Consider the following 144,179-nt stretch of genomic DNA (forward strand, 5'->3'; position numbering starts at 1 on the left):
GAATCTCCAAAATCAAGAAAAACTACCTCCTTTGGTGAAATGACTTTGACAGTTCATTCTCGGTAGTACTATCGGTATCTGTGAGTGACTTCCTTTCTGTATGTTTTTTTCTATTTCCGTTAATATCCTTTAATTCGTGTAATATTCATATTAATGTACTATTAATAGTATTATATTACTATATCATTTCATAAATTAAATTACCATGTACCAATAAAACAAGTCTAAAAAAGTGGTTTGTATTGTAGTTTCGTAATCCGGCAGTCCGTGTTCGATTTTCCCCTTCGCCATTTACACTTTTTAAACTGTTTCATTGACAAGGCTCAGCTCCAGTTGGATGCTGCTAAATGAAAGATAAAGTCCAGTGGAGAAATTCAGTGATAATGTAATCCTAAAAATAAAGGAAGAAAAATGAATGGAGAAAAAGAGTTACAGAGTTAATTCTGTTAATGGTTCTATATTTGATATTAACCGTTAATTTCGTGCATTTTTGAATGGTTGTTTATTGACTTTATATTATCCTCTTTTCTCCTTTTGTCTCAATGTGTAAATTTGCATAAATATTAAACAAATCACGAACCCTCAGTTATATTTGAAACGTAAGGGAAAATACGCTTAGTACGGATAAGTTCTCGAATTCGTTTAAGTGTTATCGAATTTTGCATTTTTAATATTTACAAATAAATTACTGCATAACAATATTTAGCATTTTCAAAAGTCATTTAACGAATAATGAAATGAGACAAGTTGTTCTTTCGAAGTAACATTACGTATCAATCAGTGGCGCCGGAACGTAGGAGGTCAGACCCTGTTAGATCCCCAAACTTTTCATTAGGGGCTGGGTTCTTCCACTGAGTTATCAATCCATACTTTAATTGATTTGTAGGTAGGACTACTGTTAATAGTTTTAAAACTCAGCGCAAGGCTTTGTGTTTACTTTAAAAATAAACTAATACATATATCGCACAAACTATCCGTATATTATTTGATACGGATATATGTATAGTCATTTGAAGTAAGTTAACTTGTTTATATAATCCCTCATTTGAGTTAATTATAAGATTATTTAAATCCCCCGACTGTTCTCTTCTCATCGGTGCCTCTAGTGTCCGTATATTTTTTTTTCTGGTGCTGTGCTCTGTACTTATGGACATGCAATGGCTCCCTTTTGTCATTTTGTCAGCCAGTGTTTCGCCTCACTACTGCACAGAAACACTCTTTACGGTTTGTTCTTTTAACAGGTGGGAGCAACTTCATGCTGCTATTCTAGCTACTCTACCAGGGGTAATTAATCTTATAGCGTGCGTTAGTTGGGTTGCCTAACTCACGGATTTTGTAACTCAAGAATTTCTGTGGTCTAATGTACGTAAGAATACTTGTTGCTCGATTACGAACCTTGATAGCATATGTCCACCTGAACTCATTCAAATCGTTGCTTGCAGTTGTGTCAGCTGTAATCGCAGTAACTGCAGTTGTAAACTTGGAAAACTGTCTTGCACAATCAATTGTAAATGTGGTGTATCTGAAAAGTGTTTGAACGAATTTACTATGGTTCAGCAAAGTAAAAATGAAAATGAAGGTTTATATTCAGAATATGATAGTGATGACAATGATAGTGATGCTGAGTATGGAGCCTTAGATGAAGAGCTGAAATCTTTGTTTAAATTTGTTCGTATATCATATTTAATATACAAGTCCCCGTGTTTGTAGAAAGTAAAACTGGACAGTAATTACAATTTCTGTGTTTGCACAGTTCTTATTTTTTACTTATTAGAAAGGCAGAAAGCAAGAGACTTTTAAAAGACATAAAGCTTACTGCTACAAGCCCTTCTAAAAGTTTTATTGTAGTGTTTCATGGTATTTCTCCTTGCTATCTACTTTAGTTTGGTCCAATTTATTTAAATATTTTGTTCACAGGAAATTATTAAACTGCATTCTTTAAATGAATATTTTTCCAAAATTCTGGCGTTACTATATTTTTTCCATACTGGAAATGGTCACCAAAATGTTCCAAATTGAGTTGGGTGGAGTTTGAGTTTAACGTCCCGTTCAGCAACAGCTAGGCTATATGAGACATGGACTTACTGATTAAAGTGGAATCCGAACCATATGAGCTCCCGCCGGAAAACGCAAGCGGGTTTCCCACACCGAAGGCTGTACGCTTACCACTTAGTCATGGAGGAGCTTAAATGTTCGAAATTGTGTAAAGGTCTGCCTACATGTTAGTAGTTTAGAATTTAGATTTCTCGACTTTTAGCATCTAAGGCCATTTAGCCTGTCACGTTTGAGGGATAACGTCCCTCGGCGAGCACACTATCCGGGGAAAGGAAAGGAAGGAAGCGGATGTATACGTTAGGTACCACCCTGGCATTTGCTTGCTGTGAATGAGGAAATCTCAGGAAAACCTCACTCAGGGTGGCTGGCCTGAAAAAGCGTTTTACACTTTTTCGACCAAGTGCCCACACGGAGAATCGTACCCGGGACCGCTCGCACCAAAGGCGAGAATGTTAGCGACTACGCTACACGGGGGCACTCTGATTACATGCCAAATATTGTCTTTTTACTGTGTACGGTTGCTGTGTTACTGAGATTTTGACTCATTCATTGGCGTTTAGTACGTAAATTCGAGGTGTGAAGCAGTGACGTCATATATGATGTAATATCGAAAATTGCCCAAGGATGCCAGGGTGATATCAATCGGAATCCACGAAAGGATATTCTATTTTATAATAAAAGCACAAAAAAGAACTTTATACCACATGGTACAGTTCCTCCCCAAATCTGCCCGACTAATATATATATAAACGGGTCGAATTGAGAAACTCCTCTTTTATTTAAAGGTTGTTAAAAAAACAGCTTTTGATCACAGCACTCTAACAGATAGGATGTTCACGTTAGTGTTTCCATATTCTGTTATCTCAAACTGCAAGCACTCTTCCATCTACCTAATTTGTTATATAAACACTAGCTAGAACCACCATATGTTACTGTGGGTAATATTTTGTGCTGTTCCTTCTGTAGCTTTAATATAGAATTCGTTTATACTCGAGATCTCGCAAAAAAGTTCAAACGTCTCCTATGGGCATCTCAAGGAAAAATCCATACGAACTTTCCTTAGGTTCTAGGTTATGCATCTAAAGAAAGCTGAACAACTTATTAAGTTATTTTAGATCAAAAGTTAAAAACGCCTAACTTCATGTTTGTAACGTTAAGGAATTGAGAGTTATGGTCATCTTATTACAATAATTGTGACCCCATATTTTTTGTCCACCCCATTGTAATTCCTTCTAGGTCAAATATCAAAAACACTGAGATACGTGACTAACTATTTCAATTGAAAAGTCCTAAACCGAATTTTATGTTTCTAACCTTAAGAAATTAAAAGATCTAGAAATAAAATAATAATTATACTAACAATAATAACAGAAATCCCTCCCTTTTTCTTCCCACCCATTTTCTTCCCTTCTACGTCAAATAGATAAAAAAAAGTGTCACTGGCTCAATTGTATTCTTATTTTAAATGAGATGCGGAAATATCAAATTTCATAGTTCTAACCTTAAGAGATTTGTAATTCCCACTAACTCCCTTTTTAGATCAAATATTGAAAAATGCTTAAACACCTGTCTTAATATCTTAAATGAGAAGTCCATATACGAAATTTTGTGTCTCTACCATTCGGGAATTCGGAGATACGGTTTATAGTTTTATGATGTTGCAAATATCCCCCTTTTTATTTGTTTTATTAAAGGATATGAGTACGTTACACGTAAGCCTTGCCTCCACAAAGACAATATATTAGCGCACGCCATTAGGAAGGAGAATTTACTTCCGCAACTAATAAGTTAATAGTTAATTATATGTTCATATAGTTGAGTAACCGATCAAAAGAGGGAAACTTATTAAATCCAATATCTAGAGGCAAAATGCAATATAATAGGTCATGTAAGCTAAGAATTTCAATAACAAAATAATAGAATTAAATATGGTATTATCAACTTTATGTACAATTCTGGTGTTGAGGCAGCATAATTATTTTCAAAAATTATAAAGGTACAAACAATTACGCCAAATAAATTAAATCGAAGTTGAATATTACACATAGAACACGACTATAAAAGTCATAGCTCAATATCGCCCAACGATAACAAAAGCAAATACAAGATTCATGTTAAAATGGCGTACTAGATTCAAATAAGAAAAATCTAATAAATACATTACTTACAGTTGATTATTCCGATTATAATCCCAACCTTCACAATAATTATTAAATTCCATAAGGATTACACTCACTACCAACACTTAATTCAATTTTGTAAACCAAACAGATTGATTTGTTTTAATTTTGACACTAAATAAAAATTTTTACCTTCCGATTCGATTGCAGCCTATGATTTGACGATCCTAAGCAGCCCTGCACTTGAACAAAATTTTAATAAGAAAAAGTAGCACCAGAGGTTATAGAGAGCTATATGTTTTTTTGAAACGAATTTATATCTCGAATAGATTACTTTTACAACTTGCCCGAGGACTTATGATTGCATTTAATAACACCAAAACCAGGCTTATTGCGATTTACAATTATATTTCTGGCAAATTCACCACCTAAGCTATTTATTGATATATTTCAACAATAAAATTATTTCCTTATATTTACAATTAATAATGTAACTTATTTGAACACTGCTATGACATTTAGTTTCCTTAAGTTCTTTCAAATATTTTCCTAACAGGTGCTACTCTAAAGTATATGTCCGTAACCCGTATTTGAACTACTTTCTACGAGTTTATGAAGAGGCATTAACGATAGTTAAAGATCCTCTAGACGTAGATGACGTTAAGAGTGTGTTACCAACAGATGTAAGTATAAAAATAATTTTTATACTAGTTTAAGACTAGCTGTTAAATTACAAATTAATTTATTATACAAGTGTTGAAATTAAGGAAATCATCATTATAACAAAATAGACTAAAGAATATAAGAAATCATAGTCTATTAAAAAAAACACACACACACACCCACGCAAGTTCAAAAAACAGTGTCATCTCAAAAAATGATCGACAGTGTTTATTGGATCGTCAAGATGTCCTTCTCGTTGATTTTATGTCTCGTAGTACAATCATTAGTGCTTATTTTTAATGTGCTGCTATTGAATGTCTTCGATGAGTTACTCAGAATCGCAGCAAAGCTAAGATCTCGTGTGCATTATTCTAATCCAGAACAGTACATTACCGCATACCACCCACCTATCGCAACCCTTATTGCGTGATTGTATCTACTCTAAAATCCATATGTGGCTTCTTTCGAATGTCACAGAAGAAGAAAAAGTCTTACTGATGGTGAAGATCTACCATATGCAGATTATGAGGATCTAAAGGAAGGTGTCATGGAATTGTTGAAACATTAGGAGGCAACCTGGAACTAGGAAGGAATTGATGTCAAGATATGATGAAATCTTACTATGAATATCCAAGGTAACTATGAAAAGATATAGGTACAAGTATGTGTCATAATATGAATATTCTGTTATCGTATGTTTGCAATTACATACATTTCTACGTTCAACCAGTCTTCACTTTCCAAATGACTTACGTTCATTTTCTTCTGTGAACGTGTGAACAAAATGAAGGGCTCTTTTATCCCGTAAAAGTAAAATTCTCGTTCATTAACTTCAAATACAGGATTGGCATTTACTTGAGAATGAATCACGTCCGCGGGAATAGTACTAGTGTCGGTTGATCTAACTTTCGTCCCCTTGAGTTCCTGGCTCAGGGGCCGTGATGCCTGCCCAGAAGCCATGGTCAGGGGTGCATAAAGTGATGTCATCTAAATTTGGGCCGGGCTAACCCAATTCATCCAGTCCATTAAATTTTAAAAATTGCCAAATAAAAAAAAAGAATAGTAGTATAGGCTCAGAGTATGTTTTAGGGTCCATCTCATTCTCTTTCGTGGGTAAAAGGTTTCAAAAAATGTAAATTTCGGAGATTTTTACCCTATTTTATCCTCTTTCACGAACCTTTACTACTTTATATGCTCATATGGTTGTCCACAAGAGTACATTCCCTTTTATAGAATATGGGTGCATTATTGCAACCCATCTTAAATTTTGGAAAGGAGTCCTTGGATCACCTGCTTAATTTGAGAAATGTCAAAATTCAATAACTGGTAAATCTCTAGGATTCTCTAACAGTGTAAATATGGATGGTCCACATCACTCCTTTTCATGGGTAAAAAAATTGCCAAAAAATTAAAACTTGGGGATTGTTTACTTAATTTATCCCCTTTGATGAGACTTTACTACATTATATGATTATATAAGTGAATAGAGGGTCCATTCTCTTTTACAGGACATGAGTATATTGATGATTCCGTCTTAAGCTTTGGGAGGGGTATCTAGGACCACTACATAAACTTGGAAATTGTTAAGAAACAATAATTGCTAAATGTTTCCTAGAATACTAACATATACCGCGGTAAATTTGGGTGGCCTATATCTGTCCCATTCAAGGGTATAAAATTGTCAAAAATTTGAATGTTTGGAGGTTTTTGACCAATTTTATAGTCTTCGATAATGGTTTATCATATTATATAGTTATATAGCTGAGAATAGATGTTCATCTTCTTGTAAGACGAGGATATATTAATGCACTCCTCTAAAAATTCTGCAGGGTTTCCCATGGTCACCTCCATTAAATTTGGGAATTGTTTAAAAAATAAAATATAGTCAACGTCCTCCATGACTTAAATATGTAGCAGTGTTAAATTGGTTGACTTATTTTGTTCACTTTCATGGGTATAAAATTACCAAAAATTCAAAATTTTGCCGTTTTTGACTAATTTTATCCCCTTTAGTAAGGCCCTATTACATTAGATTGTTGTATAGGTGAATATAGATGTACATTTTCTTTTATGATATGGATGCATTAACGAACTCCTCTAAAATTTTGGAAAGAGTACCTATGATCACCCCGTTAAAGTTGGGAAGCACTAAAGAATAAAATTGTGGTAAATGTTCACTATGACTTAGATATATACCACCTTTAAATTGTTTGATGTATCTCGTTGCCTTTCGTGGGTATAAAATTGCCACAAAATCAAAATGTGTCGTTTTTTTCACCAATTTTATCCTCTTTGATTAGGTCTTATTATCTTATATAGTTATATGAAAATGAAATCTTTGTTTTACTTCCCATAATTATTCTGGCCAGGCTAAAGCAGACGGTGAGGCTGAGAAATAAAGGAAATACATTAGTGGAATAAAGAAAGTGGGAGGAAACGGGAGAACCCCGAGACAACCGACGCACACTGTGTTTATCCAACACGAAGTTAAAGTGGCGCAAGCTATATGGTTATATGAGTTAGAATATCAGTTCATACTATTTTATAAGACATTAGTGCACTGGTCTTTTCTAAATTTTTAGTGGAACATCTCTTTAATTTCAGAATCGTTAAAATATGAATTTCCATAAATTTGGTCCTCCAGGACTTAAATATATATCATTGTAAATTTGGGTAGTCCTACTTACTCCTTTAGTGAATACAGAGATACCAAATATAAATGTTGCAACGTGGTCGGTTACTGACATAATTTATATTATTTCTTGAGCCTTTAACACGCTTTAAGGGTTTTCATTTTCTTTTCATATTATATGTGTACTTTGATACTTTCTTCTTAAAAATTCGGAAGTATACATAGGATCTCTCCCTAAATTTGGGTTTGGGAAAAAAAGTTTGGAAAACGTTCTCTAGGGATTAAAAAAAAGTATAAGTATGCAAATTTGAATGGTCCTGTTTATCCCCTTCTATCAGTAAATAATTGATGAAGATACAAAATTTGGAGGTTATTGACCTAATTCATACTCTTAGATAAAGGTGTTACTTACACGGCTCTGACCTTGAATTATGACACACACTACAGGGACAGTGTTATATTGATACTTGACATAGTGTAATATTAACACAAATGATTAACATACTACACACTGTGTTACTTTCTTCGTATTGGTGCAACACCGCCACAAATAACACTCAACACTTTTCTCCACACTACCGACCCTGACATGGTGTCGAATCGACACCGAAAATACTAACACAGATCCGAATTTAACACCGCTCAACATCGGTTGTGCGTTAAAGACGTAACACAACCCCTGTATTAAACGCCAACACCGCGGGGTCTGTGTTGAACCAACACCGCATAGTGGTAGTCACGCTGGAACCACTGCTCTGTGTTAAAATTGAGTTGAATTAACACAAACATTTTTTACTGTGTAGGTTGAAATTTGTAAGAGAAATCGTGAATTTCCCTGAAAGGTAAAAAATACATGGGAGAATACAAAGACTGTAGTGCCATTTATCAGGAGAACTTGTCTCTTAAAACCAACCTTAAATATACGCACAAAATTTAATAAAACCCAACATTGCCCAATAGAAGCCATTGGACTGTTTTTTAAAGACCCTGGATTTTTCACAACGCTGGTTTTGAGTAACAATTCATAAGTTAATATAAGAAAGGTTCAAAAGGGCCTTTCATAGTAAGATAGTGAAATCAGCCCTTGGTGCAAAGTTTGGTCGTTATTAACCCAAAATATTAGTTTCGACCTAAAACCACCCCCAAAATGTTTCGACCCTCTACGTCCACCTGTTACCGAATTATCGTATCATATATGCTCAAATTTTAATATTTTTAAAATTCTGGTGAGGGTGGTCCAAACAATTTGAAATTTCACAGATTGTAGACACTACGTTGTTGTAGCAGTGAATATTTTCTCCAAAAAAAAATCGATGCGTATTTTCTTGTCTATTTTGCATTTTGGAATTTCAAAAAATCGTAGAAAAAATTTGAGGGAACACGTCATTGATTTTTTGTTTAAAATGTTGTATACCCTTAGGTACAACAAATATTTTCTCAGGATCTGAAATTGATGGCAACATTATGTAAAAAAATAAAATCGAAAAAACGTGTTTTTCACAGTTTTTAAAAATTATTTTAGGACCTTCAACGTCAAAACTTCGAACATTTCTTTGCCAGAGTTCACGATTTTTCTTCCTCTTTCATCATTAATTTATTTAAAACAGATTCTAAAGCTGAAAATATTCCAATAGACGAAGGCAGCGACGAAGATTGGATTTTTTTCCATTGTATGGTGTTCGGTTTTTAATTTATTCTCATTATCAGACAATATTTATGTGTACTCAATGCTTTGCATGTTAAAATAAATTAATATGTGTAGTAAATAAGTTTACTCAACCATGGGCGGCGATTAGGGGGGGCAAAGGGGGGCAGTTGCCCCCCACTTTTCTGAAATGGCCTATTTCAACCAGGGAAATTTGTATATTAACATTGATATACAAATATTCAGATTATGTCTTGCCCCCCACTTTTAACGTCCAATCGCCGCCACTGTACTCAACCATATATATGTAAAATGAAAACACATTGATATACCTATAATCAAAATATCGTTTTCTCTTGTTTTTCTCTTAAATGAGTTTTCTTTTGTTTTTTCGTCAACTCTAAAATTTAATTTTTGTAGTTAAAGATTTAAGTTCGTGATTCTTGATTTATAAGATTCAATTGCATCTGAAATTGCGAATTGGAAAAGCACAACTGCAATTGTGTATAAAAAAGATTTCAAATTGATCTTTCGTAAAGGAAGCATTACAATAAATAACAGGCGAATTTACGAAAAAAATTCAAAACGAGGTTCAGTACTCAAAAAATATGCAACAAGGGTTCCAAAGTACCCTTTTTTTTAAAAATATTAATTTGGATTCAACGTTTTGTCATTAAAGGTCCTAACATGATCAAGGAACTGTTAGAAGACAAGCTTTTCATGTCCCTCAAAAAATCATAAAAGTTTTGAATGAGTTACGTCGCTGATATTTTTAGTCAAAATGATAAATTACTCTTAAAAGGGACGTATGCGAACCGTGACAGCTAGATATTTATGAAAATTGGTACCCTGACTAATTGTGGATTGCTAATCATCGTGGTGATAGTCACTCGGTGTGGAAATGCCTTGTTTACCCGCTGCGTATAATACATATACAAAGCAGTGTCCGGGTGAGGCTGTGCCAAATTATATCCAAGAAACGCCGGAAAAGGGGAAAAATGAAAAATGTATGCAGTTAACTTGATACCTAAAGGAGGGGGACAAGTGACCAAGAATACGTTAGTAGTGTCACACAAGCAATATTGCCATCCCAACACAAACTTTTAGTTTTTCAAATAGAACGCATACCATTTTATGTCATTAAATAATTGGCATAAAACGTGAAAGAAAATAAGCAAAAGTTTGGCTATCATTGTTGCCAAATAAGGGAGATATGAGGCTGTAAACTTGAGAAATTATGGAGTCTACGGAGTAATGAACAACGGTAAAACAACAATAAGACTGCAGAAGGAACAAATGTAGAGTAGGGAGTAAACTACAGCATACACAACATCCATTGAGTGACGGGCTTGATACAGGATTCAACCAAAAAAAGGGCACATGAAAGAAGAAGCGTAGAAAGAAGAAATCCAATGTGACAAAGCGGAAATATGAACTGCAAGTCTTGCTGTGGTGCTGCAATTCCAATGGTGTTTGTGTGGAATCAATATCTCGAATTGTTCCCGAGAGCTATGAAACGGACTCTCTTGGGGTTGTAACCGCATAAAATTCTGCATGCCTTTCACACCACAGAAACGACGGCATAGCGCCTGAAAAGAGTACAGAAAGGCTGCGGTACGAAAGGTAACAAATCTGTGACACGAAAGCACGTCAAAATCAATTCAGAAAGATTAATTATTTGTGGTGTCAGTCAAGAGTATAAGAAACGTTACATGTGAGACAACGATGAAGATAAAACTCACTGCATTCAGATTAACAGTAATTTAAAGGCGCAAAATATTTAACATAATACTGCAATACATGAAACAGAAAAACCTAGGTAGTACGGCTATAGCTCGCCCTAGCCGCACACTCGATATGACTCGATCAATCCTGTCAGTCACTGGATGCTGTGTATGCTGTAGTTTACTCCCTACTCTACATTTGTTCCTTTTGCAATCTTGTTGTTGAACATTTATTTGTTTCTCTGTACGGACTCTATAATTTCTCAATTTTAGAGCCTCATATCTTCCTTATATGTTAACACTGATAACCCAACTTTTGCTTATTTTCTTTCACGTTTTATGCCAATTTTTAATGACATAAAATGGTATAGGTTCTATTTGAAAAACCAAAAGTTTGTGTTGGGATAACAACACTGCTTGTGTGACATTACTGCCGTATTCTTGGTCACGTGTCCCTCTCCCGTAGATATCAGGTTACCTGCATACATTTTTCATTTTCTGCCTTTCTCCTGCGTCTTTTGGATATAATTTGCCATACCCTCACTCAGTCACTGCTTGATATATGTACGTATTATTCGTAGCAGGTAAAGAAGTCATTTCCGCACCAACTATCACCATGATGAATAGTAATCCACGATCAGTCAATGTACCAATTTTTTATAAATATCTAGTTATTATGGTTTCAATACGCCCCTTGTTAGGTACAACATGTATTTTGTCAGGGTCTGAAAGTGAGGCCAAGATTGTCAAAAATTCAAACTGAAAACAACTTTTTTCACAGTTTTTTGACCATTTTAGGACCCTCAATTTACGAAACCTTTTCTTTGAGTTTTAATTTTTTGACCATATTTTATCACTTTCAGATCCTGAAAAGTACAGGGTGAGCACAGAAACAGTCCCAGGTTTCAAATTCGTGAAAATTTACAATGCGAAGGAATATTTTGTTGAAATTTTGAACAGTGATACCTAAACTCAAAAAGTTTTTGTAGCAATAATTGAAATCACAAACACTCGATGTGCGCACCACCTGTAACGCGGGAAATATCGAGGCGGCTGCGGAATCAACCAGTTACGTAGCAATGCTAAGTAACTTTCACCTGTAATTGTTTGTTCCTGAAAGAAGAACGGACCGTGCACCCGACGCTCTGATACTGCACAAAAACATTGATTTTCGGTGAGTCACGTTCCACATTTACAGTTGCATGAGGATTCTGGATTCCCCATATCTTTACATTGTGTCTATTCACCTTTCCACTTAAGTGAAATGTCGCCTCATCGCTGAAAATGATCTTCGTCAGAAAGTTTTCGTCGTGCTCCATGAAATTATGCATAGTCTTACAGAACTCACGGCGCTTTACCTTGTCTTGTGGGTATAACTTCTGAACCAACTGCAGTGGGTACGGGTAACACTGCAAACGCTTGCGTAAGATCTTGCTTACTGTTCTTTGTGATATCTGCAACTCTCTGCTAGCTTTACGTGTAGACTTCTGTGGACTATATACGAAGGCTGCTCTTACGCGCTCCACAGTTTCCCCGGAGACTGGACGTCGCCCTGAATGTCCTTTTCTTTGATCACAAATGCACCCCGTCTCAATAAACGTTCTATGCCACTTCACAGTGGATTTGTGTGTGGGTGGATCAGCATTAAATTGTCGTTTGAAATCACGCTGCACTCTCACAAAACTGCTTGTTTTTGCGAATTGTAAAACGCACCAGCTTCGTTGGTGTGGGGTGAACGCCATTTTCGATGTTACTGCCCTCTAGCTGCCCTGGTCAGAACTAGAATTCTGAAAAGATAGATGGGAAAATACTTTGAGTTTACTGAGCTCTGTACAAAATTTCATGTATTCAAATATTCAATTAAATGTTAATTATATGGCACTCTAAAATCAGGTACTGTTTCTGTGCTCACCCTGTACATGTTGTACTTTAGGATATTACAACATTTTTAACAAAAAATGAGAGACGTGTTTTGCTCCAAATGTTTTCTGCTATTTTTGAAATATTCAATACGCAGAAAAGACAAGAAAATAATTATCAATTTCTTAAGGAAATGTTCACAGTTACACCTACATAATGTGTAAATCTCTGAAACTTTCAAATTATTTGGACCACCCTTACCAGAATTAAAAATATTAATGTTTGACCAAGTATGATACGATAATTCGGTAAGGGGTGGGGTAAAGGGTAACATTTTGGGGGGATGGTTTTAGGTCGAAATTAATATTTTGGGTCAATAATGACTTAATTTTACATCAAAGGCCGATATCACTATCTTACCAGAAAAGGCGCTTTAAAATTAAAACATAACTTTGCTAAATGTATATGATGCGCCTACTACCAAAATCCATCACATCCATTTCGCTTAGTTTCGAGTAACGAGTAATGGTTTAATTACCGTACCCTGTTAAATGAAACACTTTTTCTTTCTTCACATGTTTTATTGAAATGTGACAAATAATATAAAACGTATCTATGATATGAATTGCAAAAGTGAAAGTACAGTCAAAACTTCATACTAACGGATTCGCAATTATCAGTTTCAACATTTATGGAGAGAATTGTGACCTATTTCTGCACTAAAGGATAATTTTATTACATGCGGATCAGAACTATTTCAAACTCATTCATTGTTATGAATTCATAAATGCATATTTTATTCTTTTTTTAAAGGTAAATTAACATATATCAATTGCTTTCGATCTACTTACGATGTACTATGTCCAGTGTGACCACTAGTGCTTTCGTACTAGATCTAGTACCTTTTATAATATTTTAGTATTCTAGTACCTTCACGAACAAATCTAGTACTTTTCTCCTCTTCTTTTCTCATAAATACATCTGGCAGAGGAAAGGAAATCTCATGAAAATTTGGCAATGTACAAAAATTTCAATGTTCCTGGTAACTTGTTTTTGGCTTTTTTAACAGCGGTATTTACAAGAGCGGAAGTGGGACATAGATGCCGTCTGGTTGCCCCCTCTAATTAATAAATTACCACAATAAACAATATTACATATTTGATGATCCGTTGAAACAATAGGCTATTAAGGAATTAAAATTCGAGTTTCTCAATAAGCCCATTTTATGATATTTCTTGTTTTCTCGCGACATCCTCTATATTTGTCATACTTGAGTTACTTAAGTGGTCTTACAGTGAGTTCTAATTCGACAATTAAGCAGGGATTTCGCAAGGATTTTTAGTTTGCAGGTGTAGAGTCAAAATTGGGAGGGCGATTTTTTTTGCACGATTTGTATCGAATTTTGACTATAAAAAAATTAAAGTTGAGGGTTCTTTCAAGAATATGGGAGGTCCTCCCCCACGCACAGGGGAGGGGGAACTGCCGGAAACCTAATAAGATATTAATATCGCAAAATGTCATAAATAGGGTGAAATGGAAAGAGATAAAATTTTAGTACCTTTTCGCCAGATCTAGTACCTTTTTCAGTATAGGTTAGTACGAAATATTTTTGCTGGGTTGTCACACTGACTATTCGTTAAAACACAATTACTCTTTTACTTAATACCGTCTGTTAGCACCGTCTTAGAATATAGGCGAATACAAGCGTCACTTTGTTCTTTGATAAAAGCAGTCTTTGTTTTGCATTTTGGCAAATCATACATTGTAACAATACTTCTAAGGTGTTAGCAAGTAATTTCTCTTTATTTTATTTTTCACGATTTGTGAATATTGTAATGCCAAATAAAATTGAACGTAAAATAATTTACAAGTGGAAAAAGCATGAAAATTTTCGATTGTCTACATTTGGTGGAACGTTTCCTTCCGTATCGCGTTCTCTTAACATCAATGATTCAACTGTACGGAATATCATAAAATCTGAAGACAAAATCAGGACCTCTATAACTTCGACTTCAGCAAAAACCACGCTTCATCCAACAATTGAAACAATTGAGGTCACGTTATCCTATATATTGAAGACCGAATCAGAAGAGAGTGTCTTTAAGAGGTGTAATAATACGAAAGCTAAGCGTTGTGACGCGCATTTCAAAGAACATACCAGTAAATATTCAAGTGAATGATTTAGCCTTAGGAGATTGGTTTAATAAATTCGAAGTACGACATCCACTTCACAGCATGCAAATTACAAAAGAAACTGGATATGCAGACACTACAGTAGCAGCTACATTCCAGATGAATATTTGAAGTTAATTTCTGACAGCAGATACATAACGCTCGTACAAACCTGAAAAGATGTTTAATGCAAATGAAACAGGTTTATTCTAAATTAAAAAATAAATAAAAAATAGAAAAAAAAACACCAAGTAAAGCCTTCATATAAAAAAGTGAGAGATTCGTATTTGAATTTAAGATGGCAAAAGATAGGGTTTGTTCTAATGTATCATGAGCAGAGCCGTAGCTAAGGGGGGGCCAGCGGGGCGCCCGCCCCGGGCGCTGATGCAAGGGGGCGCCGAACGAGCAAGGAGAAAGAAAAAGTTGTGTTGGACATGAGTAAAAGACGAGTCGCCCCCAGAGAGTATTGGCGCCCTATTCGATCAATGTTGTTGTCGGTTATCAATGAAATACGTAGATTTCTTAAAAATTTTCTTGCTCGCTTCGCTCGCAATACACTGCCGAGTAATGACTTATAGTGTGCGCAGAAGCATTTTCAAAATCAGAAACGAGCGAAGTCGTGTTCGGTGTTTTGACAGTGATGAATATGCTTAGTTCAAAACGTTTTTCTACCAAATCGGATTAATCTCAACGCACAGTGGGGCCAAAGCACTGAATTCTTGGCAAAAATAAGAATTCGCAATATGAAGCAGAAAATTGAAAGAAAACCAATTATTTCGGTATGTGCAGTGGCTACAATAATGTTATTTCGACATTATTTCGTCAAAAACAGAGTTTTACATCATAAAAGGAAATATTCCTTATATTCGCTTCTAAATTGTTTAACAGATTATATGATTGGCATAAACAAACGCATGGGTAATATGCTTTGATTTGGCAATTCACGATTGGCTTACATTCTTACGCATGAAAGGAAAAAGTGTACTTATTCGTTTACAACTGAAGAGTAATAAAATTGAAGAGAAGTTCTTGCTCCTCAAAATTATTTCAAAGTTGTGGAGGATTCGTTATGACAATGAAGATGCAAGGGCGCTTCAATACATAAAAATTATCTCATCACAAGTTCTCGATATAAATATATTATCAGATATATTAAACATATGCCGCCTTATGCAGAGTCGTTTTGACGTATGATTAGCGTCATACTAAAAGCCTGACTACTGCAGGAAACATATGTTAGTCGAACTCTTGAGTATGGCACTAATCAAACGTCAGAACGACTCTGAATAAGGCCCATTATGATTTAGAAGCATCAGTAACCTGTTCAAGTTGTTTCATATATTGCATCGTGTATTACGTGAGCTCATTTCAGAGCTTGATCGGAACACTCTTAGCTGGAGCAAGCGGAGGTTCATTACAGTTGATTCCAATGTCACTTCTGTGCACGCATCACAAAAAACACAATAGTGAATTGATCAACACCATTTTTAACATGGTTCTACCTTATAAGCCATAGATGGTTTAGCATTGGTGTTTCAAAATGTCGCCACCATTAATCAAATACGTTTGACTAGAGTTTAGTTCTGTTAGTGAATGCCAGAGAAGTATGACTAGATGTTAGAAACAATATGGATTCTGGGGGCGAAGCCCCCAACGAGATCTGGGTTCAAAATTCCAGAATCGACCTATATTCAACTTTGTCACTGCGTGCATGGGGACCACACGTCTAATAACCTAACACTTGCTCTCACATTCATCCCAGCTCAATTCAAAAGCAGCATTGCATCCAGAATGCGGTTTTCCTTAAACATTTTCATGCGCTATATTTCTCAAAAGTGCAAATATGTGCAGGTTTTCTCTTTGCATACAGTAAGAACAATGTTTCCGCTACGACATATTAACAAATTACAGACATATTATGCCATATTTTCTACTTAAATGCCATTCTATCGCTTGACCATAGTTATATGCTTTCAGTACCACAACATTTTCCAAATATGATATTAAGTACGGGATTATCATAGGGATATGATAAATATTAGCATCATTTCAAATATGATTATTGACTACACATCACATCTACATTCTAAATATACAAAATGATACATACATGTTGGCCGTGCCACCATGTTTACCAGCCACTAGGGATGCGCACGAGACAAGATTTGTGGCTGTCTCGACTCGAAAAAGTGCCGTAAAAGCGATGTCTCGACTCGAAAAATGTATATTTCTCTATTGGAAGAGCCGTGTCTTGACTCAAATTTTGCCAGGGAAATCCTGTCTCGACTCGTCTCGTGCGCATCCTTACCAGCCACTGAATATCTACACGCAATGTAGGAATAGTTGCATTCAAAGTCAATTTCCTATCATCTGTCACTAAGCAGCGCCTCTCCGGCTTCAGCGGATAACCAAATTTACACGTCCCATGAGTTCATTGTAAATTTCATGTTCCATCTTTTCCTGTACACTATCTTATGTGTACACTATTAAGGTTTCATTATAACAAATTATGTCGAGTCAATCTTTTACTTCATTTTTCGAGTTTTTGCTAAGAATTGCCTGAGAGATAGGGCTGTGCGATATCCGGTTTTGAATATCGAACTTCGATATCGACCAAATATCGAAAGTCGATCGATATATCGAATATCGAAATATCGAAGGTTTGATAATATATCGGTCGATAATATCGAAAAATATCGAAGTATCGAAAAATATCGAAGTGTCGAAATATCGAAAAATCTAAATATCGAAAAATATCGAAGTATCGAAAATATCAAAGTATCGAAATATCGAAGTATCGAAAAATATCGAAGTATCGAAAAATATCGAAGTGTCGAAATATCGAAAAATCTAAATATCGAAAAATATCGAAGTATCGAAAATATCAAAGTATCGAAATATCGAAGTATCGAAAAATATCGAAGTATCGAAAAATATGGAAAAAATGCTATGGATATTAGAAAGTAGGGCATTACAGTGCTTACTTCTAAGCTTTCGAGCCACTTTCAGGGCCAGTTCTAATAAAATGTCTCGATATCTCTTAACCGTCAGATAAGGCAACGGGATGATACAACCGATCACAGTAGGCCTACTAATGTGTTATTTTGGGTAAAGTGAGCGCTCAGCGCTACTGCCGCGACATCTTCCTAACTTATCTGACGGTTAAAGATATCAAAGGATTGTAGGACGGGCTCGCGGTAATAGAAATGCTGTTAGATTTATCTTCCCTCCCTTCACAAACACACTTCAAAGGGACCAAGAGAATCAAAATATCACCGGAGTGGGGAACTGCATTTGTTAAACCTTTTATTCTTTAGTAGGGTGATTGTTTACTGATAATGAGAGTCGATTCTTTTAAAACTACAGCAGTACTACTAAAAAGAGACTCGTTTGTTTCTCGTTTTTTTTACTTATTATATTTCTCTCGACCATGATGAAAGACTATGTAATAAAAGCACTGGGTATTTAAAGTCCAAGTTGTTTCTTGGCTCTTTTTTCTTGTTCTTGCACAAAAAAGTCATGAAACAAACACTCTTTTACCTCCCTCCACGTGGTAAAAACTTTTGCTTTTCTTCCACATAAATATATGAAATAAGCCTATCTACCTTCCTTAACAAATGCAATACCTCATCTGATTGACTTTTATACTCGTTAAATTCAGGACGAAAAAAAGTGCCAGGATCCTTCATGGTTATCAGCATTTCGAGGCACCCGCTGTATTTAAGCACTGCTTGTCTTTAGCCTTATGGAGGGGAAAGACAAATTTAACATTTGCAGCAAAGGTGGACACCTCTCTCTATGAAGCAAACCAATATCATTATTATTCTTTGCCACATAGGGCATTTTGCTTCTGTGTGGGAAATTTCAAAGGTCAGAGATAAGGGTTATACAACCAAGACATGTGGGTTACAATACAACTTCAGAATCCGGCTTTAACATTTTGGCTTTCAACTCGATTGTTGTATGATTTAATTTGTCTCTGCCAACTTGATTAAAGGCCACCTAATGCAAAATAGGGATTTTTTAATGTACAAATTGTTTGTTGGCGCCTACACCTTTATTTCTTCGTTTTAAAAAAGAAAGTGCTATCAAACGCCTCATACCCCCCCCCCCCAAAGATAAGAACTATTATTTTTCTTCCAGATAGATGTATCAAGTAAGAGTTTCTGAAAATCAAAATCTTGCAAAAAGAATCCAGTGCTTTCGCTAATTTTCTCCCTAGTAAATTTGGTAACCGTGACAATCTTCTCTGTGATTGTTGTTGGATCTCACACAGTTGTGTTGTGACTGAAATGCCATTCCAGTAGTTACTATTTGGAACGAGAGGCAGGGATCATAAAAATGGCTGAAGAAAACGCAAATTGTGGTAGTTCAACAGGAAAAAGAAATGTATCTCTCTGGAAATATTTTGAAAAATGGACAGATACTAAATATGGTGGGCCTTGTGTGCGATGTTCAAAATGTTTAGTGACTGTGTCTCACAAATGTGGAAATACTTCTAACATGACGTCACACCTGCGTGTACATCACCCGCGCCAATATTCTGAGCTTCAAAAAGCGAATCGGTTAATTCTGGATGTATCTGCTGAAGATGAAGAAGTCTCTTCTGGAGATCCAGGTTGTTCAGAAAGAGAACAGCAGGGTGCAGATTTGAGGTATGAATAATTTACTTTCATATATATATATATATATATATATATATATATATATATATATATATATATATATATATATTTGTTATATATTTCTTATGTTTTCATCGTAGTGTGTTACAAAAGCTTTTCTCATTCTCGATCATAGGCACATTGCGTGAGCACCCTGACTTTAACTGATTTCTCTAGGATTAATTTACATATCAGATGATGTCTAGAAAAGTACTGCCTTTGTCGTTGATCCATCGCATGCGTTAATAATAAAGACAACATATCAACATAGTGCAATCACGATTGGTTGTCAACATAAACGGTTTCTTTACAATTTCTGAATGCATAAGGTGTACAGAAGTTAACCAGCAATGCATTGCCTGCGGTGTTCAGATATCTATGATGTTTCATTCCTGTCAAATCGTTTAATACAGGACAAAGGTATGCATGGTGTAGCTCCGGAATACCTCCAGATATTAATGGAAAGCACACGGATAATGTACATTAAAACGGATAATACAAACAAAACATACATAGAATTGGCAGAACCATCTGAAGTAAATCTTGTTACGTTCCATAACTTTTCTGGTATTCTGCAAAAAAATATTATTTCATTTGTTTATTTATGTAGTTATTTATTGAGTGCTTTTATTTATTTATTGACATTTTACTTACTTTTATCTGCATTTGCTGTTTTTCAATTACTTGCAAGCAAAACTATGTTCGTTTTCATGAGTTTGATTTCTTTAAGAAGAGGGTTTCAAATTAAAAAGCTTTCCAACGAGGTAGGTATTTTTCATGGCACTGTCATAATTAAGATAATTTCTAGGACCGTCAACGTAAAGGTATACGCTTTTCGTAAAATCACTGTTGGTTAACAAAGAAAGTTCCGCGATTTTATAGTAGCATCAGTTTTATTTTTGGGGAACATGGTTACAAATTTTCCTTGAACTGTAGGTAATATAGAAATATATGTCCCAAAGGATCAGAGGGTGGTGGTGCATATGGAGGCCCTCTGGCTCCTCCCCTATTAGTTTCCTGTTACCAGCGGAAGTTAGCCAAAAAATGAAAACTAAAAAGACTACCTAAAGGCGAGAGAAATGGTGCTCCCTCAAAACGTTATGTGACAGCAGCAGTAGTAAAATAGAGAGTGGATAATGTTCCATTTCATTTTCATGCTGGGAATAGTCGAAATATTAATTTATCGTCTGATTTCCATGGAGTAACACAGCCAGTCGCTACAAGATCAGTATAACCTTTTGACTTTGTATTTAAATTGATAGACTTGTACATTGGCACACATGTGGTAGCAACTATATTTTCATTGTTTTGGTTAGAATAGTGTTGATCACTGATCAGTAGGTGATGCTTGTTGATGTCTTGAAAATAATGTATAAGACTATTTGCAGATCAAATTCTGGACAATAATTTGTTACATGTTATCAGTTTCCTCCACTCCAAAAGGACCCCGCAAAAGAATTCGGACAAAAATGAAGAGTAAAGTAGTGAAGCGTTATTATGCCCAAATTATAAGGGGTACCTAGCCACATTATACGTTCCTTCGATTTCTGCTGCTTTGCTGTGGTTTGGCTGTGAGAAAAGTTTTTAAGAAAAATAAAATTGGTGTTTAGCTTAAATTTGGAGTAATTGGCATTCGACTTTGCCATTCATTTCCATCAAATTCGAAGTACAAAGTATTAGTGTAAGTCGGGACAGGGCTGAATATTTTACAAACTGCTTATGCGACAGAATGAAATCAAATATTATCAATGATGGGGCAAGGGAGAAACATTATGACGTTATGATCGTCATCTGCCATCTTTGTGGCGAACATATTGGATTCAACGTTATTTCAATTAAGAACATTGCCATGTGATATATCAAATGACATCCTCTTTTAACGAGAAATAGAATGGTGCAGTTCATTTTACAAATTGCTATAATTGTGTTTCAGCTACCTTAACGTACCATAACATGGTTAGTAAGTGAAACACGTTGCAGTTATCATAAAACGAACTGCTCTATTCGATTTTTCATTAAAAGAGAGTGTCATTTGATATATTACATGACAATGTTCTTATTTGAAATAACGTTGAATCCAATATGGTCGCCACCAAGATGGCATACGACGACCGTAACTCGTCATAATGTTTCTCCCTTGTCCCACCATTGATACCATTTGACTTCATTCTGTTGCATAAGCAGTTCGTAAAATATTCAGCTCTGTATGTCGAATTTGATGGAAATGAACGGCAACTTCGAATGCCCATTATTCCAAATTTAAGCTAAACACCAATTTTATTTTTTCTTAAATACATTCCCCACAGCTAAACAGCCAGGGGACAGCCAAACCACTGCAAAGCTGGAGAAATAGAAGGAACTACAATCTGGCCAGAATCCCCCTATAATTTGGGCATAATAACGGTTTCACTATATCAGTTCTCATTTTTAACCGAATTCTCTTGCGGGGTACTTTAATGTAGTGGAATTACAAGTAACATTTCTTAATCCCCTCCTCCTACCCAAATTTCAGCCTAAATATATTGTTTTATGAAAGATATATGCAGATTTAAACATGGATGTCGCAAAATTAATTATTTCCGTGTTTTGCTTGCAGAAAAAGTTCATCGTCTTGTTCTTCTGGTTCTCATCAATCAACTGTCAATCAAATGCATAGGGCAGAGGATAGGAGTTCATTTCCACAGTTAAAACAACGTACACTTCAACATTACCGACCACTGGACTCAAGAACACAGGAGAGGTGTACACGGGGCGTGGCCTATTTCATTGCTACAGAAATGCAACTATATAGTACTGTGGATAATACAGGTTTTCGTTACATGGTAAAACGTCTACAACCTGGTTTTGAATGTCCAGGGCGACGATCTATGACAGATACTTACATTCCAAGACTTTATGAAGAAACAAAAAATCACGTAACAAGGTTAATGAAAGAAGCGAAGTCAGTAGCTTTAACTACTGACACATGGACCTCTGCTGCGAAAAATCCTTTCATCTCATTGACTTCACACTTTGTCAGTGACAACTGGGAAGTACTAAGTGTGTGCCTTAATTGTTCACTCCTTGATATTGATCACACGGCAGTAAACCTAAAGGATGCCCTAGTAAGTGCACTCGATGACTGGGGGATAGCTACAGCATCTGTTGTTGCCTTTACCACAGACAACGCAGCTAATATTCTTTCAGCAATGAAGTTAATGAAATTTAACCACATTAGCTGTTTCGGTCACACACTTCAAATAGGAATTGAAAAGGTCTTGAAAGAGGAACCACTATCTAGTGTGATCATTGAGTGTAAGAAGATACAGACAACACTTTCATTATCTTCCAAACTGAGAAGAGATTTCAAAAATGTCATGGAAAGTTTGAGCAAACAACCAAGACTACTTTCAGCAGCTGTACCTACTCGTTGGTGGTCCACTCTGCACCTTCTGGAAGCTGTAGAATCTCAGTACAGTGGGTTAGTGGAGCTCTTCAGTTCATATTATAAGGGCAAATACAGTGACATGCTGCTTGATCCCTCAGAGTTGAAACTGCTGAAGAAAGTTATAGCACTTCTGAAACCATTCGAGGAAATGTCTCAGCTCATGAGTGGAGATTCATATGTCACAGTAAGTGCAATCCTTCCACTTCTGTCGATAATTGAAGAATCTGACGATGCGGAAGTGTCTGGTGGCTCAGCTGATGAAAATAGAAGTCCACCTGGCATCGAATTGGATGCAAGACCAACAGCTGAGGATCCATTGATACCAGAACTCAAGCAACATGTCCTTTCCGCTCTGAAGAAAAGGTACAGTGATGTAAGTGAAAATGAACCTGAAGATTTGAAACCTCCATGTAAACTGCTGCAAATGAGCACGTTTTTGGACGTCCGTTTCAGAGAAACGTACCTGAATGAAAACGAAATGTCTTCGGTGAGATCAGCAATAATTGACGAGCTTTCTCCAGATTCATCAGCCAATGAATCAAACACCATGGAGGTACTTCCGACATGTGAAAAGCGTTCAGAAAAACAACTGTCTGGATTTGAGGCAGTGTTTGCCAAAAGAAAGAAGTAGGAACACCAGTATCGGATAACTCCTAAAGATGAAATTGCAGAAGAGATTGATCACTATCTAAAAATGCCACAGCCCTGTATGAATGACGATCCTCTTATTTGGTGGCGCAATCACCAGTCAGTTCTGCCACACTTGAGTAAACTCGCTAAAAAATATTTGTGTGTACCAGGTGTGGTCCAAAAATAACATCTTGCCTATGACCGCTATTTTACATTACACGCTCACTATGCTGCTTCCTAAGGTAATTTATTATTCCTTGCAGCATATCTTGGGGAAATTCTTGCAACTTCATTCTGAATGCAACGTTTTAGTTCTGGAATTGTATGTGGTGCAGTAACTTTGAAGACTGAATTTCAGATGCTTCCTAAGCAAAAATCACTTCCCGCAAGATCGGGTGAAGTGGGATGTTCCATAATCTAGCGATAACATGGTTTTCCTGGATACGTTGCAGAGAGTAACGTGTGACCTTAGGAAGAGACTTACTGAGAGTGTCGTGCAAAATGGCGGTCATCGGCAAGATGTTATTTTTGGACAGTAACTTTTTGGTGCAACACTGTTCTTTTTTGTGCAAGATTGTTTTCTGTCTGGTGACTTAAATTCACAAATAAGTAAATGCTTTCATATCTAGTTTATATTCCAGTTTGTTATACCCAAATAACGTTTTTAAAATGGCCCGATTCATTGTCACACCCTATAAGTAAAATTATACACTTTATGGATATACTGACATACAAGTCTATTTGTCTATATTACATCACTAATTTCTTTAAGCAGAACTGATTGAATTATTTGGTATATAGTAAAATGTAGCTATCATTTTTATAAATATTAAAATATTTGTTTTTTGAAGTTGTGAACACGTCATAACATATTTCGAATAGGACAAATATGATAATTGTACGATGCTTTACAAAATAAAAATTGGTAAGGTTTTATTACCTACTCTTAAAAAAGAATTGAAATATTGTCAGGTTTACAAAAACATGTTAGATTTCAGAAGAGTACTGTGTAATTTTTAAAGATAGCACTGTAACATTTAAGTAAGACTTCGCTTATCCAGTCCGGTGGTATAACATTATTGTTTTTTTCTTTTTTAATGAGATTTGTGTAAGGAAGAGAAAGTTAATCTTAATTCCTATTTAGTGCAAGTTTTGAGCATTTACTTAAATTCTTATTACTATCACGATGGTGAGAATTATTTTTACGAAAATCTCATTTTCTCTTGTATATTCACTTCAATAAGTTTCCTGTTCACCAGTTATACTCATTTGTAAGAAACAAAGATTCGTAGTATGTATACTATAAAAGTTTGTGTGCAAGTTTAGTTGTAGTTTACGTAATTTTTGCGTTTCCGACAACATAAGAGGAGTAGTATGTAGAAATTGTATAAATATATCTGGAATATTGTATAAATATATCTATTCTATCCAATTATACCAGAGTTTATAAACACAGCAGGTACTCATTATTCAGCTCTTTTCCTGTTACACAATGTCGTGTTTGAACGGCTCAGCGCCACAGATGACTGACTAACATCAAGGAAGTTTCGAGAAAACTAAGGATAAGGCTTGCAGATTATATGCGCCCTTATGGATCGCCACATTTTCTCGATTCTGGCATCATGTTGACTATATTGTTTGGGCTTTGATCATGTTTGGCACACAGAATATGTTACAGCCACTTCAGTATAAACTCAAAATATGCCTTGATATCAGTTATTGATCTGCGGCGCTCAGCCATCTATTTACGGGCAAACTGCACGCAACATTTTTGTTTATTTTTTGTAATTAAAACATGTTTTCTAGTAATTATGGAGACCATCTCCATTATCAAAATATCGAATGGTATCGAAATATCGAAGTATATCGTAATATAGAAAAATATCGAAATATTTAAGTATCGAAAAATATCGAAGTATCGAAATGTCGAAGAATATCGAAATATCAAAGTATCGAAAAATATCGAAATATCGAAGAATATCGAAATATCGAAAAATATCGAAGTATCGAAATATCGAAAATGTCGAAGTATCGATATATCGATTTTGATATTTACCAAATATCGAAATTTCGATATTCACAAAATATCGATCGATCGATCGATATATCGAAGTATCGCACATCCCTACTGAGAGATCTTAAGTTGACAAAACGAGAGCACCACACAATATGACGTCACGCCTGCCCCATTGTGTGACGGTGAGAATGATGGTATGAAAGTGAGAAGAGTGAAGAGACACATTCAAGCTGCTGTTTGTGCGGGAATGTTAAAATAAAGGTAAACGAGGGGAACAATAATATTTTCGAACTTCAAACAGTTGTAGGATAGGGGCTTAAGGGGTCAGAAATTAGCCCAACGAAGTTCGACTTTTTCAGACACTTATCACTACCAATGATTTATTCCATTCCATACCAATGATTTAAATTCTATTGACATATTAAATGCTTCCAATTTGGAGGAATTTATTTGGGTTATTTTTCATCAACTTTTTGAATCGCCAACATATTATTTTGTGCATACTGCGTGCTAAGCGAAAAAGCCTTAACTCCATTTCACATACTTTCGAGAAAATAAGCAAAACGTGTTTTGGCTTAAGCTGTACGTTTAAATTTGTTGTATTTCAGTAAAACTTTATTAAATATATATTCACGATCTAAAATGTGTGGTAATACAGTTAAATATATTTGCTTATGAATTGCCCCTTAAGGTCTTTTTGCTTACTTTCAGTTACAGTTTTGAACATAAGGTAAACACTCATGACGTCATTACCTCCTACCTATTAGTCAAACCACGTCAATTTCACTTTAGATAGATGCAGAATTGTACTACGAACATTCCCATACCAATATCTCGATTTTCGAAAAATGTAGAGCTAAGGTCTTTTCGCTTAGGACGGTAGCATACGTGTCTAGTTGTGTGATGTTTTTATCTATCTACATAATACAAAACTTTACAATTCTTTACATATACATATTCTTTACATATACATAATTCTTTAAATAGTACAATTCTTTATATATGTACGTGTTAGAGTACTTTAATATGTTAATTAATAATAAGTACCGGTACCTTAAATTCGGAACTTTCATTCATTAAGAAATTAAGTAATTACTATAATTTCAGACATTTAGTAGAAAAAGTATATTTTGGATTTTAAGTACAAACATTGAACATATTCTTCAGCTCCATCGATCAATATTTAAAAATTCATAAAAAAAAAGTTTACAATTACATATTACTGTCACCCATTTCGAACAATTTAAAAGCACATAGTTTTTAATGTATTGAAATTTCATTTCTTATCGATAGTATGAAACGTTGTAAATAGTAGTAACTTTCCATAACTGTTCTCCCAGTGAATTTGTAGACAGCCAAAAGTAATTTTGTCAAGTTTAACAAAAAGCCCAAAATAAGACTCTTGAAAACAGCTCTTATTTGAAAAAGGATACATAATGATCGTTTTTGGTTTTTGCAATGGCAATGCCTTTCCAAGAAGATTAATAACAATTCAGCGTATCATAACAACAAAAACTGCTTTTCTTTATATATATATATATATATATATATATATATATATATATATATATATATATATATATATATATATATATATATATATATATATATATATATATATATATATATATTGGTGAGTTTAGGGGGCGCCGAATTCTACTTCGCCCCGGGCGCCGAAATCTCTAGCTACGGCTCTGATCATGAGATAGTTTAATCAATCACTTATGCTCTACAGGATCATTGAGTCTTCTGCGAGATAAAAAAAGGCAATAATAAGATGAAGAACGACTCACCAGTGTTTTGACTTGCGAACAAGAGAGTCTGGATTGCTGCTACAGTTTTCTGGATTGTTTTCAGAATGTTCATTTTTTTTTTTTTTTTTTGTTTTCAAAGATGAAGTTGGTTTAAAGAAAAATAATTTAAATTTCAAAGTGCCTCTAGTTTTGCATAACGCACCAGATCATCGCTCTAAGCTTGGATAGCGTATCCTAATGTAAAAATGGTATTTGTATCACCAAACACTATGCCCTTAATTCAACCCATGGATCAAGAAATAATTAAGACCTTTAAACTGTACGCCATAAGGAGAATCATTAAAATCATACTTGATGATTTGAAAGGAGATCGGAACACAAGCATTACAAGATGCTAGAAAAAAAATGTAAGTAGCAAAGTGTAATATTTGCATAAAAGAATCATTGCAAGAGTTAAACTAATCCACATAACATGCTGGAAATATGTATGTCCTATGTTTATTATATACGTATAATAATAATGATTCTATATATATTGTACAAATAATGACTGAAAACATTATTCAAATTGGAAATAATATAGTGTGGGATAGTTTCAAAGACTTGGATTGAATGATATTAAAGAGTTGTTTGAATCGCAAGATGAAGATAACTGAAAAACATCGGAAGAAATGTTTAATATCGCTTTTAGTGAAGAAAAGCCTGCAACTATTATGGCCTATATTAACCTTTAAAATTTTCATTGAAAGAGTACGAATGGCTATTAAACGATCTCTGTAAACTTTTAATAAAAATGATTCATCTGTGGACAGAAGTTTTCTTTTCAGAAAGAAAATTAATGAAGCCACTGAACATTACCTGTCTGAATTACAAAATATTTTAAAATCTGAGAAACAAGAAAAAGGTAACTAAATTCCTTAAGCCACTTTATAAGACGGATAATTAACTATGTTAATTTCCTAGGAAATTTTAAATAAAAACATGTTAATCTCTATTGGTTCATAGTTTCGCAAATTTGAAAGGTATCTCTGGTAATCAAATTAATTTTCTATTCCCAATCCATAGTTTCTTATTGCGGTATATTTACTAACACTTAGAAATAATAAACTTTGTATTAAGAGGGGTGACCGAAACGTTTTGAGCTTAACACAGAAAACGAGAATCTAGAATAGAATAATAAATATGTATTAGAGTAGTACTACATTTGATATTAACATGTATCAAGCTCTTGGTTCTAAGTAATTTATTTTCCCTTTTACAGGCTCTTGAAACGAGTGTGATGGCAGAAGTTGGGCAAATGGAAAAATGGAGTACAGTTCAGTCATAAAGTATTTGCAATTAAAAGGAATGTCAACGTCTGAGATCCACCAGGATATTGTCAATACCGTAGGCGAATCTGCCTTTTCATATGCACCATCAAAAGATAGGTTCAGGAATTTAAGCGTCGTAGGTAGTGTTGGAAATGAGCCAAGATCTGGGAGACCATCAAGTGCTACCACCGAAGAAAACATTGGACCGGTACTTGATATGATCATGAAAGAACGGCGATTGTCAACTCGACAGATAGCAGGCAGGCTGGGCACATCACATGAGCGATCAGATCATATTCTGAAGAATGAGCTTGCTTTATCAAAAGTTTCTGCTCGATGGGTCTCACGTCTTCAGACTCCCGAACAAAAAGCACTCGGTATCTCCTATTCGTGGACAATTTGGAACTGCTAGAATGTGATGTGGACGATTTTCTCTGTCGATTCATCATTATGGACGAATGTTGGGTACACCATTACCACCCAGAAATAAAACAACAATCCAAACAATGGAAGCACCTCTCCTCGCCTAACCCAAAAAAGGCAAGGGTGATATAGTCCGTTGGCAAAGTGATGGCCTCTGTTTTTTGGGATTCCCAAGGTGTGGTATTCATTGATTACCTGCAAAGGGGTCATACCGTCACAGGACAATACTATAGTGACTTTTTGAAGAAACTTCGAGTGCAAAATCAAGAAAAAAGCCACAAATTATGCCAGAGGCGTTCTCTACCATCATGACATTGCTCCTGGACACACATCAGCAGTTGCCATGGCTACTATTCACGAATGGGGTTTAAACTCGTTCCTCATCCACCCTATTCTCCAGATCTGCCCCCTTAGACTTCCACTTGTTCCCTAATCTAAAAAAAAGGCTCTAACAGGACGACAAGCGATAATGCCCTCAAGAGAGCTGTGGACGAGTTTCTGTGGTCACAACCTAATTATTTTTTTCTACTGGGATAAGAGCACTGGAGCACCGTTGGAGCAGGTGTGTTGCTGTCCAAGGGGATTATGTTGAAAAATAAAGATATTACCAAATCTGTAGTTTTTGTAGTTTTCTCAAGGCTCAAAACATTCCAGTCACTCTTTGTATATGCTAGCAATGCAGTCAAGCGCAATCATGAGCACATAAATATAAACGACTTTCAGGAAACAGATATAGCGAACATTATGCTGGATGCCACAGATTATAATATGTGTGTGCAGATTATAATGTGCATGTGTTGTTTTATTTTTAATATCTTTATTGTGAGTCATAAATTTATTTATTGTGAGTCATTAATTTATGAGTCTTTATTGTGAGTATTTATGAACTGACATATAGCAATGGGAAAAAGTGAGATAATTATTAGTAATGGAAGTCAGCTTACTTCTCTCCTTACTCTAAAAACATCTCTATGGAAGGCAATATGTTGCAAACAGAAGTTCAAGGTGCCATAATCTGTTAAATTTATACATAGAACATAGCTTTTTAGTTTCACCTATCTCAATCATCAGATTTAATATTTTTGTCTACAAAATTTCAATAATGTACATCTGTAAGCTTTTCACAATTTATACTAAACAATAAATACATTTAAGACGGCACTTGTGACAAATCATAGCATTTTAAAATATTTTCCTCCATCACAATTTCAAATTAAGTTTTCACATATTTAGGTTATGATATAATCATGAATGTAAGTGTTGTATTTGCTTCATAATCATTTTAAACATTAGTATAGTACGAATTGATAACATTTTCTTGATTTACAGGAAACTTCCCTTCTACTTGCAAATGGACTCATAACAGGAATTTCAAAACCCGTAATAGTTTCTGGAATTCGTCAACAAATCAACAATGAAAGCGAAATTAACATGTCAACTGTTATTAAGTTTGGTTTAATGGCGGTAAGATGCATTTTTTAATAATTTACTGTAATTTGATAATTTCCGTAAGATCTGAAGTTATAATTTTCTAATTTGGAAGCTTTCTCATTCTTAAGTGGGCAAAAACATCATTTTAAAAAAAGATTTTGCAGTTAACTTTCACCAGATTGTATAACAATGACAGTAATTGACAAGAAAAGATGTTCATCAATTCTGGTAATATGATCAAATATGTTGCACAAGAACGTTAATAATTTATTTTACCTTATACAACATTGAACTCTAGTTAGCAAGTATATTAGACATGTTATTAGAATCTAATTTTTAACAGATTTTAAAACATTGAAAGAATATTTTTCATATTTTTTAATTTTTTTTTTTGTAGAATTGGTGTTTGGTAAGTTGCCTAACTTACGAATGTATACAATTCTTGGTTCTAACTATTTTGCAGTGAGCGCTCTGAAAATAGACACTAGCTCCATTGGTTGTCAAGAGAAGAATAGACATAATTTTGTACAAGCTATAACTACAGGGTTTTTCTTTTATGTTTAGGTTTCCATATGCGTTACTCTAATGTGGTCAATTAAACATGACGCTATGATAACCTGCTAAGTTCTACATCAACTTTAATACACAGTTTTCCTTATAATCAACTTAGATTTTGACAAACTTTGTTGTGGTATGAATCTCTTATATACGTGGTTCACCTACAATTAAGGACCGTTTTATCAAAACTGAACAAACGCCATTTTTAAAATGTATTTCTTAACGGATTCCTCATGTATTGTTTACTTGAGCATCACACAATGGCTAACAGAAAAGTCGACGAAAGTGAATATTTTCCCTTTAAAAGGTGCTTGAATATAGTAAATTTTCACAAAACTCGACTCCATTTTTCAAGATTCTACAAAGCTCAACTAATCCATCTTTTATACAGCATAGTTGAAACTAAGAACACAATTTTTAAAAGTGGAACTTAATAGTATTGCATTAAGTAAGAAGACCTGAGACCAGGTCATAAGGTATATAAAGTAACAGATAGCCCCAGTTTGTGTTTAGCGTTCTCATTGGCTCCCTGTCCGTGACGTCATATGGAGGTATCAGTGAAGATTTTTTTTCGCTCCTGCACGTTACACTTTCCGCTTCACTCGTAAAACTGGATTCAAAACATGATTATGAACCCCCTTGTTTCCAAATGCAAAGAATCAGTTTTTTCTACTCACAGATGGCAAAATATAATTTAATAAATAAATACCTTCAATAATGATTAATTATCTATACAAATAGAACTTGAATATAATGTTTGGTCGCTAACTTTTCCTAGACCTTTGGGCCGATTTTTATAAGTTTTGGTACATGAGTTGATCTTTCTTAACTAACATTTTTGTCGCATCCCTTTGATTAAAGAGGGAATCCTAAGGGGATAGAAAGGATTCAAAATATATACCAAAAATATAGTATCTGACGAGCCCGTCAAGTTAGAAACATCAAACTCGATATATAAACTCCTCATTAAATTTAAGGAAAAACATGTCCCATTGTTTTTGAAAATTTCCGTTTTAAGGGAAAGAGCGAGCATTTTCTATCCATATAAATGAAAATCATTGTAACAATGTTTGACGGCTAGCTCCTCCTCGACCAATTTTAATGACTTTTGGTACTTTAATGCACTTAGGATCTTATCATATATTTCACCTCGGAGGTGAGAGGAGGTAGGGAGACGACAAATATTCGAAAACAGCCGAAATTGGTGTCCAGTCTACAATTTTCGTGGCCACTGAGAGGAATAGTCACCGTTCCAGATACCGTTTAAATCCAAATTCATTCTCTTTGGGCGCGGGGAAGGGATGACATTACGGATTTTTGTCATTGCGCTTTCATTGAAACATGGATTCTAAGGGAGAATGGAGTTTAAATACTTTCCATAAATCTATCCTCTCCATGAAAACATTTTAGGTACTAAAACACACAAACAAACAGAATTCAAAATATTCAGAGTATATTGAATTGCCTCTACGAAATAATTGCTAGAATCTACCTGGTTACTTAATTAACAAATACACTAAATGAATGAAACGTTCAGTGAACTTCTTAAAATTTTGTCAGTTTTATTTTGCAATTTCAGCCAGGAATGCAGATTGTTTTCTTATAATACACTTTCAGTAGACAAACAAAGGAAATTACCTATTACTACAGCCAATTAAAGGCATCATTGTAGTAAAATATAATTTCAAACATGACTTGTTAGGAAATTTGCAATACTGGTTATAATAAAATTCTAAATTCTTGCAGCAGAGGAAGATAAGAATTGTCTATTCTTTCTTACGGTACTCTTTTCCATGGATAATAGTTTCATTTTTTGCTGATATGTCAAATACGGATAAATGTGCGTGTTCTCACATAGATGGAAATTAATCTACTTCATGTAAATAGGGAAATTTACACTTTATTATTGTAGTTTTCATAACGTCCTTAGATTGTGATATTCGTAAACCATGGAAACTTCCAAATATAATTTCAAACTCTTTCACTTGATTTAACCACTTTTTGGTTCGATATGTCAGGGGTGCCCACAAGGGGGGGCTATGACGCAAACTGCGCCATTGAAATATTTGGGGGGGGTTAAAAATCTATATAAATATGTTTGAGAGGGTGTAAAAATTAATCGAAAAATTTATTTTTTTTTTCATGGAAGAACACCTACTGATAGGCAATTGAGGGGGGGTGCGTCATGGACATGAGGGGGGGGTGGGCACCACTGGATATGTGATCCTTCCCTTAGTAATAACTTGAAGCCAATCATTGCTCTCTGTCGGAGATGTGGTACACTTTTCGTCACGAATATCTAAACTCTTATCAATTGAATTACATTTAAGTACCAGGTAGCCAGCAAGATATATTAGAGCACATGATTAACGTCTTGTGTTTGAATTGAACCCTCTCCAAATTCTACTTTTAGCAATTCTGCTTCTTCTGTAGTTGTTCTTGCTTGATCAGTTACGGTAATGCACAGTTCATTGGTAATGAAGGACATGAAGTTTTCGGAATCGTTCGAACTTGCTGTACTTGTCGGCAGATGGGTGTTCATTTCACACAAAGAGCTATTACTGGAAATGGGAATATCATTAATACTGCCACTAAGTAAAAAGAGCCGAATTTGATTTTTCACTTCATAGAGGATAGGGTTGTTATAAAAACTACCCAAACCTCAAATTATATAGAAAAAGTTTTCAGGCAATGTTGATTTTGTCTGGATGTAAGAATGTACGAGATTCCTTGGGTAGGAATTTTCATATCTTGGAAAAGTCCAATAACAAATTTGATGGATATAACAAATCCCTTCTGAAATGGTATCAAACCAGTTCGTTTTCGTACACGCATTTTAAGGCAAACATCCATAAATCGCTGCAATGTGTTTTCGTAACTTCGGAAATATAGTCCAAATGCACCTCTGAGAGGAGTCCTTTCATCTTTTGGGATTCGCGAATTTAATACGTCGAAAGTGTCATTCACTAGTTCGATAAAACTGCTTTCTTTTTGTTTGTTTAGGATATATTTAATGCCCTGTGCAGTACGTCGCGAAAACAGTTGAGCTGCCATTCGAACAATTTGCCGAGCTCGCCCTGTCACACTAAGGTGGGATTGTGATATAAGATAAATTATACTTAGATCTTCTTGATGTTCCGAAAGTTGCTCTAAAGTATCTCTTTTAAGTTGAGTGCCATCTAGAAGAAATAATCCTTCGTCGAGAAACTGATTTCTCATCAATTTTAATGAAGGAGGAACATTACAAACAACCCACATCGTATTATTGTCAACAGAATTTATAAAATACGTTTTATCCATGCCAATGACCAACTCTCTGAACACTTTTTGATTTTTCCCACCCATGTCGTACGTTACTCCGACAATTTTAATCCCACAAGATTCAATCTTACGAATTATGTCAAATAATAACGCATAATTCACAGGAACTTCAAAATCATAAAACACAGGTTGTTTCCAATTTGAAACCAGGCTTCGCACCACGATCATCTGTACGTTGTTGCAAGGTCCCAGAATAGCATCATTGGTTGAATCATAACAAATATGCTCGTCTATATTCATCTCGTCGAACGTTAAAATGGCGTATCCTTCCACATCTTTAAAATTTACGGCTCTAGCTTTAAACAAATTCAAGACTTCATTTAAGATGCCTGGCTGGAATTTACAACCACCCTTAATCCATCTGTGAAGAGTGGAGGTACTTGGCAATGGAATATTACGCTTTTGCAAATATTCATAAGCTTTCTTTGAAAGAGCTTTTAAAGTGAGGGCATTAGCAATATCTTCTGAAGACCATTTTACTTTCTTATTCGTTAGAAGGGATCTTATCTGTCCATGTATAAAACACTGGGAAAGAACACGCTACATTCTCCTACTAATATTTCTCTCGTGGATATCATGTTCAATTTTTTTGTTAACTGATTTGTTGAGGTTTGATTGTTTAGCCTTTTTCAAACTTTCTTCATACACTTTAATTTGATTCAAATTTGCCATGTCCCTATCTTCCAGTTGCTTAACCTGCTTCTTAAGATATTCAGTTTCCCTGTCTTTATCATCTGGTATACTGGGAAGCTGTTCAGTGTTCGTTCTTTGGTCTATTTTTCGCTTTTTTGGTGATAAGAATTTTAGTCTTACCAAAGCTCTTTTCCGAATTTCCCTCGCTTCATGTAGCGATTGACGATCACTTTTGATCTGTGAAAAGTATAAATCAGGAATTTCCATTTTATAAGTTTGAAAATAAAAATGGGAAGATTTGGAATTTAAGTAATGTCCAACTAACTAATTTGTTTGCATCACAAGATTTTTGAAATTTCATTAGACCATCTTTCAAAAATAAATATCAATTGCCGAAAAAATTGAAATACCGGATAGTCCAAATTTATGGATTATTAGGAATTGAATGTTCATTTCTCTAAAGTTTGCGTTTACAATTATGAAGTCTATGTCTATTCTAAAAAGCATTAACTTTTATCAGCCAATAAATAACTTCCTTGGCATTCTTAGGAATTTTTTCAGCTTTATATATGTATATACACGCACATGGTTATCAACCTAATGGAAACACTCATAGTATGCAACACTTAAGATATGCAAGATAATAACACTGAGGATAGTGTGCAGCGATTTGTCGTGGTTAGCGATATGTTATGTGATTGCCTGTAGTGTTTCAGGCGGGATTGAACGAAGAGGTGTGTTGAAGCGGGCAAAGAGTGAGTATAGATATTAAAACCTGTGACAAACATCTTGGCATTTCAACTAAACGAATAAAACGCAAGCTCTGACGCGACGTTGCCGAGTGAGAAAGGGGTGTGGCTATGGCTTGGCTAAGCAGACCAACTACAGCGCGATCAGGTGGCAGAAAGTGAATGTGTACAAGATAAACGTGGCAATACCGCAGCAATCTTATTTGCTAGCAGCATTTAAAGGGAACTTGGAGCACCGCCTTTAAATACCAAAATGTTTGTCACAACGTTTAGATTTATCTGAGTTTTGAAAAAGGACAAATTGTTGATGTGTAGTTAGTTGTTGAAAATATTCCAAGTTGACTAGTATGTTAGGATGTACCAGCGTTGGAGCTGCTGCAGAACGTCCTTGGAATTATGCAGTCATGTGCCAAAGGAGGGAAGAATATGAAAAGATTAAAAATAAAATTAAAGAATGTTTATGTAACAAAGAGGAAAAATATAAAAAATATGTATTATTATGTATTAAAATTGATGAATTGCCGTTTGGAATGAGTAAATTAGATTGAGTAACCGATTGTGACATATATTGATGCGGAAAAAATTGGATAAAAAAAGTTTTAAAATTATCTGGTTTGGTAACCTGTAAAAATGAGCCCGATGTTAGTTAGCAACACTGCATTATCCTTGTGCCATGTGGCTTTTTGGTTGAACGGTTAGTTTGACTGAGGAAGCCATTGGAATCGGAGAATGGCAAGCAGGAACGAGAAGTGAGTGCTTAGCCTGCTACGGGGCTCTGTAGAAATCCTGTCCGCGACCTTACGGTCAAAGACTACCTGTTTCTAACCTTTCATATTAGAGAGGGATTATTTTGTGAAAATACTTTTATAATGGAAGGTTTTATAATAATAAAATTGGTAGTGGGAATCGATTGCGGACACTCTTTTTTATTAACGCTCTACCTATACCTATATGGGACAAAATTTAGAATATTTAGATCACTTTGTACTTAATAACGATACCACTTGCGAAAACAAATAAGAAATTTTGTATATTTGCTTCTAATTTCTTTGCTTTTATCAGGTAGACCAATATTAAAATCCAGAATTGGGTTGATCACTTACAGCTACATTTACTTGTTTCATTGTATCAGACTGATGTATCTTCTTAATATTTTCTTTATATTCCCCAACTTAATCCAATGTATAACCCTGTATGAATCCAAAATATAATTTCTATCCGATTGGGTATATGAGTGGCACCAAAGGCGCACATATCGATATCTACTACACACCCAGAACAATTTACAGATACATTTCATCGCATTAGTAACATAATAGGGTGGGTCGTTTTACCACTTTTTCTTCGGAACGAAATGTAATACCTGGCAAAAGTGGCCAATCTACATGAACATTTCAGATATAGATTTTTTTCAAATCAGTTAATATCTTCTGTGAGAACTATTGCATCAAAGTTTCAAACTTTCACTGAAAATTGCAAAAAATACCAAAATTGTTCATTTTTGTACAGTTATGTTCAAGTAAACATATTTTTGGGTTTATACATGCCAGACTCTATGAAAACTGACATTCCTGTCTCAAAATGCCAGTTATGTGCGCTTGGGAGGGATAGGGGTGCCTTCTCTGGGGCCGGAAAAGAGGGTAAATTCAGTACAATTAAGCGTTTCTACAGCTTTTTTGCTTTTTCCTTCGGGACCTGCTGGACCAATATGAAGATGAACGTGACAATTTTTTGGATAGCATCGTCACTGGAGATGATACGTGGTGTTATCACTACGAGACGGAATCCAGAGGACAGTCCATGGAATTCCGATTTTTACAAGCGCGACATGCAGTCTCTGGTTCATCGTTGGCAAAAGTGCATAACAAATGGTGGGAACTATATGGAAAAACGAGTCTGTAGCTGAAATATTGTTCTGTTTAGTTGTGCTGTTGTTAGTTATGTATCTCCATTAGGTTCCATAAAAGAAGAGGCATTAATTTCGGAACGATTTTCGTAGTTTTGACTGAAACTGTTATGAGTGTTCAGAGATACAATGTAAGCGAGAGAGCTGCGGCACATATAACAACTGTGCTTCAGGCAGCTTCAAAGGCTGGAATCATAAATTCTCAAAAATCTAGCGACATAACATCTGCTTTAACTGTAGACAGGAACAAAATAAGGCTTGCGAAACTTAAACTTCCTCGGAATTTAAAAGAAAGTTCTAGAAATGAGGATCCCATTAAAAGCCTATACTTTGATGATCGAAGGGATGACACTAAAATACACACAGGCATCGTTAGAGAAGAGCACTTATCACTTGCGGCTGAACCTAACTCTCAATACGTTGGCCACGTGACGCCATCCTCTGGCTCTGCACATGACGAGACCACAGCTATTTTCGAATACATCATGAACCAACTCAGAGTTGGCTTTGATAAAGTTGAGTTTCTTGGGTGTGATGGAACATACACTAACACTGGTTGGAATGGAGTTGTTCTTCGAAAATTAGAGGAACTAACAGGAAAACCTATGCAATGGGCTATCTGTCTCTTGCATTTTAATAAACGGCTGTTCCGAGCTCTCTTCACTCATATTCACGGCGCTTATTCAAGCCCCTATTCTTACACAGGTCCCATAGTTTCAAAACTATCTAACTGTGAAAAGCTTTCAGTGTGGCTATTCAAACCAATAAAATGTAATTTATCTCATCATATTCCAGAAGAGCACAGAAAACTCAGTAAAGACCTGAGAGGCTTGTTCCAGATATCTCAAGCCATTGACTCCGGAGCATGCTCGGAAGAGGTTGTTTCTATGTTCCCTGGCAAACAAAGCTAGCTGGTTGACTAGTGCAAACAGAATTTTAACGGTGTATATTGCAACAGAAAACCTACCAAGAAATTAATAGAAATTGCGACATTCATACTTAAGAGTCTGTGTGGTTATGCAATACAGTATCAGAACATAGTCTTCCATTACTGATGGTCCTTTCACGTCTTTGAGACCATTCATAGGTCTAGATACTTACCAAGGAAATGCCAGGCTGTAATCCGTTCATCCATTCAGACGAGTGCATTCTTTGCACTCCCAGAAAATTTCTTCTCGCCATGATAACTGATGGTCGACTTGCAGTCCGACAAGATGCATTACATAAGATTCTTAGTGCTCGAGAACACGAAGCAGAGAATCTCCATAACTTCATTAGATATAACATCATTCCCAGACTGAATTTTGAGGCAAACGATTACACTGCAATGACCGTTTGGGAAAGCAGTGATGTTTCAATAACTGTACTACCAGTAAGTTCTATGGACGATACCAAACAAACAGCTCATGGTCAAACTTTCACTTCCTGACAACACTGTGCCAGAATGGTCTTTCACCGTCCATCCGTGCCACACGGTGGCAGTAGAACGGATAGTGAAATTGCTCACTGAAGAAACCTCCCGAGTATGTGGCAGTGATGTTAGAGGCGGAATAATCAGGTCAACCTTACTTTCTAGGGAAGCTGCGTCTAAATTTCAATCAAAGTCCCAATTTGTGACAATGTTTCCTGACTGTGACTAATGGAATCAGTTCATCCGGCCCAATATATGGTTGTTTGATTGGATAGGCTGAGCGGAGAAGCCCTAGGTGCAGCCACCTCTACATGGTGGGCTCTAGGTCACTTGGCCAGGCTATATTGCCAGGTGAGCGAGGAACTGCACAACCGCTTAACTGTACTGAATTTGCCCCCCTTTCTGGCCCCAGAGGAGGCACCCCTATTCCCCCAAAGTGCATATAACTGGCATTTTTATACTTGAATGTCAGTTTTCATAGCAACTGACATGCATTTAACCAAAAATATGTTTACTTTAACATAACTAAAATTAATGAACAACTTTTGTATTTTTTGCAATTTTCAGGTAAATTTGGAAACTGTGAGGCAATAGTTCTCACAGAAGATATTATCTGATTTGAAAAAAAATCTATACCTGAAATATCCATGTGGATTGGCCACTTTTGCCAGGTATTACATTTCGTTCTGAGAAAAAAGTGGTAAAACGCTGCACCCTAGTAACATAATCTATTCTAACGGGGGCTATGTGATGAGCGCATGAAACTCCGGATATATTTTATGTAGACCCTATAGTTTCAGAAAAATATTTTCGACAACTCTCAAATATTGTTTTAGATCTGAAATGTCACATTCCAGTTTCAGATTTGACCAAATCGAACTTCCACAACTCAGCAGTGACAACGTTGCTGCAATTGGATTAGTCGACGTATAATTCCTTTTTTTAAAACATATACCTATGTACAGTTGGCCACATAAATTCTTGAGGTATACAATCCATGAGATAGGCAACCCAACTAATGCCTGCTCCATCATTATTTACGCCTGGTAGTAGCTAGAACAGCAACTTGAACTTGCCTCCACCTGTTAAAAGCACAAATCGTAAAGCAGGTTATGTGTAGGAGTGGGGCGAAATGTTAGCTGACGAAATGGCAAAAGGGAGTCTTTGGATACTTGTGCTCACAATGCTTCTTGCTTGTGTGATACATACATGCAATTATACATGCATGATATACACATGAACACACTTACATGCATTTGGCTGCAAAAAATAATTACAAAAATAATTATCTCTTTTCGTGACAAAGAAAGATTCAAAAGAATAAAAAAAGAATAATAAATTACCTTATGCTCAGTAAAATTTATAAGGTTTCGTTTCCTTTTGTGTTTGGTTGTAGTACTGACATCACAAATAAATGTGATTTTACTTTGTTTCCTGAAATATATATCCCTCTCAATCTTCTACGCAAAAACGGATCGAATCTATCAGAAAACAACATAATGTTTCCAAATATTCTTACCTTTCCCCTGATGACTTTAGTGGGTTGTTCGTAATTTAATACTTAGTTTCAGTTGGCAGGAAAGTAACTTTGAAAAGATGTGCTTTTGGGACATTCGAATTAGTAGTGAAATAATTAGCAAATCGCGTGCAGCGGATTGTTAATCATTGCAATCTCTTTACAGTTATGATATTTCCTACTGCCAGTATTTTAAAAATTGTTTTATATTAACAAATATTTTTAAAGAAATCTAATACTATATATATATATATATATATATATATATATATATATATATATATATATATATATATATATATATATATATATATTGGTCTAGGAATTAATTCGTGCGGTTTTTAATAAAAATTGAAGCTTTATTTCAAAAACAAAGTAAATGAATACGTTAACAAAAATATTGTCCATCGCTAGCCACTACTTTCTCCCATCTTTCAGGCAATCTACGGATTCCGTGTCAAAAGAATTCCTCATCTTTTGACGCAATCTAATCAAAGACCCATTTTTCGATATTTTCTGAAGAAGTGAACCGCTGTCCAATCAAATCGTTATTCATGCAATCGATCAAGTAGTAGTCAGACGGAGCAGTGTCTGGTGAATATCGCGGGTGGAGTAACACTTTCCATCCGACATTTTCCAAATAGGTTTTGACCGGTTTTGCGACATGTGGTCGAGCGTTATCATCTTGATACATAAGTTTATTATGCCTGTTATTCCATTCTGGTCGTTTTCAGGCCAGAGCTTGCTTCAAACGCATTAATTGTTGTCGATAGCGGTGTCCATTAATAGTTTCACCAAGTTTCAGAAGTTCATAGTACACCACACGTTTCAAATCCCACCATATATACAGCATAACCTTTGCACAATGAATATCTCGTTTCGGTTGTGAAGGCCCTGGTTCACCTTGCTTCACCCAGGCCTTTTTTCGTTTAGGATTCTCGTAATGAATCCACTTCTCATCACCAGTTACAATTCGATGCAAAAATCCCTTCCTTTTCTGTCTTTGAAGCAGCAATTCGCAAACGGTTTTTCTTCTTTCAACGCCTTTCTTTTCAATTCATGTGAAACCCAATAAGACATCTTTTGAATCATTCCTATGGCTTTGAGACGTTTGGAAACTGTTATTTGCTCAACTCCAAATGCTCAACTCAAGTTCGTCCTGCGTTTGACACGAATCCTGATCAAGCAATGCTCTCAATTCTTCATCTTCAAATTCTTTTGGCTGTCCAAATTGCTTTTGGTCTTCCAAGCTGAAATCACCACCTTTAAACCGTGCAAACCACTTCTGACACGTTCGCTCAGCTAGAGCATGGTCACCAAACACTTCCACTAAAATATGATGACTTGCGGTAGCACTTTTCTTCATGTTAAAGCAATGAAGAATAACTCCCCGCAGAAACACTTTATCAGGCACAAAATGCGCCATTTTCAGTTGAAGAAAAAATGTTGTTGTTTCCGCTTCAAGCAACTGACATATACTAAACAAGATGCTCAATGACAGTAGTTTTCAACGCATGTTCGGATCAACGAAACTATGGGACAATAAGCTAGTTACGCCATCTTTTGTAAAACCGCACGAATTAATTCCTAGACCAAATATATATATATATATATATATAGATAGATAGATAGATATACAGGGTGTTAATGAACTATAGCGACAAACTGTAACAACTGATTCGTTACATCAAATAAGAGAAAAAATTCATATGACCTGGGGGAAAAAGTTCATAGGTTCAGAACTAGGGCTGTCCAAAATCGCGAAAAAGCCAAATTTCAAAACGCCCTGTTTCGAATTCGAGAAACTGTGGATGGTGGTCCTTATCAGTGTAAAGTTGCGCTTACTCAATCACAAAATGCATATTTCATTAATGTTCAGTTGGTGTACAGAGTATTCTCTGCAGGGTGAAATTCCCAGACATGCCATCAACCGAATTTTGAGATATGCTCTTACTTTATGATTGGCCCGAAGTAGGCAAATGATATGTCTTAATAGCAGTGAACACGGAATCATTTGGCGCAATGTCGGAAGAGTAAGGATCGTCAGCAGCACGGTCTCTCGTACTCGGGAAAATCCATGCTGCGATGTTTTCTTTCACGCTTATCAGTGAAGAAACCGTGAAATATGCCATGACGAAATACATCGCATCAAACATTATTCCGAACACACACACACAGAAACATGCAGAGGCCGGTTCCTAACACTTCCGACTTCCCTCCAAAGCATTGGATTTCCATTGATGTCAAGGCTTACCTCCTGTCCACTTTGGACCCTCCTTGAAATCAGGGTATATCTGAAAATTCTATTGGGATCATATCTGAGAATTATACCCCATAGGAAATAACCTGTACACTTATTGAAAATTGATGAAATGCACTTTTGGATTGCGTATGCGTGGCTTCCTTTACACTGATAAGGACCAACATCCACAGTTTCTGGAATTCGATATAGGTTCTGTTGAAATTTTGCTTTTCCCCGATTTTGGACCGCACTAAGTCTGAAACTATACGCTTTTCGCCATAGGTCAATATGAACTTTTTCTCTTATTTTGATGTGAGGAATCACCTCTTACAGTTTGTCGGTATAGTTCATTAACACCCTATATATATTTGAACCTTAGTAGCTCGTAGTAAGTATTGGGATAATGATCTCTGAGGTGAGAAGCCAAATTTGAAACTTTATTTTAATTTTTCGAGAGATATTGCTTGCAATTTAAAGGTTGTTCTTTTTACTTTACACTGCAGGCACGTAGCCAGGATTTCGTGAATGGGGGGTCCTTGACATGAAATACTGCAGTCATCACATCAGGGACTCGATCATTCCAGACTATTTTACTGGAACACATATTGGGTCATTTAGCCAGGATTTCTTAACGGGGGAGGGGAGGGGGAGGGGGCGTGACATGAAATTCTGAAGGCCCAGGGGCTTGATCAATCCTACTTTACTATCAACATATATTTTTTTTTGTTAGGACAATAAAATGAGGATATGTTGGTAAGTATTTTAATAACAAACTATGAAGAAATCTCGAGTAAAAGAATAAAAAAAGTATTGAAAAATATTTTATAATATTTACGTCCTTCCTCTGTTTATTCAAATATAACAATTTTCCTTTCATTATAACCTCAACTATTATAAAAAGTACATATTCACTATTATAAAAGGTGCATACTCAATAATGTCTTGCAAAATATTTTACAATATCTGCGTTCCTTTCTCTGTTGAATCATATACTAACAGAAGTTTCGTAACACACAAATTTTTGTTTTTATTATTCCGTCAACTACTGTCGGTTCCAAATGACAGGTTAAAGGATGAGTAGAAAATTGTTTTTTAAATAACATGTTTGGTATTGCAAGGATGCGATGAAGAAAAATTACGTTAAAAAATGTCCACGCTTTTACACAACGGCACTATCTTTCGGAAGCTTGAAATCTTCCTGACTAGCAGCAGACATTATGAGAATTCCGTAACTTTTCTAGAAATTTCAATTTCCCTGACTCTTTCACGATATCTCGCTCACCTCGCCACCATGTATTGCAAGTACAGTAAGAAGTCGAAAATCCGAGCTAATTGGAAGCACAAGTAGTTTGGATTTTCTAAAATAACCAAGAAAATGACATTTAGGCTTAAATATACTATACGTAGTGATGTGCGGTGGAAAATTTTCCGCTATATTTTTCCGTAAAATTTTTCGTTCTAAAAAATATCAGTAATCAAGTAACAATTCCTCAGCAATCATAAACTTGGTTGAATTCGTGTACAGTAATGTTAAAAAGTGAAAGATTGTCTAAAGAATCTGAAAATTTTCATGGCTCAGACAATATTCAGTACTATGTAGGAACAAGTTAAATAATTTTTCATGAATCGAAATATTTTCTGTCTTATATGGAAAGATTGAAGAACTTTTTATGAGTTGGAAAATTTTCATCATTTTGAAGCAAAGATTAAAACAACTTTTTGTGAATCGAAACGTTTTATTGCTCTGTAGAAACAACTGAAAGGAGTTTTCATAAATCGCAAAATTTTCATCAAGATGTAGAAACAAGTGGAAAAAACTTTTCATAAGCCGGACAATTTTGGATATTATGTATAGTGATGTTAGGTGGAAAATTTTTTACTGTATTTAAGTGCACATAGAGCTACAAAATTGAATTTCTGTAGAGGAAAGTTAGTCAGCAACAAATTATAATTTTCCAATTAGCTTTCGGGAACAGGAAAATTTTCTAATATTTCCAGTTGGGAAGCAAAATTTTACACAGTGTTTCTCTCTCTCTCTCTTCATCTGCGAGCTCCTCGTTGCTAAGCGGTTAGCATACGCGCCTTTGGCATGGAAGGCTTGACTTCGATTCCCAGCGGGAGCTCATGTAGTTCGGATTCCACGTTAATCAGTTGGTCCCGTCTTAAATAGTCTCGCTGCTGAAAGGGACGTTAAACTCAAAATCAACTCAATTCAATTCCTTTCTCTCTCTCTCTCTCTCTGTTTGTGTGTGTGTGTGTATGCAAAGTCCAGAGGACATACATTGAGTTCGTAGAGTACAAATATCCCTCTATTATTTAAAATTTCAATCTATTAAAAGTCATTAATATTTTCCGGTTCATAAAAACACTCCACTTATTCCTACATCGTTGTTTAGCCGTAAAATTTATTGGTAATAAATATTGTCTTAAATAGTTTCATGAAGTGAAAATCTAACGATTCTTCATTTCAAGAATGTTTCAAAAACTTCAATGCGTTCTTCCCTCAGAATCCACCTTTGATCTTACAATTTTAGATTTAATCAGTTTAATACGCATAAGACGGTTTTCTCATAGTTTTACTACTTTTATAGATTTACATACTGCAACATTTATAAATAAGTAGATATAATATAAAGTGCGTACTGTAAATTTTTGACTACCCAAAATTCAAGTTTAAGTAACTCATGAAAGCAAATACTGACCATTTTCTGGAAATAAACATTTATTTATTTAATTATTCATATATTCATTCAAAAGAGAAAGTGAAATATAACTAATAAGGAAGCTGATTTGTGTAGTTGTTCTTCCAATAAAATAATAAAAGAAACATAAAAACAGCACTATTAGCGCTGCGTTCTAAAGGCAAGTAATTTCATTTTAATTTACAAATTAAAAAACATATTTCTTTTATATATGTACTTGTTCTATCGAATCGTCACTATTTCTAATACATTTTTACACATAATAATGGTAGTTTTACAATACAAATATCTGCTCTAAGATGTTGATTATACAAAATTCCAATATTGAAATTATGACTTACAAGGGTTAAATACAATAAAATCATTTTCTGAAGATTATGAAGAATATTTTCTGTTAAAAAAGTAATCTTCATAAGGAACTTTTATGTAGTTATCTCATTACATAGGCAGGCCTACATGTGAAAAAGTAGTGAAATTTTCTGTTTCTGAAATTGATAAATTCAGAAAGTTTTTTTTTTCCCTATTTCTTGTTACATTTTAAGTATTGGAATGGGATATTTTTTTCTCTGCGAACTCGATGTATGTTCCCTGCACTTTACACACACACACAGAGAGAGAGAGAGAGAGAGAGAAGGAGAGAGAGAGAAAACTATATATTTTTACTTTCCAACTTGAAATATTACAAAATTTTCTAGTTTTCGAAAGCTAATTCGAAAATGACAATTTGTTGCTGTCTAACTTTCCTCTACAGGAATTCAATTTTATAGATGAATGTGCTGTTAAATATAGTGGAATATTTTCCACCAGACAGCACTATACACAATATCCAAAATTGGCCGGATTATGAAAAGTTTTTTCACTTGTTTCTACAACGATTAAATCACTGGTTCCTTTTGTAATAACTTTGAGCCATTAAATAATACACACTCCGTCCTTTTTTGATTCCATTTATTTTATACCTGGTCGTCCTGACAACGACGTTCCAAAGTCTTATTATTTTTAAACATTTGAATACCTTTATATATTATAATTATAATTATACACTATTTCTTTCTCTTCTTCTGATAGTAAAATCAGCCAGCCTAGTACATATTTAGAATATTTTATGGCCCAAAATTACAAATATACAATGTACTGTTGTATTTCAACATCGTGATGAAAATTTTCAGATTCTTGAAAATTCCTTTCATATGTTTCTAGAGAGCAATAAAACTTTCCGATTCGCAAAAAGTTGTTTTACTTTTTGCTTCAAAATGATGAAAATTTTCCGACTCATAAAAAGTTCAATTTTTCCGTACAAGAAAGAAAATATTTCGAGTCATGAAAAATTATTTCACTTGTTCCTACATGGTACGGAAAATTTTCTGACCCATGAAAATTTTCAGATTCTTTAAACGATCTTTCACTTTTTAACATTTCTATACATGATTTCAATCAATTTTATGAATACTGAGGAACTGTTACTTGATCACTGATATTTGTTAAGAACAGAAAATTTTCCGGAAAAATATAGAAGAAAATTTTCCACCTCACATTACGGATATGAATCGGAAAATTTTCCGTTTCAAAATTTTCCGGAAAATTTTCATCGCTGATTCATTTCGATTCATGAAAAATTGTTTCACTTGTTCCTACATAGTACTGAAAATTGTCTGAGCCATGAAAATTTTCAGATTCTTTAAACGATCTTTCAATTTTTAACATTTCTATATATAAATTCAATCAATTTTGTAACTACTGAGGAATTGTTACTTGATCGCTGATATTTCTTAAGAATGGAAAATTTTCCGGATAAATATAGAAGAAAATTTTCCACCTCACATCACGGCTAAACAACGATGTAGGAATAAGTGGAGTGTGTTTTTATGAATCGGAAAATTTTCCGGAAAATTTTCATCACTGACTGTACGGTATGCTCTTTTATCGATACAGTGGTTATACAGTACATACAGTAATTACAATACCGTATGTAAGGCAACTTACTTTTAATGTTTCTGAAGAACCTGCTGGTACACTAAATTACACAGTTCTTGTAACTCACACTTAAAACATAACCTGTTTATGCCTAAGGGAAAATAAAACTAAAGATAAGCGTGACAAACAATTACATATTAATGAGCTTTTGGAAAACACTGATTTTACGCAAGGCCGACAGACAACCCTATTGTTTGTTTATCGCTAGCACTAAGACAAGATGTCAAAAGCTTCTAGGGACCACGTTCGGATTTTTGACGTTAGGATTATCGACGTCCTACTGTAATACAAATCTCCTCGTAAGAAAGAGTAACCAAAAGCTTCCTGTAGTTTTTTTTAAACACTGATCCTTCTTTTTCTCTTTTCATTTTGTTTCACCCTTCCTTAATTTATTTCATTTCTGGTCTGGAAGCAGAGGTCCGGAACCCCCGGACCCCCTTTTTGGCTACGTGCCTGTACACTGTATATCGGATAAAATATTCGGACTATACTTGACTCCATCATTGTTTTCATGTCCTCCATTCTTTCTTTAGTTCGTATTTCTCCAAACTAAGTGAAAAATTGTAACTGATATCTTCTCTCGGAGTCCAGGAATATGTGTATTCATGTATGGAAGGAAGATAACATAATTTGATTTGTTTGTAAATGATTGAAAAAATAAGACAATGGCTACTATGCATTTACAAGATATGGAATGAAGAAAACTGGGAAAAATCATTCGGATATTCAAGGTATTTGGGTATCTCGGTATAATTAGTAGTTTGATATATGTAGTCTGTGCCGGTATTTCTGTATGATCGGTATTTTGCTATCATAATATGAACCGTTATTCTAATACCGAAAGTTATCCGTACGGATTTCAAAATTTTCTGTTTTCTAATGTCCTAAAATTTTGTTACTGTATAGTGTGTATGTTCCAATGATATTCAAATTGTCCGAATTTTCATTTATTAGTATTAGTTTTTGACAACGTAGTCCTCTATTAATCCAGTGTATGTGATTGCGTGTTTTTAAACATATGAGGAGCGTTTTTTGAAAACTCGATAGAGCACAAAACATCTTTTTTTTCTTACAATTACATTTTTGTTCTTATTGTACATAACCTCTATCGAGTTCTGACAAAACGTTCATGATTTAGTATTCTACACACATGGCACATTTCGATATTTGTCAATCCTGATATCACAGCTTGATTGGTATCATAGAAAGCATAACAGAAAAATCATACCTCCGTTTCTCAAAATCTGCTCTATCGAGTTTTTTTTTTAAAAAACGGTGATGATATGTTCTAGAACATTCAAGTCTTTTGTGTTTCTTCACAGAAAAGAGAACTATTTCTTGGCAAGCGGAGAAATTTCTACGTTATTATTATTATTATTACTATCATTGAAACTTACTATGCTTCAGAAGACTACATGAAAAATCTTAATTTTCAGTTGCAGTACAATAATTGTGTGGTTCATGATGGAAACAGTGTTTACCATGCAAAAGTGGTCCTGGAAGTGGATGAAACAATGGGAACTGTTAGCTTTACCCTAAGCATATCAGATCATGTAACACCTCTTTCTGTTTCCTTTAATCTCGCTAATTTTAAGTGAGTATGAAATAGTTCTTGATAATTATGTTATTCACTTTACTTATATATTAACGAAGTTTGTATGTTGGTTGGAGACTTTGAAAGCAGAAGATTTAGTACTACCTGAAGAACATTATGGGAACAAAATACCGAAGAATAGATATAATTACCGCTCCATATTCAGAGTATACACCTGCTCTAATACATTTCACTAGTACTGGTATGTTTAATAGGTGTATGAGACTATTGGCTTCCAAACAAGGAATGAGTTTGAGTGAACACACACTCACTGCTGGAATTGTACAACAGGGAAGGAATAAGCTAACTGACTGCTACATAATTCCGAAATCAAAATAAAATCTGTGTTTGAGAAGTTAGGATTAATACACCTACCTCCAGAAGAAAGAGACCACTGAGCTCGTACTAGCTTAGCTTTAATTTTAACTTATGTACATAATGTTTGATTCTAATATTTAAAAATTGTAACGTATATAAAAAAAAAACTAAAATAATTGTGTAGGCAAGAATGTGCGAAACAGGCAAAATAGGTAAAATAAAATTTGTTTTAACGAAGTATTTTGTAAAAAGTCATTTTACCATAATTAAAATAGCCAGAGGACAGCTAATGCAGCATGAAACTGATCTGAACATCAAAATCATTGTGGAGAAAATCTTTGTGTATTCATTAAGGTAAATGTTGAAGGAAAACTATAATAGACTCCAGAACGGAAATAATGAAACAGAAACCAAGATGTATGTGTTTCGTTCAATACAGAATTAGCTAATTACACTTTATTTTCGAATGTCAATACACTTTTAAATGAGGAAGCCCCGTCTGACTCTGGATATTCTGCAGTTTGTATTCTGAAATCCTTGTTAACAAAGTTTAATAAGCGACGAATTACCCCTGTTGCTACAACTCAAGCAAGTGTATGCTCTGTATTATTTGAAATGTGTCTATTTTATTTCACCGTAGAACAAATGTTTCTATAACAATTGTTTTGAAGATAGGAATAATTTCTTTCCAGATGTTCACATTGTCAACGTCTATGAGTAATATTTCGGCAAATATCATATAACTTCGAAGAATATAAACTGGGAATAAATAAAGAAAGGAAATCATGCATATTGAAAATTAAGGGGAACAAGCAAATATCTTTGGATTCGTTCAACGCAAATTTTGCTCTTCCCTTTGTACTCTGCTTTGTATTTTTTTAAAAGTAAGGTCCCACGATAATGCATCAAGGCTAAGGGAGAAGCTGATAATGAGATTAATGATAATGATGGAATGATAATAGTTTGAGTAGTACACAAGCACTAGTGTTAACTCTTATTCTGCTTGGTTTCTGGTTAGGGACATAGTTCTTGGCTTGGAATTATAGTCCAGGAGTATATAGGATTACTCCCTCTAAATTTTGGCAATTGGTAAATTAGATTACCATTCAATTTTGGGGATGGTATATAGGACCACCTCTTATAATTTGGAAATTAATAAAACTAAAAGTTTGGTACGATATTATAGGATCTGGATATGTACTTCTGCTAGTTTGGGCCCCAGTGCGGAAACTTAATCGAAAATGTGCGATAGTTTTTTAGGCCAGCTACCTCGAATAAGGTCTTTCCTCATTCACACCAGGTAACAGCCGGGATGGTACCTAACATACAGGTCCCATCCGCTTCCTTCCACCTTTAAACATTCCGTTCTTCCTTGCCTGCTTTCTCGAATAGCGTCCTCACCAAGAGATTTTATCTTTTATACGTGACCGGTTTAAGGCTGGTAATACTTAGAAATATAAATAAATAACTAAGCATAAATTTAGTTGGTTCATCTCATCTGGGTAGAAAATTGGCAAAAATTCCAAATTTTGTTACTTCATTATTTTATCTTCTTCCATGGTTTATTACATTCAATAGTTATATGGATGTCTGACTCATGGTTCCTAGTCAATGGTCGTGACTTATGGTATAGCTTCACTTAGCTTTACTTGGTTCATAGGGTAAAACCAACCTCATCTCTTGATGAAAGACCGTGAGTATGTAGTACATATGCATTAAGCTAGATCTTACGTTAAACTTCAGGTCTATATTTCATTTACTTATTTTGCAGGGCAGGAAAACTTTGAGTTTTCTCATAACAGTAACTATTTAGAATTGGAAATCCTGATTCACTTCTTAGTATTAGATTATATGGTCTCGATTTTATTTTAACATTTAAGTCCACGTTTCATATAGCCTCGATAATAAAAGGAACATAAACCTTCAAATCATACATTTCACTATGGTTCTTTCTTCAGGTTTCTGTTATTCTCTCCTTACATGTACTAAAGTATCAAGACGTTTAATTTTAGTATTTGTTTTAATTGTTGTAATTGACTATGATGTTTTAAACGACTTCAATATATTTAAATAAAAATATTCAACCATTCTGTTCATTAATGTTCAATCTTAAAAGAAGTCATTTACATGCTTTGATGATAACAAATGATCATGTCATTGCAACAATATGAGGTTCGTTACGTATGTATCGTGGTCAGGTAAGTCATTGATCAGGTAATGGCGACTGCTTTCAAACAAATGCATAGTATAAGAATTAAATCTGTCATATCTGTAGTTTCATGTGAAAAAAAAAAAAAAACAAATTTGTGAACCAAACGTTTAAGAACAACTCAAGTTATTAATGTACACTTTGCCGAAGATTATTCACTTATATAATCATAAAAAAAAATACGAAAGACGTTTTGAAACGAAGAAAAACAACATACAACTTTGCAAGCGGAAGTAAAGAAACCTAAAGTAACCAGACTAAAGACGAATCATTTACCGCGTAGTGATCGTAATTCAGTAGTCAAGGTGCTCGACCAATAATCTAGAGGTTCTTGGATCGAATCCACTGTGGCGTTTTTATAATGGAAGATTTTTGATAGCGATTGATCGGCGATGACACACGTTTTATTATATTCAGATATTTGAATACTCAGATCTTTCAATACTTGAAAAATCAAATTTTCAGGAATAATAACAGTTGTAATAATAAACTAATAATAATAACAATTATTTCGTAGATTAAATATTAGAAACGTATTATCGCTCAGGTTATATCATTACAAGCAGAAACGTAAAATTTGGCAAAAACTATTTCGGTTTTGTTTAATGTTGCCCACGAGGAGAGGAAATTGAATTTCCCATCTCGATTCTAAAACAAAACAAAACAAAAAAATCAGGATGACAATTAACACTTTACTTTCGAGACGGGACAAGGCTAATTCAAATTATCCTCTCGCTTTGGAGATGAGAATCGAGCCGAGAAGAAAAATATCGTAGACATTTCTCATCTTATCTCGATTCTCGAAATAATGTCTGTCCACTCTTTAAGTAACAATTGCTCTGCAGACTGAATCTTATACGCTATTCTGTTACTTTGTGCTTCAGAGCTCAATGAATTATGGCCGTGTATATACGTTTGTGGAAGAGATTTTATAATTACATATGTATATTTTATAAGTTAGTTTACTATATGCCTTGGCGTTCAATGACATTCAGTTATTTTTGTTACGGTGATTTCACTTAAAACGTACCTTAGAATGTTTTCTACATAACAATTTAGTTTAACGCTTTCCTTTAAAATTTGGGTAGTTGCAGAGGTGTGACTTGAAGGTACGGAACCCCTTCTCCGATATCCCTACTTTTAAGTATGTTTTGCCAAATTTTAGGGCAACTTTAAAACTTTTAATACTATTATTATTATTATTATTATTATTATTATTATTATTATTATTATTATTATTATTATTATTATTATTATTATTATTACTGAAGTGTTGTTAATTTAATGGTTAATCTTCTTCCACTCAGCTCCCGCCTAGTGGGCCCTGTGCTGGATAAACGCCGTGTATGTAGGTTTTCTCCGGGTTCCGCTTATCCCACTTTCTTTATTCCAATATTTCTTTCATTCTCATCGTCCACGTCTTCTGTAGCTTAGCCGGCATAACCTTTACTTAAAAACAAATTTTCTTAGGGCTCTTGAGAGTTCGTTAATCCTACTTTCTACATGAAATTTGCCTGGAAATTTTTCGTTTAACATTTAGCTAGTTGTAGCGACGTATGCAGAGGGTATGTCCTGATAGTACTGACATTTCTCTTCAATCCCGACTATTTTGTAACTTTTGCCTAAGGATAGGGTCGATTTGACAGATTTTAATAGAATCTGTCCTCATACGGAATCTGTCTTCTATATTATTATTATTATTATTATTATTATTATTATTATTATTATTATTATTATTATTACTGAATATTTGGGACTTCAATGTTACGTAATACTAAAGTTCAAATAAGGATTCTAAAGTTGATAGGAAACGGAAAAGAATTTTTTGGACCCACTATAAGGATGAATTGCTTTATAAGAGACACTTTGGAAGGAAAAGAGGGGAAAAAGGTATAAGCTCCTGATCAATACGAAAATCCAAACTTTGAATGTCTTAACAGAAATTAAGTAGGGTTTGTCTTCATCACGATACATAGTAACGACTTTCTTTGAGTAAAAGATTTTGGATTATACACTATGTGATCAAAAATATCTGGGCATCTGGCTGAAAATGACTTACACATTCGTGGCACCCTCTATCGGTACTGCTGGAATTCAAATGGTGTTGGCCCACCCTTAGCCTTGACGACAGCTTCCACTCTCGCAGGCATATTTTCAATCAGGTGCTGGAAGGTTTCTTGGGGAATGGCAGCCCATTCTTCACGGAGTGCTGAACTTAGGAGAGGTATTGATGTGGGTCGGTGAGGCCTGGCACGAAGTCGGCGTTCCAAAACATGCCAAATGTGTTCTATAGAATTCAAGTCAGGACACTGTGCAGGCCAGTCCATTACAGGGATGGTATTGTCATGTAACCACTCCGCCACACGCCGTGCAGTATGAAAAGGTAATCGATCGTGTTGAAAGATGCAATCGCCATCCCCGAATTGCTCTTCAACAGTGGGAAGGAAGAAGGTACTTAAAACATCAATGTAGGCCTGCGCTGTGAGAAAAATGAATGAAATGAAATCTATGAGTTTTACGTCCCACGGTTATGCCGGTTAGGCTAAAGGAGACGGTGATGATGAGTAATGAATGAAATGGTGGAATGAAGAAAGTGGGAGGAAACGGGAGTACCCCGAGAAAACCCATGCACACGGTGTTTGTCTACCACAAAGTTCACTTGGCGGGAGATGGGATCGAACCCGGGACCCCAAGCACCAGAGGTGAACGCTCTATGCGCTGTGAGAGTTCCACGCAAAACAACAAGGGGTGCAAGCCCCCTCCATGGAAAACACGACCACACCATAACACCACCGCCTCCTAATTTTACTGTTGGCACTACACACGCTGACAAATGACGTTCACCGGGCATTCGCTATACCCACACCCTGCCATCGGATCGCCACATTGTCGATCGCTATACTGTGATTCGTCACTCCACACAATGTTTCTCCACTGTTCAATCGTCCAATGTTTACGCTCTTTACACCAAGCAAGGCGTCGTTTGGCATATACCTGTGTGATGTGTGGCTTATGAGCAGCCGCTTGACCATGAAGTTTTCTCACCTCACGCGTAACTGTCATAGTACTTGGAATGGATCCTGATGCAGTTTGGAATTCCTGTGTGATGGTCTGGTTAGATGTCTGCCTATTACACTTTACAACTCTCTTCAACTGTCGGCGGCCTCTGTCAGTCAAGAGACGAAGTCGGCCTATACGCTTTTGTGCTGTACGTGTCCCTTCAGGTCTCCACTTCACTTTCTAATACTCGGTTATTTTAGTTTTACAGTTATTTCCAGTAACCTTCAACGACAGGGACACGAACACAGACACATCGAGGACATTTAATATTTCAAAGTCTGTCACACCGGAAGTTGAAAAGGAGACCCCGCCCACTGGACTCTCTGATGGGTGGGCTTCCTTGTCCGTTCCCCGAAATAAGAATGCTATGATATTTCCCTTAAAAGAACTGCCCTGCTCACTCAAGGGCACAGATCAAGTACAGGAGAATGAAATGAATACACTTTCTAATACATAATATTAATCATCACTGGATTTAAACCTTGTACTGTACTTCTAACAGGAACCCAGAACGCGGTTTGAAATTAAACTACAGCAGTAACTTGTAAAGAAATGAATTGTGAATATAAATCCTTATAAATTTAATACATTGCCGTACTCCTTAACCATATAAAACACTACGAAGGTAAATGTACAATTTATTCAATAAAATACTGCAAATAATGTAATAACAAAAATATCAATACTAAACTTTCTCTTACACAAACTCAACAGAAATTATGTCAGATCTAGCACGAAATGTGTAAAAGTTTTACATGAATTAAAATTATATAGAATTACAATATAATCCATTATAATGCATAAGTAGTAAAAAAATGAAACACTCTGATGGATTAGCAAAGCCTACAATAAAAATGAAATGAAATCTTTACGTTTTACGTCCCACGGTTATGCCGGTTAGGCTAAAGGAGACGGTGATGATGAGAGATGAGTGAAATGGTGGAATGAAGAAAGTGAGAGGAAACGGGAGCCTACAATAAAATCAACGAAAGAAGGTCAGAAATGCAAAACGAAAGTGATGTTTCCGTTCATTACTGCATACAAACTATATTTTGTTTAACATACCGACTGGCGATATTAGTTGACGATATCACATATTTGAAAGAAAATGCAAATTAAAATTGAATTTTGAAAAATTCTCATCTTTAAACGAAATTACCAATAGAGAATAAAGTATGTATGACTTGTTGTTTTTCTTTCATCTCAGATATACACGTAATATGGACTTCGTTTGCCTAATAACTAACACGCTTGCGCGTGGTCTCGGGTTTGATCTCCGGTGGGGGTACAATTGAACGAAAAAAATGGTTCGGATTGTACTATAATCAGTAGGTCAACGTCTCCTTTAGCCATCCTGGAACAATTGTGGGACGTTAAACAAACAAGTCAAATATCATATGTAGAATATATAACTGTTTATTAAAAATATATACACATATTTTACTAATATATTTTACGTTGTGCCCTTTTGTTTCAGTTCAAGATTGTATTATATTCAAAAACTTTTTCGAGTTCATCTTTCTTCATTTTCTTTGCGATTCAGATACATCCAAGGAGTTCAACTTTAGAGTCAGACTCACAACTTTCGGGGAATATTTACGAGTTGAAAATAATTACGGGCAAAAACTACGACCGTCGGAAAACACACAACGGCCTTAGTCACCTTGGAGTCCATTTCTGTGAAAGTTACAGCACAGAATCAAATCTACGTCCTTTTTTTGTTCCTGAAAAATCTGCCGATGATACGCAATCTACGTTTATGTCTCGGTGCGTGGTATCAAAAAACATTGAAAAGCGTGTCAAATTATTTTAAATGACAAATCCAAATACAAAATCTCAAGTCCCTAACCTTAAGGGATACGGAGAGATGCCATCTTACTAAAATAATTTCCATCCCATTCCCCTTTCCTTTCTTCGAGTTTCAAAAAAATCCGTCCTTAGTGATACCTTAAGTCACAAATCTTATCTGCTGTCAGAATTTCAAGTTTCTAGCTTAAGCGGTTATACCTGTGCGAAGATCAGTTAGTCACTCAGGACTTCGTCTTTTATATATGAATATCGTACTATAACAGCTTGTGTTATTCCCCAAGAAAAGATGAAATGTCAAAAGTCACAATGAGCCCCTGGTCCCTTCCTAATGTTTCCGTGTTGAACCCAAAAGTCACGGCTCTCTCTATTGTCCTAGTAGCTAGTGAACGTACCTTTGATCTTCGATGCATGAGGTTCTGTGGTTTGATTCTCGGCAAGTGAGCATCGAACGCACTACAGTGGTTAAGATCCAACTTAAACTCTAATTCTCGTTCTGTACAGCATCACTTTAGACAAACGAATTAAGGTGAATCACTAGGTGTTCTCGGTATTATGCTAAACACTGCTTGAATAGTGCGGCGTTGCCAGGTAGTGTCGAGTGTTTACTGGTGCCTGATAATAAAGGAAGTAATCGTGGAAATCTGCTTGGATACTTACTGGAGAAATTAGCTTTCGACCCTTACTGCAAATCACAGCTAAGTTCCACTTCTCGAATTGCAACGCTAGAATCCAGGAATTAAATGTACAAATTTGGCAAGATCGCATTATGGCGTTCTGCGCAAGTTTCTTCTCCAAATCTATTTCCTTAAATGTAAATTAATATTTAAATAAAATGTGAAACATAACACGAAAAATGGTCAAACAATATATTTATTTTGTAATAAAATCGTTACTTTAAAGTACTTTACACATTCAAATAAACATTACCTAAAATTGACCAATTCTAGTAAAATCTAACAGCAAGTGTCATCTTGTGTGCTCATTGTAAAACGAATCCAATATTTTCTTTTATTTGTTACATTTTTCGATATCAGAAGACACAACCAAATGAATCAGTGTTTTGTGTTATAGCTGAAACATAACGTTATCTTATAGTACAATATTTATATTATGTAACGTTTCATTGCGCAGTAGTTAAAAGAATGAGCTAAAATATGTAATGACTTCCGGGTGGTGATCCACCTTAAATACATATCAATCAATCAACCAACCGAAAATTCTCATCTGAAATTCAGAGAGCTTTTTTTGTAAGGAGCGATGAAGATTGTATCTTTCTCTGTATTCAAGGTAAAGGTAATTGAAATTTCGGGACCTGAATTCCATTTCGTATCCTTTTTCTAGGACACAATTTTCAAATATGCATTTTGAGTTCAAAGAGTGAGCCGTCTTCCTACAGCTGTTTGTACAACGATCGTTACTCTCAGAATTTATTTCCGAATTCCATTCAGACAAACTCATAACACACATCATTCTCATTTAGTACGACCTAGACTGTCAATAGTTCAACGCTTTCTATTCTACAGGCTTCCTAAGTTATACTATGAAATATCACATACACCCGTAGATTTATTTAATTCTGAAACTGCATATAACTCTTCACTACGACCAGGGCCGGCGGAAGGGGAAAATATCACCCGGGCAAAGAATCCATATGGCGCCCCCTACAACCCATTGGTATTACTGAGTTTAAATTTGCTATGCTACCTTACAGATAGCTGCTTTTAAAGGATAACTCCTTGAACTCTATAACTATAAGAATCAGTTATCAAACTGAGTAAGATCTTAACTTTTGTCAGTTAAATACACAGAGTAAGTTTTGGTTAACGATATACGAAACAATTATTTACACATGAGCATGCAAAATATTCTACGTCACTGATTAGAAATTTACAGAACGATTCAAGAAACAACGATTTATATAAAATTAAGATTGATGATGCGATACAGCATTTATTTACACATATATACATAAACAACCTTGTTAACTGCGAAAGAGAACACATATATGAACAAAAGAACATACAAATATATTTTGTAACAGCATTGTGCAAAGATTTCGTAATACAAATAATACAACCAGTAATATAATTTTATATCTTTATACAGTTTTAATGGAAATTGTCCTTTGACTTGTTTACAATGCTAAGTAAAGTTAACTTTTCGTGCCTTTTTCTCTGCAAAGTCTTTAATTAAAGTATCAGTGTCAAGCTCACACAGAACATCACATTCAATAGACATCATAGAAAGGCCTACAAGACGCTCTTGCGTCATCGTTGATCGTAGGTAGTTCTTTATAAGTTTGAACTTGGAGAAACTTCTTTCTGCTGAAGCTACACTTACAGGAATAGTTAGTAAGATTCTTAGAGCAATAGTTGCATTTGGAAATAACCCAATAAGGGAGTTCTTGCAAATATATGTAAGTACTTGCAACGGTTTGCTCCCACTTTCAGAACCGAGAAATGAAGGTAAAAGTAAGAGCTCTTGATATAACTGAAATCCGTCAATATCACAGTGATCTTTGTCTGTTAAAGATAGTTGTAAGTCCTTGCAACACTTTAGTAAATACTCTTTGTCCGTTATTGGATGGATGTCATACAAAAAACCAAATATTTCGCTGTGCTGCTTCAGTTGTTGAAATCTTTCATTCAAGGAACAGATAATTGTGTCTAATGCGCAAAAATAGAAGTTACATTTAAACGCACTGTATGGATCATTAATCGGTTCGTCTTCAGATTCATACAAAAATTGTCGTTTGACTTTTCTAGGTCGGAGTTTTGGTTCATTCTCAAATTGTGGTTGAATGTCGAGCTCTTCAGCAATTACTTTGGCATCAACCAAAATATTCTGGAAACTTTCATCACTTCGCATGTTCTCAAGGCGACACTTGGTTTTCTTAAGCAGATCAACTGCTTGCTGAATGTCCCCTGATTCTTGTTGGAAAACATGGCTAACCACATTAACACAAGAAAGAACTTCATACCAAAACACCACAACACAAACGAACTTAAAATTCAGGAGCTTCCTAGCCAGGGAACAACCCTTATTTTTGCCCATAACGTCTATCTTTGAGTTCTTTGATGCTTCGAAAAGAGCATCGTAAATTTCTCCTAACTGGTAGCGAAACGATTTGACAGCATCAATACAACTCTCCCATCTAGTATGACTAAGAGGTTTCAAAGTGAAATTGGATATATGTTTTTGCAGAACAGACCAACGATATGTGGAACTAGAAAAATAATTGTATACTTCTTGCAATAAAGCAAAAAAATTTACAGCCTCACTACAGCACATTGCAGAATCATTCACAACCAAATTCAATGATTGGGAGCTACAAGGGACAAAAAATGCTCGACTATTTAGATCTAATATTCTTTTTTGAACGCCTGAGTGCTTTCCTTTCATATTGGCACCGTTATCATACCCTTGGCCACGCATGTTTGAGAGAGGAATTTTCAGTTTTTCTAATTCTTCCAAAATAGTGGTAGTTAGTCCTTCTCCTGAAGAATCATTTATGCACAAAAATCCCCAAAAATGTTCTTCAATGGATGGTTCCTTACCCAGTTCTACCTTCACGAAACGAACAATTAGTGTCATTTGCTCTGTATGACTTACGTCTGGTGTACAATCTAATATTACGGAATAACATGTCGCTTTCATTAAATCAGTCAAAATTTTATCCTTTATTTTTGACCCAAGGAGTTCAATTATTTCATTTTGAATGTCCTTGCTCAAATAATGTACATGTGTCTCTTTACATGTTATTCGTCGCAAATGCTCAGCCATAGTAACATCAAACTGTGCAATACACTCAACTAGTTTGAGAAAATTGCCGTTGTTTCTTAAGTAAATAGTGTCATTTTGACCACGAAATGCCAAGTTCTGGGAAGCAAGAAACTGAATTATACACAGCAGTCGTTTGAGAACCTCTTTCCAACGCTCAGTTTCATTGCGAATAATTGCTTGGTTTTCAGCGTCAACAGTTTTACCTGACTGTAATCGGTTTGCAAGTTCAAACCACGATTGGAAAGCCTTCATGTGTATGTTTATTGTATGTTTATTCAAATAGCAAAATGTTTAACTTACGTCTATTACAATTTCCTGTGGAAATGCTGATCCATCTTCGTTTCGTATATCAATTGTTCCAGATTTCAATTGTTCTTCTTCCTCCTGCGAAATGCTCGTAATCGATCGATCCACCTGTGGAAAGGAAAAGAACTAATACGTTACAAATAAAGTTTCTTTTCTTAAACGAAAAAAAAATATATTTAATTTGTATTTTAAAGGTGAAGAAAATGCATAAATGATAAAATAACTGCGTATAAATATTGAATCTACATATTCCGTGTTCATTGTGAAAATGTACAGTTAGGAAAACAAAAAATGGGGGCGATTCTTACAGAATCTAGGTAAGAATGGCCTCATTTTTTCTTTTGCTAACTGTACATAAAAATTAAATTCTCTCCGTATTCATTAACAACTTTGTGTTGTGAAAATCATCAAGAATCAGCGCATTCATAAAATAGATGCGAATGCATTCAAATTAGCTGCCGAAGCCCGAAAACTTTTTTTTTTAAGTCACGTTAATCGTATTGGATAGAAACATAATCTATATAGTCTTACACTGGTACGTGTTACTTATTTACGATATGTTTATGAAATAATGGGTCTATTGCAAAATTTGTGATAGCGAAACTCCACGGAGATCTGTTAGACCCCCTAACGGTAACAATCATACATTTTAACTCTTCAGAATTCTAGTTAGTAGACGATACTACTACTACTACTACTACAATACTACTACTACAATACTACTACTACTAATAATAATAATAGTAATAATAATAATCACTGCCACGGCAGACCAATAGATCCTGGGCCTGCTCCAACTCATCTGATAGCGAGGGGTAAAAATTCATCCACATGGGTAACAGAACGCGGGTCAGCCGGTCGCGTCACTACCCGCCAATAGGCGTATTAGGAGCTTTGCAGGCCAAGTGACCGTCATATCTTTATTTATGTGACTCCCCAGTTTTCCTGCCGTTGAAAAGCGGAAAGTCCGGGGATTGAACCCAGGAGCACGTAGACATGAGTCCAACGCTTTAACCTCTAGACTATGGAGGCCCTCTACTTAATTAATAGATTAATGCTTGAAATACAGCTAAAGTTGGTTAATACACATCTAATGAGTAAAAATTTTATCGCTTTGGTACATGTATCAAGCATCAGTGTTGGTATAGAATGTAATTATTGCTACTTATATCAATGGGGAAAGAACTTTCTTTGAGCCTGAAGTTCGCCGCCTATCTGAGAGGCCGCCACCCTACCCACCCCAGCTTGCTAAGACGCTACGTGTGTAAACACCTTTTCTCTACTAAACGTAATAAAACGAAAATACGTTACGTAATGTAAGCCTCCTTACCTGTACTGTGTTGTTATCTTCTGGAATATTTGTTGATTTCTTACTGGTTTCCTCATTCTCTGGTTCTAAGTTTTCATTTCCATTATTGTCTGTTTCAGGAGTACGAAAGAATTACTTTAATGCTGCTGCCTGTTTCCCATTTTCAGCCGCTAATTGTGCTCTTCTTTTTCTGTATACATTTCCAGAAGGCTTCTATTTTTCCGACATGTTGATAAAGAACACATTAACGCAACGATTCTTCTACTAAGAGTCGAAATTCAGGAGACAAAAGAACACGCACACCATGAAGCCTGCACTACATGTACATGACTTCTGATTTATGATTTTCTTTCACGAGACATTTGACAGTACAAACAGGACTAATTTCTTTTTGGTTGCCGATAACTCAATATTGTTTGTATGTATTGTTAGAGCGGCCGACATAGCTTTGTCGCAAGGAGTGCAATTGTCGGCACCGCGGCGGTTGTAAGTGTCAGAGCGTGTTATTGTTGCTCAAAACTCCCAACTCTCAACAATAGCCTTTAGCTTTGTCAGCGGAGATTTTTTTATAGACAAATAAGGTGAAGGGATGAAGGGATTTCCTTTATAGGAGGTTCAAGAAGAAACCGGGGTTGTTATAAAGAGTGAGGCCTATGGCATGAGGTAGTAACCAATGTTGCTACACTATTTATGAAAAAGTTAATTTTTAGTTCACCGTTTACAATAATATAAATTTAGCAAGGATTTTGGCGCCCCCCAAACTCCCCTAAAATTTGGCGCCCCGGGCGGTCGCCCGGCTCGCCCGGCCCTTCCGCCGGTACTGACTACGACGCCATTTTAATGGATAAATACTAGTAAGATGTTGTCAACCTTTCTTGTTATTACAAGGATAAATCAAAAAGTAAGGTGAAATTGCCTGTCAAACCCATAGTATTGTGTGTAGCTAATTAATTCTTTTCCATGTTACAGGTAATCTGGTAATAGAAGTGTGACGGTTTGTACAACATTCTATGTCCACCCGTCTGGTGCTGAGAGCAACTCAAAGATGGCGCAACGACTGGAACATTACTCCAAGGAGGAAGTGCGCGGTGTCATTCATTTTTTCTGGGCCAAGGGAACAAAACCATGTTATATTCATCGAGAATTGGTGCAGGTCTACGGAGATAGTGTTATGTCGCTGAAACAAGTGTACGTGTGGTGTAATGCATTTGCAAGTGGTAGGAGTACTGTCACAGATGATGGCAGAAGTGGCAGACCATCAACGTCCATCACCGACACGAATGTGGCTTCGTCGATGCCATGATTCGTGAAGACAGAAGAGTGCGGTTGCAGGACATTGCCAATGAATTGAATATCTCTTATGGTTCCGTAAGCGGTATCGTCCATGACCAACTGGGCTTCACAAAAGTGTGTGTGCGCTGGGTACCCAAGCTTCTGAGTAACGAACACAAAAACCAGCGAATGGGCATTTCCCTGAGCCACCTCACACGTTATGCCGACGAAGGAAATTCATTTCTTCATCGCATCATGACGGGCGATGAAACTCCGATACCTCTATGGACACCTGAATTCAATTCTCGATGAATATCACATGGTTTTGTTCCCTTGGCCCAGAAAAAACGAATGACACCGCGCACTTCCTCCTTGGTGTAATGTTCCAGTCGTTGCGCCATCTTTGAGTTGCTCTCAGCACCAGACGGGTGGACATAGAATGTTGTACAAGCCGTCACACTTCTATTACCAGATTACCTGTAACATGGAAAAGAAATAATTAGCTACACACAATACTATGGGTTTGACAGGCAATTTCACCTTACTTTTTGATTTATCCTTGTACTTTATGTTATTCATTATTATTATCATTGTCTTATGTAACCATCTCTTTGATTTGTTAGGTATTCCAGTGTAAATTACCGTTCAGCCGTATCTGGAATTATGTTTGTAAATAAATAAATGATATTCTCGCTCCTTTGGGGCATGTGGTGACCGTCTCAAGGAACTAGGGAAAGAAGTATTCACAATTCAAGCTGGGCTGGGCTTGTCACACAGAATGAATCGGTCATTAAAAGACCATATTTGTATTTCCCAACGATAAATGCTGGGAGTGAAAAAAATACCTTTTGAGGGGGCGGTCGCCCCCTCCGCCCTCCCCTTGGATCCGCCAGTGTTTTAGTGGATACTCTTTAGTCACCTATTATCAACCTTTCTTGTTATCACTTACATGTTGTTGTTTTGAAATGAAATGAAATCTTTAAGTTTTACGTCCCACGGTTATGCCGGTTAGGCTAAAGGAGGCGGTGATAATGAGAGATGAGTGAAATGGTGGAATGAAGAAAGTGGGAGGAAACGGGAGAACCCCGAGAAAACCCACGAGCACGGTGTTTGTCCACCACAAAGTCCACACGGCGCGAGCTGGGATCGAACCAGGGACTCCAAGCACCGGAGGTAAACGCTCTACCACTGAGTGTTGTTGTTTTCTTATTATTGTTGTTATTGTATTGTTTGATCTTTTAGATTTCTTAGATATTCCAGCGTGAATTTTCGTTTTTCGTTCAGCATTATCTGGAATTATGTTCTTATATATATATATATATATATATATATATATATATATATATATATATATATATATATATATATATATATATATATATATATATATATATATATATATATATATATATATATATATATATATATACACACTTCATCAACTTCTAATTTGTTTTCGAAATGTGAGTATTATGCACTTTGTGTTAAGCAATTTAAGCGTTTCTGCAATAGGAAGTGGATTTCGTTAATTCTCACAATTTTAAGGATATAATTTCGAAATAGGTGATTTTCAATAGATTTACATAACCCAAAAAAGCCAAAAGAAATAGTGTTTCTGGCCAAATGCACATCGATATTCCACGAAGTTCGGTTGAAGTGGGTTTACTATTCAAACAGTGAGTAATTCAAGTATCTCAAGCTATAGAATGAATATTAATTTCAATACTGAATAATAGTGTTTGAGATATTAAGGCACAAGTATAAATGTAAGTACAAGATGTAATTGCAAAGGTATAGGGTATATATATATATATATATATATATATATATATATATATATATATATATATATATATATATATATATATATATATATACATTTGATGCCTGGGACGCTGGAATCGTGTACTATTTTAAAGAAATATCAACATGCACGGCAGCCAAGTTCCGCGAAGAAAATGAAAACTGGCCTGCACTGCCGTAAGCATATTATACACGAACGAGAGTTTTGGGTAAAATCGCAGATTTCGAGGCTTTGTAAAAACGATACTATTCAGGGTAGAAACACGAAATTTAGAATGTAAGGAGATATTCCACAGATGTACTCATATGCCAAATCTCACGTCCCTACCTACAACCGTATTCGAGTATTGGACCCCCAAAATATGCAGTTTTCAGGCTCACTTACTCACTGACTCATTCATCAAATTGATTAGGTACTTCCCAATGAGATAGAAACGTGAAACTTTGCATAAAGGTACCCTATAATGTTCTGAGTATGGAAAAAGTCCGAAATCTGAGGAATGTGCTATGGGAATTATTTTATGGGCAAAAAACTGTCCTTAGCCAGAAAAAAATCGTTTCACTCACCCACTCATCAAATTGATTAGTACTTCCCAAAGAGACAGAGACGAGAAACTCTCCACAATGGTACCTTATAATGACTTGAGTATGAAAACAGTCCAAAATTTGAGGAATGTTCTACGGAAAAGTTTTTATAGGCAAAATACTGTCCTTAGCCAAGCAAGAAATCGATTCTCACTCACTCATCAAAATGATTAGGCACTTCCCAATGGAATAGAGACGTGAAACTTAGCATAAAGGTACCCTATAACGACTTGAGTATGGACAAAGTCCGAAATCTGAGGAATGTACTATGGGAAATTTTTATAGGCAAAAAACTGTCCTTAGCCAAGCAAGAAATCGATTCACTCAGTCACTCATCAAATTGATTAGGTACTTCTTAATGAGACAGAAACTTTGAATAAAGGTACTCTACAATAGCTTGAGTATGGAAAAAGTCCGAAATCTGAGGAATGTGCTATGGGAATTTTTTTATGTGCAAAAAACTGTCCTTAGCCAGAAAAAATCGTTTCACTCACTCATTCATCAAATTGATTAGGTACTTCTCAATGAGACAGAGGCGTGAAACTGCACAAAGGTACCTTATAATGCCTTGAGTATGGAAAAAGTCTGAAATCTGAGGAATGTAAAATGGGAAAGTTTTTATAGGCAAAAAACTGTCCTTAGCCAAGCAAGAAATCGTTTCACTCACTCACTCATCAAATTAATTAGGTACTTCCCCATGAGATAGAAACGTGAAACTTTGCATAGAGGTACCCTATAATGACTTGAGCATAGAAAAATTCCGAAATGTGGGGCATGTGTTATGAGAATTTTTTTATTGGCGAAAAACTCTTCTTAGCCAAGTAGAAATCGGTTCATTCTCTCAATCATCAAATTGATTAGGTACTTCTCAATGAGATATAGACGTGAAACTTTGCATAGAAGCACCCTATAATGACTCTAGTACAGAAAAAGTCCGAAATTTGATTAATGTGCTATGGGAATTTTTATGGGTGAAAACTGTCCTTAGCCAAGCAGAAATCGGTTCACTCACTGACTGAGTCACTCATAGCATTAATTAGGTACTTCCCAATTAGATAGAAGGATGAATCTCTGCATAAAGGTACCTTATAATGATTTGAGTATGGAAAATGTCCGAAATTCAAGGAAGTGCTATGGAAAAATTTATGGGTGAAAACTGTCCTTAGTCAAGAAGAAATCGGTTCACTCACTCGCACATCATATTGATTTTGTAGTCCCGAATGAGATAAGTCGTGGAACTCTGCATAAAGGTATCTTATAATGACCTGAGCATGGAAAAAGTACGAAATGTAGCGAATGTGCTATGGAAAATTTTTTATAGACGAAAAATTGTCCGTAGTCATTAGGTACTTCCCAATGTGATGAAGATGTGAATGTCTACACAAAGGTAGCATATAATGGCTTGAATATGAAAAGTGTCCGAAATTTAAGGAATGTGGTATGGAATTTTCTATGGGTGAAAAACTGTCCTTACTCAAACAGAGATCGGTTCATTTACTCACTCATCATTGATTAGGTGCTTCCAAATGAGATAGAGATTTGAAACTCTGCACAATGGTACCTACCTTACGCAATGACTTGTATAATTAAAAGATTCCAAATTTAAGGAATGTACTAGGGGAATTTTTATGGGTGAAAAACTGTCCATAACCAATAGGTACTTCTTAATGAGATAAAAATGCGAAACTGTCCACAAAGGTACCATATAACGGCTTGAAAATGAAATTTGAGGAATTTGCTATGGATTGCGCAGATTGATATAGGTGGCGAAGAGTGAACAAGAGGCAGAGTAAGATGGCGACGGACAAGTTTGTTTGCACGTGTGTCGTGGTGTTTAAGTTGTGGAATTGTGTTTGTGTTCTATATATTATTAGATGTTTTTCATGTGCCCTGAGCGTCTAATTCCGAATACAAATACTGTGAAAACAAATCCACTTACAAGCAACGTACAGAACGAAGCAGGATCAGATCCAACTAAAACTTCGACCAGAGGACACATAATAAAAAAGAAGAAAAAATACCAAATTTTAGCTGCCCATATCCAGAAACACCGGAGATATGCTCCGCAACATAACGCACCACGCGACAATATGATATAAGGTAAACGTCGCAAGATACCCATTTATATCGAACACGGAAAGGATAGGCACCACCAAAATGAAATCAAGATATTTGATATGCTATAACACTGACTTGGCAGCCATTTTGAATTCCGCGATCTTGGATATAGCGTAAGGTATTGAAATGAGAAGCTGGATGTGTGATATATCAATGTAAGGTAAAATGCGAAAGGAAAACCAATGATGTAACCGCAAAAAACATGTGTAATTGTGTGGACGGGACGAAGTGTGGAAGACTCGAGCAAAGCAAACGTGTATTCGAAGAACAGAATAATAGGGTAAGACCCCCACGACAATGATACACAACAAGTAACTGCAAGTGTCTGTGCATGAAAGTGCATCCGCCTTGACAGATTATGCCTTTCGAGGATATTGGGATTCGGTTTGGGACAGTGAAAACCACAGTTACAACTCGCGATACGAGCGCTCGTTTGGAGACAACATAAACTACAAAGGACTATCTCTTATGGAGCAGTAATTCGGCAGCTCGCTTCAGAGTGTAGAAGATATTATCTTGGATTGGTGATCAAAAGCACAACCTACCTGGGATTGAAGCCCGCTCCTAGACAACATTTTGTACGTTTCTTATTCAATTTTCTTGCTGTTTCGTGTAAACAAAGAACATTTCGGCCCACATATGTTTAAAGAATACTATCTGAAGCAAAGTGTGTAGGAATGAGAAAGTCCGGCCATGTTCCAGCTTACATTTCTTTACGAATATTTTTTTCTTTGCGCGGTTTGCTACACTGTTTCGCGACAGTCCCAAACAGCAACAATATCAGGGAAAGGTAGCACTCTGCATTGACTCGATGAATTCCGTGAGTTGTTGCAGTCTCCCACTAGAAGGCTAGTGTACCATACAATGAGACGACTCGAATTGTGTCTACTGGTTTCAATTGCACATATGGAACGAAGTGAACGTGACAGCAGGGGCCGGCCAGTGAAAAGTGATAGTGTGTTTGTGGCATACGCAAGCCAAAACGCGCAATATTCTTTATACTGAATGTGTCCGCAGTATCGTTAAACTACAAACACCAATGTAGAGCTGCAATGGCAAACCCTCTCAATCTGGTGTTACTATTGCAAAGTGTACTTCCAAAATAAGTGTACGTCCAATCAACAGAACCAACAGTGGACGGACGACAAGCAACTGAACACGTGCTGAAGATTTTGAACAACCACGATGTAACATATGTGAATCTGGATGAGACTCTCGAAACCAGCTGACACAATTCGAGTCGTTTCATTTTGTGGTAAACTAACCTTCTAGTGGGAGACTGCAACAACTCATGGAACTCATGGAGTCAATGCAGAACGCTGCCTTTCCCTGATATTGTGACAGTTTGGAACCGTCGCGAAATAGTGTAGCAAACCGCGCAAAGGAAAAGAAACATTCGTAAAGAAACGTAAGCTAGAACATGGCTGAGCTTTCTCATCCGTACACACTTTGCTTCAGATAGTGTTGTTTAAACAAACGTGGGCCGAAATGTCCTTTGTTTACACGAAACAGCAAGAAACTTGAACAAAAAACATACAAAACGTTGTCCAGGAGTTGGCTTCAATCTCAGGTAGGTCGTGCTTTCCATCACCCATCCAAGATGATATTTCCTGCACTCCAGAGCGAGCTGCCGAACTGCTGTTCCATAAGAGATAATCCTTTGTAGTTTAGGTATTCGCCAAACGAGCGCTCGTATCGCGGGTTGCAATTGTGGTTTCCACTATTCCAAACCGAATCTCAATATCCTCGAAAAGCATAATCTGTCAAGGCGGATGCACTTTCATGTTACTTGTCGCGTACTATTGTCGTGGGGTCTTGCCCTATTATTCTGTCCTTCGAATACATGTTTGCTTTACCCGAGTCTTCCACACTTCGTCCCGTCCACACCATTATACATATGTTTTTCGCGGTTACATCATTGGTTTTCCTTTTGCATTTTATCGTACATTGATATATCACACATCCAGCTTCTCATTTCAATACCTTACGCTATATCCAAGATCGCGGAATTCAAAATGGCTGCCAAGTCAGTGTTATAGCATATCAAATATCTTAATATCACTTTGGTGCTGCCCATCCCTTTCGATTTCGACATAAATGGGGTCTTGCAACGTTTACCTTATATCATATTGTCGCGTGGTGCGTTATGTTGCGGAGCATATCTCCGGTGTTTCTGGATATGGGCAGCTAAAATTTGGAATTTTTCTTCTTTTCTATTATGTGTCCTCTGGGCGAAGTTTTAGTTGGATCTGATCCTGCTGTGTTCTGTATGTTGCTTGTTAGAAAAGGCGAAGGGAACATGGTTTGTCCGTGGCTTGGATCGTCCGAATAGTCGTAGGGGGTAGGTATTTTTGTTTCGGCTCCTGGGTTTCTTCGTAAGGGTCCCAGTTGTCGGAACACACTTTTTAGAAGGTCCGGGTGTAGGTCGTTGACGTAGCCAAAAGTTGCTAAGACCATTCGGTCGTGGTAGTTAAGATTGCTTCTGCAGAAGGCAGTTCGGATGAATTGCGGAAATTTCCGTGCGGGTCCGATGACGTCTTGCAATTCGAGCCACAGGTTCGCTCTTCGCAGAGGTGCCGTTGCTTCTGAATAGTGTCGGCGAATGGAACTTGTAAATGGGTCTGCCTACATTGAGTAGTTGCCCTTGTACTTAAGGTCAGGAATATCTGTTTTCATATCGTATGGGAAGAATAATAATGTGCCCTTGTACTTAGTGTATGACTATGTTTGGGGGGGGTTTGAAAACACATATCGCAGGTCCCGTGCACGTGGATACTTGTTACTGTTGCACTACCTAGAAAAATTATGCTATTTGATGTAGAAGTGGTAATACAATACATAAGAAACGCAAATCACGATGTATTCTCACTCCATGTTGGAGTGTGAATACAGCATGATCTGGGTTTGTTCTCTGTGCTATTACCACTTGTACATGATATAGAATAATTTCTGTAGATAGTGCAACAGTAAGAAGTATTCTCGTGCACTGGAGATTAGAAGTAACTGTTCTGAAGTATTACCTTAAATAGATATTGAAATTAATTTGATAAGTAAGATAATGTAGAGGCGAGAATATTTAAAATTAATGAAGTTTTCGAAGAAATGAGAAATCCAATTGTTTGAATTTATATGAGACTGGCAACAAAATGTAACCGATTTCGTAAATATATTGGTACCACGAGTTATACTATAGTTACCACAATCGTTATGTAAAAATGTTCTTGATGCTTCGTGTCTCTATCTGTGAACAATGTGTGAATCTCTTTTGTATCAGCCTTTTCATCAACAGAGAATTTCGTGCCTTTGCTCTTCATATTTCCTGAATTTGCCCACCTGGGGGGTTCGCCCCCACATCCTCGCCTTTGCTCGGCCTACTTCCTCACACCTCTTAAGCTTACAATTCCCGAATTTCAAGTTTCTTTTCCTATTTCAACTATCTTTTCCTATTTCAAAAATTAAAAATATTCAATTTTAGCAATTTTCCTGTAGGTTAGTCCGGGAGGCTATAATCGTGCCAAATTTCATCATTCTAATCCTGCCGGAAGTGCCTGAATATTTTGGTGTGTAGAAGATGTGCAATATAAATAACATGGAAAATTTTAAATTTATAATATGTAACAATATTATATAATTACATTGTTAATACATGTTAATTAGAGTTATAATTTTGGAGTTTAAAAGCTTACATGATTCAGAGAGAATAACGAAATAAAAGTTACACATGGAAAAGGTTTTTCTGTTCCCCATAAAACACACTAAATTTGGAAATTTTCATTTTTACTGACTTACTTAGGTAATACTAATGAAAACGTTGAAGCATACCGAATTTCACGTTTGTATTCCAATTTCAAGTACTAAAATATGAGATTGTAAGTCAAAAAGAAAAGGCCTATTTGGAATTTCATGGGGAATTTCTTCATCTCCCCTTTAGACTATCTAAAAATTAAAAATATTCACTTTAGGCAATTTTTCTGTCGGTTAGTTCCGAAAAACTACAATCGTGTCAAATTTAATCATTGTATTCCTACAGGAAGTGCCCTATAATTTTGAGATGTAAAAGGTGCCCCATATAAATACGTACCATGGGAAAGATTTTTCAGTTCCCCATAAAACCACTCTAAAGTTGGAATTGTTTATTTTTACTGATTTACTTAGGTAATACTAAAGAAAACGTACAAGCATACCGAAATTCAATTTTTTATTCCAAGTTGCATGAGATTATATATATATATATATAAAGATCCATTTAAATAACATGGGAAAATTCTTCATTCTCCTTCATCATTTCAACTTTCCACTTCAACCGGAAACACCCGTTTAATTTATGTCAGTTCATGTAGTTTTATATACAGTTGGGATATGTTGGTGGCAAATATTATTAAGTTTACAAGCTTTTTGAAAGGTGTATATCATTGGAAAGAAACCCCGAGGCAGTATGAAACTGCACAAAATGCGCGTCATGTAATGAACTCCGTAATTTCGCAATGTGAAAAGGTAGAGAACAACTAAGTACAGTGAAACCTGTCTTTAGCGGAATCGAGCGGGACTTGCAAAAAATTCCGTTAAAGTCAGGTTTCCGCTTAGTGGAGGTAGACTTTTCCTTTCTTTAAAAAAAATACATGCTTATAAAGGGGCATACTGAAAAAAATATATTGCTGTACGTACATTGTTCGATTACACTACTTCTTTCTTCTACGAATAAATACACAAAAAGTTAAAATGAATATAAAATATGCTATGCACACGTTTTCTTTATTTTTCTAATAGCCAAGCAGGGTTTTCTGTGTACATTGCTTGCTGCAAGCTGCATTCAAGCTGCTTGGCTGCTTGACTTTCCGCATACAGTTTAGCCTGAGAAATTATACTAAGTGAATCAGAATCATTTTTTCGTAAGGCAAATTTTTGCAGTTCCTTTAAACTTCTCAGAGAATCTTGATATGTATTTATTCTACACTATTCTTGGAACTCGGTATCGTATTCCTCTTCTTCCTCTATCTTGTTTTCTTCTTTCCGACATTCCGTATGATTCTTGATTAAGTTGCAGGGATTAAGGACAATTTGTGGGGGTGAATATGAGTAGTGGTTGGGGAAAGTCTACACTGTCCAGAAATATTTAACAAAAGAACGAACATTTTATCGCAAACAGTGTAATGTATATGTCTCACGTAATGTATATGTCTCACAGAATGTCTAAACATCTTCTAAACGCTGTAGTCCGGAACTCAGAATTTTCCGTTAAATTTTTATTTTTCTTTCCGTTGTCCGCGTAACACAGTTTCCGCTTAATGAAGGGAGTTTTACACGTTTTGTTCTGCAAAATTCATGGGACCGTGAAATATTTCCGTTTAAGACAGTTTTCCATTTAATAAAGGGTCCGTTGAAGACAGGTTTTACTGTATATTGAAACATCAGCTAGGTCTAGTGATGTAGCAGCGAGGCCCTGTTGATACTCTTCGTATTTAGGTAATGAAAAATGAAATGTTAGCGATCGTGATTTTGTAATACGGGTAAATGAATTAGAAACTCGTTTGGATATAACTCTCGGACAGATATTTAATAGAATAAATCCTCCCCCTGTTCTAGTGGCTAGCATGTGCGCCTTTCTTGTACAGGGTCTTGGGTTCGATTACCGGTGGGAGAGCTCTTGGGAACTGACGTTGCATGTTATGACTCCTTTAAAAATGTATAATTTTAAATTTGAATTCAGCAATATGTCACAATTGAGAATCCCAATATACGATATTGACATGGTGAACTACAAAAAGAAGTGAAATATGAACAAAAATACCAGAGATGCAAAAAGTGCAGCCAAGTTCGTCAGCCTGAAAAAGTGTTGAGATGAGGATGGATGAGCCAAGTTCCTTGGCCACTGCATCTGAAAGGAACACTGGAACTTGGCGCGAGTTGTCAAGGAAGATGATGTTAAGGAACTTTAGGGATAGTGGTGGTGGGCGTGGTGGGTTTAGGACCACCACCAACCTGAGGAATATCAACTTTGCTAAGGCGCTAAGGCACATATACAGTATAATTCAGTAAGATTGGTGGTTCGAAACCCAGACAAGGAAAACTTATATTCCTCCACGAAGTGTCAAAGTAAATGATGTTAACGAGCCTTAGGGATGGTGTTTGTGAGAGTGGTGGATTCGGGGGTCATCACTAGCCTTAGGGCTGAAATATCCCGGCCGTGAAACTAGGAACAGACATCTTAATGTATTCGAATATGTTAGACACCTCGCGCCAAGTTCCAGTGTTCCTTTCAGATGCAGTGGCCAAGGAACTTGGCTCATCCATCATCATCTCAACACTTTTTGAGGCTGACGAACTTGGCTGCACTTTTTGCATCTCTGTTGTTTTTGTTCATATTAATATGTAATGTATCCTCGTCGCCAAAAGTGCCTTTACATCGCCGTGACGGGTATGTGACCGCGCAGTACTCTAAGGAAGGGATGGTTGCATAAGAAATTGTGATTAATTTTTAAGAGTTTTTATTTTGACTAGGGAAATAACGTAGGTATAGGGACTAAAGGCATAGATTAGAAGCATCACCGAACTGTCCTCTCTGAAAATATTCGTATTTTCAGTTTTTCAATTTACTGTCTTATATGTTAAGTTAATAACTGCTAACAACTGCTACTAGAGCTTTTCACTCTTCAGGACTTTACTACGACATGTTCGCAGAGCACGTTTCTAAGTCTTAATGTGTGCGTTAATTATTTCATTCCTCTCACTGTAATTATTTGAGAATGGAAACTGATTACGCTGAACGTGAATATGTTTCGCTGTCGTAAAGCAAGAACCGTAATAAACATAGATAAGGTTCTTATTGTTATACAAAACACAGAAGTTTTTATTCCATATATAGAACAATATAATACAGTAACTAAGAAACATCATAATCACTTACGCCTGCAGGATTTTTTCCAACAGGGGGGGAGGGCAAAATACCGATATAGTGTTTTTCATTTTATTGCCCTACATATGTTTAGTTAAAATCCATAACATTAATATTGATAGCGTATATCGTCTTTCGCCGCTGTAGCCCATTAGTCAGAACATTCATCACCAGACATGATGTTGAGAGAATAGAAAGAAAGAGATATGAACAGTGGTGTAATTAATTTTACTGCGTCCTGGATCGATCGATCATTGATTTACTCATACTCCACCAGGCCCCCTTTCCCAGGTATTTCAGCTTCTGCCTTATATATAGGGTTCCATGTCAGAAGGGCAGACAAAAGGACAAACACAGAAAGGCCAGAGTCAAAACGGCCCGCGACAAAAGGGCCAGACCAAAAAACCGCGCGTCAAAAGTGCCCGGGTGAAAAGGTCTCCGCAACAAAATGGCCTGAGTCAAAAGGACCCGAATCAAAACGTCCCTCATAAAAAGGGCCCTGGGCAAAAGGATCACACAAAAAAGAATCCGAGTCAAAAAGCTCTGCGTCAAAAGGGCCCGTGTCAAAAAGGGGCCCCGCTGCAAAAGGGTCCGAGTGGGCCATGCAGCAAAAGCGCCCGGGTGAAAAGGTCTCCGCAACAAAAGGGCCTGAATCAAACGGGCCAGAATCAAAACGCCCCTCATAAAAAGGGCTCTGGCCTAAAGGGTCCCTCAACAAAAGGTCCGAGTCAAAAGGTCCTGTGTCAAACGGGCCCGGGTCAAAAATGATCGTCGCTAAAAAGGGCCCAGTCAAAGGGCCCCGCATAAAAGGGCCCGGTTCAAAAGGTCTCCGCAAGAGAGGCCCGAGTCATATCACCTTTCAGCAAAAGGACCTGGGTCGAAAGGGTCCGCGACAAATGGGCCTTGCGTCAAACGGGCCCTGGTCAAAATTGCCCCGCTACAAAAGACCCGAGTCAAAACGGCGCCACGTCAAAAGGGTCTGGGTCAAAAGGTCTCGGCAACGAAAGGGCCTGAGTCAAAAGGGCTCGAATCAGAACGCTCTTCATAAAAAAGGATCGAGTTAAAATGGTTCCACAACAAAAGGACCCGAGTCAAAGACACTGCGTCAAACAGGCCCTTGTCAAAAAGAGGCCCCGCTACAAAAGGACAAGAGTCAAACAGACCGGCGTCAAACGGGCCGATTAAATGTCCTCGCTACAAAAGGGCCTTAGTCAAAAGGCCCGAATCAAAACGTCCCTCATCAAAAGAGCCCGGGTCAAAAGAGTCCCACGACAAAAGGTCTCATATCGCAAGGGCTCGGCGTAAAACGGGCCCAGGTGAAATGGGGCTCCACTATAAAAAGCCCAAATCAAACGGCCCGGTGTCAAAAGGGCCTGGTCCAAAAGTCTACGCAACAAAAGGGCCCGAGTCAAAAGGGGCCGAATCAAAACGTCTCTCATCAAAAGGGCCCCGGTCAAAAGAGTCCCACGACAAAAGGGTTCGAGTCAAAAGGGCCCTGCGTCAAACGGACCCGGGTCAAATGTGGTCCCGCTACAAAATGTCTGAGTCAAAACAATCCCCCATCGAAAGGGCCCAGGTAAAGGTCTCCGCGAAAAAAGGGCCCGGGTCATAAGGGCGCTGCGTCAAAAGACCCTGGGTCAAAAGGGTTCTGCGACAAAACGGCCCGAGTCAACAGGGAACTACGTCAAACGGGCCCTGGTCAAAGGGGCACCGCTACAAAAGGGCACGGGCTAAAACGGCCAGGCGTCAGCCGGGTTTGAGTCAAAAAGGCCTCGCGTCAAAGTGCCACAATTCAGGAAGATCCCGGGTCAAAAGGGCCCGGTAAATACTGTTTCACGGGTAAAAAGCTTTAGATCAAAGCAAGATTGGAGATCAAGCATACACAAGTTGCTTGTGTCCTCTTAGTAAATTGAAGTGTTTGTGCAAAAGAAGGAAATATATCTGTGGTTATTAGTAACAAAAAGGAAATTTGAGTTGTGATATTAGTTTTGTTTGCTTGTTGATTGGTTTGCAACAATCGCTTTCGCTTAAGTCGTTCTCCATGAAAGTTTGCTTGCACTCCCGTCATAGGCGGACTGGGTGTATTAGGGTCTAGGCCGCGGATACCATGGAGGGCTCTCACACTATAATATCAATTTCTAAAATATCGTACAAACAGTGGCGCAACCAGCTATGAGCTCGGGGGCTCATGCCTCCCCGAAACAAACCTGGTCTATCTTATACAGCCGCGCTGCAGACAAATTTCGGTGAAATTTCAAAATAGATCAATGCATAAATGAATATTGAATTAAGTCAAAGCACTGTCGAAAGAGAGACAGAGAAAACCCGGTGTCTAAAAAGTCCCCTTGACTTAGGATAACTCTGTTATTATCAGAGTTACAACAAAATGTAAGAGGAGATACCGTCTTCAAATAAAGTTTTTAATAGACAATAACTTCATTCATTTATGTTCTGGGTCCAGATAAATGGTAACGTTGCATTTTCATGTAACATTATGAGCATATAGAGCGTACAGCCCAAACTGCTTGTCCGATTTGAAAAATTCTTGCACTTTAGATTGAAAACATTATATTTGGAGACGGTTTCCCCTCCTACATTTTGTTGTAACTCTGATAATAAGAGAGTTACCGTATGTCATGGGACTTTTGAGACACTCTGTATAGTAGCTGAAACACTAAACAAATAGTAGCCAATAGCTTTTTACTGTGGAAAGAACAGAACAGCGTACTGAAAATTGTAACAAACAACTAATAATAACTTTTGACTCTGGAATGAACACGGCGTTTTAGTGAAAATGAAAAACACTGCTGAACAACTAAAAAACTAATAATATTAAAACGTTAAGATTCTTTTCAGTACAGATTATGAATTGCAGAGTTCCTGAATAACTTCATTCACAGACACTAAATTTAACATATGTTTCCATTTTCATTAGTAAAAATGTGTCCAAAATGTCTTCACACAAATTAGCTCTGAGATTTGTTTACTCTCTAACTTTAACTTTGAGAAGCACCTTTCACATGTCACTTGTGTGCATGGTAGGGACAACGCATGTTTGTATGCAATGTATAAATTATTAAAACAACTAGACTGACAGAAATTGGTACAAAATTTTCCCTGCACATGACAAAAATTTTTTACACAAGGTGTTTGCAGCATCATTATCACTCTTGCCGTGAATCCCGTCCAAAATGTTCCATCTCCCATAGCATGCTCAGATGCATAATCATCATCTTCTACGGATTCAGGGACATCATTCTCTTCAGGATCATCAAAAACCAGAACGTTTTGTGACAGAATACACGACAAAGAACTGCTTTAGATCTTTGTATTTAAATATATTTTTTCCTATTTTATATTTATTTTTTTCGCAAGAACTCTGAAAGCTCCTGCAGACACACCATTCTTCCCGATTTCCGAAAAGTACTTGGGATCCAGCATTTGGAGTTCATTTGGCTGCTTAAATCTATCACTGACACATGTAACAGCTGTATTTAGAATTTTCGTTGAAGTTTTTTATTCTGAATAAATCATTTTCACTTATATTTAAGTTCTTTCCCAGTTCAACTGCCGCAAGCTCTCCTGACATTTTCTTCTTCTTTAAGATTCTTCTGGGCGGAAAGTCTTTTTCCATTGCTATCTCTACACCAGATTGCACAAGCTGTTGTTTTTTCACACAAAATATTTTTGTATTTTCGTAAAGCTTAAACAGACATCTTTTGCCTCTATTTTCTTCTGAAGCTACTGCAGCAAGTTGTCCAATCCGTGAGACTGCAGGTATTTTGAAACATGCTTCGTTTCTGTAAACAAGTCCTGAAACACAGAGCACATCATTACAGTGTTAAATTCTGTCAATTTATTCAGCAAAGTTTAGCTTGAAATGTTGATTTCGCATTAAAACTCCTGTCCTGTACATCTCATTGAGGAACAATAAAAATGAAAGAAATCTTGATGATGATAGACAGTCGTCTCCATCGCTGACAGGCTTGGCTTCATGTTTCGTAGCGAAACTCGTTAGTGTTGACTACCGCATTCAGTGCCTTGTTTTTGCTCCACAATCGTGTTGCACCAACTTGTTGAACTTTTCATAGTTTGTCATGTTCCTCGTGGCTTGCATCAATTATTAACTTCCAAACATTCTTTCTTTTGTAGTATTCAGACAGAACACGGTACTGGTTTCAACCACACCAAATAAGTTTGCAGCTTCAGGGATCTACTCAGTCAAATTTGTCATAGCCAAATTAAGAGCTTGAGCCATGCATTGGGTGTAAATGATTTCAGGATTATCCTTCTCCAGTAATGCTTTAACTCCTTTATAGCATCCACTCAAGTTAGCAGCTCCATCAAAAGAGCAACTTACAATATCAGAGATCAAAACATTGTTGGCACAAAGTACTGTTTTGTTTTCATTTTAAGTTACTTGTCTTATAGTGTCACTCTTTACGTCAACTGCTAACAGCCACCCAAATACTTGACCGCTTATATCACAGCGAATTACTATAGTAAGCTGATTCAGCACTGAAACATCTTAAATAGAATCAACCATTATGCTGAAAATGCCCGCTTTCTTGCCGTCTTCCACTGTTTTCTCCTGCAATTTTATAAACGTTTTTGATAGAAAATAATTTTTTTAAAAATACGCCGTTTTTCCATTTTTGAGTTATCAAAAATAGACCTACAAGATGTATTAACAACCATAAAGGACCAGTCAGCCTGTGGTTAAATATGGACCCAGCTACAAACCAGACTCCAGTCTTCAACGATGAAAGGGCCCCATCTGCCCAATATAATGAAAAAAGTTCCAGGTCCCAACAGCTGAACATGATGAAGAAAGTGCCTAGGAGCCCAACTGCTCAATGAAATGAAAGAAGGTCCCCAACTGCCCAATATAATGAATAAAGGACTCAGGGCCACAACTGCTCAATGTAATGTAAAAGGTCCCAACTGCCCAATATATTGAAAGAAGGCTCCAAGGCCCCAGGTACAAACTAAATCACAGTTTCTGATAATTAAAGACCATAGTGAAAGATGGACCTAGCCACAAATCCAGTAACAAAAGGACCTTATTGAAAAAGATAACTTACTGATTGATGAAAGGATGGAAGAGGAGTGTGTGTTGGCAGCATAATAACAGTGATCTACCGAATTATTTAGCTTTCTTCTGTTTTAGCTTTTCTCTCTTTCTCTTTCTTTCTTTACTGTTTCATAATTTTTTCTGAGAGCGCCTAGGCCGTGATTGCGGCCTAACGGCTCTGGCCAGTCTGCCCTGACTCCTGTCTTTCTGAGTTTGTATTCTCGTGACATAGCCCAATGAAACTTTATCTATTGCTGATTTCCCCCTTACTTGTAAAATTCCATTTCTACCCTTGGATCAAAGTATAGTATGAAAAATATTCTGTGGAAAAGATTAGTTTAATTTTACTGTGAGAATACACATGTGGATCTGCATACAGGGTTCGTGAAAAGTATTGGAACAGAACAATAATAACGACATGCGCGGACGGAGGAAAAATAAATGTTACAAGTGGTATTATTGCAAAACCTGCATTGATTTGGAGTGTGGTCACCATGGAAGGCATCTTGTATTCCGCCATATTGCATATCACACAATATTGTTTTAAATGTAAAAGGTTATGATTTTACACTTCAACTTAGGCTTGAATATTCCCACAAATGAGAATGTGAACTCATTTATTACACATCATTTGTTTGAAAAAAATGAAATAAAATCTTTGAGTTTTATGTCCCACGGTTATGCCGGTTAGGCTAAAGGAGACGGTGATAATGAGAGATGAATGAAATGGTGGAATGAAGAAGGTGGGAGGAAACGGGAGAACCCCGAGAAAACCCACGCACACGGTGTTTGTCCACCACAAAGTTCACTTGGCGGGAGCAGGGTTTGAACCCGGGACCTCAAGCACCAGAGGTGAACGCTCTATCACTGAGCCACCGCGGCCCCCATCCTTTGTTTGAGACAGTGTGTGCTATGTTTGACATATGTATCTAATAGAAAAAATGTATCATGATAGGGCAGTAACAAAGAGATGCATAGACGGAGGAAAAGCAAATCTTACAATTTGGCATTGGTGTAGAAACTGCGTTAAATGATTTAGTATACATCATAGTAACCATCTTGAATTCCGCATATTGTATACCACACAATATTTTTAAATAAAAAGAGGTATGTGTTGAGTTTTGATTTTGAGTTTAACGCAGTGGCAAGGCCTGAGGGGAGACAGGGGAGACAGCGTCTACCCTTTAGAATGTTATATGTATTAAGCCATTAAGCCTAAATTACTAACTTAAAATTTTGCAATTTAGATTCTGAACTTAAAATTTCCTATAATTGATTCTGAGCTTTTTTTTAATGCTTGCGTATGAAAGACAGAAAGTAATGGATCTCACGAAACCTTGAACATTATTCCTATAGAAGCGTAGGAGAAACAAACAACCACGTGCGAAGTCCAAAGACTCGTGCTATGTAGTACAGTGAAACCTCTCTAAAGCGGACAGCCATGGGGAATCAAAAATTGTCCGCTATAGAGAGGTGTCCGCCTTAGAGAGGTTTCAATATTTTATGACGTAAATTAGTAAACAAGGTAATGCACAATTAGAAAACAAATATTTTTGCATGAACCATGTATTTACGAATATTACAAAAATGCCTGAATTATCCTCAGCCACCCAATACTCTATGTTCGAGGCACAACATGGAAATAAGATGATATAATTCTCTGCCCTTTATACTTGCTACTAATTACTACATTTTCGGTATGTTGTTTTAATTTGTGAGTTAATTGCAGTCCAGTAGTGTCTTTTTTCAGAAAATATGTGTACCCGCGGGCCAAAAATACCAAACTTGTCTTCTGCTTGCTTACAGATTCTAGCGGAACAGTACCATAACGTGTCATCCCAAATTGTGGGTAACTGTCAAACACTTTTCTGTCTAAAACAGTTTGGGTGGGAGTGGATGTAAGCAAAGGACATGAGAGTGTTGTTAAACAGAGACTTCCTCTGGGTTGCTGAGCAGCCAGTTGAGGAGGCAAAATGTCACAATGCTTCCTTGATGACACATGTATGAATTACTAAAAATGTATTTTTACTGCACTTTCCAACTTGTTTCTAGAGAAAGTGTCCTTAATACCGAGGTAAATAATACCTATAAAAGATAGGAAAGACAGTCCGTGTCCGTACTAGAGAGTGTCCGCTTTAGAGAGGTTTATCAATATGTTTTCTCCTATTACAGTGTTTGGGGATTACAAAATATATCCGTTACGGGAAATGTCCGTTGATAGAGGTTTCACTGTAGTACTTGCTAAAAGACAGTTGCTGTTCTCTCTACGTTTACAGGGCTACCTATCTTCATTTTAAGCTGGATTTGTAAGTGACAGAAACAGACCGCTATTTCTTCTTATTTGTTTTTATTTTAAACCATCTTTCGAGCTCCCTCTATAAAATGTTAAATTGTTGTATCCTTGAAGAACATTAGTATATATATATATATATATATATATATATATATATATATATATATATATATATATATATATTGTCCCTATATGTCTCCAACATGAGAATAAAAAAAATAAGACTCCCTAACGAAAAGTTTAGATGCATTGGCAATTCTATCACTTTTATATTTTTCGCGAGAGTGACCAGTACTTTTACATGTCCCGGTAAATCCCCCCCGGTTCGAATTTTGAAAAAGAGAAACCTTTTTGTCTTGGTCTGGGGCCTGGATCAAGGTACTCGTGACCAAATTTTGGTAACTCGGTCCACTCGTCTGCTCCGCTGGCGCACACAGACACAAAGATATTTAGATAGACACAGAAACAAACTCTACTTTGTTTATATTAAAATAGATTCTTCCCTCAATAATTGTGCAGATGAAAGATTTGAAAAATACAAAAATCTGGTCATTAAAGAACTAATAAATTATAGAATATTTAGTATATATCAACAAATTCTTCCATACGGCAAACTGAATGACTTGATATCCACCTTTCCTAATACTTTTTGCTCAGATCAGCTTAAGAATGAACTTATCAACATATGTTCCGACAGAACAAACATATTTTTCTTCCTGAATACTTGAAATATATTCTCAGTAATGAACCTCAAAGCATATATCAGGAAAAACGAAGCTGCTAAATATGGTATTGAGCATTCCATCAACTCCAGTTTTTTGCAAACATTCAATGAATGCCCTGAAAAGAGTGTAACTTACTTAACAAACAGCATGACAAACTTTCTGAATTACGGATACTTACAATAAAGAACTTGGTATGGAAGCTTTGTAGGATACCTGAATTAAAAAAAAGTTATTAATGTTTTCGCCGAAATGAAGAACAGGGTATGGAGCTCATTCACAAAACTGTAAGGTATTAGTTAAGGTATTTGGTATTAGGTATTAAGTTAGGTGTTGTAAGGTATTTGGTTTTTTACTTCTATCGTTTTTTTTTGTTTACTTTACAGTTCATTTCTAAGGTATTTAGAAATGACTATCCCTAAGGGGGATATGGGGAAGTAATGCCCCCATTTCTTGCAAATGAGGTACCATTCAGAAATCTATGCTTCGAAAAAAAAACTATTCACCAAATTTCACTAATTATAAAATTTTATACTTAAAGGGAGAGAGTAAACATATACCTTACAAATACTATATATATATGTACAGCGAAACCTGTGTATGCTGGTCAACATTGGTTCCATTGAAAAGTGGTCAACTTACAGAACATAAGTGTGATTCGTGTATTTTTAGAATAGGATTTCTAGTATTACTTGGTTGTTAATAAGCAATGGCACGGCAGCTACTTTAAAATAATGTATATAGATTAATCATTTAACTACTTTTTGTTAATGAGCTACAAGTGTTTCCCTCGGAGCAAAAGATGTTTTGAGAAATGTTAAGGGAATTCATATTTCAAACCTCCACTACCTTTTGACAAGAAGTCATGTGCCAATAGTTGAGAATTGAGATGGTTAGCTTTAGCCTTGAGAATTTTCCGAAATTACTAAAGCTCCCCACTGATGATCGGAGCTGATAGACTATAGCTAATTATTTTACCAAAACAGATAGGGTAAACAAATACGTGCAACCATTTCCGGAATTCCTGTACGTGCTTTTTCTTATTCATATCTTCCTTCCCCAACCCTTTATCAGAGTAGTGTTCTGGCCTTTGACTACCAAGAACAAATCGTGGGAATCTATGCTTCTTTGTCTCCACTTACAAATACAGATCAGCTGCTTCACGTATGGGAATACGAAAGAGTTAAGAAAAACAACAAAATGGTACTTTGCGTGGCCAAGATATGCAGGTAAATTTATCATTATCATCATAGGGTAAACACTGTTTCAATGTGGCCAACTTCCAAGATAGACAAGTGGCCACAATGACAGGTTTTACTATATATATGGGTCATTGTGGCCCATTTTAATCTTTCCACGGAAATATCTCAAGAACGGTTGAACATAAATAAACTGAGCAAAAACTCAAATAAGAATTACCATTGGGCAAATCGAATGATGATATCAGGGTGCTCCTAGGGCCGCTCTTCAAGTGGGCCCGAAGCCAACTTAAAAATTTTAAATGGAAACATGGGTCGAGTGACACTTCATTTGATAGATCTTTAAAAACTAAAAAACGATGTGGCAAACGGTTTTTCATATAAGTCACCGTATTCAAAATGGCCGCCAAAATATGTTACCTATATCAGATAAACGTCCAGTATCACTAATATGAAAACGGTTGAAAATAATAGCGTATGAATAGAATAGAACTCCTATAGGAAATCACGGAGGGTATTATTCATTCCACGCCTCGAGAATGATCCTATGGAGAAAAAGATTATTAAAGTATAAGTGATAATGCTAAAGAGGAACTCTAATTCTTAGAAAATTATCTTTCCGATCTCCTTCCGTAAGGGGTGAAGCGGAAGTGAATGGTAAAATTTCAAATGAGAACCCCACATTTACTTGCAATAGGTATGGTTTGTCTGAAACACTTGGTTGAGTTGATTTTGGGTTTAATGTCTCGTTCAGCAGCGAGGCTATATGTGACATGGGCCTACTGATTAACGTGCAATCCGAACTACACGTGCTCCCGCCGTGAACCGAACCCGGGTCTCCCACGCCAATGGCGCGTACGCTAACCGCTTAGCCACGGAGGAGCTCCTGAAACACTTGGGGTGTAAAAGTGACTGGTACTGTAATGAACTAATATTCTGCAGACGACTTTTGAAAAAACCAACGTTTCTACACATTGTTCTAAAATTACATTGTTCGACAAATTGGTTTCGCATTTCAGTTGATTCATTTTGCACAAATTATTTCCTGCAATCAAAATGGAAGGTACCATTTTACAAGAATTTTACCTACTTTTTTCCATTACAGACATATATCTCATAAAAAAAACATGTATCAGATAATTTTGTTGTGTAGATACAATTTGCAAAAACTAAGGTTCTCGTTTGGAATTTCACCGTTCCTTCCCGCCCGCTTCATCCACTTATCGTTGGACCGTTTTCTAGGAATTAGATTTCCTCCTTTGCATTATGGCACCTTTACTCTAATCATCTTCTCCTCCGTTGCAACATTTTCGAGCCGTGGAATGATAAATACCCTCTATGATTTCCTATAGGAGTTTTATTCTGTTCATCCGTCATTATCTTCAACCGTTTTCATATTAGTGGTACTGGCCGTTTTATCTGATACAGGCAAGATGTGTTGGCGGCCATTTTGAAAACGATGGCCCATATGAACAATCTTTTGTCACAACGCTGTTTAGTGTATGAAGACCTATCGAACGAGGTATCACGTGACCCATATTTTCATATAAAATTTTAAAGTTGGGTCTGGGCTAAGATGAAAGGCGGCCATGGGGGTACCGCAAAAACATTATTCGATTTGCCCCACGACTTTCCTATCTGAGTTTTTGTTTGGTTGATTTATGTTCAACCGTTTCCATATTAGTGGTACTGGACGTTTATGTGATACAGGTAACATATTTTGACGGCCATTTTGAACACGGTGACCGATATGAAAAATCTTTTGCCACATCGCTTCTTAGTTTTTAAAGATCTATCGAATGAAGTCTCACTCGCCCCATGTTTCCATTTAATATTTTTAATTTAGCTCCGGGCCCGCTTGAAAAGCGGCTCTGGGGGCATCGCGACATCGCCGTTCGATTTGCCCCATGGTATTTCCTATTTGAGTTTTTGTTCAGTTTATTTATGCTCAAACGTTTTCGAGATATTTCCGTGGAAAGATTAAAATGGGCCACCCTGTATATATAATGTGTATATCTATTCCGCCACTGGTTTAACGTCCCGTTCAGCAGCGAGGCTATATGAAAAAAGGCATGTGTGTCACAAATTGATGCTAGAATCTTCCTACAAACTACGTTCATCGTCCGTTTCAAAAGCATCGTAGTCTACATTATTTATTATTTCCGTAATTTCTCGGGGTCGAAAATATGCCACTATCATAAGAACCACGACTTGTTGCGGTGGTATTCATAGCCAAAAGATCAACTAAAAAGAAGAAGGAATAGTAAGCAAACTACAAGAGGGATGTGAAACAACCATACACACTTCCACTGGCTAATAGAAAAGGGGAAAACAAAAATAGCTACATGTTTTTGCCTTTTGAGAACTCATATCTTTTTGGGAATATATACTTGAAACATGTCGTTTAATCTACACAATACGTGACCTGTACGCATGAAGGTGAAAAATATTCGTGAAAAGTAAACAGAAGGGACTAGTTGTTGCTGCTGGAACTGACCTTGATAGTTACTGACTAAACGTCTTTTAACAAGAGGACAATTACCCATGGGTCTCTTGCAGCTACACAGCGAGCTGTGTGCGTTGAGTCACTCCCTCTCTAAGCCTGGAAGTGTTTGCGAAAATATTGTTTGCTTTTCTTGCCTTGGGGCAAGGATTAAGAAGGAACCCTTGCACACCTTGAGGAGTGGGACGGAGTAACATAAAATGATCGAAAGACAACCGATGTTAATATAGAGTTAATAGTTTAGAGCAGTGGCGTATACTGGTTTGAAAACATGGGCTACCACTGACCTTGTATATTATTATTATTATTAATGATGATAATAGAAAAGTAATAATAATAATAATAATAATAATAATAATAATAATAATAATAAAATTTGCATAACAATGAACAAAAAGTGGTTGTGTTTTTTTCTTTTTTTGAACGTTTGTTTTGAGACCATTAATGTTTTCCACCGTAAATGAAATTCCACCATACATTTGCGCAGTTCTCGTGGATTACATTCGTAAAACGTTAATTTTTAAAATCGTAACTTCCATCAAAAGTCGCCTCTGTTACTGATGTTGGTTGTCATTTCTTAACAGTCTTAGCAAAAATTCTGAGTATAGTAACGTAATGCAAAAAGGCAGACAGTCATTATAATTGTTATGTTTATTATCGTTACCTAAATCACAAATTTTTGCGTTAACAAACTATTCTCGGCCCTTTTTTTGCTGAGATCTTTTGACCGGGGCCCTTTTAATTAGGGGCCTTTTGACTCGGGCCCTTTTGTTGTGGTGACATTTTGACCCAGGCCTTCTTGACGCGGGGCCGCTTGACTTGGGCCCCCTTATAGCGGGCCCATTTTTGACAAAGGCCCGTTTGATACAGGTCCTTTTGACTGAGGTCATTTTGTCGAGGGACCCGTTTGTCCGGGCTCTATTTATGAGGTGCGTTTTGATTCGGTTCCTTTCGATTTGGGCCCTTTTAACCCGGGGCCGTTTGACTACTCGGGCCCTTTTGCAGCGAGCCCGTTTTCACCTGGGCCTGTTTGACGCAGGGCCTTTTGACTTGGGTCATTTTGTCGAGGGACCCTTTAACCCGGGCTATTTTTATGAGGGGCATTTTGATTCGGCCCCTTTTGACAAGGGCCCATTTGATAGGGGGCGTTTTGATTCGGGACTTCACTCGCGCCCTTTTGTCGCGGAGACAATTTGACCCGGGCTCTTTGACGCAGGGCCGTTTGACTCAGGGGCCACAATGGCTCAGTGGTAGAGCGTTCACGTCTGCTGCTTGGGATCCCGGGTTCGATCCCAGGCCACGCCAATTGAACTTTGTAGTGGACAAGCACCGTTGCGTGGGTTTTCACCTGGACTCGTTTGACGCAGACTCTTTTGACTTGAGTCATTTTGTCGTGGAACCCTTTTGACCCGGGCTCTTTTTATGAAGGGTCTTTTGACTCGGGCCCGTTTGACTTGGGAACTTTTTTAGCGGGACCCTTTTTATCCTGGGCCCGTTTGACTTGGATAATTTTGTCGTGGGACCAGTTTCACCGGGCTCTATTTATGAGGGGCGTTTTGATTCGGTTCCTTTCGATTAGGGCCCTTTTATTCCGGGGCCGTTTGACTCGGGCCCTTTTGCAGCGGGCCCCTTTTTCTCCTGGGCCCGTTTGACGCATGGCCTTTTGACTTGGGTCATTTTATCTAGGGACCCTTTAACCCGGGCTCTTTTTATGAGGGGCAGTTTGATTCGGCTCCTTTTGACCAGGGCCCGTTTGATGAGGGGCGTTTTGATTCGAGACTCCACTCGCGCTCTTTTTTTGCGGAGACCATTTGACCCGGGCTCTTTGGTGTGGTGCCGTTTGACTCAAGGGCCGCGGTGGCTCCGTGGCAGAGCGTTCACCTCTGCTGCTTGGGATCCCGGGTTCGATCCGAGCCCACGCCAATTGAACTTTGTGGTGGACAAACACCGTTGCGTGGGTTTTCACCCGGACTCGTTTGACGCAGGGCCTTTTGACTTGGGTCATTTTGTCGTGGAACCCTTTGACCTGGGCTCCTTTTATGAGGGGCCTTTTTTATCGGGCCGGTTTGATTCGGGACCTTTTGTAGCGGGACCCTTTTTATCCTGGACCGTTTGACTTGGGTCATTTTGTCGTGGGACCCGTTTGAAAGGGCTCTATTTATGATAAGTGTTTTGATTCGGTTCCTTTCCATTCGGACTCTTTTAGTACGGGGCCGTTTGACTCGGGCTCTTTTGCAGCGTGCCCCTTTTTTCCTGCGCCCGTTTGACGCATGGCCTTTTGACTTGGGTCATTTTATCGAGGGACCCTTTAACCCGGGCTCTTTTTATGAGGGGCATTTTGATTCGGCTCCTTTCGACCAGGGCCCGTTTGATGAGTGGCGTTTTGATTCGGGACTCCACTCGCGCCCTTTTGTTGCGGAGACCATTTGACCCGGGTTCTTTGGTGCGGTGCCATTTGACTCAGGGGCCGCGGTGGCTCAGTGGCAGAGCGTTCACCTCTGCTGCTTGGGATCCCGGGTTCGATCCGAGCCAATGCCAATTGAACTTTGTGGTGGACAAACACCGTTGCGTGGGTTTTCACCAGGGCTCGTTTGACGCAGGGCCTTTTGATTTGGGTCATTTTGTCGTTTGACCCGTTTGACCGGGATTTATTTATGAGGGGCGTTTTGATTCGGCTCCTTTCGATTCGGGCCCTTTTCATCCGGGGCCATTTGACTCGGTCCCTTTTGCAGCGGGCCCCATTTTCTCCTGGGCTTGTTTGACGCATGGCCTTTTGTCTTGGGTCATTTTATAAAGGGACACTTTAACCGAGGCTCTTTTTTTGAGGGGCATTTTGATTCGGCTCCTTTTGCCAAGGACCTGTTTGATGAGGGGCGTTTTGATTCGGGACTTCACTCGCGCCCTTTTGTTGCGGAGACCATTTGACCCGGGCTCTTTGACGCGGTGCCATTTACTCAGGGGCCGCGGTAGCTCAGCGGTAGAGCGCTCACCTCTGCTGATTGGGATCCCGGGTTCGATCCCAGCCCACGCCAATTGAACTTTGTGGTGGACAAACAACGTTGCGTGGGTTTTCACCCGGACTTGTTTGACGCAGGGTCTTTTGACTTGGGTCATTTTGTCGTGGAACCCTTTGACCTGGGCTTTTTTTTGAGGGGCCTTTTGACTCGGGCCGGTTTGATTCGGGACCTTTTGTAGCGGGACCCTTTTTATCCTGGGCCGTTTCACTTGGGTCATTTTGTCGTGGGACCCGTTTGACAGGGCTCTATTTATGATGAGTGTTTTGATTCGGTTCCTTTCGATTCGGACCCTTTTAATCCGAGGCCGTTTGACTCGTGCTCTTACAGCGTGCCCCTTTTTTCCTGCGCCCGTTTGACGCATGGCCTTTTGACTTGGGTCATTTTATCGAGGAACCCTTTAACCCGGGTTCTTTTTATGAGGGTCATTTTGATTCGGCTCCTTTTGACCAGGGCCCGTTTGATGAGGGGCGTTTTGATTCGGGACTCCACTCGCGTCCTTTTTTTGCGGAGACCATTTGACCCGGGCTCTTTGGTGCAGTGCCATTTGACTCAGGGGCCGCGGTGGCTCAGTGGCAGAGCGTTCACCTCTGCTGCTTGGGATCCCGGGTTCGAACCGAGCCCATGCCAATTGAACTTTGTGGTGGACAAACACCGTTGCGTGGGTTTTCACCAGGGCTCGTTTGACGCAGGGCCTTTTGACTTGGGTCATTTTGTCGTGGAACCTTTTTGACCCGGACTCTTTTTATGAGGGGCTTTTTGACTCGGGCTCGTTTGACTCGGGCCTTTTAACCGGGAAACTTTTGACACAGGGCCGTTTGACTCGGGTCCTTTTGTTACGGACCCCTTTCCCCCACGGGCCCGTTTGAAACATGGCTTTTTGACTTGGGTCATTTTGTCGTGGGACCCTATTGACCCGGGCTCTATTTATGAGGGGCGTTTTGATTCGGCCCCTTTTGACCCGGGTTCTTTTGATGAGTTGCGTTTCGATTCGGGACTTTTGACTCGCATCCTTTTGTTGCGGGGACCTTTTGACTCGTATCCTTTTGACTTTGGGCAGTTTGACTCGGGGAGGAAGTGGCTCAGTGGTACAGTGAGGCGAATGATATAATTCATGCACAGATTTAGGACTTAGGAAACATGTCGTAGTAAATTCCTGAAGAGTGAAAAACGCTAGTAGCAGTAATTAGCTCAGTCAGTCCCTATAGTTCCTTAATGAATTACATAAATCTTACAGATGTTGTATCTCTTTCTTTCTCTTCTCTCTACATCATGTTTGGAGATTAGTGTTTGGACAAATAAGCTAAAGTGGCAATTTTAAAAAGTAAGATGATCTACGCTATAAGTGACAGATGTGGTGTTTAACTTAACATATAAGGCAATAAATTGAAAAACAGAGATGACAGTGCACTGATGCTTGAAATCTGTGCCTTTACTCTCTATACCTACGTTATTTCCCTAGTCAAAATAAAAACTCTTCAAAATTAATCATAAATTCTTATGCAACCATCCTTTCCTTAGAGTACTGCGCAGTCACATACCCGTCACGGCGATGTAAAGGCACTTTTGCCAACGAGGATACATTATATATAGATAGATAAAAATGTGAATGATATATTCCTGAGAATTAGTTCATATTATTATTATCATCACAAAGATAAAATTGAAAGGATATTGTAATTAAGTATAATGTAATAAAAAATCATGTGATAAAGTACAATAGAATCAATTACAATAGTACATGAGTAGTTAAATAAATTGGATATAGAAATACAGTGATTGTAGCAGTTTAGAATAGCTAAGCAAATGCGGATTAAATATAATTGCAAAACAATTGTTTAGTATTACATATTAGGCGTGACTAAGCCAAGCAGATATCATAGTATAAAAATTTGTCAAAGACAAATATAGTATGTCAAATCAAATGTGAGAAGTTATAATGACAAAATACTCCATAATTCCACTGAAAGAGAGGAAATAGTTATGGCATTTATAGATTCTAATTACATTATTCCAATCACCTACACACACCAATTATATATTTTTTTTTTATTTCAGACAATGGACGACACTGTCATTTTATTATCATTAACAATAGGCATCGCGACATGTTTCTTATTATTGTTAGTAACATGTTATGTTTTATGTAGTAGAGTTAAGAAAAGACTTAGATATAGAAAATATGTCGATTGAGTTCTGAACATTAAAACGGGAACAAGGAAGGAAACTTAAAATATAAAACAATAAGAAAGCATTATATTCAAACAGAATGTAAATGCAAACTCATGGATATGTTGTAACGCAAACTGCGAGAGAACACGTACTTCGTAATTGCCTGTGTGTTTTCAAGGAATGCTTCGTAGAATCACGAGTTGTCAAGAAAATCTTCTTACGTACACATACTGAGCAAGCCATGAGGTGACAAACGCCTGATGTTAATAATAAAAGAAGCCAATTCAGGGCGAAAAGGAACAATGGAAATCACGGAAGTGTTAAGTCGTATAAAACTATATGATTGAGAAATTTCTGGGTCTTTCTACTCTATCCTTGCCGGGAGTCTGTTAGATGTGGTCTTCGTGGAGTTTCAGCTGCAACATTCTAATAATTAGGCGTTGGCTGTTGGTCACCATTCAGACAAAACTCAATTTCTTGTCTTGACACTGAGTCAGATCCAGATACTGAATGTTAGTTATTCTACGCTCAAAGCTGTAACCCGATATCAAAAGTCACTTCTTAATCTGATCGAGTCGACATAAACAGGAAGATAGAAACCATCAGGTTCATCGCAACAGATTTTGGAGTCACTAGGTCCATCTATCCGGAGACAAAGAAGAAGACGGTAGAGGTGCTCCAGGACGAGTTGGAAGCTCAAGGTTAATCTTGTTCACGTGTACAGTTGGATTCCTTGTCAAACCGTGTAATCCAGCCAGACACTTAAAAAACACACTGATCAAACATTTCTAAAGAACTGAGAATCACATTAAATTTCTTAGAACCAAAATGCATTCATGTTTTCATTTACACATTATACAGCGAACCACAAGGGGTTAGGCTGGTTTGGAGTTACTATTCAAAACGGACTGTGGGTGGAAATCGCTCACACTCATTGGTACTGAAAATAAGTAGTTTATCTCGCCTCTAATTCATACCAAAGAGAGGTGGGACGAAAATACCTTCTGACCATCTTGAATTGATATCACTGGCCCAGGATAAAGTGTTATCTTCTGTGACCCACCCACCTGTTGATGGGAGTGAAACTGCATTTAAAAAAAGCGATTGGTTATAAATGAACTGAAAGGTTCTAGATAATAAGAGTGATGTTTTTTCCGAAGATTTATCTCATATTAATATAAAACTACAGTAAAAAATATGGAAGACAAAGTTGTTTTGTTGTAATTTTTAAAAAAATGCTTCAAAAATAATACTATTAGTGGGCAGCACCTCATAAAGGATTTTTTTTATTGTGTCACACAGTTAGTTTACAAGTAATATTCTTCATTGTTAGGAGTATTTACAAGTAACATATTCACCACTGTTAGTAGTATGTGTTTACTTGTTAGGATGCGTCTACTGGTAGGAATATATTTTTACGACCCGTTCGGGAGAGTAATACTCCCGGAAGTACGTTTTTTCGCGCGCTACTCTAGCCAGGTGTTTTACGCGCTATCCTAGTCAGTTGTTTTAAGTTGGTCACAATATCCATATCATTTAGTACAAGGGGAACAAAACGAGCCTTATATCATGGACTACAAGGGAAACAAAACGAGCCCTGCGGGGCTTCTAACCCGTTCATAGTACTACTACTACTTATTATCACAAAAGTAAGTAAATCACATTTTTGAGTATTATTTTAATTTAAAAAGTGTTATAAAAATATTAAAAAAAATGTTTAAAAAACTTTCGTCGGGCCGGGTTTGAACTCACGCCAAAAGAGATTTTCATCACTAGCATATAGCGCTAGCACACTCGGCCACGAGGACCACAAACAACGATCGTCTGAATTCTGCTATTTGAAAGCAACGTGGCAAGACATAGATAGCGCCAACCAATCAGAACTCCGTTCCTACTTCCGGGAGCATTACTCTCCTGAGCTAGTCCTATATTTTTCACTGTCAGGATTATGTGTGTCACCGTCAGAAGATGACGAGTAATAAACAATATGCTATTTAACGGTATATTCTTTTACACTAAACATTAAAAAATAAATCTTTTCCAATAGAATAAAAATTACCAATTATCATTGAGTACATATGACTTACCTTTAGGTTGCATAAAATTTATTAATTTATTTATTTGGATGTTCTCGAAAACTATGCATAAATATTTACCGTCAAGGATCTTGGTTTTTGATCAGCTCGATGTGATCTATCGATTGATACGTCTCATCTTTGAACAAATTGTGGCTTTATAGTTCGGCAGACATGAGTTCGATTTTCGGTGGGACCTCGTGTGGTTCAATTCGATGATTAGCCGTAGGCCCAAATATCATATAGATTTGGTGGTCAACGGGACGCTAAACTGAACAAAAGTTAATTATGATTGTTAACAATTCTGTATACTGTCATCTTAGTAGTGTCATAATATAATGCTTTATGACAGTACGCTTCGTAATCTTTTATATCTTAGTATGTAGCGTGATTATCATGAATAATTAATATTTAGGCTTCTGGAGAACCACACATGAGGATTTACAGTCACCTACATGATTTTGTTCTGCTAAATGAGGTCCATTGATTGATATGTTTATCAAATTTACATATTTACTTTTCGTTTAATACTAATAGTATTGTAGAATGTATCTGTAGAAATTGTTTACCATCATTATGTCTATTGAAAATATCCAATTTTTTTTATATTAATCAAGGATAATTTTATTTTCAGCATTATGAACTCTTATACTGGTGGAGACTGTGGAGAGTTCTGCGATGCACTGATTTCTTTGGGTAAAAGTGATGAGAACATCAGTAAAGTCAAGGACAAAGTCATGCTTGAATTCGTTAAGAGTTTTGAGAAAAGTATATATGATAATCCTAACATTGACGTGAGTGATCAATAAATAAACAATACCAACTAAGTCAATATTATTATTTGCTGGCAACATAAATCGAGTTTGTAACGGAAGCCTCATGAAAAATAAGAATAATGTTAAAGAAGATGATAACAGGGCGATGAAGGATTGGCAGCACAATCCGTCATGCAATTATTGCAGTTGTCTTTGACGATTCATATGTAACTTCAAACAAATACACATTCCTATCTATAAAAAATGTGTTCACTATTAGTGCTGCAAGGTCCAGATTGACTCATAAGAAGGAGTACACTACGCACGCATAAAAATGTCTCAATCAACACGGATCAATTAATTTCAACTTAGAAGCTATAGTCCAGTGAAATTAGCGTTTGAGATAGACATTAAAAATGAAAAGATGAAACCTGTTGAAATGTGTTCTACGTACCGGTCTTATTACCTGCAGAAAATAAAAAAAAATCCAGTTGCGGGTTTTCCGCCATTTTCAATAAATAGTCCGACATCCTGGATTTCTCATATGCACTTAGTTTATGCCACATAACTACTAAACTAATTGAAATAGAAGGATCATTCTTTCTTTATTATACTTCCAATGCCATAGGCAATGTAACAAGCTATTATCACTTTTCTCCGAGTAACTATTTTTGCATAACTTTAGGATAAAGTGAAAAATTGTGATCTGTACTAAAAGACATATTCTTTTCATTGCCTCATACAGAGTAGAGTAGAAATATGAAAAAAGTGCTCAAATAAACGTTGTTGGGAATTTATTAGCTTTAAAATGATGTATATATTGTCACTATATACAATAACACAGATGCGCAATAAAGCTTCAAACTGCGCACAATTTCTGTAAAAATATATGAATGAATTATTTAGCGTTAAGAGAAAGGTATTTAGTGATTTGAGACGGCTTTCCATTGCAAATTCCGGTAAGTATCAACAGGTTTGAAAGTCCGGCTAGTTTAATAAATAGTTCATAAACAGTGCGCTCAGGGGGTGCGCAAGAACCCTGAAAGTAGACTTTGGCACTATCTTTCTGTATGTATGCCTATGTATTCATTAAAATTAGTGTTCAATATAAACGTTTTAAAAAGAACATGATATCTGTAGAACTGTGTTTTACTGCTGTTGTTATCCCACCAAAAATACAGTTGAAGGGTAAGGGAAAAAAAGAAGGAATGTCACAAAACTACATTTTCGAGAAAGCGGCGTTTTAACATTGAAAACCGTGTAAAAAGAATAGGATTATTAAATCTTTCGCCCCTTTTTACATGGACATTTTTACATCTAGGCATGCATGGCATATACAGTCAAATAGTACCAAGAGTCGCCAACAGATAGGACAAAGCACCCGAAAAAGCACATACATGGACATTCCTTGTTTTTTCCCCTTATCCTTTGTGGGTTTTCCGCCTTTTTGAATTAATAGTCCTAGTCCAGTGCGATTACGACAAAAATCCAAAATCGATCAAACTTAAAGTTCTTTTTTAAAAAGATTAAATGTGTTAGAATATGTTCTATGTATTGCTCTTATACTAAAACAGTTCCAAAACTCTACTTGCTGGTTTCCGCCATTTTTAATAAGCAGTACACCATCTTGAAATTTTCCCCAGCACGTAGTTTTTGCCCTATAGCTCCTAAGCCAATAAACGTAAAGGTATCATTCTTTCTTTATTATACTTCTAATATTATAGTTTATATAATAAGTTAACACTTTTCTCCACGTTACGAGTAGTTCAGTGTACCCTAAATCTTTATCTATTAATGCTTGAAAATATAACTTTAGGAAAAAATACAATTGGCGATTTTAAACAAGGGATTAATTATTAAACATGAAGAAAAGTATACTTACCGGAATTATTTGAGATGTATTTTGTATCCGATTTACAGCAAATACCATTATATCCTGTTTCATGATTTCTCCTATTTAACTAAATAGTCACCAATACGTACTAACTTTTATAATTGTGCTTAGATTCTTCTTCGCATTTCCTAACCTGCTAAATTAAAAATATTGCAGTTACGAATAGGAAGACAATATACACTGACCACCAGTCAAATTATAGACAGCTACCTAAATACAGTGTAGCACTACCTTTCGCTCTGATAACGGCAGCTACCCGCTGCCTCATGGACTCCACGAGGCACCTGAAGTGCTGCTGTGGCATCTCAATCCATGTCTGCTGCAAAGTCTCCCACAGAGCCTGTATTTTAGTCGGAAAAGTGTGCACAGCCGAAGATACCATTCCATGGCGTTCCAGATATGTTAAATCAGATTGAGGTTCGGTGACCGTGATGGCCAGGAAGGTGTTGCCAGATCAGAGAAGTGCTAATCAAGCCAGTTTGCTGCCATCCTAGAGCGGTGGACCTGAGCATTGTTCTGCTGCAAGATGAGGTAACCACCTGGACAGCCGAGCAAATGACATGACATGGTCGTCCAGAAAATCGCAGTAGCGTTTACCTGTGTAGGACTGTGTTACACGTGTTAGAGGACCCATTTCATTCCACTTAAACATGCCCAATATGAGAATACCACCATCAGCAGCCTGCACAGTTCCTTGTTGTCACGGTGGTTCCATTGCCTCGTTCGGTTGGCGATGCACCCTTACCGGTCCATCTACATGTACCAATATGAAATGTGACTCATCTTTTCAGGCAACCTTTTTTACATTTCCACAGTCCAGTGGCAGTGTTTGTTTGCCTATGCTAGTTGTTGTTTCCTGTATTGCGCTTTTAGAAGGGATACTCGCATGGGCCAATGGTTGCTGTACTCCATGGCGAGCAGGTGGTTGCGAATTATGTTGCTGCTGACACAGCGTTGTTGTCTTGCGTTGAACCTCTCCGCGGTTTGACGCACTGTGGCCCGTCTATCGGTTGTTACAATGCTGGCCACTTGGCGTCTACCCCTGTCGTTGATACGCCCCTGACTGCGGCAATTTGCCCTTGCGGGTGCGGTTTTACCGGAAGCCAATTACTCACGATACACCCTTGACACTGTTACCTTTGAATATCCGAGTCCCGCAACCACTTCGGAAATTGAACTACTCAGTCGTCTGGCCCCTAAGATTTGACCACGGTTAAGTGCACTCAGGTCCTTCGTCTTGCTCATCACACACTCGACTGACACGGATACCGAGAGAGGAAGTAAGCGGCAACAGTTCCTTCGAGATTCGTTTGTGGAGCCTCTGCAGTGTGGTTCCTGCAACTGTCCTGCTGTCTCTAATTAAAATACTGATCAGTGTATATGGCACTGTAAAAAGTCTTGTGATGATAAATGAACTTAAACAAGAGTTCTAAATACACCAATGTACTTTGAGACTTATTTTTCTCGTTGGCGTTTTGCTGTTGAATGTCGACAGTTTTCATTAATTTCCTTCTCAAACAAGTTGGTTTTGGCGACAGCTTCATCATCACTTCCCTCGTCTGTATTTTGAATTAAAGTAGTGCTACTACCACATGCATGTTCACTACACTGCCAACAAAATGGTGTACAATCTAGCTCTCTTCTTTTACACTCACAATTGTTTCTGCAGTTCGTCTGGCAGTTGCTTGTTATAAACTTTAACAAATCTTTTGGAGCAGGATGTTCAAGTGTTGTCACAGGAAGAAGGCAATCGCCACAGATTCTTCAGCCTCTTTCAGTTGGAGTGATCTCTTGATTTTTCCATTGCTAAACTTGATAGAACACAAGGAGACTATGCTGATTTGCAGCAGCTGTTGTTGAAGGTAGTACTGTTAAGTTGAATGTCACTAATGCGTTGCTTGGATATGGATTGTTGAAAACATCCATTTCTCGACGCAGTTCTTTTTTTTCAGTATTTTGTAGGCAACTTTCTTTCCTTTACTATGTTGAGCAGAAGATCCATCACAACCAGTGAAGACATGCAGAAATAAACTGCAGTTCACCATATCTCCCAACGCAGTTCACCATATCACCATCTCTAAAGTTTGGTACTATTGTATATCTTATGTGGTGGTTTCGAGCCAGGAAATAAACATGTAAGTCTCAGCTGTTGCGAATGTTATCATCAGAACCAAAATATCTGAATCTCCCAGACTATTACTAACGAGACAGATTTTGCAAGACTTGTTACGATTGACACAACTAATGTGTCTGCATCTCCAGATGATTTATGTAAGGTACAAAAAGATTTGACGAAATATTTCGTCACAAGTGATATGAATTCGAATTTATTCTTTGGGTTAAAAAGAAATTCCTGTTGAGATAAACGAACATGGATGTAATACTCGACAATTACGCGTATTCATGGTTTCTTTGTTCATGCCCAGTGTTCTGTATCCTTTACGATAGTTCACCATCATAAAAACCAAACACTACACATTATTTCCCATAGTGTTTTGTGATATACCACACATATTGCTCATATAAATAGCCTTAAAAGTTGCGGAAATCCAACAACTAGAATTTTTGGACTGTTTAAGTATACTTGCAAAACATAAAACATACTCTAACGGGTTTAACCTTTTTAAAAAAGAACTTTAAGTTTGATCGATTTTTGTCGTAATCGCACTGGACTGGGACTATTTATTCAAAAATGCGGAAAATCCGCAACTGGATTTTTGGTGGGATAACAACATCAGTAAAAGATAGTTTTATAGATATCATGTTCTTTTTAAAACGTTTATCTTGAACACTGATTTTAATGAATACATAGGCTTACATACAGAAAGATAGTGCCAAAGTCTACTTTCAGGGTTCTTGCGCACCCCCTGGGCACACTGTTTATGAACTATTTATTAAATTAGCCGGACTTCCAAACCTGTTGATACTTACCGGAATTTGCAATGAAAAGCCGTCTCAAATCACTAAATATCGTTCTCTTAACGCTAAATAATTCATTCATATATTTTTACAGAAATTGTGCGCAGTCCGATGACGTTTGAAGCTTCATTGCGCATCTGCGTTATTATATATAGCGATAATATATACATCATTTTAAATCTTATGAAATTCCCAGCAACGTTTATTCGAGCACTTTTTTTCATATTTCTACTCTGTTAAGTGCTATGAGGCAATGAAAAGAATATGTCATTCAATACAGATCACAATTTTTCACTGTATTTAAAGTTATGCAAAAATAGTTACTCGGAGAAAAGTGATAATAACTTGTTACATTGCGTATGACACTAGAAGTATAATAAAGAAGGTATAATCTTTCTATTTTAATTAGTTTAGAAGTTATGTGGCATAAACTAAGTGCATGTGAAAAATCCACGATGGCGGACTATATTCAAAATGGCGGAAAACCCGTAACTGAATTTTTTGGGATTTTTTATAAAATAAAAACACTGCTGAACAAGACTGTACTTATTTAATAAAAACACATTTACACGTCTATTTATTAAATAAGTGGTCTTGTTCAGCAGTGTGTTTATTTTTCTGATTTCATTTGGAAGACGTATGACTATGATCGTGTGTCAGTGGGATTTTTTGCAGGGTAATAAGACGGGTATGTAGAACATATTCCAACAGGTTTAATCTTTTCATTTTAAATGTCTAGGTTTGGTACTACATCTTTTCTTCTTCTTCTTCTTCTTCTTCTTTTTCAATTTCATAAGGGAGAATGTTTCTGAAATCACGGATTGTGTGCTTTAGTTTAAGGAAATTAAATAATGGTAGTTTTTGACCTTATCAATAAAGTGGTTTCCAGTTCTCCTAAAAATTAATTTGCTCAAAAATGATCGAGTCATCATTTTAGTAAGTCATCTGATTATCTGAGTATTATTCCTTTCTAATCTTACCATTGAATCGATCTAGATAAATGGAAGATTATCTAATATAATAATTTTACGAGATGTAAATACATCAATCCCCTGAAATTAGCATACCTTCACCGTGGTGAAGAGGATGAATCTTGAGAAGTTTTCTCTTGTATTAGATCCCTGCGTGAGCATACAGGAGATTACAGTTACGTTCTAGGTGTTTGTGTAATATGAAGGATATATATATCTACATATATATATATATATATATATATATATATATATATATATATATATATATATATATATATATATATATATATATATACAGGTATCCAAAAAAGTTTTGAAGTTTTTTCACTCTCTACCATCGATATGTCACCTAAGACGTACCTGGAAGTTCAAAAATAGTGTCCACGAGCGTTGACGACCTTTTGTCTACGCTCTGGAAGGCCATGGATTCCATTGCGTTAGAATTTGGTAGTCCGTGAAGCGAAGAAGGTATCAAGCGCATTTTGCACCTCTAGTAGGTATTTGAACTGGCGTCCTCTAAGAAGGTTATTTAAGGAATTCAACAGGTGATAATCGGCTGGTGCAATATCCTTGGAGAATGGCGGATGCAATAGTGTTTCCCATCCAAGATGTAAAATGGTGGCACGGTCATGCACGTTGAGCTTAGCATTGTCCTGTAACAGGAGGTCCCTTTCGCGATTAAGAGCTGGCTCCAGAGTTTTGAGTTTTTCTTGAACACGACTAAATTCTGACATTACAGGGTTGTAATGATACTCTGACTAGCTGGTAGCAGTTCCTGGTGCAGTCCTTGTTTCGGGTGTTTTAGAACCGATTCATGCAATGCTAACCAATGATGACGGCGTTGTGAAGTTTCGTACAGGACCCAGTTTTCACCACATGTCAACACCCTTTCCAGAAATGGTTCCTTCCTCAAACGAGACAGCAAAGAAACACAGGTGTCTGCTCGCATTGCCTTCTCGCCCAGAGTCAAATCATATGGGACCTATCGACCCAGCTTGTAGTGCTTTCCAAGTTGGTGGAGGTGCTGCCGAATGGTTTATCCACTCACACTGAATTGTAGTCCCAGTTTCTCACATGTCTGGCCACTGTTCGCCTATGGCCAGAAGGCAACATGTGAGACAGAAGGCACATGATCTTAATTTTGTACATGTGTTGGTCTTCCGGCAGCTGGTGCTTCTTTGAGTGTTTCGTCACTATCCTTAAACTTGTTATACAACCGCTGTACTGTCCGCGTAGTCACGACACCCTCGTCGAAGACCTGGCATATCTTCAGCCCTGCTGCAGCGGCGTTTGACCCCAGTTTGAACTCGCACAGCATATACGCCCTTATGACGCTCTGTGGAGATCCCTTGTTCACTCTGTTCTCACGCAAGTTAACGGTATAATGAACTGCCACATCCAAGTAGTACATTGGATATACCCACACCAACAATTGTTCTTCGCTTTATCTCCATTCGCATTCAACTCATGGTATGAGGGTCAATTGAACACAGACTTAAACACAAAGCGGCATAACTTTCTTGGTTATCTTTATAGAACATCAAAGAACAAACGGTAGAAGGCTAGTGACTCTTCGAGCAACGTCGAATAACGTCTTGCTGAAACTTCTGAAGAATACTTGGTTTACTGACCGCATCTTCTGATGGTAATAATTTGGATGACCCACAACCTGACGATTTAGTAAAAATGGAGGACCCTGAAACAGAATACATTAGACGAAGAGACTATGTTCTAACAAAGTTTAAAGGTGATCGCCCAAATAGTACCCCATATCGTTATATTGTGCCAGTTTTGAGTCCTACCTCATGGTAAATTTGAAGTTATGAGCTTTAAATTAGACGTCAACAAGAAAACATTTAAACCTGTCCAAACTGACATTTCATTCATTAAGGAATCGGAAACCTTTGTCACTTTGCCTACCCCCGTGATGGTAATGCCTAGTAATAGGGGAAGGTGTTGTAGCTTTGAAACATTGTACGGTACCTTTTAACACCTGTGCCTTTCTCGAATTCAGAGCTATCTAGGTGCAGTGATTAAAATTCGTAAGAAAGAGTAAATGAAAAAGGGCACTGCAAACGCAATTGGCTGTTGTTTATTGAGTGTTCTGCTAAGTAATATTGCTTTCAATTTTTTCATCCCCAAAACGAAGATTTTTGTAGTTACTTTTTGAGTTTTGTGCTCTTCGGCTTTGACAACTTCTGTTATTTATTTGTCCAAACTTTGAAAAGAATCATTGGCGAGTACAGTAATATTTTTAGTTTTACTTTTGTGCAATATTTAAGCTAATAGATAACTTTTTTCTCGTAATGGTGGCCCTCTTGTACCTATGAACATTAATGCATCGTGTACCTTTGAATGATAAATAATACTGTTTAAAGGTACACGATGTAAGTAATTAAAACAATTGATATATTTTATATAGGTTAGATTAGGTTATAAGGTTTATAAATATAATTTTAAGTAGTTTCTAAATATTCTCTCTGTTTTTACATGTGTTTCAGTAAAATGACAAGAAGTAAGACTGGGAGAAAACGAGAGCCCATTGATCCTGCGCAGCTGTTGCAACTAAACTTTTTTCGTGAAGCGTGCAGGATCTATGAAGTAAAGTTAGGTGCTCTACATAAACATGTGACAATATACTTAAAGTCCGGTTCTTCGAAATCCTTTTCATACAGTGCTAGATATAATACAAAAAGGGTGTTTTCTGAGAGTGAAGAGAGAGAACTTGCAGAGTTCCTGAAAACATGTGCAAAGATGGACTATGTAAGCAAAGAAAACGTCTACAAGAGAATTATCTTACAATTTTGCCATTGCTAAGAGAAAGAAACACACAAGTCAGTGAGATCTCAACGAAATTGCAGGTGAGGAGTGGATGCGCTTGTTTCTGAAGACCTAAACAGGAACTTTCGCTTGTTTCTGAAGACCCAAACAGGAACTTTCATTGAGGAAGCCAGAAGCAACTAGTTTTGGTACGATCCACAAGCTTTAATCGTGAAAACGTAAACCGTTTCTTCGAAAATTTAAGAGGGGTTCATCGTAGTTACGCACCAATCCCAGCAGAACAGATATATAGTGTAGACGAAACAGGCTTACCAACAGTTCAAGAATCCAGAAGTATTGTAGCCCCTAAAGTAATTAAGGAAGTTTGCGCAGCAACTTCAGCTGAACGTGGAAAAACAGTGACAATGATAGCAGGAGTAAATGCCATCGGTAACCACATACTATCTATGCTGATTTTTCCCAGGGTAAAACACAAATATTTTATGCTAAAGGGGGCCCCAAGTGGGACGATTGGAGCGGCAAATCCTAGTGGCTGGACAAATGAAAATTGCTTTTCTCAGTTTTTATACCATTTTATCAGTCATACAAAGCCAATAATAGATCAATGAATTCTGCTTGTTCTTGACAGCCACGAATCTCATCTTACTTTACAAGCAATTGAAAGGGCATGAGAAGCTGGGATAATAATGCTGACACTGCCTCCACAAACTTCAAACAAGTTACAGCCATTAGACAAAATTGTGTTTGGACCATACCAAGCGGTAGATGCATGGCATCCAAACAATCCTATAAAGGCATTTGACATTTATGAAATTGTTGAAATTGTAGGGTAAGGTTATGTTAAAAGTTGTATATGGACAAGTTCATTGTTCACAAGTTAATGTTAGAACTTCTCTTCCATTTTGAATTAAATTAATAAACTTTCAATTCTGGGGAACGTTTCATACCTAAACCTTTTATTGCAATTTATAACTATTAATATTTGTAGCTTCTTTTCATATTATTGCCGCAGAAACGTTGTAATTATCACTTTGGTCAAAGGTACAAGAGGATCTGTTCAATGGTACATGATCATAATGTACCTGTGAACAAAACGGATATGTTCTTATTATATCCTATAAAAGCTATTGCAATTACGTAACACGTCTAAAAATCATCCTATCTGATAGCAAAGAGATGGCACTTCAAATATACGAGAAAATTGGGGAGAAATGCTTAATATTAGCACCAAAATTTCAAAAACTCTTAAAGTGTTCACAGGTACAACGCCTTCCCCTAGATATAAGTAGTGTTTTGAAAAGACTGTCGATATGTTTGAAGTCTAAAGGCTAGAACTGTTTGTAGGTCTCCCAACGAGAACATGATAATCTTGGAACTTTTGATTTTATGCAACAGAAAAGTGTGTCTACGTTTATTGTTCAGTACAAGCTATGAAAGGTTCATCTTATTTTATTTTTCCGCATTTAAGGGAATCATGTGCAATCACGAAAACGACATGATATTTTACAATTGATATTTGTGCATGACATACAGTTTTTCATGGAAACAAAGGAATTTATGGTGAATAAACAACATGAAAATAATTTTTATTAACTCCAAGTCTGCTGTGCATCGTCCTTGCAAAGTTATTACTGATAAAGTAAGTACCGACAAACTAGTTATTACTCATTTCATTTTTGATAGGAAATGACTGAGCAACTATCAGAGATAATTATACCAAATTTTGCCATGTGAAACATTACATTCAAAACATTTTATTATACCCCCAGCACTCCTCAGATCTTCAATCCTGTAAGTTATCCGGATGTTTCACAATAATCCCATTCCTATTTTAAAATAGCCCCAAATATAGGGGCAGTTTTCGAAGCACATCTGATTTTTTCCAGATAGACTAAATGTGATAACGAAAAGCACCTGAGTTATTTTCAAAGGTATTTGTTTAACGTATATTATTTTATTTTTCATGTTTCTAATGCAAGCAATTTTTGCTGTATACTCAAAACTATGATTGTTTCACAATTACCCCAATTAACCTTAAATTAAAATAAATCAGTTATATATATATATATATATATATATATATATATATATATATATATATATATATATATATATATATATACAGTAAACCCTCGTTAACACGAATTCCAAGGGACTGAAAAATCAGGAGTTCGTGTTAAAAGAATTCGTGTTAACCGGGGACCCAAATTTTATTATTCGAATACATTTTCTCCATACATACGCACTACAGTATATTATGTATGTAATAGAAAACAGGTATCGAGACGAGACTGAGTAGTCTGGGTTCCAAATTCGAGACGAGACCAAAACTATTCTCTGTCTTGATACCATCCACAGAATTGTATCGAGACGGGACTGAGAGTTTCGGTCTCGTCTCGATTTCGAAAAGCACTCCTCGGTCTCAAATTCGAGTTAAGATCGAGATCGAGACTAGTTTCGGTCTCGGTACCATCCTCTGAAAAGTGAAAACACTACAGTAAGTTTATTATTCTATATTCGAAGATTAAAAAAAAAAAAGTTTCTACGCAGAAAATCCAGGTCAAGTTATAAAATTGATAACTCCGCTAGCAGGTTGGGTACCGCTAGTAATGGAAAGGTATTTATGATTGCTGTCACCAGTTTGGAGTTACAGAGGTGAGAAGATGTTTTGTCTCGAGCTGTCGCCAGCTCGTCTGCCAAGCATCTGCATGTTCAGCGCTTGACGGAGGACAGAATCAACACCTAATAAGAGAGGAAAGATACCTGTTTCTGGTTTCTCTCTTATTTACAAGGTAACTTTCGTCTGTATAAATACTGTATGACAAAAAAATGATCTGGAGTGAAATTTGAAATAAGAAAAATGATCTGAAAAAAAAAACAAAGGATTGAATGTTCGTGTTAAATCAAAACCTTTACTGACTCAAGGGACTAAAAATTAGTTCGTAATTCGTGCTAACCGAAATTCGTGTTAACCGATAAAACTTCCTATAAGATAACGTACAGCGATGCCGGGACCGAAATTTTGTTCGTCCTAACCGAGTGTTCGGCTTAAGCGAGTTCGTGTTAACGAGGTTATACTGTATATATATTTATATAATTATTTAAGTACATAAGTAATTATTATGTTTAAAATATTATATCTGAGATGTGACAGGGGTTGACAAAACATCAGTACATTATATGTGAATGTTAAATACGAAATAAGAAGATCGTGTAATATGTTTAAATAAGTCTTCTAGTGTTTTTGTCTGCGTCTATATTTCATATGGATTTTACTTCTCACTGTACTCATTACAGAATGTGATTTACGTTTTTGAAATATAGTCAGAAGCGTGAAGAGAACATGTGGGTATAAACAGAGAATGTCCAAAATCAAATCGTGGTTCCAGACACAAAACTCACGATCTGCAAAATCCTTGTTCACAGGAAGTTCACGAACATCACAAGTTACTTCTAAGAGACTAAATTAAGCTTAGAAAGGAAGGCAGAACAAAAGTAGCTGTTTAATTGCAAGTTGATCCTTCAGCTGTGGCATGTTAGGCTCCTAGAAACAGTGGCAAAAGCAGATACTAAAATGATATATATAAAAAAGAAGAAGCAACACATATTAGTGCCGAATGCATAGTATTAGGGTTGCTTAGATAAAGAGTGACACTCCAGATGCCATTTGAGTTCGACTTCAGCCTTCATTAGAACTCTGAAGGCGCCCTGGTGTTGATAGCAAAAGGGCGCCGAACGAACAAGAACAAAGAAAAGTGTTCGAAAAGAGTAAACAACGCGGCGATCCGTTAAAAGTATTCAAAAGTATCAATATTGTTGTCGGTTTCCAAAGAAACAGATTTTGTATTTTTTTTATTGCTCCACTAGCAATACAAAAGTTTTTATATGATTATTATATTTATATGATTCATTACTAGTTAAAAACATTATATATGATTTCTTAATCATATCCAAGGTACCGAGAAATTATTTATAGCAAAGCATTTTTCAAGTGGTCAAAATCTTAAATATGTGTTCGGCGTTTTCATGATGACAAATTTACTTAATTAATCCCGCTTTTCTATCCAATCGAATCAATCAAGACTGTGAGAATGGAGGTGTGAAAAATGAGAGGGACAAAGAGACACACGCAAGCTGCTGTTTGTGCGGGAATATTAAAAATTAAGGTAAACAAACGGAATAATAACATTTTCGAACTTGCAGCAGTTGTAGAATAGGGGATCAAGGTGTCAGAACCTAAACCAATAAATTAGTCTATTTCTAACACTGATCACTAGCAGTGAATTTTATTCCATTGACATATGGAATGCTCCTAATCTGAAGGAATTTATTATGATCATTGCTCCATCAACTACTGTATCGCCAGCATATTTTTTGTGTGTATGTAACTGACTGATATTTTTTTTTATCTATCTACATACGTACGGCATATACAGTGTGTTAATGAACTATAACGACAAACTTTAAGAGATGATTCCTCACACCAAAATAAGAGAAGTTCATATGGACCTATGGCGAAAAGTGCATAGTTTCAGAGCTCGTGTCCAAAATTGCGGAAAAGCCAAATTTCAAGAGGCCCTTTTTCAAATTCGAGACGCTGTGAATTGTGGTCCTAATCAGCGTAAAGGAAGCCACGCATACGCAATCCAAAAGTGCATATTTCATTAATGTTCAATGGGTGTACAGATTATTCCCTGCAGGGCCAAATTCCCAGACATGCCATCAACCGAATTTTGAGATATGCTCTGACTTTATGATTGGTCCAAAGCAGGCACACGATAAGCCTTGATAGCATTGAGCACAGTATCCTTTGTCGTGATATCTAAAGTGTTAAGGATCACCAACAGCACAGTCTCTCGTACTCGGGAAAACGCGTGGTGCGATGTTTTCTTTCAGGTTTATAAGTGAAGAAAACGTGAAATATACCGTAACGAAATACATATCATCACACGTTATTCCGATCACAAAGAAACACGAAGGTGCCTGTTCCTAACACTTCCGACTTTCCTCCGAAGCATTGGATGTCCATTGTTGTCAAGGCTTACCTCCTGCCTACTTTGGACCTACATATGTGAAGTTGGCCCCGACCACTTTCAAATTCCCATTTGAAACAGAAGCCAATCGTTTGTTTTTTGTTTGTTATTGATTGTTTTGAAGAAAAAATCGTGTGTTTCGATAAACGTACAGGCATATTCCCAAAATAAAGTTGGGGGACAAACTTCACGCTGCCCTCCACTTTCAAATTTCGACTCGAAACCGACGCCAATCGTTTGCTTTTCTTTTGTTATTGTTTGTTTTGAAGATAAAATCGTTTGTTTCGAAAAAGCTACGGATATTTTCACTAAATAAAATTTGGGGGTAGGCAGTTTCCCGCTGGGCTCTCTAGTATGAAATTTCGACTCGAAACCGAAGCCAATCGTTTGTTTTTCGTTTGTTAGTGATTGTTTTGAAGATAGATTCGTTTGTTTCGAAAAACGTACAGACATATTCAAAAAATAAAGAGGGGTAACTTAAAACTAGCCTCCCCCACTTTGAAATTTCGATTCGAAATCGACGCCAATCGTTTGTTTTTCGCTTGTTATTGATTGTTTTGAAGAAAAAATAGTTTGTTTCGATAAACGTACAGACATATTCACAAAATCAAGTTGGGGGGACAACTTCACGCTGCCCCATCACTTTCAAATTTCGACTCGAAACCGACGCCAATCGTTTCCTTTTCCTTTGTTATTATTTTTTTTGGAGTGAAAAGGCTTTGTTTTGAAAATCATAAAGAAATGTTTACAAAACAACATTCGGATATGTGTAAATTTACCGTGGTCCCTCCACTTACAAATTTCGATTGCAAACCAAAATCAATTGTTTGATATGTGTTTGTTGTTGATTGTTTTGAAGATATAATCGTTTGTTTCAAAGAATATAAAAAGGGATTTAGAAAACAAATTTTGGATGTGGACAAAATCACCCTGGTTCTTTTACTTACAAATTGTGATTCAAGACCAAACTGGATCATTTGATATGAGTATGTCCTTGATTATTTCGAAGAAAATTAGTTTGTTTTGAAAAACAAGGATATATTTACGAAATAATGTTAATGGAACGGATTTGTTTCTCTATTGTTGACTGTTTTCAAGAAAGAGGAATCACTTGTTTCGAAAAACAAAAAGAGAGATTGTGTGGATGTATTTGGTGGCCAACTTTTTACTGCTTCTTCTGCTTTTAATTTTCTATTCAATTATCAAGCTAGTTATATGTTTTCGTTTCTTATAGACTGATTTTTAAGAGAAAATAGTTTGTTCCCAAAAATAATAAGTCATTTGTAAAATAAAATTGGGTGAGGGAACTTCACACTGGTCTTTCAAATTTCAAATTTGGAACTTCATACTGGTCTTTCAAATTTCAAATTTGGATCCATAACTAAAGTCATTTATTAATTTTTTTGTTCGTTGTTGATTGCTTTTAACAAAATTTGAAAATTATTATAGATATGTTGATGATAATGTTGGTGGTTACCTTCACGCTTGCCTATACAGAGATAAATCCGTTATCCGTGCAGCGTGTACAATATGAATGTATATATTTGTAACTTCACTAAAGTACAATAACAATGCTAAAAACAATGTTCAGTGGACTGTAAAGCTTGATTCGTACACCACATGAATGCAACCAAATATAAATTCACTGTATTTAATGATTACAACTTCAATTTGCACACAAAACATATACACGAGAATAAACATGTTCACAAGGTCTTTAGTTGTAAATGATTGTGATTGCGATGGCTTATTGTTTATGTTATGTTATATGATTTTCGACCATGATATATGGTCCACCAAAACTTCATGCTCTTGCTGCCTCCACACTATATTCACCAAACAATAGAAAAGCGTTAAGCAACTTGAACACTGTTGCCAGCTAAAGGCACACACACTGTTAAATACACAAATAATCCCAAACATACTCCCCCCTGTTGGTCAGCTAAGGTCTGACCAAATAAAACAAAATGATACATATAAAAAACGAAACAAACACAAAACTTGAAGAACTGTACTTATTTTTAGATTACTCAAATCTCAATTCTAATCCTTGTTATATGGTAATGCAACTAGTTTGTTGATGGAACGTTTATATGTTCCAGTTGTAGTACGAACCGTCACTACACGAACTAAGAAATCCTTTCCTGGGAACACTTTTTCAATGATGCCCAATTTCCACTGCAATGCAGGAATGTTGTCTTCAATCAGCAAAACTACATCTCCGACCTTGAGATTGTGTTGCGGTGAAGTTGTCTTAGAGCGTTGTTGAAGACCGTGTAAATAATCTCGGGACCATCTCTTCCAAATGTGTTGTTTTAGTTGTTGTATCTTCTGCCAACGAGATAAGCGGTTGTATGGTAGATCGGTGAGGTAAGGCTCTGGTAAAGCTGTAAGTGCTTCTCCAATTAAAAAATGTCCAGGGGTGAGAACACTGATGTCGTTAGGCTCACTTGATAGCACTGTAAGTGGTCGAGAGTTGAGACAGGCCTCAATCTGTGTCAGTAATGTTGCAAACTCTTCATATGTTAACACTGCACCCTTTGTAATACGAACTAGATGGTATTTCATTGATTTTATACCGGCTTCCCATAGTCCTCCAAAATGCGGCGAATTTGGTGGTATGAAGTGCCACTGAATTCCTTCGGTCGATGCAAAATCATGAACTTGAGAACTAAAAGGATCTGATGAAAACAGCTGATACAATTCTTTCAATTCGTTGTTGGCTCCAACGAAATTTGTGCCATTGTCGCTGTATATATTGAGACATCTTCCTCGTCTGGCTATGAATCTGCGTAAAGCTGCTATGAATGACTGCGCACTAAGATCTGTTACCAATTCCAGATGTATTGCCTTGGTGGATAAACAAACAAATAATGCAACATATGCCTTACGTACAGATCTATTTCTAACTGCTCCTGATTTTATGTAAAACGCTCCCGCGTAGTCCACGCCTACGTTTAGGAATGGTCTGGCTTGCTGCACACGAGCTGCTGGCAACTGTCCCATAAGTTGTTTTGAACCACTGGCCTTTAACTTGAAACACGTGAAGCAATGATGGATGACTTGTTTTACCACCTGCTTGCACCTGATGATCCAATATTTCTGGCGTAGTGATGATATTAATAATTGGGGTCCAGCATGAAGTAATCTTAAGTGTTCTGCTTCAACTATAAGTTTTGTTAAGTGTTGATTTGAAGGCAGAACTATTTGATGTTTGGCGTCAAATGGAAGCTGACTATTCTCCAATCTTCCTCCAACTCGGATCATGCCTTCACTATCTAAAAATGGATGTAAATTGTTCAGCTTACTTCTTGGCGGAACAATGTTTCCATCACGAAGATGCTGTAATTCGCTGTGAAATCCAATTTCTTGTGTCCATTTGATGCAAACATGGAGCGCTGTATGGAGTTCTTGTACTGAAAGACCTTCTGTTAGTTTGTTTTGCTTGTGTCTGATGTTATGAACAAAACGTCTACAATATGCTATTGTCCTAACTAACCTTGACAATTTTGAGAATCTTGTTATGGTTTCATTGCACCAATTGTCTAAAGTGACTGTCAATGTTATGGTTCCCTTACTCTCTGGAACTTGATCTGGTTGCAGTGAATCCTTACTTGTGACTGACCAATTAGATTCTAAACTAGAAAGCCATTGTGGACCGTGCCACCATAATGAATTGTCCTTTATGGAAACTGCATCTATTCCTCTTGAAATCAAATCTCCAGGGTTGTCTGAAGAAGTTACATGTTTCCAACAGCTAACGTCAGTTAAGTCTTGAATTTGAGCTACTCTGTTGGCCACGAAAGGTTTCCATTTGTTGCACGGAGAAGCTAGCCATGCCAACACGATTTGGGAGTCGGTCCATAAATGGACGCTACTTATGTTCAATTTTAAAATTGGTAAAATCTTGTGAACTAACTTTGCCAAAACAACTGCTGCGCATAACTCCAGACGTGGGAGAGTGATTTTCTTGACTGGGGCCACACGTGATTTAGCACATAATAACTTAACTGATATTTCTCCTTGTTGATTGATCGATCGTATATAAATGCAGGCTCCATATGCTCTTTGAGAAGCATCTGAAAAACCATGGATCTGAATCTCCGCTATGTTTCCTTCAACGAGTACATATCTGTCGAATTTAATCTGATTGATTAGTGGAAGTTGCTTGTGCAATTTAGTCCATTTCTTTGCTAATTCCATCGGTACACTGTCGTCCCATTGAACCTTTTGCCGCCACAATTCTTGCAAAAATATTTTGTATGAAATGACAACTGGTGAAATTACTCCTAATGGATCGAATATAGAGGCAATGATTGAAGCAATCTGGCGTTTAGTAATGCACTCTTGAACCTTCATTGTTGACGTCTTGCTTTCAACGAGAAATATATCCTTGTCTGGATGCCATGACAATCCTAATGCCTTGACGCCTTGGCCTTCGTGGAACTGGATTGGACGCTGCACTTCTCGAAGCTCTGGCGAGATGGATTCCAATAATCTTGGATCATTCGAACTCCATTTTCTAAGTGTAAAACCTCCCTTTCCCAGTAACTCTATCAATTGCTTCTGGACCTCTAGAGCTTGCTGTATGTTGCTCATGCCACTACAAACATCGTCAATATAGAAATCTCGACGTAATATTTCTGCTGCTACAGGGTAATTATGCTCTTCTTCGTCTGCTAATTGCTGTAGGCATCTTGTGGCCACAAATGAAGCACATACTGTACCATACGTTAGTGTTTTCAACTCAAAAACTTGAATCGGTTCATTTCTAGATCTTCTCCACAATATACGTTGTAATGGCGTGTCTTCTGGATGAACATTGACCATGCGATACATCTTAGCGATATCTGCAGTGAATACTATCGAATGAGTTCTAAAGCGCAAAATGATAGAAAACAAATCTTGCTGTATTGTAGGACCAACTAAGAGAATGTCGTTGAGGCTTTTTCCGCTGTCAGATTTTGCTGAAGCATCAAACACCACACGGAGCTTCGTTGTAGAGCTTGTAGGCTTAAAAACTGCATGATGTGGCAAATAGTATGCAACGCTGACGTCCTCCTTTTTACGCTCATCTATCCTTACCATGTGACCAAGATCTTCATATTCTTGCATGAATTCTGTATATTTAGCTTCAAAATCCGGGTGTTGATCGAATCTTCTTTCCAATTGCTTTAATCTAACCAATGCCTGCTGATAAGAATCGCCTAAAACTGTACGGTCTTCAAGCAAAGGCAATCGTACAATGAAACGCCCTGTATGATCTCTTGTTGTATTCTGAACGAAATGTCGCTCACATGCAAGCTCTTCGCTTGATCTAGGTGTAACAGTAATTTCTTCTAGTTCCCAGAATTTTTGAAGTTGTTGCTGTAGATCTATGTTTGTCTTCACAAAACATGTTGTTAATGGAATATGGGGGTCACGTTCTTGAGGAATGCGTCCTGCCACGATCCATCCCAATTCTGTCTCCTGAAGCACTGGAAAATCACCTGGCCGTGTTTTGTGTCCTGACTTCATAATTATGTAGAATACTTCCGCACCTAAAAGAATATCTATGTCTCCAGGTGTATTAAAAGTAGGATCTGCTAAAACAGTGTCCTTGGGAATGTTCCAATCGTCATAATTAATTCTTTCTTCCGGTAGTTTACTTGTAATGTGAGGGAGAACTGAACAACTTATATTCAATGAAAATGTGTTAACACATGAATGGACACAAATATCTACAGAGTACTTTGTATTAGAAATTGCTTGATTTATACCTTGAATTGGAGTATACTGTCTATACCGTTTGATGTTCAATTGTTGCACCAAATTCTCTGTTATGAAATTGGTCTGACTAGCACTGTCTAGAAGCGCGCGACAAGGAACCAAATTTCCCTTGTTATCCCTTACCTTTACTATTGCAGTAGATAACAACACTCTTGCGTTAGGCCTAGCCTTTAATGCACAATATGACACTTGCCCTAAATTTTCACTGGAATCTGAATTGTTACTACGCTCTTGCACCGCAGCACTGCTTACACTTGGGAACCGCACTGATTTGTCCTTTGTTACGTCTACATGCAATAATGTATTGTGCTTTTTGGAACACTTTTTACAACCTCTCGATTTACAATTCTTCAAAAAATGATTACTTTTCAAACAATTCATGCATAATTTATTTTTACGAATGCACTCTAACTTTTGGCTGTGTCCCGCATTCACAAAAGACGAACAAGAATATAAGGGATGCTGACTATTACAAAATTCGCATGCATTTGAAAATGTTGATAAATAAGTCTTTGATGACTGAATACTTTTTGCTTGCTTATTTTGTACGCTACTACCCTGCTTCACACCATCAATACTAGTTCTCATGTTCTCAAGCACCTGACAACGTTTCTCGAGAAACGAAAAGAATTCTGATAAAGCAGGAAAATTAGAATTCGTATTTTGAAGCTCCCATGACTTTCTAGTAGTTACGTCTAATTTTGATACAAAGTGTTGGGTCAAAATTACGTCTGTGAGGTTTACGTTTGGCTCAAGTGCTTGTAGCGCATTTATATTGCTAGTAGCTGTATTTATAAAAGCGCGAAGTTCACTTACATTTTCTTTATACACTGGCTTGATTTGTAGTATTTCGTGAATGTAAGAAGAAGCAATTAGCTTTTTATTTGAATACCTGTCAACGAGTAATTGCCATGCTACTGAATAATTTGTTTCGGTAATAGGTAAATTTTCAATTAGGTTTAACGCTTCGCCCTTAAGAGAAGTTCGGAGGTACTGAAACTTCTGTACTGTGGAAATGTCTTTATTCTCGTGGATAAGAGATATAAAAGTGTCCTTATATGATAACCAATGTTTACAGTTTCCGTCAAATGCAGGCAACTGTATGACCGGTAACTTAACTTGTGCGCTACTGCTAGTGTTATTATTAACAGCTGATTCTTTATTTCCATGCTTTAAAACAAGTGCTTGCATTTGAGCCTCTAAAGAAAAATACACATTTTCAATTTCTGCACGAACGTTTAATGCTTCCGCTTCGGGTTCGATTTGATCAATTTCAATAGTATCTTGCACCTCCTGCAACTTTGACCAGACGTTATTTAGATGTTTTAAGCGTGCACGTATTTCTTCTATATTGCCTTCATTTGGATCAAAGCCCTGAACAAAAGTGTTTATTCTGGTTAACTGGCCTCTGTATGCAGATCTTTGCCTTAAAAGACGCTGGTGTGATTCACTCATGATTAAATGCTACGCAGAAATATGAAGAATAAAAAACTACTGACCTGAAGTTGATGTTTTGTTTTCTTTTTTTTTTACCTATGAAATATACTCCAGAAGCCTGGTCCTGGTACAACAGCTGTCCGCCTACACAAACGTGATTATTGTCCAACGTACGTGATAGCACCACATATAGCCCGACACAAACACATTTCTCTTCACAACAGCACAGAACAATTCTCAGAAATCTTTGCACTCATGTGGCCCGGATAGGACCAATGTACAATATGAATGTATATATTTGTAACTTCACTAAAGTACAATAACAATGCTAAAAACAATGTTCAGTGGACTGTAAAGCTTGATTCGTACACCACATGAATGCAACCAAATATAAATTCACTGTATTTAATGATTACAACTTCAATTTGCACACAAAACATATACACGAGAATAAACATGTTCACAAGGTCTTTAGTTGTAAATGATTGTGATTGCGATGGCTTATTGTTTATGTTATGTTATATGATTTTCGACCATGATATATGGTCCACCAAAACTTCATGCTCTTGCTGCCTCCACACTATATTCACCAAACAATAGAAAAGCGTTAAGCAACTTGAACACTGTTGCCAGCTAAAGGCACACACACTGTTAAATACACAAATAATCCCAAACAGTACAAATACACGGAATCCTTGTGTTTACTAAGGAAATCAGTACGGAGCATACGTTATCCATATGCTACATACTTTTCACTCTTACATGTTGCATTATGCCGTTGCAGGATGTATGACATTAAGAGTCTTCCGTACATTACATACATACACATACGTTAGATACGTCAAATATATGTTACAAACGTCCATCTGTATATGAGATCCTTACACCGAATACACACATGTAACCTACGATTTTTACGTACGCCACATACGTTTCTTTTTTCTCAGTGTGTACTTCCAAATTTTGTTCAAAGCAGAAAATGGTTAATAATGAGAAGAGGAACACAATCAATAACCTACGCGGAAGTTCATCAAAGGCTTCAAGCTACTGAGTTCATATAATTTCAAGTGTTTATATATAAGGGTAATGAAGACAGTTCTGTCGCTTTTTCACCCGCTACCTTCGAACATCGATATGTCACCTAAGACGTGCCTGGAAGATCAAAAATAGTTCCCATCAGCATCGACAACCTTCTGCCAACGTTCTTGAAGGCCATGGATTCCATCGCCGTAGAACTTGGTGGGCCGTGAAGCGAAGAAGATATCAAGTGCATTTTGCACCTCTATTTGGGATTTGAACTGGCGTTCACTAAAGTGACTGTGCAAGGAATTGAATAGGTGATATTCGGACGGTGCAACATCCGCGGCGTATGGCGGATGCCATAGTTCCCCATTCAAGGCGTAGAATGGTGTCCCGATTCATCCTAGCCATGTGAGCCTTGGCGTTGTCCTATAACAGGAGGACCCCTTTGCGACTCAGAAGTGCTGGCTCCAGAGTTTTGAGTTTTCCTTGAACACGGCTCAACTGCTGACAGTACACAGTTGCATTGATCCTCTGATCAGCTAGTGGCAGTTTTCGATGCACGATGCCGCGAGCAGTTCACCAAACACACAGGAGAACATTCTTGTGGTGCATGCTGGTTTCGGCTGTTTTAGAACCGGTTCATATAATGTTAAGCAATAATGACGGCGCCGTGGAATTTCATGTAGGACCCACTTCTCATTATATATCAACACCCTGTCCAGACCCTGAATGGCTCCTTCTTCAGACGAGAGAGCAAAGAAACACAGGTGTCTGCTTGAGTTGCTTTCAGGCCCGGAGTGAAATCATGTCGGACCCATCGACCAAACTTGTAGTGGTTCCCAAGTTGATGGAGGTGCTACCAAATGGCCTCTGCACTTTCATTGAACTGTAGTCCCAGTTCCTCACATGTCTATTCACTGTTCGCTTCAATTGCTGCCTGAAGATCTTCATTTCGTACACGTGTTGGTCTTCCGGCAGATGGTGCGTCTTCGAGTGTTTCGTCACCATTCTTACACTTGTACTGCTGCACTGTCCTCATAGTCACAACACCGTCTCCAAAGGCCTGGCATATCTTCCGCTTCGTACAGTTTGACCTTTTACGGCATACACGCCCTTATGACGCTCTGTGGAGATCCCACGCTCATTCTGTCCTTATGCAAGTTCGCGGTGTAACTAAACTTTCACAACCAGGTAGTATGTTGGATATACGAGGGGGGTGGAAAATTCATGCAATCACCAAGAAGAAATTAAAATTGAAACATATCGTTGTAGTCATTAGAAGGGCATATATTGTGAATCTCTCATTCCGTATATGATCATTTTATCATTGTTATTTCCTTTGTTACAGATTCTGTAAGAAGATGTGGCTGAGGATCTAAGGAAATTCGAGAAGAATGAGCTTCGCAGTGCCATCAAGGTTTTTGTACTGCCAGACAAATCCTCTATGGAAATTCATAAAACTTTTCAGTATACTTTGGGGGAACATGCTCCTGGATATATAACAGTAGCGAAATGGGTGAGGCGTTTTAAGACTGGTTATCGTGAGACTGAAGACGAACCTCGCTCAGGCAGGCCTTCAAATGCAGTGACCACGGAAAACAGACAAAATGCATGACATGATGATGGAGGATAGGCCTATATCAATCAAAATCATTGCTGAGTGTGGGGGGATATCGCGTGAGCGTGTGGGTGTCATAATAGCAGAATATTTGGGCTGAAGGTCAGTACCAAATGGATCCCAAAATGAATAGTGTATTAAAATGGTTCTTCGATATAAATTTCTTCTTCGTGATTTCATGAACTTTCCAGCCTCTCCTCGTACCCACACCAGGTACTGACCTTCGCTTTATCTCTATTCGCATTCAACTCACGGTGTGAGGGTCAATTGGACACAAATCTCCATAAAAAACGACAGAACTTTCTTGGTTACCCTCAAATGTAACCAAAAGGTACGGCAAAATTTCAGGGGTGGATTTCTTATGGCTAGACCCCCCTCCCGTGAAATTGGGCCCCCAACTTTATTTTGTGAATATTTCCGTACGTTTTCCGAAACAAACGAGTTTTTCTTCAAAACAAAGAACAACAAGCGCAAAACGAACGATTGCCGTCGATTTCGTGTCGGAATTTGAAAGTGGATTGCCAGTGTGAAGTTGGCCCCATCAACTTTATTTTGTGAATATGTCCGTACGTTTTCCGAAACAAACGATATTTTCTTCAAAACAATCACTAACAAACGAAAAACAAACGAGTGGCTTCGGTTTGGATTCTAAATTTCAAACTAGGGAGCCCAGTATGAAGTTGCCCACCCAGAAATTTTATTTAGTGAAAATCTCCGTAACTTTTTCGAAAGAAACGATTTTTCCTTCAAAACAATCAATAACAAACGATTGGCTTCGGTTTCGAGTCGAAATTTCATACTAGAGAGCCCAGCGGAAAATTTCCCGCCCTCAAATTTTATTCAGTGAAAATTTCCATAACTTTTTCCAACAAACGATTTTTCCTTCAATACAATCAATAACAAACGAAAAACAAACGATTGGCGTCGGTTTTGAGTCAAAATTTGAAAGTGAAGGGCAGCGTGAAGTTGCCTCCCCAACTATATTTAGTGAATATGTCCGTACGTTTTACGAAACAACGATTTATTCTTCAAGACAATCAATAACAAACGAAAAACATACGATTGGCTTCGGTTTCGAATCGAAATTTGAAAGTGGAGAGGCTAGTGTGAAGTTGGACCCCCCAAATTTATTTTTTGAATATTTTTGTACGTTTTTCGAAACAAACTATTTTTTCTTCAAAACAAACAATACCGGGTAACAAACGAAAAACAAACAATTGGCTTTGGTTTCGAATCGAAATTTGAAAGTGGGTGGTCCAACTTCACATACGTTTCAGACCCTCCTTGAACTCTATTGAAAACATATCTGAGAATTACACCCTAAAGGGGAATACACTCTACATGTATTGATAATTAATGAAATATGCACTTTTAGATTATGTATGTGTGGCTTCCTTTACGCTGATAAGAACCACCATCCACAGTTTCTGGAATTCGAAATAGGAAGTATTGAAATTAAGCTTTTTCGCGATTTTGGACAACTCTAGCTCTGAAACAGTGCACTTTTTGCCATAGGTCCATATCAACTTTTTCTCTTATTTCGGTGTGAGGAATCACCTCCATAGCTTTTAGGTTCCTAAGTTGATTGTCAATACTCCCTATACCATTTAAGTTTACGTTTAACTCCCAATAGTACCTCTTTGGTGATGGAAAAGGGGTTGACACGCAAAAATAATCAGAAACAACCGATATTCGTGGCGAATTCATACTTCTCGGTGTCGCTGAGGTTAAATATCGCAATCGTGGTAGCGATCAGTCTTTATCGGCATGGCGGTTGAGAAGGACTGAAAAAAAAACATGATGTCTTAAATGACTCTGATTAGTGTCGAATCCATAGTTTTAGTTTGCCATCGGCATTATATTTAATCAAAAATTTTGGTATAAAAGAGCTTAAGTAGTATGGGGGTGACCTGAGGATAATTTTTGGGCGCCTAGACTGCGGCTTCCGGGCGTCCAGGTCAACGACCTAGAGGTATTTAGGATCACCCCCCTACATTTTGGCAAGGATACATTGGCCCACTAGCTAAATTTTGGCAGGGGTACGTATAACCACCACTCTTATTTTTTTTAAATTTCCAAATCTAAAAATTCGGTATGGTGGCCTAGTACCAGACTATGTATCTCTGTGGATTTTGGGGTCCATCTCGTTCCGTTTTAAGGGTAAAAAAATTGCCAAAAATTCAAATTTTGGAGGTTTTTGACCCAATTTATTCCCTCCGATGAGGTCTTATTATCTTATATTGTTATATGGATGTGTACAGTGGTCCATCCCGTTTCATAAGACATGGGTACATTAGTGCACTCCTTTAAAGATTTTGGAGCGGTTCATCGACCCACCTTTTACATTTTGGAATTGTCAAATTTAAAAATTTGGTATGGCAGTATAGGATCCGAATATATACCACTATATGTTTGGGTGTTCCATACCGTTCTCTTTCGTGGATAAAAAAATATCAAAAAATTAGTACAACCACGTGTTTGCCATGAGGTCGGTTATTAACCCTATTTATTTCCTTTGAGGTCTTATTACCTTGAGGTCCATGAGGTCTTATTACCTAAATGAGATTTAACACGTTATCTAAATATGTGGTTGTGTACAGGATTCATTTTCGTTTTATAGGACATGTATACTTAAACCCTTTAGTGGATAGTGTTGCTCTTAACCAACATCGTATTCTATTGCGTTATCCGCACGAATTATAACTTCAGTGATCATTTAATTGGCAATATTGCTTTCATAAAATATTCTTATACATGATGTGCGGATCGCTTCTTGAGATACTTCTAGTCTTTGTCAACAGGGGACAGTCAAATTTAGTATTGTAGAAGCTTTATCTCCTACGTTCCGCCAAAGTTCTTTTTCTATTTTTGTATTTGTCGTTTCTTGTTCTGTAGGAAAATTTTTAAGTTGAGTTGATTTTGGGTTTAACGTCCCGTTCAGCAGCGAGGCTATAGGAGACGTGGACCTACTGATTAACGTGGAATCCGAACCACATGAGCTCCCGCCGGGAATCAGGAAAATATTTAATCAAAACTGTTGGTAATTACTAAGAGTATTCTTATGATATTTAACCATAATAGGGCAACGCTGCTCAATAGCTACACATACGACCTATCTTATGGAATGTTGCTTTGAAATAAACATCCTGAATTTTGTAACCAAAGTACGAAAATACTTTAACAATACTAAATTATGATCAGGAAGACATCGTTCAACCATAAAAGGAAACTATAAATACTTTAGTGGTAATGCTATTAATGCTTGCTAATTAAAGGGTTAATGCTTCCTTTTTGAAATGTGCTACGGTACATAGCACCGCTCCTTGAATTTGAGAGTTACCAAATAAGACATTTCTAGACTCCAATGTAAATTTGGGTGGTTCTGCTTATTTGCTTCTAAGGATAAACAATTGTCAAAAATTCAAATTGGAGGTTATTGTCCTAATTGATCTTCTTAGATGAGACATAACTACAACATATGATTATATGGTTAAGTACATGGTTAATTCTAAGACTTAGGTGTATTGATGCACTTTCCTTTTAACATTTTTTGGGGGAAATAGCTCCTATAAATTTGGGAATTATGATAAACATTCTTCTAAGGATAAACAATTGCCAAAAATTAAAATTGGAGGTTATTGATCTAATTGATCTTCTTAGACGAAAATATTGACTTAGGTATATTGATGCACTTTTCTTTAAAAAAATTGGGAGAGATATTTCCTCTAAATTTGGGACTTGCGATAAACAAAATTCGGTAACTGTTCTAATATGAGGCGCGAAGTTTGAATGTGCTTAACGTTCAATAAGATAAATTCAATAGTCGATAACACGAAATAATATTTTGAACTTTAGTCAAAACTCATAATCTAAGATTATTGGTGGTAATTTTTTCTTAACTCTGATTGGTTAAATTTTACCTCAAGTTTTAAATTATGAACTTGAAATCTGATAGGTAATCTTAACAATTCCACACTTTGAATCTCAGAATTGCAGTTATGACTAATAGTCTAAGGTTAAAAATTTAACATATCATACCTGATATGCAACAACACTTTAACCTTTAGTCACAACTCACTATCTGAGGTGATACAATCTGAGACATTGCCGGACTATGTTAGTGCTTAATATCTTAATTTGTTATTGCAGTCATATTCGTTCATAATAATCTCGTTTAATAATATTTGTAGCATCATATAATCGCTGACTGGACATATTTAATAATCAATTATGGAAAGACAATAGTTGTTACACAACGGGACTGTAGTGAATTATATTTTCTGGTCGGTTTTAAAATAGAATATCCTGCTCCGTGAGATTTTTTTTCTTCACGTTACCTACTCGGGCTAGCTTACAGTATTCATGGAGGCGACAGCTCTGACAGGGTTACAGAATCAAAACAATTAGTTATTGAAACTTATTTCCCGTAACCGGGCATCGACCCCTCCCCCCTTGAATATTTTCGTTTTCTTTTCTCAGTTTTCAAACTAGATGATGATGGATAGTGATGGAAATTAATCGATGCCTCAGAATTTAGCGCATTCTGCGAAGGGGAGCTATCGGTGAAGTTTGGCAATAGAAATCACCGATCCAAAATTAAGTTTATTTATTTATTTATTTATTTTTATTTCTGGCAAATCCATAATTAGGGTCTCTCTTATTTCACTGCCTTCGGTCTAATTTTCGTACTTTCCTCTAGATCCTTTCTCAGTTTTCGAAGAGGTCGGATAAATTTTTTTATTGTTTTAGAAATTTCAAAATTTAGGGCAACGACATCTTGCCCTCCCCCCTTTCTCCCTTACGCCTGTTGGTTTGGGCCGGATACGATTACTAAATAATAATTTTACAAACAATAACCTGTGAAGTTATTATTTACAAGACACGGACTTGCTTCTTGGCATCAGGTGTCCCTCTTAAGTCTACGTATTTGAGTAGACCACCATTTTGGCATATTAAGAATATTTTGGCTATGGATTTGTTAAGAGTGAAATTCGACTTCCATCTTTATAGTGCTAGTTGTTTCTCACTTAAGTCTTTGGCGCCCCTATTCTTCGTCTTCCTTCTTCTCTATCTCTCTCTCTGTCTTCATTCTTCAAGTTTTTTAAAATTTTCAACCTGCTTCACCCCAGATTTTGAACTTGTCGCTTACAATTTATTTAACTTACAACTCTGATCTAAAATTACCAGGTGAGACGTTGCAAGACACGATTCATGGATAAGGTAGATAGTGATTGGGTCCTCCATCACATTTTGACCTATTGCCAAAGTTAATAACGACTTCATATCTGACGACACTTCAATTACGTTCTTTCACCGTCGTCCCGCTAAGTTTTTTTAAATCCATTGGTCACTTTCCTTCCGTTTTGGTTTTCGTTTATCTCATAGTTAACCTGGGCCCAGATATTGTATTTTGGTTTATCTATTTATATCTTTAGGAATGTTCTGTGTTATGCGCCTGCCTCACAAAGTTTTTTTTTACTATTTATGCACGAATTGACTACATGAAAGTTAAAATTTATAGACGCGCGGTATCAAGTAAAAAAATCAATTTTTTTTTCATATGTAATGTCGGAAATCATTTGTTTTTCCTGTACAATGTTTGCAACCTTTTCAGAAATTATTGTTGGGGTTATTAATTTAAACGTGTGCGCATTTATTAAATATATATATATATATATATAGATAGATAGATAGATAGATAGATAGATAGATAAATGAATACGTCGAAATGTACATGTGCTTAGTATGTGAATATGATGTTAAAGTAAAAGTATAATATTAAATGGATTATATGGATATATGTAAGAGTGCTCGTGTCTGCCCCCCAAACGTGTATTGGTTGCTATAGTTTACAAGTAAGTTTCCGACGAATATAATAATATAGACTTTTTGTCAAGAATACCGCCGTGCACTCAAATAATTTTCCTTTCTTCTGAATAGATGTAAATAATAACCTATGTAATCATTATTGAATGGCATGTATTAAGAAGTAATGGCAGGTCTAAATGTAACCCACATCATAATGAATATTATCCCTGAGCGACCAACCTAAAACTATTGTGAAAAGTGTACCTTAAATCCCTCTCACCTGCATATGTATCCTATGACTTGACCAGTGTTTTCCTTAATTTAAATCATTACAATCCTTACACCTGTGGAAGATCATCTTAAATCCGAACAATATTTATATATATACAAAAGTGATCCTGGATAAATGAAAGGTTTCATGACGTGTCCCAGTGATGAACAAATAACTCGAAATTATCCGATTAATAAAGTTGTAAATGCACTGACTAAGAGGAGAAACATCCTCTGGCGGAACGTGATTTTCAAAATCCCTAGATGGGTATAAACGTTGCAGTATGCGAGTGCAGATATAAACCGCTAATAGAGTCACAAACTAAATGTAGTTGATGAATGGTTTTTATAAACCAATAGTCATATATATATATAGATATATAGATATCTATATATATAAACACAAACTACGTTAAATGGAGCGAAATGTTTTGGACACTACGAGTAGTGCGTGATTTGTGATTTGAACGCTCAGAATTGTTAATATTTTATTTCTCAATATGAGGTAGAGACTCATAAGTTCTATTACACCCAAGAGTTTTTTTTCTATTCTTTCTTCTTTGTCCATTTTTTTAAAAGTAAAATAAGTGTCTTTTTTGCGTATGTCGCAAATCATAATTTCGCTTTAGCATGCCTAAGATATAATATATATGTAATTATTTTTTTCTTCTTTCCATTTGTCAATATCAGGCACGTAGCCAAGGGGGGGTCCGGGGGGTCCGGACCCCCCCCCCTTCGAGACCAGAAATGAAAAAAATAATGAAGGATAAAATAAAATGAAATGACAAAAAGAAGGATCAGCGTTAAAAATTAAAAAGAAAACTATAGGAAGCTTGTGCTTACTCTTTCTTATGAGGAGATTTGTATTACTTGCAATATGGTGGCGAGGTAAGCGAGGTATTCTGGAAGAATCAGGGAATTTGAAATTTCAAGAAAAGTTATGGAATTCTCAGAATTCCTGCTACTTGTTAGGGACATTTCAAGCTTTCGAAAGCATAAGTGCCGTTGTGTAACAGCGTGGACATTTTTAATCATAATTTTTCGTCATCACATCCTTGCAGTATCAAACATGTTATTTCGAGGACAATTTTCTGTTGCTCCTTTAACCTGTCATTTGGAACCGACAGTAGTTGACGGAATAATAAAAAAAATTATGTTGAAAGAAAGTTCTGTTAGCATTTGATTCAACAGAGAAAGGAACGCATATATTGTAAAACTAGTTGAATATACACATGCTTCGCAGAGGGGCTGTATTTGGAAGTCAACGCCTGTGGGAGTATCACCATTGATCTCAGCGACCACGAAAACTATGGATTTGATACTAATATCGATCATTTTGGGCTATTTTTTATATGTCTCGGTATCCTCCCCCCGCTGACTCCCGGCCCGCATACTTGCAAGTCATCGCTAATGGAAGTGTCACCATTGATTGCAGCGACCGCGAAAACTATGGATTTGACACTAATATCGGTCATTTTGGATTACTCTTATATGTCTTGGTATCTCACCCCCCCTCCGTCGACCCCGGCCCGGAGCCGAATAGCGTGAATTTGCAAGTTAATGCGACTGAAGTTTCACCATTGATTTCAGCGACCGCGGAAATATGGATTTGATACTAATAGCTCAAGTGCTGGAGCGTTGGCTTCGCATTCGGGAGGTCATGGCTTCGAATCTTGCTGCCTACCATCCTGACTGAGGTTTTCCAGGGTTTCCCTCAGTCCTACCAGGCAAATGCCGGGATGGCACCTACTAAACAGGCCCTGGCCGATATCTTCCCAAATTCTTTCCATTGTATGTTGTTGGATATTCAATGTAAAATGGCCTCTGAGCTGTATCTGGGGATTGTTAAATAAATAAGTAAATAAATATCAGTCATTTTCTACTACTTTTACATGTCCCGGTAACGCCCCCCGGAGACTCTCCTGGTTCGAATTTCGACAAAAAGGTTTAACTCTGGTCTGGAGCCTGGACCAAGGTATTCGTGACTAAAATTTGGTAACTCTTAGTCAATTTGTCTGGTTTCCAAGCCGGTTCCGGTAAATGCCCCCCTGAGACCCCACTGTTTCAAATTTGTAAAAACGCTTAGTCTTGATCTGGGGCCTGGGCCAAGTCACACCTGACCAAAATTTGGATACTCTCGATCCGCTCGTCTGGTCCCCAGACCGCACACAGACAGTCAGACAGACAAACACACAAACTATTTATTTTATTTATATTAGAAGATAGTTTACAAGACAGTATTCAGTATGTACTTTTTATAATAATTGAGGTAATAACGAAAGGAAAATTGTTATATTTTTGAATAAACAGGAGAAGGACGTAAATATTGCAAAATCTTTTCAATACTTTTTTTTTTATTATTATTTTGCTCGAAATTTCTTCATAGTTTCTTATTAAAATACTTGCCAACATATCCTCATTTTATTGTCCTAACAAACCAATATATGTTGATAGTAAAGTAATTTAGATTGATCGAGCTCCTGAGCCTTCACAATTTCATGTCACCCCCCCCCCCGTTACGAAATCCTGGCTAAACGAGCTAATGTATGTTCCAGTAAAATAGTTCAGAGTGATCGAGCCCCTTTGTGATGACCACAGTATTTCATGTCACGGACCCCCCCTTCACGAAATCCTGGCTACGTGCCTGTCAATATGATCAAATATATGAAGTCTTACTAAAGTATAACTCTATGTATTCTATTGATATATAACCAAGAACTTGTGCTTTTAATATTTTCTTTATAATTATTTGTTTTGTCCTTTCCTTTTCACTATGAATGTAATAAATTATTTGTACCTTTGTAGCTAGTTGGTTTTCTTTAAACATATATACACTGTCCTGAGTGAGTGAGCGAGTGAATGCATGATAGATTTAATTTAAGTAATTTTAGTAATATCAGTTGTCATATTAACGTCTATAATATATGTGTTAAGGTAAATAACCTAGGTCATGAAGGACCGCTATTAACGGTTTAAATCGGCTCTAGGAGTGGGACGAAAATAGCAGGATGAGCCTAAATACGACATCTTTCTTCCAGGAAGTTGAAACTCTTATTGATACGATACATAAATTTATATTGAGTTTATAACTTTGATTTTTTTTTTGGCTAATTCATATGTGTGGTCGATCCCAGAGAACAGAGACCAGATGCTGGATGGTTATCAATCATCGTTTGGAATAACATTACAAGGAATAAATTCGATTTTCTCCTTTCCTGGTTTAGGTCTGGGCAACCCCACGAGCGTGGTGCCTGGAGCTAGGTCGGGGTGGTATGTAGGAACATGTGTCTATTCCGAAACATTCTAAAATTGATTAGTCGTTAATAACACTTAAAATGATTCATCTTTCAACGACTTTCCCGACTTCTTACTATATTTCCGGAATTATCCAGTAATCTGTTTCTTATTAAAATACCCTATTTGTCTTCTTTCTTTTTCCTCCCTTTTCCTACCTCCTTCTTTTACCCTTCTACTTTCTTCTCTTTCTTTTCCTATTTCTGAATGAAAGAAAACGGAGTCATGACTGAGAGTAGTCGCTATTGGCACGGTCAATAAGTTGTTTCGATGAGTTTCTTCGAAAGTCCTATATGGGATAATTAACCATGAGATGAGTATGCGTTGAGGGACGAACAATAATAAAAAAGTTTATTGAAATTTACTTTATTGGAAAATAATCATAATTTCAATTAGTAGGTGATGTTTCGTAATCGCCCTCGTTAAAAAATTAAATCTAGCGACTCCTCTACACTCTCTCACTCTTCTTTTTTTATATATTTTATTTTTTTTCCTTTTCTTTCAATTGGCGACCGTTGACTTAGGACAGTTACCATGGAAACAATTGTTTTCCCTGGTAACGGATCTGAAATTATTTATTAAACACTGTTTAGGATCGATCACATATTCACTTGGCCACAAAAAGGTGAATAATTAAAAAGGTCACAGTGAGATTAAACAATTATAGTCATTGGCTGTTCTGCTATCTTTGTCTCTCTCTATAGAAAGGGGGAAATGAAGGAATCTGTCAAAGTTTGAATTCTAAAATTTGAAAATGCTGGAAGTTGACCCAAGGACGGAATCAGATAGGAGTCCTTTAATCTATGAACAGTATCTGGATAGTAAATTTTTTTAGTCTGTAAGTATATAGTGGCATGTGTGTTTATATTGTGTCTTTTTGTTCGGAAGCTATGGCAACCAATCGAGAAGTTGTCGTATCACACGAGAACGTGGAAGTCTCATGTACACAATGTACGTTAGACAGTAATGAGAAAAGAGCTCGCGTCTCCCGTAGGCTAGTGAGGTGTCACGATTGTGGGCTAAAATGGATTCATTTCAGTTGTACCAATTTAGAGGATACTGCTGAAAATGCAGAAAAGGTCCGGGCTGGTGAGATAATCAAATACTGTAAAGAATGTGAGGGGAAGCTCCACCAGTCGCGTGAACCCATGAGTCTATCCTCTGAGAAAGAAATTGAACATCCCGATTCAGACGGGGAGCGAGGGTATAGTACCCCGAAGAACCGAGGCCAAATATCTCCAGTGGAGATATCTGACCTCGATGATGCTGAAAGAAATGGGAATTCAATTGGTGATTTACCGGAAAACCTGAATGGTGAGAAAACCAAAGAAGAGCAAAGGAAGAGTGTGTCATCTAATAATGACACTCTCCTCCTTTCATTACAACAAATGTTACAGAAAATAGATCGGGATAATAAACAGATGAGGTATGAAATAAATGAAAAAATAGATAAGAATAGCCTGGAAATGAGACGCGAAATAAATGAGAAATTTGACACCTCGAACCGAGAAACCGAATCTCGATTCGAGGTACTAATCCAGAAAATAGACAACATATGTTCGGACTTTGCTTCCTCAATAACCACATTGAGGGAGCAAATGTCTACTGAAATTGACCTGGTTAGATGCGAGGCTCAGCAATCTATAAAGCAACTTCAACAGGAGACTGAGGGTAAATTTGACCATGTAAATTCAGAATTTGAACAAATAGATACCAAATTACATAAGGTCAACAAAAAACTAGAAACACAGCAGGCCGAAATTGATAATTTAAAGTCAACTTTGTCAAATTTATCACTGGAAACCAAACGGGAAGTAACTGACCAAAAAAGTTTGAAAATTCAGGACGAAATAGTGAATATTCAAAAGGAATTAACGAAACGAAGTCGCGAAAAATCAGAGGTAGCCTATCCTTTCCCCGGTAGCGATTCCCCGGAAATATTATCTGCTATAACAACTACCTGTAGCGCAGGAAAACAAAATTCAATGTCAGTTGATGCACGGGATATTGCGACGCACTACCCCATGCATCGGTCAGAACTAAAGTCGTGGTTTAATTGTAATAGTGTGCCGAATCAGTCGAGTGTTGTGACGACTACGGTCACTAGCGTGAGTGCTCCCTCCTTACATGGAGGTATACAATCATATAGCGTGTTGCCGGGAAGAGGAGATGGGTACCATCCTGAGTCGTTGTTCACGGGTGCGGTTGGTCCGGGGATGGAGCCCAACATAGTCAATACGACCAACAGAGTCCCTTTTAATTACATGGGTAATTATAACACCGCTACGACGTCGTCGGTGGTAAATCCGGTGACTACTCCGATTGTACAGGATAATATGTTAATTCCCACTAACTATTCCCCTACTTATGTTAGTATGAGTTCCAAGGTTTCGCTGAGGGACATCGAGCGCTTTCCCACGTTTGATGGGAATATCATCAATGGACTGCCTCGTGTTTTCCTGCGCAGATTGCAGCAGTACTTGGAAATGTATCGGCTGACTGATAGAGAACGCTTGCAAATAGTTGAGAAATGTTTAATTGCAGCCTCAGGCGCATGGTTTGCCTCTATTAAATACAGAATCCATACATTTGGCGATTTTCTGATCTTTTTCAAGGAAGAGTACTGTAACGAGCATATAGAAAGGCTTCAAAAACGCAACCTCCAATCTTTAAGGTATGATCGAGCCAAGTATGGGTCCCTTTTGGACTATGCTTGGAAGATTATAGAATTGTACTACCAGATCGCTGAAAATCCGTCGCAAGCCGAACTAGTAGACATTATAGTGAACGCTCTTCCACCAGATGAGTCGCGGGCCATTGCTTCCCATTTGTGCCAAACGGTGCGAGAAGTTACGTCACGCCTAGCTGCCCTGTGTGGGAATGAAACTGAAGGCCCACCAAAGAGGTATTTCGCCCGGCAAGCAAAAATTGTGAAACCCGTGAAAAGTAAGGCAGCGGCTAGTTGCCAAACGGACTTTCTGAGTTACACCCAAGCTGGATCTCGTTATCCGAGTGGGTGTGGGTCGGAAAGCAATCAATATAATGGTCGACGTCTGTACCGTAACCGACCGATGTTCAACAATCGCCGGGGTTATCGCCCCTATGACCGCACAATGGGGGAATCGAACCCGAATAGGGACGATAATAGGAGGAACTTTAACGGGGCGTACCGGAGAAGAGAGAACGGTAATGGTCAAGGCAGTAATGTTAATAATTATAGTGCAAATATATCTCAGAATTCTGCCCCTTCGCAAATACAAACTAATGGTGGAAATGGAATTCTACCGAATCGAGGGATTGATAGTCGCGAGACTGCTGTCAAGTCGACAAACTAATTCCGCAACTACCTGGTGAAATGGGGGAGGATAGTTGCGGGAAATTGGCAGTAAAATTATTGAAAAATTGCGCTGTATTACACAATCTAAAAGGTGAAAGCATCGGAACTCACAATTCCAGAATCTTAAGCTTTTCAACTGGACCGAGGACAAAAAATGGGAACTTCTATCTCAATACCCAAAGTGAATGTTACACTGTCTTATTTGAGTGTATGAGTGTATGAATGAGAAGTTAGTTTATTAGTATTAATACATGTTAATTCTATTCAACAAAATTTTGTTATTCAAACAAATTTTTTTTTAACGACGCCGGGGAACTGTAATGTACCATTACAGTCTAATGTGATGATGTTTTTAATAGGAGGGTGCCCGAAATTTTTTGCACCGACTGTACTTGACGTTTAACAAAAAATTTCTGGCTGTTCATATAATTCGTAAATTTTGTCTGATATTTTATTTCAAATTAACATGGAAAACTGTAAAACTTCATTAGGAATTATAGTTTTGGGAATCGATATCTTTATTTACATATTGAATTAGTTATAAGTCTTGTATATGGATATGTAAATGGATGATTACAAGTCTTACGGTGTCAGTGCTATCTGAAAATATAGGTCCACCATTGGACGGAAATTTTGGAATAAATAACCAATCTAAAATTCGGCAGAATTTTCTGGACCACCCTTCACCTCTCTTTTAGATACCTATGTCCTTCTGAAATCTAGTTTAATCCAGATTTTACCAAATTTTATTCGTTTCAAAGCCCCACCGCCAAAAATGCTTTGTTTTGATTGGAGGATTCACCCACGCTATGATGTTAGAGCGCGATTATTTCCATTCCCTTCCTAGAATTTTTGTCGACGACATCAGTTTGTTTGTTTCGAAAATAGTTGGTTTCCTGCAGTGGTAAACATCAAAAGTCAGGTAACATTTGGATTTTATTAACGTGTAAAATCGCTGGAAGTCTCAAGGAGCCATGAATTATTAAATTTCAGAACAAAACTGGACTGAAAAGGTTGAAATAGGAAGTGCAAGTTAGTGACGCCATGATTTCATCTACCGATCGCTATGGACAGGATTCAGAAGTAGTGTGATTTCCGTTTTTCCTAAAACCGGTTCTGAAGATTAGTGTTTCCCCTGATAATTTCACCTTCCAATTTTCCTGCTAATTTAGAGTTATAAGACCTGTCCATATATAGATTTGCTTATGTAGGTAGCGAGTGATTCTTTTTTCCTTTAAACATATATGGCGGTATTCAATTTTGGCGTTGTTAAGATAGGTAGAATAATGCACGTGTAAATTTACAGTAAGGGCTCCTGTTTTACTCCTGACTTGGGAGTACAGCTTCCAGCGGGATGAGTTGAACATATAGTTTGCTCCGGGTTCCTGCCCCTTCAGGGCAGGGGTCCTATTGTTAGTCAAAACCTTGATATGTCCCCTCGGGGGCATTGATTAAACAGTTTAAAGAGTGTGAATTGGTGAATACAAGGGCCAACTGGCCCTGTTTCCGTTCCTTTCGTTACCTTTCATAGAGCCGATTTAAAAAAATGGTAAAATCTGAATGATGTTGGTGTATATTTATTAGTATAACATGTATTAATGTAGTTTGTAGTCATGGATGTGGCATGTATGTGTTTGTAATGTAGTATCGTTAGTAGCAATTGTAGTTAAGTGATGGAAGAGTGTGTGAAATAATGAAGTACGGACAGTGTATCATTTACTATTCACATTTTCGTATTCGATCAATAGCTAAACGCAACATATCGATCTATAGTAATATTAGAAAATGAGAGTGTCATAGTATCAAAATTCCGTGTACAAGGTAACATTCAGTGGTTAGGGTAGATCATATCGTCGCTAGCCCCCTAGTGTCAAAATTTCAGTACTAACCGTCATTCTTATGTCGATGCTTTCAGTGATTTAGTTTCCATGGAATTGACCTTTCTTTTCAAAATAAAACCTAGAAAATATAATTCCCAGCCCATATGCATATACAGTTAGGTTAAGTGATTCAAAACTAATATTTTCCGAAAATTACAACATTCTACTTAGTCTAGAAATCGAAATATTTAAGTAAATAAACAATACGTAAATTCTTAACAGAAGTCGGGCGATATGATGCTAGTTTTTCGCTTTGAAATTATTTTAAATGTTCATCTTTTTTTTTTCCTCCGTGGCTGCAGAATATTTTCATTGTTGTCAGAATTTCATAAAAATTAAATAATATCGTGGAGAACTACTTTCTGTGAAGATATATATATATATTTTTTTTACATGAAGCTACGAAGTATAACATAGTATTGTTTGCGTGGAAAGGGAGTCTTGAGTTCGAGGGATGTTTTGTGTGGTGGCCGGAACATGAAACGTTGGCAATGATTTATAGATTTAGAAGTATATGACGAAGTGTGCATATAGTCTGGGTGTAGTTAAAGAAATAGGGTGTTTATGAAATACGACGTCGTAATGAATGAATAAAATGATAGTATGAATATATTGTGAAACGAAATGAATGAGAGGACACCCATATACATATACATATACATATATATATATATATATATATATATATATATATATATATATATATATATAAGCCCAGTTTATGATTAGTTACGTTTCGGTTAAAGAATATATATATATTTAAGGATTATGTGTAGCTATCAACATCTCGGGTTCTGGCCCCTACACCGGAGCATCCTGCAAACATGGGGGTGAGACATTGCCGGACTATGTTAGTGCTTAATATCTTAATTTGTTATTGCAGTCGTATTCGTTCATAATAATCTCGTTTAATAATATTTGTAGCATCATATAATCGCTGACTGGACATATTTAATAATCAATTATGGAAAGACAATAGTTGTTACACAACGGGACTGTAGTGAATTATATTTTCTGGTCGGTTTTAAAATAGAATATCCTGCTCCGTGAGATTTTTTTTCTTCACGTTACCTACTCGGGCTAGCTTACAGTATTCATGGAGGCGACACCTCTGACAGGGTTACAGAATCAAAACAATTAGTTATTGAAACTTATTTCCCGTACCCGGGCTTCGACCCCTCCCCCCTTGAATATTTTCGTTTTCTTTTCTCAGTTTTCAAACTAGATAGTGATGGAAATTAATCGATGCCTCAGAATTTAGCGCATTCTGCGAAGGGGAGCTATCGGTGAAGTTTGGCAATAGAAATCACCGATCCAAAATTAAGTTTATTTATTTATTTTTTTCCCTGGCAAATCCATAATTAGGGTCTCTCTTATTTCATTGCCTTCGGTCTAATTTTCGTACTTTCCTCTACATCCTTTCTCAGTTTTCGGAGAGGTCGGATAATTTTTTTTTATTGTTTTAGAAATTTCAAAATTTAGGGCAACGACATCTTGCCCTCCCCCCTTTCTCCCTTTCGCCTGTTGGTTTGGGCCGGATACGGTTACTAAATAATAATTTTACAAGCAATAACCTGTGAGTTATTATTTACAGGACACGGACTTGCTTCTTGGCACCAGGTGTCCCTCTTAAGTCTACGTATTTGAGTGCTAGTTATTTCTCACTTAAGTCTTTGGCGCCCCTATTCTTCGTCTTCCTTCTTCTCTATCTCTCTCTCTGTCTTCATTCTTCAAGTTTTTTAAAATTTTCAACCTGCCCCCCCCAGATTTTGAACTTGTCGCTTACAATTTATTTAACTTACAACTCTGATCTAAAATTACCAGCTGAGACGTTGCAAGACACGATTCATGGATAAGGTAGATAGTGATTGGGTCCTCCATCACATTTTGACCTATTGCCAAAGTGAATAACGACTTCATATCTGACGACACTTCAATTACGTTCTTTCACCGTCGTCCCGCTAAGTTTTTTTTAACCCATTGGTCACTTTCCTTCCGTTTTGGTTTTCGTTTATCTCATAGTTAACCTGGGCCCAGATATTGTATTTTGGTTTATCTATTTATATCTTTAGAAATGTTCAGTGTTATGTGCCTGCCTCACAAAGTTTTTTTTTTACTATTTATGCACGAATTGACTATATGAAAGTTAAAATTTATAGACGCGCGGTATCAGATAAAAAAATCTTTTTTTTTCATATGTAATGTCGGAAGTCATTTGTTTTTCCTGTACAATGTTTGCAACCTTTTCAGAAATTATTGTTGGGGTTATTAATTTAAACGTGTGCGCATTTATTAAATATATATATATATATAGATAGATAGATAGATAGATAGATAGATAGATAGATAGATAGATAGATAGATAGATAAATGAATACGTCGAAATGTACATGTGCTTAGTATGTGAATATGATGTTAAAGTAAAAGTATAATATTAAATGGATTATATGGATATATGTAAGAGCGCTCGTGTCTGCCCCCCCAAACGTGTATTGGTTGCTATAGTTTACAAGTAAGTTTCCGACGAATATAATAATATAGATTTTTTGTCAAGAATACCGCCGTGCACTTAAATAATTTTCCTTTCTTCTGAATAGATGTAAATAATAACCTATGTAATCATTATTGAATGGCATGTATTAAGAAGTAATGGCAGGTCTAAATGTAACCCACATCATAATGAATATTATCCCTGAGCGACCAACCTAAAACTATTGTGGAAAGTGTACCTTAAATCCCTCTCACCTGCATATGTATCCTATGACTTGACCAGTGTTTTCCTTAATTTAAATCATTACAATCCTTACACCTGTGGAAGATCATCTTAAATCCGAACAATATATATATATATATATATATATATATATATATATATATATATATATATATATATATATATACAAAAGTGATCCTGGATAAATGAAAGGTTTCATGACGTGTCCCAGTGATGAACAAATAACTCGAAGTTATCCGATTAATAAGGTTGTAAATGGATTGACTAAGAGAAGAAACATCCTCTGGCGGAATGTGATTTTCAAAATCCCTAGATGGGTATAAACGTTGCAGTATGCGAGTGCAGATATAAACCGCTAATAGAGTCACAAACTAAATATAGTTGATGAATGTTTTTTATAAACCAATAGTCATATATATATATAGATATATAGATATCTATATATATAAACACAAACTAAGTTAAATGGAGCGAAATGTTTTGGACACTACGAGTAGTGCGTGATTTGTGATTTGAACGCTCAGAATTGTTAATATTTTATTTCTCAATATGAGGTAGAGACTCATAAGTTCTATTACACCCAAGAGTTTTTTTTCTATTCTTTCTTCTTTGTCCATTTTTTTAAAAGTAAAATAAGTGTCATTTTTGTGTATGTCGCAAATCATAATTTCGCTTTAGCATGCCTAAGATATAATATATGTAATTATTTTTTTCTTCTTTCCATTTGTCAATATGATCAAATATATGAAGTCTTACTAAAGTATAACTCTATGTATTCTATTGATATATAACCAAGAACTTGTGCTTTTAATATTTTCTTTATAATTATTTGTTTTGTCTTTTCCTTTTCACTATGAATGTAATAAATTATTTGTACCTTTGTAGCTAGTTGGTTTCCTTTAAACATATATACATTGTCCTGAGTGAGTGAGCGAGTGAATGCATGATAGATTTAATTTAAGTAATTTTAGTAATATCAGTTGTCATATTAACGTCTATAATATATGTGTCATGTTTTAATATATGTGTTAAGGTAAATAACCTAGGTCATGAAGGACCGCTATTAACGGTTTAAATCGGCTCTAGGAGTGGGACGAAAATAGCAGGATGAGCCTAAATACGACATCTTTCTTCCAGGAAGTTGAAACTCTTATTGATACGATACATAAATTTATATTGAGTTTATAACTTTGATTTTTTTTTGGCTAATTCATATGTGTGGTCGATCCCAGAGAACAGAGACCAGATGCTGGATGGTTATCAATCATCGTTTGGAATAACATTACAAGGAATAAATTCGATTTTCTCCTTTCCTGGTTTAGGTCTGGGCAACCCCACGAGCGTGGTGCCTGGAGCTAGGTCGGGGTGGTATGTAGGAACATGTGTCTATTCCGAAACATTCTAAAATTGATTAGTCGTTAATAACACTTAAAATGATTCATCTTTCAACGACTTTCCCGACTTCTTTCTATATTTCCGGAATTATCCAGTAATCTGTTTCTTATTAAAATACCCTATTTGTCTTCTTTCTTTTTCCTCCCTTTTCCTACCTCCTTCTTTTACCCTTCTACTTTCTTCTCTTTCTTTTCCTATTTCTGAATGAAAGAAAACGGAGTCATGACTGAGAGTAGTCGCTATTGGCACGGTCAATAAGTTGTTTCGATGAGTTTCTTCGAAAGTCCTATATGGGATAATTAACCATGAGATGAGTATGCGTTGAGGGACGAACAATAATAAAAAAGTTTATTGAAATTTACTTTATTGGAAAATAATCATAATTTCAATTAGTAGGTGATGTTTCGTAATCGCCCTCGTTAAAAAATTAAATCTAGCGACTCCTCTACACTCTCTCACTCTTCTTTTTTTATATATATTTTATATTTTTTTTCGTTTTCTTTCAAATCTGTTTGGTAATCACTGTCAAAGTTATCGTTGATGGACTGTGATTGGCTGTTCACTATTTTAGTTGTAATTTGATTGGTTAATCACTTCAAATCTTTGCTACAAACATTTTTAAAAGTTTAGCTTAACATCTTTCGATTACTGATTTCATTTTTATTTGACAATTTGGTTTGAAAAGATTTAGTTCGAAAATTTTAGTTTTAAAGTTTCGTTTTGAACATTTTCGTTCAATGTTTTAGCACTCGCGGGTAAATGTGAAAATTTTTTGTTTGTTAATCGAATAGTTGAAAACGGATAAAGTTTGACGGTTAACTATCTAACGTGAAGATATGCTTGTTGCGTAAGTTCGAAATTTTGTTCTAAAATTTTAGTTGAATATTTTGTTTTGAAATTTGTAAGTTTGGAAACAGTTTAGAACATTGTTGGTTTAAATTTTTTGCTTTTCTTAAATTTTTGGTTTGAAAATTTTAGTTTCAAAATTTTGTTTAGAATATGTTTCAAAATATTGTTTTGAAAAGTATTAGTTTGAAATTTTTTAGTTACAAAATTGTTTTGAAATTTTTAGTTTCGATAAGTTTGGTTTAAAAAATTTGTTTCAAAATTTCGTTTCAAGATTTTGTTAGAAAAATTTGTCTTGACAATTTTTTAGTTTCAATATTTTTGGAAAGTTTTACTTTAAAAACTTTGTTTGCAAATTTTTATTTTTCAAAATTTTTAAGTTTGTAAATTCTTACACTTATTGGTAAAGAACCGTTTCGAAAAATCTAGAACTGCTTAGAACACAAAGATCTGGCAAGACTGCTTCATCATGATGCAATATTACATGACAGAACATGATACTTGCTTTAGGTTGTACTTGTAATGAAAAACAGGAATCATTGAAATGGATAATTTTGTTATACTGCACTGGTTACCACATACATCAATGCAAATTAAGGGATGCGATTATTGTTGATACAATTTATTTTGTACTCCGTGCACCAGTTTGTCTTTAGTGTAAATTTTAGTTTCAATTGAAGTCTTTTAAGATCTATTGTAATGTCAATTGGTGGAAAATCCGTGTCCATATTATCACAAATAAACTGTTTTTCAGTACAGGTATGTATCTCACACAGTCTATATACATCTTGTATCCTCGTCGCCAAAAGTGCATTTACATCGCCGTGACGGGTACGTGACCGCGCAGTACTCCAAGGAAGGGATGGTTGCATAAGAAATTGTGATTAATTTTGAACAGTTTTTATTTTGATTAGGGAAATAACGTATGTATAGGGAGTAAAGGAACAGATTTAAAGCATCAGTACACTGTCATCTCTGAAAAGATTCGTATTTTCAGTTTTTCAGTTTATTATCTTCTATGTTCAGTTAATAACTGCTAACAATTGCTACTAGCGCATGTCACTCTTCAGGAATTCACTACGACATGTTCGCAGGACACTTTTCTAAGTCCTAAATGTATGCGTCAATAATTTCTTTCGTCTCACTGTCCTTATTTCAGAATGGAAACTGATTACGCTGAACGTGAATATGTTTCGCTGTCGTAAAGCAAGGTCCGTAATAAATGTAGATAAGGTTCTTCTTATTAAAAAAAACACAGATGTATTTATTGTTTGTATAGCACAATATAATACAGTAACTAAGCAACATGATAATCCTTAACACCAGCAAGATTTTTCCAACAGGAGGGGGGAGCAAAAGGCCGATATAGAGTTTTTCGATTTATTGCGCTATATATATTAAGTTAAAATTCATAACATTTGTAATTGATAGCATATATCGTCTTAGTTTTTAAAATCGCCACTGTAGCCTATTAGTCAGAACATTCATCTCCAGACATGATGTAGAGAGAAGAGAAAGAAAGAGATATGATCAGTAGCGTAACTAATTTTCCTGCGCCAGGGATCGATTAATAATCGATTTACTCATACCCGCCGCCTGCCCCACACATTTTAGCTGCTGCGTTATATATATGGTTCTATGTCAGAAGGGCAAGACGAAAGGGCGAGGACAGAAAGGCCGGAGTCAAAACAGGAACGATCAAAAGGACTCGCGACATAAGAGCTCAAGGCAAAACGGACCCGCATCAAACGGGCCTGGGTCAGAAAAGGCCGGGTCATAGGAGCGGCCTCTAAAGGGCACAAGTGAAAAGGATCCCGCAACAAAAGGGCCCGAGTCAAAAGGACCGGTTTCTAAAGGGCAAGGGTCAAAAGAGCGAAGCAACGAAAAGGCCTGAGTCAAAATGGCCCAGCGTCAAAATTGTACGGGTCAAAATGGATAAAGTTAAAAGGCCCTGTGTCAAAAGAGCCTGGGTCGAAAGGAACCCTCCTCAAAAGGACCCGAATCAAAACGGCCCAGTGTGAAAAAGGTCTGGGTATAAGGGTATCCGCGACAAAAGGGAACGACTCAAAACGACCCCGCGTCAAAAGGGCTCGAGTTAAAACGGGCCTGCGTAAAAAGAGCGCCAGTCAAAAGTATCCCGCCTCAAAAGGGCCCGAGTCAAATCGGAACAGCGTGAAAAAGTTCAGGTCAAAATCGTCCTGCGACAAAGAGACCGGAGTAAAAAAGAAGCTCGAGTAAAAAGGGCTCTATGCCAAACGGACTGTGACAAAAAAACCCCGCTACAAAAATGCCCGAGTCGAAAAGGACCGGGTCTAAAGCTCTTTGCAACAAACGTTCCCGGATCAAAACGGCCTCGCGTCAAAAGAGCTCGTGTCAAAAGTGGCCTGCGACAAAAAGACCGGAGTCAAAATGGACCTGCGTCAAACAGGCCCAAATAAAAAGGGCTCCGCGTGAAAAGAGCCCAGGTCAATAGGGCTCGGATAAAAGAACCCCCCGACAAAAGGCCCGGGTTGAAAATATCTCTGCAACAAAAGGGCCCGAGTCAAAAGGACCTGTGTGAAAGGGTCTCCGCGACAGAAGGACCCGAGTCAAAATGGCCCCACGTCTAAAGGGCCCAGGTTAAATGGGCTTGAGTTAAAAGGGCCCTGCGTCAAAAGAGCCCGGGTCGAAAGGATCCCGCGAGAAAAAACCCGAGTCAAAAGGTTACTACGTCAAACGGAACCGAGAAAAAACGACCCCACGTGAAAAGGAGCCGAGTCAAAAGACCCCGCGACAAATGGTCCCTACTTCGAAAGAGGCCGGGTCAAAAGGATGCAACTCAAAAGGGCACGGTTCAAACCAGCCCCGCTAGAAAAACAGCCCGCGTCAAAAGTTCTCCGCGAGAAAAGTACCCGAGTCAAAACGATCCCGCGTGAAAAGGGCCCGGGTCAAAACAGCCCAGTGTGAAATGTCCAGGTCAAAATTCTCCGCGAAAAAGAGTCCAAGTCAAAATGACCACACGTCAAAATGGCCCGGGTCGAAAAGGCTTGAGTTAAAAGTTTCCGGGATAAAACGATCAAGCGTGAAAAAGACCTGGGTCAAAATTGTCCCGCGACAAAAAGTACCGAGTCAAAAGGGACCTACGTCAAACGAGCCCGAGTATAAACAGCCCCGCGTCAAGAGAGCCTAGAAAAAATAAAGAAACATTCGCAATAATGTTACCTCGCCGGATTTGAATGCTTAAGGCACCGGCTGAGAGTTACGCGGCTGAGCGAATGTAAAAAAAGAGCACAGGTCAAAAGGTCTCCTGGTCAAAAGGCCCCGCGAGAAAAGTCTCCGAGTCAAAAGATCTCGGCCAGAGACACAACGGCTCCGCTACAAATGGATACGAGTCAAAACAGCCCGCGCCAAAAGGGCTTGGTGAAAGGGCTCCGCGACAAACGGGCCCTACATTAAAAGAGTCCGGGTCAAAAGGACCCGCCTCTAAAGGACACGGGTGAAAATAGCCCCGCTACTAAAAGGCCAGAGTCAAAACGGCCCCCACGTCAAAATTGCCCGGGTCAAAAGGAATCGAGTTAAAAAAGTCCTGCGTCAAAGCAGACTGGGTCGAAAGAACCCTGCCTCAAAAGGGCCTGAGTCCTACGGCCCAGCATGAAAAAGGTCTGGGCGTAAGTGCTCCGCGACAAAAATGCACGAGTCAAAATGGCCCCGCGTCAAAATTGCCCGGGTCAAAAAGAATCGAGTTAAAAGAGTCCTGTGTCAAAGCAGACTGGGTCGAAAGAACCCTACCTCAAAAGGGCCCGAGTCTTACGGCCCAGCATGGAAAAGGTCTGGGCGTAAGTGCTCCGCGACAAAAATGCACGAGTCAAAATGGCCCCGCGTCAACGTTACCCGGTAAATACGGTTTCACGTGCAAAAAGCCTGAGATCAAAGTAAGAGTGAAAATCAGGTACGCACGAGGGGATAATATCCCCTTCGTAAGTTGGAGTGATTGTGCCAAAGAAGGAGAAACATCTGTAGTTATTATTAACAAATAGTAAATTTGAATGGTGATATTAATTTTGTTAATTGTTCTGCAACAATCTCTATCGCTTCTCCATCAAAGTTCGCTTGCTCTTCCGACTTTCTGAATCAAACCTTATCTATTATTGACTTTCCCCTTAGGTCTAAAATTCCATTTCCACCCCTGGATCAAAGTATAGAATGAAAAATATTCTGTGGAAAAGATTAGTTTAATGTTGCTCTGAGAAGACATATGTGGATCTCTATACAGGGCATTGGGACAGAACAATAATATAGAGTTTTTCGATTTATTGCCCTATATATATTAAAAGTCATAGTTTATCATTGATAGCGTATATCCTCATACTTTTTAAAATTGCCACAGTAGCCTATTAGTCAGAACATACATCTCCAGATATAATGTAAAGAGAAGAGAAGGAAGGAGATATGCCCAGTGGCCTAACTAGTTTTACTGTGCCCTGGATCGACTCATTCCATTGGTGATCGATTTGCTCATACCCTCCTGCCCCACGCATTTCAGCTGCTGCGTTATATATATATATATATATATATATATATATATATATATATATACAAGGTTTGTCCGGAAAGTAATAGGACTGAGTCGATTTAAAAAATATATATTGAGCCAATCGTTACAATTCTTTGAAAACTTTCAAAATAGGCTCCTTCTGTGTCGATGCAGCGCTGCGAGCGCGATTTCCAAGCGTTGAAGGCGTCACGGAAGTCATTCTCCGGAATAGCCTTGAGAGCCGCGGTGCAAGCTGCTAAGATCCCCTCTGTCGTCTCAAAATGCTTGCCTTTCATCGGGCGTTTCAGGCGAGGAATCAAAAAGAAGTCCGGGGGGCCACATCTGGGCTGTAGGGCGGCTGCGGAAGCGTTGGGTTGCAGGCCTTGGTCAGGTAGCTGATCACAAGAAAGACGGTGTGAGCCGGAGCGTTGTCGTGGTGCAGCTTCCAGTCAGCTCCGATGTCTGGTCGAACCCGATTGGCCCTTTGTTTGAGTCTCTTGAGCACTTCCACGTAAAACTTGGCGTTGACGGTTTGTCCAGGAGGAACAAATTCATATGGGACGAAGCCTTTGATGTCAAAAAAGACAATGAGCATCGTTTTCACTTTGGATTTGCTCATTCTTCTCTTTTTGGGCGAGGAGACGCCGGCGTGTGCCACTAGGAAGATTGCCTCTTTGTCTCGGGATCATACTCAAAGATCCACGATTCGTCACCTGTGATTAGTTTTTTAAAAAATTGGGGGTCACTTTCACATATGTTCAAATTTTCTTGGCACAATTCCACTCGTCGCAATTTCTGGTCGTCAGTGAGCACTTTTGGGACAAACTTCGCGAACACCTTGCGCATGTTCAAATACTCCGTCACAATTTCATGAACCACAGTTTTTGGTAAATTTAACATCTGGGAAATGAAACGAATACTTAGTCGACGGTCTGAGTTCAAAACTTCGCGCACACGAGTCACATTGTCGGTGTTTGTCGAAGTCGAAGGTTTTCCAGCACGGTCTTCATCGGCGACCTCTTCCCGGCCCTCCGAAAAGGCCTTGCGCCACCGAAACACACCACTTCTTGCTAAAGCATCATCTGGGTAAGCCTGCTTGATCATATCAAACGTCTCTGTCGCAGATTTACCGAGTTTAACACAGAATTTAATCGCGTACCTCTGCTCTAACGAACGCTGCATTTTCGGCTTGCACCACTCACAGAAACACGTAGCGCGAAAAAGCCTGTTCTGACTCTCCGTGTGCTCGGAGACAACTGACCAGCCGATCGTTCGTTAGCTAGGAACGCCCTCTACTGGATTCAGTCAGTGCGCGCACGCTCCGAAGTACAGTCATGGCGAAATAAAATCAGTCCTATTACTTCCCGGACAAACCCTATATATATATATATATATATATATATATATATATATATATACTAACAGTATACAAAGTTATTTTTATTAAGAAATCTAAGTTTTTACTTATCTTTTTCCTAAGTTATCACTACATACTTAACTCGTAACTACTATCGAGGGGGATCAAATTTGACCTCCGCAAACACATTTCTAGCTGTGGACAATATATATATACAATATATATATATATATATATATATTGTTTCACTGAGGTTTCAGTCGTCTATTCTCAGTTGACCTTGCTAGGGGGCCGCGGTGGCTCAGTGATAGAGTATTCACCTCTGGTGCATGGGGTCCTGGGTTTGATCCCAGCCCGCGCAAAGTGAACCTTGTGCTGGATAAACACTGTGTGCGTGGGTTTTCTCGGAGTTCTCCAATTTCGTCCCACTTCCTTCATTCCACCATTTCTCATTATCCTCCTTTAGCCTAGCCGGCATAATCGTGGGTCGTAAAACTTAACGGTTGCATTTTTTCAGTTGATCTTGATATTTCGTAGCGACTTGTTGTTCGTGTCCATGCACTTTGTTGTTTCGATAGTTTCGGACCTCTGGGGTCGAAATTTTCCCCAGGATAGTACTTGCGCTATACGTTTCCTGCATTACATTTTTTCTGTGGTTTTCTTGGGGAGTGTTACGGAGATGTGTGCAGAACTCGGAACTGGCAGATTTTGCAGAAGGTGGTTTCTTGCAATTTTCTATAGAATACTGGACGTTGCATGCTTAAATAGCCTTGTTTTTTTTTACCATCTTTCCAACGAACCAAGAAGACTTCAGAGACGAGACTTCATGAGGAGTATTACGATGACTCTTGCTCAAGATCACCTAAAAGTAAGGGGCGAATGCGGGACACTTT

The 144,179-nt window shown here is 37.0% G+C and overlaps 2 protein-coding genes across 2 annotated transcripts; one reads left to right on the forward strand and one right to left on the reverse strand.

Annotated features, from left to right (window-relative positions):
• The first annotated feature begins 1,548 nt into the window (after positions 1-1,548).
• LOC145692407 (uncharacterized) lies at positions 1,549-95,071 on the forward strand. The gene is made up of 5 exons (XM_081767713.1): positions 1,549-1,672; positions 4,698-4,858; positions 30,426-30,560; positions 48,862-49,133; positions 94,284-95,071. The coding sequence occupies exons 1-5, from the start codon at positions 1,549-1,551 to the stop codon at positions 94,456-94,458; spliced, it is 867 nt and encodes a 288-aa protein (XP_081623839.1). The 3' UTR covers positions 94,459-95,071.
• A 14,977-nt stretch (positions 95,072-110,048) lies between these two features.
• On the reverse strand, positions 110,049-117,273 carry LOC145692408 (uncharacterized). The gene is made up of 2 exons (XM_081767714.1): positions 117,249-117,273; positions 110,049-114,061 (listed from the first exon to the last, which is right to left on the reverse strand). Exons 1-2 carry the CDS (start codon positions 117,271-117,273, stop codon positions 110,049-110,051), a joined length of 4,038 nt encoding a protein of 1,345 aa, XP_081623840.1.
• Positions 117,274-144,179: the final 26,906 nt, after the last annotated feature.

Source organism: Thermobia domestica, chromosome 8, assembly GCF_964235325.1.
Source record: "Thermobia domestica chromosome 8, izTheDome1.hap1.1, whole genome shotgun sequence".
Classification (NCBI taxonomy): domain Eukaryota; kingdom Metazoa; phylum Arthropoda; class Insecta; order Zygentoma; family Lepismatidae; genus Thermobia; species Thermobia domestica.

Coding starts and splice junctions, on each gene's coding strand:
- LOC145692408 (XM_081767714.1), bottom strand. CDS start 117,273: ATGAGGACAGTGCAGCAGTACAAGT. Junction 114,062..117,248: donor GACAGTGCAGCAGTACAAGT/GTAAGAATGGTG, acceptor TATTGCATGTAG/ACGTAACAAAGGACAAATCA.
- LOC145692407 (XM_081767713.1), top strand. CDS start 1,549: ATGGTTCAGCAAAGTAAAAATGAAAATGAAGGTTTATATTCAGAATAT. Junction 1,673..4,697: donor ATCTTTGTTTAAATTTGTTC/GTATATCATATT, acceptor TATGACATTTAG/TTTCCTTAAGTTCTTTCAAA. Junction 4,859..30,425: donor AGAGTGTGTTACCAACAGAT/GTAAGTATAAAA, acceptor CTTGATTTACAG/GAAACTTCCCTTCTACTTGC.